Source organism: Sesamum indicum, linkage group LG9, assembly GCF_026168435.1.
Source record: "Sesamum indicum cultivar Baizhima isolate 11 linkage group LG9, ASM2616843v1, whole genome shotgun sequence".
In the NCBI taxonomy this organism is placed as follows: Eukaryota; Viridiplantae; Streptophyta; class Magnoliopsida; order Lamiales; family Pedaliaceae; genus Sesamum; species Sesamum indicum.
In genome coordinates this window covers 5,930,506-6,039,346 of record NC_142665.1, presented here as the reverse complement: position 1 = coordinate 6,039,346, position 108,841 = coordinate 5,930,506, and the positions used below count along the sequence as shown (strand labels likewise).

General features: G+C 33.5%; 13 protein-coding genes and 2 non-coding genes across 18 annotated transcripts; 6 read left to right on the top strand and 9 right to left on the bottom strand.

Annotated features, from left to right (window-relative positions):
- The first annotated feature begins 13,078 nt into the window (after positions 1–13,078).
- TRNAL-UAG (transfer RNA leucine (anticodon UAG)) lies at positions 13,079–13,158 on the top strand. Its single transcript has one exon. It is a non-coding gene; the product is annotated as a tRNA-Leu (tRNA).
- Positions 13,159–17,301: 4,143 nt separating this feature from the next.
- On the top strand, positions 17,302–19,239 carry LOC105170758 (aquaporin TIP1-1). The gene is made up of 2 exons (XM_011091663.3): positions 17,302–17,806; positions 18,732–19,239. Exons 1-2 carry the CDS (start codon positions 17,396–17,398, stop codon positions 19,098–19,100), a joined length of 780 nt encoding a protein of 259 aa, XP_011089965.1. The 5' UTR covers positions 17,302–17,395; the 3' UTR covers positions 19,101–19,239.
- A 269-nt stretch (positions 19,240–19,508) lies between these two features.
- Positions 19,509–19,588, top strand: TRNAL-UAG (transfer RNA leucine (anticodon UAG)). Its single transcript has one exon. It is a non-coding gene; the product is annotated as a tRNA-Leu (tRNA).
- A 5,061-nt stretch (positions 19,589–24,649) lies between these two features.
- LOC105170879 (transcription factor FER-LIKE IRON DEFICIENCY-INDUCED TRANSCRIPTION FACTOR) lies at positions 24,650–27,191 on the bottom strand. The gene is made up of 4 exons (XM_011091802.3): positions 26,503–27,191; positions 25,393–25,608; positions 25,135–25,311; positions 24,650–24,949 (listed from the first exon to the last, which is right to left on the bottom strand). Exons 1-4 carry the CDS (start codon positions 27,034–27,036, stop codon positions 24,845–24,847), a joined length of 1,032 nt encoding a protein of 343 aa, XP_011090104.1. The 5' UTR covers positions 27,037–27,191; the 3' UTR covers positions 24,650–24,844.
- Positions 27,192–28,875: 1,684 nt separating this feature from the next.
- On the bottom strand, positions 28,876–32,265 carry LOC105170757 (protein SOSEKI 3). Its single transcript, XM_088884369.1, has 6 exons — positions 31,577–32,265; positions 31,408–31,477; positions 31,188–31,303; positions 29,842–30,721; positions 29,336–29,604; positions 28,876–29,227 (listed from the first exon to the last, which is right to left on the bottom strand). The coding sequence occupies exons 1-6, from the start codon at positions 31,794–31,796 to the stop codon at positions 29,202–29,204; spliced, it is 1,581 nt and encodes a 526-aa protein (XP_088740495.1). The 5' UTR covers positions 31,797–32,265; the 3' UTR covers positions 28,876–29,201.
- Positions 32,266–37,133: 4,868 nt separating this feature from the next.
- Positions 37,134–47,694, top strand: LOC105170756 (DNA ligase 1). Of its 2 annotated transcripts, none has more exons than XM_011091660.3 (18): positions 37,134–38,186; positions 38,913–39,029; positions 39,123–39,224; positions 39,303–39,419; positions 41,219–41,449; positions 41,537–41,631; positions 42,431–42,518; positions 43,432–43,563; positions 44,133–44,245; positions 44,615–44,716; positions 44,803–44,864; positions 45,038–45,109; positions 45,268–45,341; positions 45,436–45,492; positions 46,020–46,097; positions 46,793–46,870; positions 46,979–47,126; positions 47,437–47,694. In XM_011091660.3, the coding sequence occupies exons 1-17, from the start codon at positions 37,248–37,250 to the stop codon at positions 47,045–47,047; spliced, it is 2,526 nt and encodes an 841-aa protein (XP_011089962.1). In that variant the 5' UTR covers positions 37,134–37,247; the 3' UTR covers positions 47,048–47,126; positions 47,437–47,694. The 2 variants fall into 2 exon arrangements, with proteins under 2 accessions (XP_011089962.1, XP_020552590.1); XM_020696931.2 differs by lacking the exon at positions 47,437–47,694 and adding an exon at positions 47,290–47,430.
- Positions 47,695–51,045: 3,351 nt separating this feature from the next.
- On the bottom strand, positions 51,046–52,080 carry LOC105170878 (uncharacterized). The gene is made up of 2 exons (XM_088885247.1): positions 51,934–52,080; positions 51,046–51,843 (listed from the first exon to the last, which is right to left on the bottom strand). Exons 1-2 carry the CDS (start codon positions 51,985–51,987, stop codon positions 51,214–51,216), a joined length of 684 nt encoding a protein of 227 aa, XP_088741373.1. The 5' UTR covers positions 51,988–52,080; the 3' UTR covers positions 51,046–51,213.
- A 7,668-nt stretch (positions 52,081–59,748) lies between these two features.
- On the bottom strand, positions 59,749–61,587 carry LOC105170877 (uncharacterized). Of its 2 annotated transcripts, XM_020696930.2 has the most exons (3): positions 60,868–61,584; positions 60,167–60,386; positions 59,749–60,061 (listed from the first exon to the last, which is right to left on the bottom strand). In XM_020696930.2, the coding sequence occupies exons 2-3, from the start codon at positions 60,356–60,358 to the stop codon at positions 59,987–59,989; spliced, it is 267 nt and encodes an 88-aa protein (XP_020552589.1). In that variant the 5' UTR covers positions 60,359–60,386; positions 60,868–61,584; the 3' UTR covers positions 59,749–59,986. The 2 variants fall into 2 exon arrangements, with proteins under 2 accessions (XP_020552589.1, XP_011090102.1); XM_011091800.3 differs by having other exon boundaries at positions 60,167–61,587.
- A 3,010-nt stretch (positions 61,588–64,597) lies between these two features.
- On the top strand, positions 64,598–66,731 carry LOC105170755 (protein NUCLEAR FUSION DEFECTIVE 4-like). Its single transcript, XM_011091659.3, has one exon. The coding sequence runs from the start codon at positions 64,783–64,785 to the stop codon at positions 66,502–66,504; it is 1,722 nt and encodes a 573-aa protein (XP_011089961.1). The 5' UTR covers positions 64,598–64,782; the 3' UTR covers positions 66,505–66,731.
- Positions 66,732–69,776: 3,045 nt separating this feature from the next.
- Positions 69,777–70,630, bottom strand: LOC105170876 (uncharacterized). The gene is made up of 2 exons (XM_011091799.2): positions 69,939–70,630; positions 69,777–69,854 (listed from the first exon to the last, which is right to left on the bottom strand). The coding sequence occupies exons 1-2, from the start codon at positions 70,554–70,556 to the stop codon at positions 69,777–69,779; spliced, it is 696 nt and encodes a 231-aa protein (XP_011090101.2). The 5' UTR covers positions 70,557–70,630.
- Positions 70,631–77,363: 6,733 nt separating this feature from the next.
- Positions 77,364–78,518, bottom strand: LOC105170754 (uncharacterized). The gene is made up of 2 exons (XM_011091658.3): positions 77,704–78,518; positions 77,364–77,619 (listed from the first exon to the last, which is right to left on the bottom strand). Exons 1-2 carry the CDS (start codon positions 78,298–78,300, stop codon positions 77,548–77,550), a joined length of 669 nt encoding a protein of 222 aa, XP_011089960.1. The 5' UTR covers positions 78,301–78,518; the 3' UTR covers positions 77,364–77,547.
- Positions 78,519–78,924: 406 nt separating this feature from the next.
- Positions 78,925–81,707, bottom strand: LOC105170753 (shugoshin-1). 2 transcript variants are annotated; one of them, XM_011091656.3, is made up of 9 exons: positions 81,069–81,707; positions 80,911–80,948; positions 80,701–80,827; positions 80,577–80,600; positions 80,398–80,466; positions 79,816–79,854; positions 79,623–79,716; positions 79,475–79,535; positions 78,925–79,324 (listed from the first exon to the last, which is right to left on the bottom strand). In XM_011091656.3, the coding sequence occupies exons 1-9, from the start codon at positions 81,240–81,242 to the stop codon at positions 79,063–79,065; spliced, it is 888 nt and encodes a 295-aa protein (XP_011089958.1). In that variant the 5' UTR covers positions 81,243–81,707; the 3' UTR covers positions 78,925–79,062. The 2 variants fall into 2 exon arrangements, with proteins under 2 accessions (XP_011089958.1, XP_011089959.1); XM_011091657.3 differs by having other exon boundaries at positions 80,701–80,809; positions 81,069–81,702.
- A 608-nt stretch (positions 81,708–82,315) lies between these two features.
- LOC105170752 (Major facilitator superfamily protein) lies at positions 82,316–84,687 on the bottom strand. The gene has a single exon (XM_011091655.3). The coding sequence runs from the start codon at positions 84,241–84,243 to the stop codon at positions 82,504–82,506; it is 1,740 nt and encodes a 579-aa protein (XP_011089957.1). The 5' UTR covers positions 84,244–84,687; the 3' UTR covers positions 82,316–82,503.
- Positions 84,688–93,274: 8,587 nt separating this feature from the next.
- Positions 93,275–95,854, top strand: LOC105170751 (putative glucuronoxylan glucuronosyltransferase IRX7). The gene is made up of 4 exons (XM_011091654.3): positions 93,275–93,985; positions 94,085–94,446; positions 94,532–94,782; positions 94,879–95,854. Exons 1-4 carry the CDS (start codon positions 93,688–93,690, stop codon positions 95,342–95,344), a joined length of 1,377 nt encoding a protein of 458 aa, XP_011089956.1. The 5' UTR covers positions 93,275–93,687; the 3' UTR covers positions 95,345–95,854.
- A 7,243-nt stretch (positions 95,855–103,097) lies between these two features.
- LOC105170750 (putative xyloglucan endotransglucosylase/hydrolase protein 32) lies at positions 103,098–106,038 on the bottom strand. Its single transcript, XM_011091652.3, has 4 exons — positions 105,782–106,038; positions 105,140–105,240; positions 104,828–105,045; positions 103,098–103,846 (listed from the first exon to the last, which is right to left on the bottom strand). Exons 1-4 carry the CDS (start codon positions 105,981–105,983, stop codon positions 103,486–103,488), a joined length of 882 nt encoding a protein of 293 aa, XP_011089954.1. The 5' UTR covers positions 105,984–106,038; the 3' UTR covers positions 103,098–103,485.
- Between the last annotated feature and the right edge of the window lie 2,803 nt (positions 106,039–108,841).

Genomic DNA, 108,841 nt, shown 5'->3' with positions numbered 1-108,841 from the left:
GTTGAACCCCTATTCGCTGAGAATAAAAGTAGAATTTCACAAATATTTTAACATTATCTACAAAAACAACGATTAATAACTATTGTGGGGCCATCATATGTATTATAATGTATGAAAGAGTGTGTGTGTGTGTTAGGGTGTAATTAAGATGAAGAAGTAAGGAGCTGGTTTGAAAGTGAGTATGAAGAGATATTGCCAGCGAATGTGAGGAATAAACAGAGGCATTAAAGGAAAGTGGGGGATTGCACGTTAAAAGGGCATGCTCCACCTCATTCACTCCATGTCTCTCCTTACAGGATAAATTTTTATTCGGATTAGGTTTGCACAAATCAAACAAATTATAGAGTAAGTGTATCACGCTTGTTATGTGATTGATCACTTTTTCTAAATTATACACCAATCACAGGACAAGTGTATTACACTTGCCACATAGTCGATTTAGACTCTATCGAATCCGATCCGAGTTAGAATATCCCTTCTTACACATATATAATAGAATATCCCTTCTTACACATATATAATAAACAAAACTATACTTATATATATATATATATATATATATATATATTCTATATTTTAACAAGGGAGATGAGATGAGTGTGAGAGCAAGTACGTAGCAAGTCTTGGTATGATGAGGAGGGAATAGTGATGAGATTCACCCAAACCAACACAAGGATTCGGTGCAAAGTGCAAACCCATCATCACCACATCACCTCTTTTCATCCACTTTTTATTCCTTTCAATCATATATTTGGCTCTCCACTATCTATCCACTCCATATATCCAAATTATACCATCAATTCTTGATTTCTTTTACCTCTTCAATCAACTAACACCTATTTCACTTTTAATAGAGTAATTAGAAAGATCAACTGGCATACATCATACTAAGACATAAATTAGGGCATCAAATATTGATAGTTTTTTAAGTTAGATTTAAATGCACAAATACTTTCTACCACTTGTAAAATTATAAATATTTCCTGAAGTTGTAGTTATAATTATAGTTACACTACCCTTATTTAATTTAGGGGTAAAATTTAATGAATACATCCCTTGAGGTAAATTACATTGACACCCCTTCAGAAGGTACACTTGTAATTTACAAAGGATAGAAAATGTTTATATAATTAGACATAATATAAGGAGTGTCAATGCAATTTAACTTATTTCCTAAGAAACTGTAATGCATAATATAATTATGAAAATATGATAGAGTGGAAGCAATGGAAATGAGAGAATAATTGAAGAACTTGTCTTCAATCTTCTCAGAACTCAAAAGAGGGGGGAAAAGGTGGTAGTTTATATATGAAAGTTTGCGAGTATCTAAAAGAAATAGTCATAACTTGAGTTAAATAGCCTGAAATGGATTAAATTTTGGACAATTTTATAAAATTATGAAATTCAACTAAATTAAATTAGAAAAAAATAATTATTGGCTATAATTTTAACAGTTATGAATTAAAAATTGTGGTAATTAATTTTTGTTGGCCAAAATTAAATGAAATCAAATATAGATTTTCAGCAAGAAAAAATTATTTATTACGGTTTAGAGCCATTGTAAAAATATTTGCCATGGCTTTTATCCATGTCAAATGTTTTAGCCACCATCATGGATACCACGGCCAACAACTGTTGCATGACCGTGGTCGATAACTATTTACTACGGCTATTTTATTTTTAACTATGACAATTAGTCATGGTTAGATGCTGAATTTTTCTATTGTGATATAACCTAGCAATGATCTAGTAAGATAAGAGGCCCAAACCAAATGATTGGAAAAATGAAAAAAACTAATGAAATGTCTGGAGAATGATCGAGAAGATGGAGTTCCACGAAGAGTGATGATCGCTCGTAATAAAAGTGATGAAGGGTCAGGCTTTCCTCAAAAAGACCATAAAAAATATGTAGATGATGCAGTAATTTCTCCCGAATCAAAAGATATAACCGTTTGAAATTCCACAATGAAGCTACATACTTAAAGTACTATTTTTTTCAACTCCAGTCAATCCAAACACTCCCAAAAGCGATCTACCTCTTTTCTACATAAAAATGACTACAGAATTCCATAGCCATGATATTAATATGGAATTTTGAAAATCCATAACCGAAATTAGCTAAAGAGGTATAGACTCTTACTTGAAATAGCTATATTTTATTTTTCTTTTTTACCACACTAAATAACCAAAGTCATTTTCATACAAAACTGGACTGTTGGTGATGCCCTGTTTTCTTGTAATAAGCTTACAAGAGAATTTTGAAAGTAGTTGTGATTGTACCAACCCTTTTTGTGTTATAAACTCACAACAACCTCAACTCTTCCCTCTGCATTCATAGACACAACCCCATTTAATTAAATTTTCAATACATCCCTATATTAATTTCTTACCACATCTTATAAATTACTACAAAAAAAGCTTTGATAAAATTTCTTTAGCCAAAGAAACTATGGGGGTCACTGAAAAGTAGATTTAGGTTGTCCCAAAGATACATCCAAGGGTTGGGGGAAAAGGACTTATGGTAGGGACAGTAATGGCCATGTTTCAAGTGGGCTTGGGTGCTGAGGAGTGTGTGTACGTTGTGCACCATAAGTGTAACTGTCGTTGGACACTTTTGCATCTGTTATCACGCTCCCTTAATCGTATCTTGCCCTTGCAATCTACGTTTCTTCTTCTACTACTACTTTAATTACTACTGTTACTTCCCTGCAATCACTTCTTTTTTGACTTCAATTTATTACAACCAACACTTGCAAGTGATCCCTTGCCCAAATCACCTACTTCTCTATGTTGCACAACTAGGATTTACAAGTAAAGAATATTCCTACGGATTCTCCGTAATGAAAAGACGCAACGACTTATTTTAAGTATTTATCAATTTCTTTTCGTATTTTTGAATCACCTAAACTAATAAGCAGTTAAAAATTATAAATTTATTTTCAGTAACTTCAGCAACTTACTGATAAAATTATTAATATTTTGAAATTTGTCTTCATGATCGGTTGTCGAAGCAGTCAAAATTAACTACTGATCATAAACTATAGCAGTAGTGGAACCAGGTCGAATCCCTAAGGAACTGCGAATTAATTTCTCAGTTACATTGCGGTAACCAAACGGGGGAGAGTTTGAATTAAAAATCACTACTGATTAATAGAAATAAAATAGAAAGCAGAGATAAATATGAGGAAGAAATCAGTAGAGAAGAAATCTGACTCAAAGGGATTGTATCATGCAAATGTTATGTTAATCATTGATCACACAAGATTAATTTCACAACCAAGCATTCAACTTTGAAATCTATTAGGATAACCATAATAAATTCTTGTTTTCTTATTGTAATTGACTTGATTTAAGCATCTAAAACAAAACTTATTATTTCATGACTGGGCACGATAGCGTCCCATTTCAATTCAACAATAGCATTTGCATCAGTAAAAACAGTTAAATCTAGATTAAATAATTGAGATAGATGCAATCATCTATCCTAATTTTCTTGTCCCTACAAATAAATCATGCAAAGCACACAATTAATTTGGCTTGCTACTTGTACCACTTATTCATGACAATTACATATCACTGAACTCATGGATAGCAGTAGAATAATTAGTATTGAATCGGATTGTCAGATCTATCGATAATAATCATTCTATAAGATGTAAATCAAAAGACAAGAAATACTTGACGAGATCAGATAAAAAATATGATCTCAAAATATAACAACTGGGTTTAACGTTTTTCTTGAATCAGAAAAGAGAATTAGCTACATAACATGTGTGTAGAAATTCTTCCTAAAAAAATATAAACTAAGAAGAAGAAAAGGGAAGAGATGACCTAAACTAAGAGAATGATAAAATATGAAATTGGATATTAGATTTTCAGCCTTCACACCCCTTTTATAACACAAAAATCATCCTCTCTCTTGCCTTCCAACTTACCGTCTACAAAAGGAAATAAATCGCGGTAAAAGCTCTTTCCAAATTGATCTCTCTCGCAGACAGCTTTGCCCATTGAATAGGGCGTGATCGAATGCTCAAGTCAATTTTCGTCTCATCTTTCCTTATTCACCTTTTGGCTTCATTTGGGCTTTTTGACTCTCTGTTCTTTAGATGGAGTTAATATCAATCATTTACCTAAAAAATGCATAATTCAATTATCAATAAATTAAATTCATTCTAAAATATTTGAATTAAGCATGCATTTAAATGATAAAACACATCCTATCACTTCACCATTTCATTTTCAAGCATTCCACTTTCACATGTTTTGTTACTAAACACTCCAACTTAGGGTTTGTTTTTTATTTAATGAACACAAATTTTATTTTATTTTCCCACTTTTTTACTTTTCTTTTTAAAGCTCCCAACTTACGTACACGGCCACTAAATTTACAATGTTATTTGTAATTCTTTTGGACCACAAAAGTATAAGTTTTACAAACACCCCTTTTAATCAACACATGATACATTACTACTGAATATTATTTTGTTTTTTTTTTAGGGGAAAACACTACTGAATATTAATTGATTTGCTAATTTTGTGTATTGCAAATAAAGTTTGAACTTTTAAACATATAAATATATATAATTAGATGATTTGAAAAAATAAAAAAATAAATAAATTTGGGACCGATGATGGAGTCCCAAATAGTCTGAGGGATAAAAACATTTTCCTAAAAGGGATCAGCCTACAAAGGAACAAACATAATAGGAATTGGAAAATATTCCGATAAATATAACTCTTTAATACTTAAATCGATTGCAAGGTCGATGAATTTCAAACACAAAAAAACTATTAGAATCAAAATAGCATACCTTTTTTCTTAACTATGGAACAACTATATATATATACGAACATTCATACATATATATTGAGTTCTCTGATTACGATAAAATAAAATAAAATAAAATTATCCTTGTAAACCAGCTACCAATTAATGTAGCATGTGGTTGTGGTTCATTGGTTGCAATGCATTCCGATTTTGGGTGGGTGTAATTTCTTATTTGTCCTCCACTAATCTTTTATTCCCCATTAGGGACAGATGGAGGATACGGTTTTCATGTGACTTAACTCATTAGGAAAGTTAGGCTTTGAATTTATCAGCCTTTTCAGAGTATTACTATAAATTTTGCTCAAACATACCAACTCCACAAGTGCGGAACCATACACTTACTTTCTAGAATCCATTTTATACGTAATTGAAAAATATGTGGAAAAAAATATTTTTATATTTATTTTAATTTATTTATTAACTTCCCGCCTACTCGTCTGACTTTCCACTGCTTCATTATCTTTCAATAGTTATTTTTTTTTTTTTTTAATTTTCATTCATTTTTTTCACTAGTTTTTTATAAATTTAATATAAACTTATTATTTTATATATATTTTATTTTAAATGATATTTATAGAAATTGCACACATATAAAGTGTGCCACAAATTATTAGTATATATATGTGTGTGTGTGTGATGTAGGCACACCTTCTACATAGATTGTAGACAAGAAGTTTGAGAGGCCTATGAGCAGCACGGCCTCCTCTCACTAGCGGACAACTTTTGAAATCTTAAAGTTTATATGAAATCAAAATAAATAATACATCACAAATAAAATATCGATCGAATCATAAATCACATCTATATCTTTATATAATGTATTTCATTAGGACAAAGAAAAATCTGAAATGGTTAAATTAGTACTTCCTCCATTGTCTAAACTATTTAAAATAGCAGGATTAAAAATATTAAATCAAGTGTGGAAGTGGAAGAGGGGAGACGATTCTTGGCGTGACGAATTCGAATGAAATTTGGTAATTGGTAGTGTAGAGCACGTAAGGTACTTAGGATAACAGAACTGATCCAGCGTTTTGATTTTTATTATTTTTTATTCTATTATATTTTGGATGCTTTCTTTCTCATTCTTGTCTGATCCATTTTGATTCTATGCACATACCTTCGAATCGTATCAAAAGGATATATTTGTGTATTTTAATTTATTTTTATTAGATGATCGTCGATTTAGTAGTTGTTTTTGCTTTTCTTTTTTTCTTTTTGGATGTAAAGATGTCATATATTACATATTTATATATATTAATAAATTAATTAGTGATCATATATAAACCATCAATTACTTCAACAATCAACAAAACACAGGAAGATATATGTATTTACGCAGTTTTATTTAGATCATTTTTTCTTTTAATAAAAGTGACAGATTACATATATGTTTTTCAATATATATATCAAAATTTTAAAATCTAATTAAGCACATTAATAAGTTTAAGATCATACAGTAAAAGATAACGAATAAATTTAGATAAATAACAAAAAGGATATAGTATAATGTTGTAATTGATATTTACCAAAATATCATATATCTGATCATTTTATTTATAATACATGTATTGTGTAAAGAAAGTATCAAGAAAAATGATAACCATATGTTGAATCTATTATTTCATTTTTTTTTCATGTGTCTCTTTTCGTTACCTACATCCAAGATCCAAACTTAAGTGTTGGTTTTGTGACGATCATTACTCGTGCTAAAATTATTGTGAAAATATGATGTTTGAATTGTTGTACGATCTAAAATTTTAAATTGCATTATTACTAATAATTAAAATTTTAGTGAAACAACAGAAACTATATCAAAAGTTTGATTTCAGAGTTAAAAGACACATGTTCAATTCCCATGAAAATTCGATTATCGAAAATGATATTATTAACCTATGTAGTAATAATAATTCTCGTGTCAAGATTACGGTTGAAATAACACTAACTTTAACTTAGCAATAGACACCACGCCAACCAACATATTTCAAATAAAATTTTATCAGACCGGTTAAAGTTAAGTACACAAGTTCCTATTAGAAAGAAGTTAATTGATGTTACTGCAACTTATTAATTCTTAAGTCTTACTCAAATTAATATTCATAAATGTTTAGTAATGAGGTGTTGTGCAAGTCACTCATGTGTGTACATTGTGAAATTCAACCTAATTAGCATAAGCATTGTGTTTTCGAAGGGTCACAGTCAAGTTACCCCTTTATTACAACCTTTGCTTTATGCTTGTAGTAACATGGTGCAAAAAAGTTGTATTATCATTGTACTTAATCAAGTGCTTTTAACCACTTCCCTTTGACTAAAATACAACATCCTATCTTTATGTTTGAAGCACTACAAATAAAGAGGTTTATTGGAACTCATGTTGGAACAGTTTGTCAAATTCGTCTCACAATTTAGGACGAAATTTGGGATTTTCTGTAAAAGCCGTCCAAAGTAGATCTAAAGGACGAATAATTAAAATATAAGTTTGGGATAGCCTTACGGACGATTTGAGACGGCGTTTGGACAGCTTTTGGGACGTGTTTTCTTTTTTTATTTGGGACGGAATGTCGTCCCAAATTCCATTTGAAACGAATAATTAAAATATAAGTTTGGGACAACCTTATGGACGGTTTCAGACGTTACTTTTAAATCGGATGTATTAACGATTTTTTGCACGGCGTTTGAGATAGCTTTTGGGACGTGTTTTCTTTTTTATTTGGGACGGAACGTCGTCCCAAATTCCGTTCCTATTTTTAGTTAATTTTTAAAAAAAATTAATTTCTTTTTTTTTTTTATATTTTTTGTTGGGCAAAATTTTACTATATTAAATTTATAATTGAAGAAAATACTTTTGTTGGTTCATCCTCTAAGGGTACGACACTGGTAACAGATGAACCACCCTCCTCCGGTGGCGTCGGCTGCGAGGCACGCTCCTCGAGCATCTTCTGATATGTCTCCTGAGAATAAGTAGATATTTCACGTTAATAAATAATTAAATTTTTTATTTTAAGAAAAAAAAGTGTAATTTATCACCACCTCTTCTACCCGCAAACGACTCCCATTGTTGTCGGTTTTCTTCTTGTAGCATGCAACAAATACCTCCCTTTGCAGAGGTGAGCGGCCAAGCTGAGTCTCCTACACAAATATTTAAAAATATAAAAAAATTATAAAAATTTATTATTGAAATAATTGAACTTGAAATTGACCAAATTTACTTACTAATTTTCTCTTGTGCTCGCACACTGAGGAGGACCCCCCCCATAGTATATAAGTGTTGGCGGCTGCAGGGTTGGTCTTGTATTGGGTTGACTTTTTTCTTTTTGGAATTCATATGTTGCCCAATACCCCAAAATACCAGCCCAAACATCGTCTACCATCCATTTGGGTTGCTTATTCGCTTTTTTGGCTTCATTGAATTTTTCTCTAAGACATTTGTTGGCGTATTGGTCGAAGAAGGGTCTCACCATTTCATTCGGGCAATCCCACCTGTATATGCACTGAAGACAGAAAGCAAATAAAATTATTAGTATGAGATGTATAAATAAAATATGAATTTTAGATTGAATTACTAAGAATGTTGAGCACTATACTTTAAGCCCGATCAAACCAAAAGTTCTTTTGGAAATCCGGGATGTCCTTGTAGAAGGACCATGCGTGCGTGTAGTGGCCCGAAACTACATTGCCAATGCAGGAGTGAAAGGCCCGATCGTGCTTGTCATTGTTTCTGAGATTTGAATTAATAATCTGCTCAAATCACCCCAATGCGTTGCCATGTTATGTGCAATAGGATTCTCCACAGAAACTGGTGCAGGCTAATCATCACAATACTTTATCACTTGAGCCGCGCCATGAGCAGTCTAATTGTAGTATCCCCCCCATAAACCCTTTCATATATATATCATACACAACCTCATTCGTTGTTTTGAAAATACAATTCATACATTTAACACAATCACCAAATCTTCTCGCTTTTCATATATGCTTGTTGATCCTTAGCCCAATTTACAAATTCTCGAACACCATCCTCAAACTCCTGCCAAACTGATAAATTTATCGGCAAGTACTTCTCATACATCTACCTCCTCGATTGTCTTAACATATTTACCTAATTAAAAAAAAATACAATATACATTAATTACAAACACCTAAAAAATTATATATATATATATAATTAACTTCAGTACGGATAATATATAATATATTAAAAACAAGATCATCACAATTTAAATAATTACATTATTTAATACTTGGATAATGGTGTACCTCCAACTCAATTTTTCAGAACAGAATGATTGATCAAAACCACTGGACCTTGCAAAATAGATATTTTTATATACCTAAATACATAAAAAATGAAGGTTGATATATATATATATATATATATATATTCAACTTTTAGAGCTCGACCATTGTAATAGTAGGAAGAATGTAATTGAGTGAAAACACAAATGAGATGCAGCACAAGAATTTATATACAATTTTGGGGCCACGTTGGGACGACTTTATGGACGGCATTTCGGACGCAAAAGATTCGGTATGATGTATATATATTTCTGTCGCGAAAACAAATTAAATAGAGAAGGAATTTCTCACGAAAAAAAAATAGATCATTTCTTTCATTTATAAATGATTGAGGACTATTTATCATAGTTTGACAAATTAATGTAAAAATTTAAATTTTTAGCACGATCAATTAATAGTAACGTTATTTTGGCTATGGCACAAATATTTGCTATATTTTTTAGCTATGAATAATATTTTGACCTCGTCTGCAAAATCAACAGGAGTCGTATAATCGTAGTTAATTTGTATCCGCTATAATTTTTTATTTTTAAAAAAAATATATATATTTCTTCTAACGTCTCGTCTATCAATTTGTTGGCTAAAAGTTACCAGTTCTAAAATTTTGGGACAAAATCTATATGAATAGAGTCTATACAAATATCCAAGAGTATTATACAAATACCTAACAGACTCATTAGTTCAAATAGTGACTAAAAGTACCGTAGTTGGTTCAACGAGTCCTGAGTCATCCTTATCACCGTCCTAATTAACAGGCACACAAATTATTTTGAATCGCCCTGTCCAGTACCACTCCTAACGAATCGGATGCCATTTAGGGAATTTCAACAATAAAAGTGTCATGAAGTGATTAGCACCTATTTTGCTTTCTTTCTCACACAAATGTCTTCATGCCCAAAATAGTAGTGATGTGTTACTGGTGTTAGTGATGTACATAGGAACAAACCACTTGTGGAGGTTGTAACTAATGCATACAAATAAAACCCAAACAAATATGCCTCTAAAGCTCCTACTTTTCCATTGACACTGACTTTATGCCCACTCTTACTACTTGCAAACCACAGTTGCCCCTCTTCTCACACTTGCATTTTCTGACTTTTATCACTTCTCAATTAAACGTTTTTAGCGTTCAAGGGTCTCTGTACTTAATTTATTGCCGCCACATATCAATGCATAATCACGTTAAAATCAACACAATAGTTAGAACAGACGTTTAATCCCACTAAAACGCCTTAACTACCCTAAAAACAATCGGCCATAACTATTGAGCCACGACGGTAGGTGGTTTTGGTGTTAAAGTATTGAAAACCAGTGAAACTAATTAAGCCATTATGAGGGATGGAATTAGTTGAAATTGAGGTCTTGAAAATGCAACTGATTGATAACCAAGATGAGAGTATTATGACAAAAACTTTAAAGCAAGTTGGTGGTAGGACAAAATTAAGGTTGCCACTCTCATAAGTAATCCTACCTAATACTCAAGATCATAAATTAAAGCGACTGTTGACTAAACACAGCATTGGTGAATATTAGGTGGAATATTTTCACTTACTTTTGTCAACATTCAACTAAAGCTACTTCCCTTTTTCACTTAACACTACTCCTCTTGTTGCTAAACCATTGATTTTGGTTTTAAGATGTGGCTTAGGTAGTACATATTAGTTATTCATAGGTGTATGATTTTCTTTTCCATAAATTATATCTTATACACAGACATCCTTTATTTTATATAAAATTACAGGTATACCCTCTGAGCAGTGTCAGAGTAATGTACCTCAAGGATTGTGTACATAAACTTTTGATACTGAATAAGGGTGTACTTGTAATTACAGTAACAATGTCAAGGAGTGTACTAGTAATTTTATAAAAGATATGAATGTTTGTATATTTAAATCTAACCTCATTGATTCGTAACAGGTATCATAATTAGCTAGTAATTTCCTCAAATTAGTTGAAAAATTGAAAATTCTTTTCTAAGTGAAAAATAGATTCGAAATTTGGGAACTATTTCTATTGAGAGATAACATTTGAAAATCGTAGCATTGTATCAATAAAGCTTAGGTTAGTAGCAAAACGGAAGCCTGTGGCTGTTAAATAATTTATTTATTTACTAATTGATAAATTATGACAAAGAAATGAAATAATAAACCCATGTATATAAATTACACAAAGTATAGAATTATAGAAACATCAATTTCAAGCATTATCCAGTTTAATTCAGATTCTTGAACCAATGTTTCCAGCCCAGTTAAAAGGGAATGGGCCGGCCAGCTTTCCAGGGCCCAAGATTTGTTTATTTTGGGCCCTTTTAAAAATGTATCCAAGTTGAATAATCTAACTCATCTTCTTTTATAAGATATATTTTCAACGATTTAATCTTAAAATTCAACAAATAAAAATACTCCCCTGATTTTGTTAATATCTTATATTTACTCTTCGTATAATTGGTATTTTTCTACCTAAATTAAAAAATATAATGTGATTTTAAATTTCATAATTTGATGACTTTTTCAATTATTACAATATGAAAAACTTCTTATATCAAACACTCTAATATTTTATTTATTCAAATACTTTAAAAATTGATATTTTTGAAATTAAATATTATAAAACACATAGTAGTTTGTACGATGTTTTAAATAAATTTTTTATAATTAACAAAAAAATTGGACAAAAAATTATATTTTCACCTGATTGATTTGTTACTGATTTATTGCAGGTCAAATAAATATTTTTATGACCAAATTATTCTTCTACATTTTCATGCGTTAATACATGTGAGAAGGTATATCTTCACCGTTATAGGAGGAGTTTAGTCCAAAAAAAATTATTTGACCCTGCAATAAGCCAATATAAGTTAATTGAGTGCAAATATCAATTTTCATTCAATTTTTTTTCCTTAATATCAGTAAATTCAGTGAATCTTGACTTACGGAGGAACTTAGTTGTTAGATGGAAGTAAATATCAAAAATGCTAGATGTAATTTTTTAAACTACAAAATATTTATGTATAATTACATCAAATTTCAAGAAGAAAGATTGTAATATCCCAAAATTTAGTAATCATTTCCTTTCCTGTCTATCCTCATTGAGGTTGGATGGTTTTCAGGCCCCTTACAATTTTTATGAGATTAAAAGAAGGATAGATTAATGGGACATGTTTACATCATGAAATGGGGTTAATGAATGATAGATATATATAATAAAATTTGGAATAGATGGGGGATATGATAAGATATATTTATTTTTCTAATTTAAAATGACAAAACTAATAGGGTAATTTAAATAGGACTTTCCTGACGTGTACCATAATCATAAATATTTTTTTAAAAGTAACGATCGTACGACAAATATCTTCTATAATAAACTATTAAAAATATGTATTTCCTTGACGTTCAACAATAGAGTGTATTTATAGTTTTTCAATTATAATTTACCTAAATAAATAAGACAAAATTGGATGCCGATCGAGGTCAACTTAATGTTTCAACTTTCCTTTGGCCTTAACTATTATAAATGAGGTTAATAAATAATTTGTCTGACTTACAATAAATTAGTAATACGTTAATCAGGATAGTGAAAATATGAATTTTAGCTCAATTATTTTTACTAATATAGTAAATTCAATTAATTTTGATTAATGAAAAGGTCTATTTATTTGACAAAAACAAACCTCATGGATACTAAACGTAATTTTTCAAATTAAATAAGATATACATGTAACCACACCAAAATTTAAGAGAATACAGTATAGTTATCCCTATTTTTAAATGTGAGTGAGGGTATTAACGTGGGTTAGTCATTGGATGAAACTAATTGAGCATTTAGGGACGATTTCATTAATTTCACCACACCCAATCTGACATCATCTTCAACACAAAAAGAATTCCAAGGTTGTGGATCGCCGATTTCCGCAAAATTTGATTTAAAGGAAAATAATATAATGATGTAACATCAGACAGTTTGGCCGAGTGGTCTAAGGCGCCAGATTTAGGCTCTGGTCCGAAAGGGCGTGGGTTCAAATCCCACAGCTGTCATTCATTTTGTTGCTGTTCACAAAACAAGTTCATAAATACAACATACCATTTATAAAAAAGAGTAATCTCAAGCCATATTCTACTAAACGTTTCTTTTTGAAGCTCTACAATCTTAATATACAATTAAACAAATATATTATTATAATTTTATTGGTAACTTATTATTACCTGTCATATAATTAAAGTTTTTTTTAGTTAAAGCAAATAATTTATCTATATGAATAATTTAATAATTCTTACATCTTATTTATTCAAATACTCTAAAACTTATTTTTAAAATAAAATTGAACATCATTTAAAATGTTTCCAATATACTTAGCCAAACACCCTCTAACTATGAAAAACTTTGTTAGTCCAATTCATATGTCTCCATTGGTGGAAAGATAATGATTATCTTATGGTTGAGGTTAGTAATATTAGTGGATGATTATGACATCATCTTTTGTAACATTTTCTTTTATATCATTTTTCTACTGCATTGTATTTATTTTATTTTTATACCCACAAACTAGCCATTAATTAATTATCCCTACTTTCTCATATCACTAGTTATTCACATTATTTGTTAACTAATTCATAGTGGGTGATCTCTACTATTAGAAAAAATATGACTTTTTTCCTCATACTTAATTCGTATGGTTAAAAAGGAAAAGACTATGACGAACACAAATTAATGATATTGTGCAACGGTCAATAATTGTTGTTTCTATAAATAATGTTGAAACATTGATCACAATTAAAAATCATGAGAAATATTTTCGTCATAGCTAAAATTATTACAAATGTTGATTAACTTTGCCAAAATATAAATTCTTGTATTTTTTTTATTGCGATAGATAATATTAATTTATTGTAGTTCTTAAGTCGTGGTCATTTATAATATACATAAAAAAAATATAGTACAATTTCAAAAAGGACATTATTCTTTTTGTTGAGATATATATATATATATATACACACACACAAGAATCGTACATGCTTTTACCCTAAATATTTTATAAGAGAGAGTTTCATTCACTGAAAAAATGTGTTCTTGTTGGAGTTTTGGATTCTAAAACTTGTCTAAACTATGTTAGAGTCACACGATATGTTGGACTGGTGTTTTTAGAAGGAACAAGTTAAAAGTGAGACTGTTGAACCAGTAAAATACTTTATTGGAAGAAGCAACATAACTGCACATCAACATCAAAATTACATTTGATTTTTTTGAACAGTAACTTATATTATTTTAAAACAATCTTTATACCATATTAACCACTCCTGGGAAATTGATACTCAAACTCCTAAAATGAAAAGAAAATAGAGGTAAAATCAAATGAAGACTTTGAGTTTGATTGATCACAATTCTGTTATAAGTGGAACCTCAAGATTCTCATTCAACAGTTCATTAAATAAATATATATATATATAAATTAATGCTGAACTTATTAACTTTTAAAAAAAAGCTCATTTTCCCAAACATTGGGGTTCATATTATCTTTTTTTTTCTAAAAATTTAAAAGATCACATTGCTATCTTATGGTTTTTTGTGTAGGGGTGAATAGCAATTTATCCTAATGTGATATTAGAAATGAGCAAATTACCCCTTTGTGAAAAATAAATAGCAAATTACCTCCATGTGTTTTAAAAAATGAATCAATTTACCTCCTTAGATAGGGAGGTAAATTGCTTCAATTTTTAAAACATAAGGGGAGTAAATTGCTATATTTTGAAAAACAAAAGAGGATAAATCGTTATTTTATTTTTCATAAAGAGGTTGATTGTCTATTTTTCATAACTAAGATAGGTAGGTTACAATTTACCCGACATTAATTTTTAACATTATATCCTACTGCATTTAAACAGCAAAACATTAATTGGAAGTGAAGGACGTGCAAATGCGTGCGGTAAATGAATGGATTCATGAAGTCAATAAAGAAGTGTGGATATATATAAATGGAAGAAGGGAAAACTAGCCAGGCTGGTCCTGACATGAAATTCCAGAGTACTGGAGAGACCTAACTTTCACATGTTAGTGTCTTTTAGTTTTTGGGGTAGATACACCTACTACTTACTATTCCATTTTTCATTAATAGTTAATTAGATGCACGCATCAACATATATATAAATGCTTGATTTACTGTAAAATTTCTGTTTGTACTAACATTGTAAGTACTTCACTATAATCTGAAAATTCATAAAAGCATTTAGTGTGGATTGCGATTTGATAGGGGCCTCGTTGTGTGGAATATTATTATTTTTTATTTTGTATGTGCACCACATCATTCAGCATTGTTTATGGAATAGGGACACAAGCCCGTCTCAAGCCCTTTATTGGTGGACTGATGATATAGACAAGTATCCACATCGATTGCATACAAAAAAATTGAGCAGTTTATAAGCTCCAAATTCTCAATCTTCAAAAATTATATGTGAGAATACTCATATAAATTAAAAATAATAATATCTCATGTAATATAATACTGATCGTTTAACACTAACTCATTGAAGTATTTGATTTCTTATTTTATTTTAGTATTGTAGTGATTATGTGGTTAAAATTGAAGCAACGTGAAAGTCGTGTTGCTGATAATAATGTAAAAGATCCCCCAAAAAAGAATAAAAATAAAAGAAGTGGAAGGGAAAGCTACGAATTATTCCTCTTCGCATTGATGGCTAATACGATAGCTTTGTTGATCTTGGACATTTGGATCTCGAGCTGTAAGCATTAAATGACGACTTGCGGACTACAACATCGACTTTCTACTTCACTTTTACTCCACATCATTTGCTTGTTAACTCTTTAATTATGAATTTTAAAAGAAAAATAGAATTTATCATTTTATATACAACGTTTGTTGGAAAAATTACGATGACAGATCCATAATAAAGATTGAATGGAAATGATGGTTTTATTATTTTAGAAAGTTTTATATTAGTATATATATTCTTCTGCACAAGAGTTTGAAATTAAAGATGGATATGCTTCAATCTTTTTAATTATTTTACATAAAGCAGTCTTATAATATCATCTGAATTACAAAATACTTTGAATTTTGAATCGAAATGATGGATTTATTGTTTAAAAAAAATATATTCTTGCTTTTAAAATTTAAGAGAATTGAAGGGCGGAAAAAACCACCTAATCAAGCCCAAATTGACCAATGTTCAAATATTGGTGGACCAATTTGCATTTTGTCCAAAAAAAGGTCCTGCAAATAAGGAAAAGTGAAAGTAGATGTATTTCGAATTTTGCATACACTGGCAAGGAGCACTCTCACTAACCACATTTTAAGTTTGGTGGTTGAAATTAAAGACTTACGTCTTGTTAATATGTTAGAGATCATGAATTTGAATTTCTTTAAATTTGAAAGTACTTATCTCACTTCATGTAAGTTATTATAATTTATTTATAGTAACATTAATGATTGAATCGAAAATTATTATACTTTATTACTCACTATTCTTAATATATTAATATAGTAGTTGAATCGATATAAAGTTAAGAAAAGGCTACAAGAGGGTTAGTCCAGCAATATTTGTTTCTTTGGGGACAAAACAGTATAACTTCAAAATACCAAGGCCACTAAGCAAAAAGTGTACCATACAGTATATTCCGATGCTTCGATCATCATGTTTGGATTTATTTTTATGATAAAATTTTTTGATTATATTTTGATATTAAATTAATATGAATTTATTATATATTATTTTTAAAAAAATAAAAAAGATATCGAATTATAATTTTAAAATAGGATCATATACCATATACAACGTAAGTTAAGATTTTTGGCCCGAGGACAATTTTAATTCTACATATCCATAATTTTTTTCTATAATTATTGTGAATAAATTCCCTCGAGGTCTAGAGAACTCCATGCATGATTGATTGCGTTTGCCGGCCGACCTAAAAAGGTCACCGCTCCATCCTGTCGTACTCACAGGCCAAGTGACGTGGCCGTATCCTAAACATACACTTTTCAGTACGTCAGTTGACTGATGAGCTGTAGGAATACTATTGCTGGCCCCTTCCACCGCATAATATACTCCCCTCACAATTTTCCTATGAACCTAACTGTTAATATCCCATCCCCACTGGCTACCGGCTTCACCAGTTCCCACATAACATGCACAAATTTCAAATATAAATACCACCCCATACACTCACTTTTCACACTTTCTAATTACACTCACCAGCCCTCAGAAAAGTTGGAATTGTCATTTAGGTCCCCACAGTGACGTTCTTGATTCTCCAACCATGCCGGGCCCCAACGAGTACTTCAACGTCCCCCTCCGCCGCGTCGCCATCGGCAACACCGAGGAGTTCCGGCAGCCCGGCGCCGTGAAGGCGGCGGTGGCTGAGTTTATCAGTACCCTGGTCTTCGTCTTCGCCGGGTCTGGTTCCGGCATGGCCTACAACAAGATTACAGGGAATGCTCCCAACTCACCGGAGGGCCTCATAGTGGCGGCGGTTGCCCATGCTTTCGGCCTGTTCGTGGCGGTTGCTATCGCTGCTAACATCTCCGGCGGCCACGTGAACCCGGCCGTCACATTTGGGTTGTTCGTTGGTGGAAACATCACTCTCTTCCGTGGTATTCTGTACATCATCGCTCAGCTGCTTGGCTCCGTCGTCGCTTGCCTTCTTCTCACTTTCACCACTGGAGGCCTGGTAAGTTTCCATAGCCAGAAACCTTCAATTTGCCTCTTCATGCACTTGTGCTTGATCCATCATGATTGTGTTGGAGTTCCAAGTTTTCTTAGAAAAAAGAAAAAAAAAAAAAAAACCCACATCCCCTCAAAAAACAAAAAGAAAAGAAAAAACCCAGAAAACAGCAGTTGGACATTGTTAAATATTTCAAATCGCACCTAACTATAATTTATTATCTATGTTAAATATTTATTTTCTTTTAATTATAATGCAAGTACTAAAGTATTAATTTACCTAAGAATATAAGACTTATTTTTTTATTAAAAAAGTCAAATGAAATATATCTTGTTTTATCTATAATCTAGGCTAATCTATTTAAGCTCTTCGTTTGTCATAATTATAATTATTTTGTGATTGTTAAAAACTTAGAAATACTCTCGTCAGATCAGTTATTCTACATTGTTAGGTTGTATTCCATAGATATCTATTAATTCTAAGAATATATATTTAAATAATAAATAAAATTTATAATTATATTAAATTTTATATATCCATCCAAAATTTATCTTATAATCTAGTGGGAAAGACCGAGATTATTAGGGTTTAGTAGTTGGGTCGGGTAAAGTGGGGCCTTGGCTCTTGGCCTCGAGGCTAGTTCGTAGCTAAGTAAATGGGTTGGGATATAGGGATGGTCTTAATTTTCTAGATACAGTTGGGTATGTGCGAGGTCTCGACTTTTCTCCTAATCCTACACTGGATAATGGGATATCTTTAAAACTTGTTTTCAATAATATTTATAATATATTTTATTTTTTATGCAATATATATTTGTAAAATAAATCATATTATAATTACAATAATAGTTAAATAGATATTTAAGAATAATTATGTTAATCAATACAATGCGTGTTGTGCAAAACATTAATTAAAGAGAATGATTACACAGGAAACACCAGCATTTTCCCTGTCGGGCGTATCAGTCTGGAGCGCCTTCGTGTTCGAGATCGTGATGACTTTCGGCCTCGTTTACACGGTCTACGCCACCGCCGTCGACCCGAAGAAGGGTGACCTGGGCACCATCGCACCCATTGCTATTGGTTTTATCGTCGGAGCCAACATTCTCGCCGGCGGCGCCTTCACCGGAGCTTCAATGAACCCGGCAGTGTCATTCGGCCCTGCTTTGGTGAGCTTCACCTGGACCCACCACTGGGTCTACTGGGCGGGGCCTCTTATCGGAGGTGCGCTCGCCGGCGTTGTCTATGAAGTGTTCTTCATCAGCCACTCCCACGAGGCACTGCCCGGAAGTGATTACTGATCAGAGAAATTGAAGTGAAGCTTCTATGGTTCTCTTTGCTTTTATGTATTTTGTATTATGCCTTTGTGCTTTTTGTTAATTACGATGTTCTGTACCTAAAAGATAATTGACGTTTAAGTGCACGGCCTTGTTCTATTTTTGTTGACAGAGTCGAAAATTATAAGATTAAATTTAAATTAATTATATAATAAGTATAATATATTTATTATATACTTAATATATAATTTCAAAATGTGATAATTATATAATAAATATATCATATTTATTATATAATTGATTTGGTTGTTTCCTAATTTGGATTAGAATTGTTTTTAAGAGAATTGAGGAGAGCCCTTGTATATTTTGGGTCAATTTGTCACTCCATTGTTTCTAGGTCATCATACTTTAAGAGAAAGCACATGTTCATCCGACAGTTTGGCCGAGTGGTCTAAGGCGCCAGATTTAGGCTCTGGTCCGAAAGGGCGTGGGTTCAAATCCCACAGCTGTCATTTCATTCTTTTTCACTGTTTTTAGACGGAATTTCATAGTTTAAATAAGTGTTCTGATTTTGGCTGAACCTCTCTTAGAATGCATTTAATTTTATGGATTTGAATTTGAGAAAAGCATATAGAAAAAAAAAAATCAAATGACTCAATTTTAAAAAAATTTAAAACTTATCAATATTCTATAAACTACAATTCAAAAATTTGAAGGAACAAATTTTAAAAAAATTTAATTTTGAATTACCCAAACATATTCAAAAAATTTAAAATTTGCAATTTAAAATCTTTCATACAAATGCAATGTTAAGATTTCAAATTTTAATACTTACGGTTGTTGAGAAATTATGGCCCATGATCAAAATTGGTAGGTTCAAGCCCATAGCACCTAAGCGCACACCTTGGGTGCTTGCCCAATTTCTTGATGCCTTGGCCCATTCTTATTGGCTCAGCCCACTCTCAACTACTCGGTTCATTACCTGACCTGATTTTCTCTTGATATTTCTCTCTCTCACCCTCTGCAAAATAAAAGAAACATAACCCTAATTGTTGACTCTCATCTCCTCGACTCCCACACCTCTCTTGAGCAAACCAGCGCCACCCTCCTCTCTTCTCCCAAATCGTCGTTTCTCCTCTGTCGATTCTTCCTCTCTCTCTCTCTCTCTCTCTCTCTCCAAAAATTGAGAAACTTATTCTTCCCACTTCTTTTGCTCTTATTAAAAAGTTTACAAAACTTTTTCATAAGTGAAAAATCTGTGTGATTTTTTTTTTCCAGTGATTTTTGTGAGTGGTCCTTTGTGAATCGTTTAAGGTGGTTTTGATTTTGGATCTACAAGGGCCTTGGTGGTTATTTGAATAGTTGAAGTCTTGGTGGTTGTTTTGAATTTAGCAACCGGTGTGTGATTGTAGGCTATTCCTACCAAATCTGGCTCCCTGAGCCATTATCTTCTATTCTTGATTATTCCCTAACATTATTCTATCAAAACATTTGCTATTATTTCTATTATTATAAGATCCGTAGTATTGGTTAATATTCTTGTAATATTTACTTTGTAATTTTGGCCTGTTTTAAAGATTTTTTGCTACCCATTATTCTGTAATAATTTATTAGATTATTTTTTAGGCTCATCATAATGAATAAATTTCCAATAATGACCTTCTAAAAAGATGAAATCGTTTTATATATAACTAACGTAGTAGTCGTGCTGTACAAATTATATATATAAGATAATATAGAAAATACAAACATGAGATAAATGATTGATTATAAGGGAAAGTAGACAAATCTGTCACTTGTCCTCCAGATTACGTGGAGACTGTGCATTTGGCATTTGTTTGGAGAATGATGATGATGTCAGGATAAACATATTCTTCCAACTTTTTTTTTTATTACATATCAGTACAGGTGGAGTGGATATATTTATATATACGTATATATAATTTCTAGAATAATGTAATTAATTACTATAGTCAAATTTGAATCATAGTGGGTGGATATGGATGTGGATCTGCCTCAAATTTAACCATCACAGCCACATGTGAAAAAGACTTGTGATTTCCCCCCCTCTCTCTCTCTCTCTCTCACAGTGATTATCAATTATTCTGCACCTATACTATCCACTTGTCGACTAAATATGTCCTACATATGCTTTCTTCTTTTGATAATTTTGTTGTTTCAAGAGTTGGATAAATCCAAATGTCACATAATAACAGTGGAATTTTCAGGATTCTTTGCCAAGTCTTAAATTTTTATTTGTTCAAGTTTTATTCAAATTATTTCAAGGTTGGAATTTTGAATTACATCCGAACCTAGCAACTTTGAATCAAACTATATAATAGAAATCAATTATGGATTAAATTGTAATTTCAGAATGTTCCACTAGAGTCTTGCTGTAAGTACGTAGTATGCACGACGTTTTTATAACTTGCACGAAACTATTTCAGCATAAAATAATTTTGAGTAATCGTGGACCTAGGAGAATTTTTCAGAGTCATGTGAATTTTTTTGGGACAAAATCCTTTTTTATCCTATTAAAAAATGTTATTTTTATTTTTGGTACCACAATCATTGTGAGTATCGCTTTTAGTATTATAAAATATAAAAATACGTTTTTTGGTCTCATGTTAACGGCAGAGGTCATGTGTCTCGCAAGTGGTTGTTAACTCCTATTAGCTCATGTAACTTTGACTGATTCTGACTTTAAAGATCTTGTTTAATGATATCAAAAAAATAAAAAAAAAAGACATATTTTTTAGTACCATTAAAAATAAATTATTTTGACTAATTTTGGCCACAAATTATAAGATTTTTTTTTATTTTTTATAAAATTTTAGAAAAAAATTATTTTAATATATATAATTAAATTGTTATAAATTTATAATTATTTTATTTCTATAATTTATCTTGAATGTAAATAATTATAATTTAAAAATTAATTTATTATTTAATAAAAAAATAATCTAATACTTTTATTCAAAAAATAAATTTTACTTTTCATAGTTTGTGCTCAAATACTAATATATTTTTAGACCAAATAATAATTTAATTTCAAAAATAGTAAAAATAGTTCCTAGAAATTATCTGAAATATTATATATATTAAAATAAAATTTTCCTAACATTTTCATTTTGTTAAAAAATAAAAAAAATCTTATAGTTTGTGGCCAAAGTTGGTCAAAATATTTTTTTCTTTTAATGGTACCAAAAAAACACGTTTTTTAAATTTTTTTGGTACCATTACAAAGGGCTTTTAAAGTCAAAATCAGTCAAAGTCACGTGAGCCAATAAGAGTTAACATTGTTAATGGCCACATGTGAGGCACATGGCTTCTGCCGTTAACTTGGAATCAGAAGATGTTTTTGTGTTTTATGGTACCAAAAGCGACATCCACACTAATGATACCAAAAACGAAAAATAGCCTTTTTAACGGGACTCAAAAACGATTTTCCTTGAATTTTGTATTATTTAATTACAGTAAATGTTGTATTATGTAATTACATTCTTCTGTGTGTACTGTGTCCACAATATGACTGAAATCATTTTTTGATAAAAAATTACCTATTTTTTATGGATCAAATATTATAAGATGGTCATCTCCAATTAATGTAAGTTCACGTAAAATGACAAATTATGTGGTTTTTAGACATTCAAACTCATAATAATATTTAAAAAAAAATAGTTTGTCTTTAGTTACACCATATAAATATATACATATATATACACATACATTTATGGATAAGACGTATTGAATGTGTTTTTGCTAATGATGTTGGCATTTGGAAGTAATTATTTGCTGCTTTGGGACCTACAATTGATAAAGGAATTAATATTTCTTTATTATAAGTTGGTGATTACAATAAGATATATATCATCTACAAGGATAATGTTTCTTTTGGCCCACTAGGGTAATGCGTCGGGACTTGTATTTTTACTTATTTTAAAATAAATATCATCAAATTAATAAATCGTTATACAATATAAGATAATGAAATAATAATGTAAAGTTCAAAATAAATCTTGAGAAATCAAAATAATGCATCGATGGAAAGTCACTAATTATTTCTATACATACATGTCTTGACGGTTGATTATAATTTCATGATAAAATTCGACTAACAACTTCAAAATTGATACATCTCATATAAAATACATTCCCATAACTCATACAAAATAAAATCTTTGGAACGTGAATTCTCTATATGTCAAGCAAAGAAAGACGATCGGACTTTAAATAGTTGTAAAGAATTTCATCGTTATAAAAAATTTCATTAACTTAATAAAACCGGTGATTAGCATAATAAAATCAGCTATATATATATAGGCTACATAAATATATAAAATGTATCAACCAAATACTTATAAAATTTTATAAAATGAAAAGTTAAATCATTATAATAATGAGGCCTAACTCAATTAAATATTAAATTAAATAGACATATTGAATAATGTGTTGGAAATACTTTAACAATTAAGAAAATATTAAACTTTATTTTCTAGTTGATCTAAGACTTTCTAATTCTTAGAACTAATTAATTAAATTTCATATAATTTTTTTTTCTAAATTAGCTCAAATAAACTCTTTCAAAATAATTCCCAAGAAACATATGAAAAAAATAGACGATATAGATTATAATAAATTAGTTTATTAAAAATAATACATAACATTTAACATAATAAATATAAGGTGTCACAGAATTACTACAAAAGAAATGATTATCTCAACACATAATAATATCATTGTAAATATCACCAAATTATCTCGAAAATCATGATTATCTTACAAGTCATTTTCTTTCCATTTCCTATACATATATATGCATATATCCTAACTTATCTGCAAGAACTTTTGTCCAGATTTTGTTTATTGAAATTTAAGTTCAGAATTTTTTAGCTCTTTCAATTTTCATCAGTGGTTTTATGGATTATTTATTTATTTTGATTTTGATTTTGGTGCAATCAATAATTAAATATATATATATAGTTCGTAAAATGCTGAAAGTTATGATTGCTTCTGCTGCTACATCTTGGATCCACTTATATTGAGTTCTGGACAGCAATAGTTCTGGCGGGTTGGCCCGGGTAGCTTATTAGGGCCCGAGATGGACTGCACTACTTGTCTTATACATTATTAATTATTGAATGAAGCTCAATTTGAACTGTACATACTCTCTGCAACTTACAACCAAAAGTTAATTAAGTGATGAGATCAGTTAAATAAAGATAAGATCGATGAATTCCTGTTTCGAAATTTATTGTATTTTTTGTTTTATTTAATATTTATACGTTATATATGTATGTAAAGATTATTTATTTTTTATTTAATTTTATATAAATGGGTGAATAGCAATTTATCCCCCTGTAATGTTGGAAATGAGCACATTACTCCCTTAAAAGAAAATATAGCAATTTACCCCCCTTTACTTTATAAAATGAAGCATTTACCTCCTTATACAGAAAGGTAAATTGCTTCATTTTAAAAATCATAGAGGGATAAATTGTTGTATTTTAAAAAATACAAGAAGGTAAATTGCTATTTATTTTTTCATAAGGTGGTAATTTGCTCATTTGCAATATCATAATAGAGTTGCTTGCATTTTTCCCTATATTAAAGGGAATAAATAGATACAATATAATTTGAAAGAAAAAAAACAAATAAAATCTAAATTGCGAGAAACACATAAAACTCCCAACTCTTGGATCAAGAGTCAGGTAATTCGACTCCATGTCCTCGTATTTGCGGATCTAAACCCTAACAAGGACCTAAAGTTAAGTAGATGGCGACGTATCAAAATCAAACCCTTGATTACGAAAAACGCTTGCAACCCACATCTTCAGACTCTGCAAGTTCACATCCACTTCAACTTCTGTAATCTGTCAACATGCAGAAGTACTTTTCCCTTAGTAACTCAGCTTCAAAAGAGCTAGTACAAAAAGTTGGACGGAATTGCAAAAGGTGAAGGACCAGTTTACAACTTTTAGCTAGTTACAGGATTAAAATGCCAAAAGCATATAATTACAGGACTGAAAATGTAATTAAACCAAGAATGAAAGGTTACCTGCATGAGATTGAAGGTGAACACATAATTTTCAGCACAAGTAGCCAAATTAGAGTTTTGAACTCTAAAGCTTTTAAGGGACTGAAGCGCCTTGTAAAGAGCCACAGCAACACCTTTCCCTTTGTCACACACAACTCGCACGTAGAACCCTCCTTCCTCTACTTGAAATACATCCATCTGCACTAATCATTATTACGAAAAATTTAGATTCCATTTATTGTAATTATAGGTAATCGCGACTAAAACTTAAGTTTTTACCTTGGAAATCTTCTTGAGTAGTACTGTACTGGGATAGAAGCTTGTGGGCTTCAATTTCTTGGAATTGTGAGTGGTTCTATCTTGATACTTGGTGATATTTCCTCTTGTCAATATTGATGACTCAAGGCCTGCAATCTCAGATTTCAGCTTCTTGGCCTGCATTTGCAAGTCTTGCACATACAACACCGCGTCCCCGACAATGGAAGCTTTGTCCATCTGCATCCCCCCAATAATTGAAGATCATAGTAATACAACATGTACCTAAGATTAGAAGCTCTACTCTGATATATAACCCTATATATTTAACTTGAGGGAAATTGCAATTTTCGTCTTGTAATTTAGGGATTCGAACTTTGATCATGTATGAATTGATTTTCATAATTTGGTTTTGTAATATTGAAATATTGACAGCTCTAGTCTTTTTTGTCTAGTAAAAGACACGTGTCGGACACATGACTTGTAAAATTGAGACCTTCTAGTTAGATGAGACTGAAATTTCAAACTTAAAAGTCACACAGTTAATTATAATAATCAATTCGTTTAAAATCAAAATTATCACCCAAAATTACTAGAGGAAAATGGCAATTTCCCCCTAACTTGGTCATGTATGTCTAGGTCAACCAATCCATTGAGCAACCACTAGTTGACACTAAGTGGTGTGGATATGGGATACCATCATGTTCAGACTACATACTACTAATCAAGCTTAAGACTAGCTCATATGGCAATTGACAATTGTGTTAGTGTCGGAGTATAACTCAATCCTACACTTTCGAGAAATGGGTGTACTTTTTTAGCATCAGGGACCTTTTAAATTTTACAATATTTTATAGAAGTGTTCGTTAATACATAGTTGATGGATGATAGCTAGTATAATAAGAGATTCGATGGATAGTAAACACATAGGTCACGAAAAATTTTAGAACAGACTATATCTAATCAGAATTAAAACATTTTCTTTCTCTTTCACATATTAATTTCATGTATTTCTATATATCTTGCAATTAATCCTAAGAAATTGATTCACGGGTGCACAATTCAAGACTTGTTTCCTCTTCATTTGCTTACTAGGAAAACGCGCACGAGCACACACACATATAAAACAGATACCTTGGTGATATTAGGCACCAAAGAGCGCAAAGCATAGAGCTTTTCCTTCATTCTTCCCCTCCTCCTCCGCTCCGAAATTAACGTTCTTGATCGATCAGTCTTACTACTCTTCCTCTGCTTCTCCACCGACGTGTTAGCAGTCGTTGCAGAGGATTCCTCCTCCTCATCAACAACATCATGATCCTCATCATCGTCCCTTTTCTCCACCTGATCCAACGCACTGCAATCAGGAGGAGTACTAATGTTCACAACATGGTTTATTGCAACATCAAGATCATCAAACAACTGATCATGTGCTGGCGGGAAAAGCTGGTCGACATTAGCCAAACAGCTGAACTGATCACGATCCAAGGGCTGAGAGGTGAAGTTGGCAATAGGGTCATCAGCTGCATTATCTCCCCGGATGAGATCAATGAACTGATCCAAATTGGTTTCACTATCCATGAAATCTATTAACCCGAAATCAGCAGTAGTGGTAATTGCATATTCTTGGAATGGGTTTATTCCTGTTTCTTCTCCTGTCAGCCTCTCCATTTTGTCTGTGTATGGCAACAATTTGTTGGGCACAGGTGGATTATATAAAGATGTTTGGTTGTTAGTGTATTTATTTCTTTAGAATTTCTGGTTTTAGGAGGTATTTATATATACAAGGCTGGTGTGGACGGAATCCAATCTAAGGTTATGCTATTCTGGGATTGATTAAGTATTTAATTTAATCCATAAGGGAGTTGACAAATTGTTGTGATTTAAATTTGGTGATTATATATATGAGGACGTGAATGAACTAAACAAGAAAATATTTGCTTATTCCTAGAAAAATAGCATTAATTTGTTTAATATTAACTTCTTGATTTTTCAATTTTAAGTTGATTTATGTAATAAATTATATATAATTACTCCGAATAAAGATGTATTTGTACTTTTCATGCATCAGAAACGTATTAATGATCATGCTTAATTCATCGATAAATGTTGAATCATATTCTTTTATAATGCATAGACTTTTCAAAATATTAATTTAATTTTTTTCCTTTGTTACACAAACAACAGTATTTATTCTTTTTTGATAATTACAGAAGCAGTAGAGTAGATTAAGATTCATGTGCGCTGTCTCAAGTGGTTGACTTTCGTAGCAGGCCACAAAGTCAAAACTCCAGATGTTGATTTGTAATAACTTAAACTGATACTTCGACGGCAATTACTTAATTAGTACATACTTGGGCTAACTAGTGACACAAAATTCTAATTCAAATTTAAATTGGTCTGACGAAAACCAATTATATTATAAATGTAAATAGTTGTTGAATGATTAGTATACAATTCAAACAAAATGATTAATTACATAACAAATCTATTATACTTGTTTAATAATTAATTTAGTTTGTCCAAACCTGATTTAAATAAAAAAATTTCAATCAGTGATAAAATAATTTCATTGCGGGTCGATGCATACCCACAAGGTCGTTGATACGGATACTTACGTTACAGATTATGTACCAACTCAACCTTCTTATAGAAAATCGGACTCACAATTATTTGATTAGAAGTACTCCGTCTTTGTCTCAAATTTGATATAACTTTCTTACCCCCAAGAATGACAGGTAAACAGGTTGAAAATTTCTGCATCTGCTCTAATGTAAGTGGTAAGAAAACAAAGTGCTTCTGAACTGGACCAACAGAACTACCTTCAGAACATTGATCCATCCACTGCTGGATTCAGAAAATCTGAATTTAAATTTTAAGGGTTGCAATATGAGTTCCAACCCGTTTCTAGATTTGGGTTGGGTTGGATTTTAGAATTTTTATTTGGATAGAATGTGGATTGAATTGAAGCAATTGCTATGGGTTCCATGTGGATCCTAAATGGGTTCGAAACGGATCTTGTTATGTTTAAACTTTTATTAGTCAATCAAATGTTATTTTTAATAGCATCAAGCAGTTGATGAAAATATTAGTATAATCAATGTGAGTTGTATGTTTAATTAAGTCCAACTAAATCATATATCCACTATGATTTCTAATGGGTCATCAACCGCGCGGTTTCATAATGTTTAATTTTTTTATTGGTCAGTTAAATGTTATTTTTAATAATATCATGTAATTTTAAAAAAAATGATTAAAAATATTAGGTTTTTAATAATTCTATACAATTTGAAGAAAAATACTACTAAATTCATGATTATAAAGTATTTTTTTAATTTTTTTTAAATTATATAAACATAATTTTTAGATAAATATTATTTATTTGGCTTAAAATATAGAAGCATAATAGTCTATAAATCTCGTAATTAGTAATTTATTGCTTTTTAGGGGTGTTCATTAACTAAAATCAAATCGAAAGGAATTGAACTGAAATTTTAATAAATAAAAAAATTTGGCAGTAATAACAATTCAAAATTTTATTAAAAAAAATCTAATTGTAATGTACCCAACAAAACTCAAACCAACCCGTTTTCAATCCGACCCATATCTAACTCATAAATTTAGATCCATTTTGAACCCAACCCATTATCAACCCGATCCATCTCAACCCAAACCAACCAACCCATTTGCCACCTCTATCTGAATTTGAGAGCATAGTTACCGTATAAAAACATCTTTGTCCATCGATTCTGTACAAATTTCCATCTCTCTAACTCGAAGGCTGTCCTTTATATATGATCAGTTGTCCTCTCCTCCGTAAGCTGCTTCGGATTGTATTATAACCCGAGCTCCTGAAGCAAGCCTGTTGAGGAAAATGAAAAGAAAATTTCAATCTACATGCATATGAAAAGGGTTGTAAACTAGTTAGTTGATAAACTGCTGAGAGATTGACAAGTGTCCGGTATTTAACTTTCTTCAATTGTGATCACGTTTTCCTTTTCGTTTCTGCAAGAATCTGGTTTACTCATCGCGGGAGGCTCAATCGTTTGGCCGGATGTAGTTGTTCGTGAACACTCCACTCTATCAGATGAAATTCTAGGTCCGTCGGAAATGGGGGATCTCATTGATTCACATCTTGGCTGTTTGCTAAGAGTAGCCTTAATTGATATAGGGATGCACTTTGAACGCGTAGAGTGTCCTTCTTCCTTTTCTTCTATAGAATCAAATTGCTCTATACTTCTGCAGGGAAAAATGATATTCTTTTTCTCAATACAAAGAAAACAAAAGAAATATCCTCAAGTTGGAGGTGTTATTTTCTTTGTACTATTCCAATCTCCGTCCTAAATTTAACCACCCTCACTAGCTAGGATTTCTTTTTCTTTGATGTAAGTAAAGGAAAATATCGACTAGTTCAAGATCACAGTAGTTATATGGATAGGAATTGAACGTCAAATGAGGTTAAGAGACGAGACTGACCGATCAGCATTGAACGAAGAAGAACGTTTTAGATTGGGCACTCCTTCCTTGAGCTTACTCGTTTCAACCAAGCTCCCACTGAAGTATCCTTTGTCCTCCAAGGTCAGACTCATAAGACGAGGATTCTCTCTCTGGCAATCAAGCTCTCCCAGCATTGATGATGTGGAGAACAATGGGGACGAAAATTTGGAATTTGAAAAGCTTGGCTTGTAGGTTGGTATCAGGCCAAAGCTCTGATCTTTCACAGATATTGAACCGCACGAAATCAGCTGCATTATCATATTTGAAGCTTTGAGTTTTGAATTGGATGGGATTCGAAATTCCTCCTCTTGAACTATCCTCAAGCTGTTGAGCTTCCTAGCATCAGCTCTAATCAGCGATTCCAAGGTATCGGTCCTACCACTCGATGAAGAAGCACTGGATGTTGAGGGAGGTGTTGAAAAAAAGTCTCGGCTAATCTCTGGACTGTCCTTTACCCGAGGAACTTGGTTCGAACGACTGCCACTAGTCTCGTTCTCCAATAAACCATCATCAGTAGGACGACTTCGGGTACAAGCATCTCGAGCTCCAACAGCACTGCTTACATTTTCCTCGGTCTGAGTGGAAGCATCAGCAAGACCATCACTTTTGTAGACTTTATACTCTGTCAGGCTCAAAGAACCATTCCAAGAGGAATTTTTACCAACACTGAGCTCTGGTGACACGGCTGATGAGCAAGGACGCTGATCCGGAGGAGACAGTTCATCGTCCTGAGAAGTCTTTGTAGTTATTCCGTTCAAGCTAGATGAAGACGAAGATTCTTCTTGGCTTCTGGAAGATGGTGGTTCAGGGAGTGCTTTCTGATTCCGTAATATGTCGGTCTCAGCAGGACTAAATCGACCTAGAAACCAAGAGGTATCAATTTTCAGGAATTCAAATTGGTTTTGATATGAATGCATCTGCTTCAATCCCCGTCTTTGCAGGTTTGAGGAACATAACTTGAATTTTATCTATCAATTTCCTATCTAGTTCTTGCCCATGATTGAATGGGCACCATCTGCTCTTTCATTCATCCGGAATGAGTGACAAAGCTTGGAAAAAGACAATTCATTGAAGGAAATTATTTCCAACAATGAGAGGAATACAATAACACAAAATATAAAGAACATTTTCCACTAAATCACCAACAGTATACTAAGTTTCTCAATTCCATTGCTTAGTCGGCTAGACAGCCTACTTAAGCATACTCCAACTTGAGTGCCAAGTTTAACTTCAACAATTCCATTGAATTCGAAAAAGAACAGTCTTTCTCACACAAGTCGCAGAATCTGGTAAAAGACTCAAGAAACATAGACAAATTAACTTACCAGAATCAGATTCTTGAAAGAGCTCTGAACCCTTTAGAACATACTCATTCCGATGAGCCGGAAGGATTAAATCATCGTAGCAAAGATCATGCCATACATAACCATTCTTGTAACTCCTGCATCCACAAATTACAGTGAAGAATTATGACTTGCATTTACCATGGAAAAGAAGGCAAAACCAAACTGCAAGAAGGAAACAGAAAGGAATGAACCATTTCACCTCTTACAAGACCAAGAGTACATCGAAGCCATTCCTCTGCCTCTCAAAACATTAAGCCTTTCAATCACATCTTCGAAACAGACAGAATTTTCAAAATTCAAGAAGATAAAACATACCGAACAGCAGATATTTAAACTTAGATTCGTGTAAATGAACTGAATTTGGCTACCTCTCAAGTAAAGGCCATCAGGGGAAGAAATAGGGACTTCGATGAAATGGGGGTGCTCAAGTTGTCGATTCCTACAAAGATAGTAAACTACGGGAACTTTACAACTTTGCTGCTGCTGCTGGTTATAGTGATGATTGTAGTGATATCTGGGCGATTTCTCTGTCCATACTTTAGCTCGTTCGGGGCTCAATTGCCTATATGTTTTCATTCTTCCCTCCATTTTTGGCACCTTCAACAAATCCAGCTGAAACTGAATTTCCTCAACTATCAAAAAGTTTCTGAAGAACCCAAAAGTTACTTCATGAATTTCCTCAAAACAAATTCGGTTCTCGAGCTCAAAGACCCACAAGAAGTTAAAACAGACATCTCGTTCTGACGATATCGCCAAAATACTTGAGGTTGCAAAAATGTGCAGGAAAATAGGATATCAGCTAAAAGAGCTTCAAACTATTGAAAACCAGCGAAGAAGAAAACAGAACCCCCTGTATAAACACGTCATCCTATGCAAGGAAACAAACAAGATCCTCTAACAAAAATTTCCGAGACAACGCTAAGAAAAAAGGATTAAATGCTAGCAAACCCATTTGCAGATTGGACGTCCAAAAAATCAGGTAAAAAAGAAAAACTTCGGGAGTATTTTTAAATGCAACTGAGGGGGGGGGGGGGGGGCCAAGAAAAAGCCACCACGTAAGAAAGGGAAGCAAAAGCTAAAATCAGGACGCCCGCATTTAATGCAGCAGCACCCGCCCACCCTACCCACTGCGTGTTAAAGACAGAGCTTTCGAGAGAGCGAGAAGACTAATCAGAGAGTGGATGAAGAAAGGGACTGCAGATGGATGAAGACGTAGTTTTGGCCTTTTTGCCTGCTATTCAGAGTGAAGTGTAGACCCATGCCCCGTTTCAATTTTCCTGCTGATTTGGTTTTGGCTGCTTATGCCTTCTAACTTTCAAGTGTTTGTTACCGGGCAGCTCCCACCTATCTATACTGATTGGTCGCAGATACAATCATTAACCGATATCATACCGTCCTGAGGTGCCATCGTTATTTCATTAGGTAAGATATTATTATTTTATCATTAAAAAAATACTTATTATAAAAAGAAAAAAAAATGCACATTATTAGAACCCTTTAGACGAAACGCTCGGAACGAGCGTATGATCTCATTGTCGTAGACGGAATCAAATTATGTTGCGTGTGATAAAATAAGATTTTCTTATACAAAATATTGTCTGCTTGAACTTATTTTTATGATATGCAGATGATATGAAATATTTCAAAAAATTAACACACTTCAAATTCTTAAATTATTTTACTAACATGCGGCTAAAATTGATTTCAGTTTTAATCATGAGATACAAAACATCAAATAGTCATCAATCATCATGGTCGCGATTGAATGGCTTCAAATGGTCCAGCAATGATAGTACTCATTACAAGATCCATAAAGTGCGGAAATTAATTGCACATATTATATTTTTTGAAAAATACATTAAAGTCACTCAAAAATAAGTGAACAATAAAATGTCCTATAATTAAGTTGAGAATTAATAAAAAAGTTTTAGTAGCATAATAATTGATATTGAGACACATTGCACTTGTCTCGACATGTCTTGCTTTTGTCTTCGTCCCTAGCAGCCTACATTGGATTTGGATTATTTTGGTCTAATCTATAATTTTTATGTGGGAACATTGATTGAAAAAAATAAAATGGTTTTTTATTTAATGAATATAGTTCTTCTTGACAAACAAATTTGAAGGTAATTATGTTTGATATTATTATTATTCAATTTTCTTTCTTATCTATCTTACATCCATTCATTTGCGTTAGTTCGATTTTATAAATATTGAATTTTTTTTTGTCCCCGATGCATTTGTTATGAGTCTTATTTTTGTTGTTGTAGTTCTCGATTCTTTTGATCATTAATCATTTCTCAAAAATTCTTCACAATTGGAATAATTAGTCATTCTATTTATCCAAAACGGTCCAATATATATTTATTATTTGGAACATTAGAAGTCGATCAAAAAATAGCATTGTTTTCGAAGCATGATTGCCACTGTTAAAATTGTGGGAGACATTATTGCAGTAAAATAAAAATTATTGAAACTTAATATATAACATTATTAAAAACTTTAACATCATTCTTTATTTAATACAAAGTCATTATTATTATTTTCTCAGGGATTGAAGGGTCAGAACCAGATGGTGAATTGTGAATAAATAAATGCACTCTACCTAAAAGAAAAAGAAAAAGACGACCTCTACTTATTGCAGCACAAATAGACAACTGTGGATCTGAGAATTTAGGGAAGACAGCTTCATAGTACATGAAATGTTGGGAGATAGGTCAGTGGAATTAAACACAAATCCTTAATTTCACCTGGAAGTGTCCATTATTGTTTTTTGATATCCATATTATGCTTATGTTGCATCTGATTTTAAATTATTGACTTGCCAATTTTATATATTTCTTGCTATCACATGTGAAGGACTTTTCAGCATAGATCTTTACTAGTGAGAAAAATAAATGAGGAAAATATTTTTTTAATCTTTATTATATGATATAATTTATTGTTTTATTTTTAGCATACTTTATTTTTTCTATTTTTATTTTTTTAAAATTAGAATTTCAATATCCAAACAACATAAAAAGAACAATTTATGGAATTTCTACCAACCATTATGGAAGTTCTGGGATACTCATTTAGTAAAATTTACAAATCTCAAATATTTTGTCAACTATTAAAATAATATATGTTATTTAAACTCATGATTGTTTTCAGTTATAGTTAACTTCTATAATTATATATATTTTATGAGGGTTTGAAAAAAAATATTTGTTCAGATATATATTACTCAAGATAATATATTTTTTTGTAAGCGATTATTTATCTAAAATACTTATGCAGATGAACTGGTAAGCAGTCTATAATCCTTAGTTAAATAAATTTATGAATTTTGTAAATGATCTCATCTTAGGAAGAACTTTTGTTTGTGCGATATAAAAAATATGACCTTACCGAATATTTTGGTATGGGAGAAAAGAAAATTAATAATTGGTGATATATTTGGTAATTGATGGCCCATGTACTTAAATAATTTATATAGAAGTCGGACCATTTATTTGATGTTATCCAACATTTGAATTTGAAAAAATGTAGTTTTTTATTTGTCACCAAACATACCAAACTCCCACATATATACCATCCCAATCAAGAACTATACTTACCATACATGTCCTGCTGGTAGCAGACATACAAGATAACTGCATATTGCTTGGTCTGTTATACGCTGCTGTATTTAGATGGATACTTACAAGTAAAATTTCTAATTTTTAATAACAAATTATTTTCACGAATTCAGGCAATACTTCGGATCGATGGATTGAAATCAAAGCATGAGTAATGAATTATTTGAATTTGTTAGGATAATTTTAAATTCTTCAACTCTAAATTTGAATGATATTTTATTGAATATTGATGGATTTCAAATTCTTTTAAATTGCATTTGGATTGAAGGATTTGAAATTATGGATTTCAAATCTTTCGTAACAAATCCTTTGAGTTTGTTTGGATAATTCTTGTCAAGATTGTTGGAGCCAAGGACGCTGGTGCAATCACCAAATAGAGCAAGAATCAGAGTTTGTAGCAACAGAGCTTGTAATTCACGTGAAATAAGACGTCTCATTAAAATACGACTTTATTAGTAGCTTAACACTTTATTTGTTTGTTAGTTAAACTATTGTTGAGTAAGTTTTCATCCCAGTAACCATTAGTTAGTTGATAGGTTGGTTATTTAAGTACTGGTAGTGTAATTTTTTTAAAAAATATTGTTTACCCTATTGAATGGTACGCAATACAAAAGTTTTTGCAATGTTATTCTCTTATACTTGGTAGATTTTGAGTATGGTACCAAAACCACCAGAATAATGGTGTTCTTTTTTATACTACAATCTTCCTGATTTAGAAATATTTCTTTCTTTCTCCTTTTTATGGTTTCTACATTAATACCCAAACCAATATGACAGGAAAAAGTAATGAAAGTGGAGAGGCTTCAACCGGAGAACTGAAAACTTTAGTCTTACTTGAGAGACTAAAACTTTATGGCGGTAATCATTATGAAATGAACCTAGTTTTAGCCATTCTAGATTGAAAGAATTACCTTTTTTGTAGCCGGTATGTTAGAATGGCTCTAGGAGCCAAGCAAAAACTTGGTTTCATTGATGACGCTTGTGGAAAACCTTTAGGAAGTAAAGATGAAATAGAGCACTGGGAAAAAGTCGATTGTATGGTTGTCTCCTGGTTACTTAATTCCATATCCAAAGACATCGCTGAAGCCTTTTTGTATGCTACTTCAGCACAAAATCTGTGGCAAGAATTAGAAGCAAGATTTGGAGAGGGCAAGAACCCTATGTTATATGAAATTCAAAGGGAAATTACATCTCTTACTCAAGATAAATGACAATATCTGGTTACTGTACGAAACTCAAGAAGTTGTGGGATGAATTGGCTCATTTCACAACTTTGCCACAATGTTCTTGTGGAGCTAGTAAAGCGTTAACTATCTCAATGCATCTAATCAATTGAGTTTGATGGGGTTGGGGGATGCTTGTGATCAGGTGAGAAGCCAAGTGTTTCTAATTGGTCATTTACAATCCATTGGGAAAGCTCACTCAATGTTCTTGAGGCTTGGAAAGAGGGAAGTTAAAGCAATTCTACTACATGATGGAGCAATGTATGCAAACTTTAATGTCAAAAAGACAAGGTTCAGTGGATAAACGGTTACAATATTGAGATTATTGCAAATGAATTGGACACATTAGAGAATTGTGCTTCAAGTTGACAGGGTATCCAAAGTGGTATGAGATACTCATAGAGCGTTAATATAAAATACATTTTAAAGATTCACGTGAATTTATTCGAATCGTATCATTTTAGTTCCAATTCGATTTAAATTCAAGTATATATCAACTCACAATAATCGTACAGTAATTTCTATAACAATAATTCATGTACAATCGTACAATTCGAGGACTTTTATAAATTCTCTCTTGCATGCTCATATACTAAATTTTGGTATCCTAACTATTTTTGCAATCTCACTACCTTAAATAAAAAGGTTATAATCAAAATATTTTTTGTTACAAGTATGTTACGGGATTCAAATGCTTTACCTAAACATTTTGAAGTTTTTCTAAAATAAAATTTGACACTTAAATATTTTATAAATTTAGACACAAAATATATTTATTACAATCACAATATAAATGCTAACGAGGCCTAACTCAACTGCATAAGATCATGGGTCTGAACTCTACTGATGCATGAAATGTTGTTTTATTGTGTAAATAATTAAATATCGATATTTGATATGAATAATCGTAATCAATTTACTTCAAATAATAATAATTCATCTCTAAAAAAGATAATCAGAATAGAAGCGGACCTCATCAATTTAGTAAGTTAAACCAATTGATTTTGTAAAGTTAGAGGAATTAAATTTCAAGAAATTTGCATTGATCCAATAAAACGGAGTCCAAAGTTCGAAACCCGACCCAATCTACTGCGTTGAATCCATGGCCTCCAAGGCAAGGCTATTACAGCATTTCAGCTCCAGGAAAAGAAACCCACAACATTTTTCGCGCCATTTCTGTTTCCTCCGTGCGGTTGATGTTTTCACTCCGGTCATGCAGCCACCGCTCGGTCCTCGTCTCGCTCTCTCTTAATCTCGCCGGAAAACTCCCCTTTTCTCCCTCTGTTTCATTCTCTTTAAAACCCTCGTTTCTTTTCGTAAGCTCAATCCCTAGCCTGAGAACAATGTCCACCTCTCGGCCCTCGGCCTTTGATATTCTCATGTCCAATGCGTCCAAGAAAAAGAAAAACGCGTCTCAGTCCCAACCGCCAAAGTCACAGGACTCCTCACCCAGGAAACGCAAATCCCCTGTTGAAATTTCCCAAACCCCTAATTTAAACCCTACAGATAATTCCCAAAATAAAGTTTCCAACCCAATTGAGAATGCCGCAGGAGAAGATCAAGAAAGCGCCAAAAACTCGACTTTAGACCAAATTGGTGATGCCCATGTGGATAGTTCATTGAAAAATAGTAGTGATGGCACCCGTAGTACCATCCCTGCTGAAGAAGCCCGTCTGCCAGGAGGCACAAAAAAACTGAAAGATTCGATTTCAAAACAAACTGGGTCTAAACGTGCTGATCCGAATAATGGCCCGGTGGTGGCTAAGAAGCCCAGGCTGTCAATCACTCCGGAGGAGAGTCTAGCGGAGTTGAAGAAAAAGGCTGCAAATTTCAATGTGAAGAAGGCAGCTTATTGGGGAGAGGGAGAGAGGGTGCCTTTCATATTTGTGGTGAAGGCACTTGATGCTATATCAAAGGAGTCAGGTAGGATTGCCATCACGGAGATTGTGTGTAATATGCTGAGGACAGTGATCGAGACGACACCAGATGATTTATTGGCTGTTGTGTACCTTTTGGCAAATAGGATTGCATCAGCTCATGATGGTTTGGAGCTTGGTATCGGGGATGCTTCGATCATCAAAGCTCTTGCAGAGGCTTGTGGTACTAAAGAAGCACATGTTAAGAAGCAATACAAGGTGAATAATTGAATAAATTTTGTGCTGACTGAAGTTTGAAGTAATTTCAGGTTTTGAGATAATGAATTTTTCCACTTGTTTTAATTTCTTCAGCTCTGTTATCAGCTGGAATAAATTAGGGATGACTAGGATGTGATCATTGGCAAAGTTAAATGTAATGAACTGAGTACTGACAAGGGATGTTCATGGCTGGTGCACAGATCCTAATATTTTATTTGGATGAAACAGTTAGGTAATAAGTACTAAACAGCAAGTCTAATTTTTGGTCGGATAACATAAGATAGACAGGAAAGGAGCTGTGGTAATAGCACGAGCAATGGAACTGTTACATTGATGTGTTTTGAATCTACGCGTGCTTCTACCCTTGTAGCGCAACATTAGATCCTTTTATCTCTGCAACATGCTTTTGAAATAAACAGTCTGTTGCTATATTACAGTGATGGTCATTTTTGTATTAGAACAATCATAAGATATATGATAGATTTACAGTAGTAGCATCCTTTTGGCTGATGTTTTTATAAGTTGAACATCTTTTATTTTGTGTGTACTTCTGGAAGACGGATTTTTTGTGATCACTTGTGCTTCCTGTTATCTGTTTCATTCATACAATTTCTGTATGCTTAGACATCATTAACTATGATGGACCTTCTCGTATCTTTCTGAGCTGCAACATTGGTCCTACAGAACTTGTGCTGAAGTTCATCATTTGATGTTTCCTAATTATAGGAGCTTGGAGATTTAGGCCTTGTAGCAAAAGCCAGTCGTTCATCACAGCCTTTGATGCGTAAACCGGAAGCATTAACTGTTGCCAAAGTTTTTGATACATTTCGTCTTATTGCTAAGGTACTCATTTGTGAAATCTTAGTGCAGCAATTGGATTTCCTCTTTGGAATTATGACATTTAGTTTGTCATGGGTAATGTGTGAATTTCCACAGGAATCTGGCAAAGATAGTCAAGAGAAAAAGAAGAATCACATAAAGGCACTATTAGTTGCAGCTAGTGATTGTGAACCTCAATATTTGATTCGTTTGCTCCAGGTCAACAGAATTTATTTATTTGATGTTCCATTTGGTTCATGCCACACATCATAAACTTGGTTTGAGCAATATATGCAGACAAAGCTGCGTATTGGTTTGGCAGAACAAACCCTCTTGGCAGCACTGGGGCATGCTGCTGTATACTCGGAGAAGCATTCATCCCCTCCTGCAAAGGTTGATAATCCTCTAGAAGAAGTAAGTTGCTATGTTCTAGATCTGAGCACCTCCTTGTAGGCTTTAGCCACCTTCTTGGATTCTTTTCTTAAGATTTTGTTTCAACAATTCAAAATTTATAGCTTTTTGTAAAAATTTCTTTTTTTTTTCAATGTATCCATTTATCAACATAAAAAAGATGTGGAAGAGGAAAGAAATATAATGGAGCATGTGCCTGTGTATAACTTATTGGTGTAGTAGAAGAAAATAGACATTATCTTAATACCATCTTTCTGGATGAGTTAGTGCTTCCTATTTCACTCTTTTTACCAATGTGGATGAAGAAACACAATTTCTGATTGCAACCTTTTGCTGTCAAATATTTATCCTTCTAAGTACTTTATTTCAGTTCATTACAGTGTTCATATGATGACTTATATTCCTCATGCCAAATAGCACATACTTTAACAAGTTTATGCTTAGTTGATTGTATTAAACCTCGTATATGAGTGGTTAGAGAAGTTCTGGTAAAGAAATTATTTGAAAAATAAAATAGAAAAATGCACCATTGGGTGGGAAGACAATTGCCTTTCCTACCCTCTGCTCGTCTGTGTTTGAATCGTCTTTTGCTCTTTTGATGTGGACCTGCCATATGTGTTTACCGTGGCCAACCAGACTTTGCTTCATCAGGAGAGTAGATTAATTGTCTGAGATTGGCATGTGAAGTGAATTCTTGGACATACAACTTTGGTTATGTTTACAATTTAAAAGTTGCTGACAGATCTTGGCAAATAACTTGTAAATTAGTAAAACATCATAGTTTGATACAGCTACGTTAAATGGATTTTCAAATAGTAGTTACAAACTTTTTACCATTGGTTGTTGGAAAATGGTGGGATTGGATCCTTCGTACTTAGAAAAATGGGATTAAGCATTTTCTGCTGGTTGTAGTGACCAAAAAGAAATAGCTCAGACCTGGTTAGTAGACTTGGACCAATCCATCGTATCATCCGCTTGATTGACTCTGAACTTAATATGGATGTCTTGTGGCTGCAAGCAGAGAATGGTGTGGTTGGCTTATTTTGGTTAGCCTCCACCTGGCAACTTTGGCTTAATCATTTTGGGCTGATGTCCACTATCAAAAATTTCAGTAGTTGATAGAGCTAGAAATTTGTAATCTTCAATACAATGTATGCTGATTTTCAATGTGATCATAAAGTACTGAGCTAAAAGCTTTTAAGAGTTTGATATAGTCATCGCTAATTGAGAATTTAATGAGGAAATTGGAAGATTTATAATTGAAAACTTCCGTATTTGCAAGATTTATTAGGTCGCAACCATTGCGAATCTGGGATTTTTTAACATGGTTAGCGGCTGAGTAGATGTTTCAGTTTGGATATCTGCTTTGTGCTTCCTATCCCAACTAAAGAATGTAAACGTTATGTACTTGCTACAATTGTGTTCAAGATAGAAAAGATATGCTTCAAGAGCCACCAAGAGACTGAGCAAGCCACTCTTAGCTTGCCTTTTCTCCAATTTAGTGCATTTGAACGAGTGCTTGAACAAAGTTTCATATGTTGCATGACTTGACTGGATATCTTGTCCGAGCTTCTTTTGTCTTTTCTTGTCGCGTGGTTATGTTAAAGTGGCGAAACACTCTGTAAACTAGAATAGTCTATTGGATTTTGATATTTGAGGCCTTCAGACTCGTGTTTATCTTTTCCCTGTTAATTACTGTCATTTGTATCTAACACATTATGTATGCTTATACCATGCCATTATTAGAATAGTTATATTATTGCATTTATTCTTCTCCTTTAACATTCGTTTTTGTCTGTTAGGCTGCAAAAATTGTCAAACAAGTCTATTCTGTAATTCCAGTCTATGATAAAATAGTTCCTGCTCTTCTTTCTGGCGGTGTGTGGAATCTCCCAAAGACATGTAGCTTTTCACCTGGGATTCCTGTTGGTCCCATGTTAGCTAAACCAACCAAAGGGGTGTCTGAAATTGTGGAGAAGTTTCAAGATATGGAGTTCACCTGTGAATACAAGTATGATGGAGAACGTGCTCAGGTGAGAATACCTAAAAAGAAATATGCTGAATCCTTGAGGCATGGAATAAAGGGCATTTATGCTATAACTATCAAACTTTCCATGTAGATACATTTTATGGAGAATGGCTCAGTGGAGATATACAGTAGAAATGCAGAGAGGAATACTGGAAAGTTTCCAGATGTTGTTGTTGCTGTCACAAGGTAGTCTTTATTTAAGGGAATGGCTAATGGACAATTCATCTTTTTGGGATCAAAATATGATGTCCAATATCCACTTGTGTTATAGACATACTTTCTGGCAGCATCAAATCCAGAAAGCTTGTGGAAATACCTTTTATGATTCCATGAACTTTTCAGCAGACAAATATATTCGAAGTTCCAACAACTTAAATAGTCCTTGAGTGAGATATCTAGCATCTGATATCTGTAAAGTATAACAATGCTTATGTCATAAAGAAATGATCTCCCGGAATGTTTCTACTAATTAAGGACTTGATTCTGATGAGATGAAATCTTTAGATGGTTTCCTTTCTTTGTTTCAAAGTGAACATTAATGGTGTTGTCCTTGTGCTGTACTTTTACTTCTAACTAATTGGTTGGATATGAAAGGACACAAACTTTAAACCAGAATCGTCAAAGAATAAGTTGATTCACTAAAATTATTGTTCATATTCTCCTCCATCAATTTCCTCTGCTCTCTTTCTACTCTAGTGACATTGGATATATGTTAACTTTTATGCCTATGGAGTTGGTAACTTTTATCCTGTTTGTGTGGAGCTCTATGCCTAAATACTGATGCAATATTCTCTCTTCCTAGACATTATGTAGAAGCTACTTTAGGAGTAAAGGGGTCTCCTATGTGAGAATTTTTTCCCATGTTACATAGTCTATTTTCCTGAGAAATTTCTCCTCTTCGTTGACATTTTCCTTTTAATGTTTTTAGGTGTTTATACTGAGATTATTTTGTGAGTAGTTACTAACTTTGACCATCGTAGTGCAGATTAAAAAAGCCTTCTGTCACATCATTTGTTCTTGACTGTGAACTTGTTGCATATGACCGTGAGAAACAGAAAATCCAACCTTTCCAGGTGAAAAATCTTATGATAGTTTGTTTTCTATTTAGAATTATCTTTTGACAACAAATTCTTTACTTAAAATATGGTTTCTTGATCGCTCTTTTCATGACAACAAAAGAATTCTGGAGCCGTGTCACAGATTTATTGACTGCATAACAGGGATTGTAATTGCTGTATCTAAATGCGTTGCTTATCTAGATTTGACTAGCAATTTTGGGCCTTCTTTTTCAGCTAGCAGATTTTAAATGTGTGTAGGAAATATTGATAGAAGGTTCAAAACATGATTGTTGCTGCATAATGCTGGCAGCTGTCCAGAATTTTTTGGTCCCTTCTAGACTATTTCACCCATAATATTACTGTCTTAGTTCTGTTTTCATTCTATAACCCTTTCAACTTACATACAGTTCATTCCCTTTCTATGATAACTCCAAGCTATGCTCTGATTCTTCTCTAAAACTGGGACAGCATCATAGGTTATCATTTTAGATTGGAGCATAGTTTCAATGTGTTAAGGTCTACAATGGATGATACTTTTTTGCAAAAACGGGCATAATTGTGAAGGTCAACAGGTATTTGGCAATGAATGTTTTGCAAATACGTATTCATAGAGTTAGAACTTGGAAGAGTGCGTAAAACTAAGCTCAGTAAACTATTTGGCGATTTTTACCGTCATTTGTTTTTACTTATTAGCATCATTGTTTCTATCTTTCTCCTTTGGCATTTCCAAGGCCCCTCCTATTTTTGCACTTCTCATGTTTGTGTGTCACTTTTGCTTTTCTTTATGCACCAGATTAATGTCTTTCTTTCTCTTTTTTCAAATTGATGTGCATATTTTGTTGCTAATAGAACATATTCAGTTGACAATTTTGATATAGCTAATTCATACTATTGTAGTCAAGTTAAGTACCGAAGTTGTCTTGCTCAGGTTCTTAGCACACGCGCTCGAAAAAATGTTCTGATGAATGAAATCAAAGTCAACGTTTGCATTTATGCTTTTGACATCCTCTATCTTAATGGCCAAGAACTCCTCCAGGAGCAACTCAATGTTCGTAGAGAGGTATTATGTCTTTTGTGCCTTAATTATGTTAGACTTCATATATACTTTTCCTTGTATTTATTTACCTAATGTTTCTATGCATTTCTAAACAACTATCTTCAAGGGATATATTTGGTATACTGTTGGTTATGTTTGCTGAGAAGAAGCTAAATTTTATGGTATTTGATGTTTCCATGTGGCTGATAAAGCTTCTTTATAATATTGCTCAAATAAAGCCTTAAGTAACAACTTGGGTTTTTGCTGAAGCTCACAATTTCTTTCTTATGCTGCTTTTGTTGCATCAAGTATTGAACTTTATAAGTGGGTGGTTACGAATCAATCATTTCCTGCACTCTGCTCAGATATCCTCCCATTCTTATCTAGCTTCCATCCATTAACTAATATCCAAAATCAAAACAGCAACCTTTTCTTACATTCAGTTGTTGTCTTTCATGAACTAGATGATAAGTTCAGTGCGAGCAACATAAGTTTGTTTTTACTTTCTGTCAGTTGCAAGTTTGGTCTATCATTAAGTGGGTCTATTAGGACATATAATAATATTTACTTACCCCTTCCTCCTATTTGTGCAGCATCTTTACAACTCATTTCAAGAAGAGCATGGTTTTCTCCAGTTTGCCACTGCTATCACATCAAATGATCTGGAGGAAATACAAAAGTTTCTTGATGATGCTGTTAATTCTAGGTAATTCTAATTTATACAGCTTTCTGGTTACTGTATTTTAAGGCATTAGCTTATCTGGTCATGTTCTAGAAAGTAAAATGGACATTTGTACTTATAGCCAATGTGGATTAGCATCTAACTAAACATAGAGGGTTATGGAAGTTTAGTATATCAATTGTCGGATATTGTTGTATTTTGTTTTTCCACTATTCTCAGGAGAAATATATGCAGTAAGCTAGACTTAATCATGTATCAGTTTTTCTGATTTGGCGTTGCTTTTTAACTACAAGCTGCACCATTAGAGGACTTAGTAGCATTTGTTTTTCTTTCCCCAAAGCTGTCAAGTAACCATAAAGACGTCCCTCTTCTTTTATGTTTGCATTCTTCCAGCTGTGAGGGGTTGATCATCAAAACGTTGAAGAAAGATGCTACTTATGAGCCTTCGAAGCGGTCTAACAACTGGCTTAAATTGAAAAAGGATTACATGGATAGGTAAGCCCTTAAGCTCATAACTGCTTTGAACTAATAAATACTAAGCTCATCTCGAAGTGCTGCTAATATTTTTTTATGTTCTGCAGTATTGGTGATTCATTAGATTTAGTCCCCATTGCTGCATTCCATGGCAGGGGGAAACGCACTGGTACGTTAATGTATAGCTTTTTTCTGATAGGAGTCGGGCATCAACTATCTATTAGATGGTTTATATGACACAGAATGGTGTCATCTCTTGCCTTTAACAACTGAAATCTGTTGAAGGTGGAAACTTTCTCTTCAGTGAAATTCTCAAATTTCATAGTGTTATTTTGTTTCTAGGTGTCTATGGTGCCTTTCTCCTTGCTTGTTATGATAGTGACAAAGAGGAATTCCAAAGCATATGTAAAATTGGTAAAGTTCTACTTCTTGGTCTAAGTTGTGATGCCATTACATGGATCTTCTACCTGCCTAACAGAAATCATATCAATGCTGCTTGATGGTTTTTAAAACTCATCTATCTAGTTGTTTTTGAATTTTTAAGTAATTCCACAATTTGTGGTTCTCATCAGGAACTGGCTTTTCTGAAGCAATGCTTGAAGAACGTTCTGCCAGTCTTCGGTCAAAAGTTATTCCCAAACCAAAGGTTGGATTGAATTAACTTGTATTCACTTGGCATATGTGAGCTTTCTCATGGGACGATCAGTAACATATTTCCCTGACATATGTGCAATGCTCAGTCATATTACAGATATTCGGATACAATCAGTCCAGATGTATGGTTTGAACCAACTGAGGTAGCAACCGGTTATCTTTTATTTATTTGGTTGTGCTATTGTTTATGTTTTTCTCTCTGGTAAGCACCATTTGTCCCATTTTATTACTTGCTGTATCACAATACTTTACCATCAATGGTTTTACCACTCTAATACCTATTTAACGCACCCAAAACTGGTGAGCCTGAGATAGAACTAACTTTCCTCAATTGGGTTCCCTCTTGGGGTCCTAGTCTACCATCTAATTTTGCCCAATTTCCAAATTTATCTTGGTGGTAACGTGATACAGTCTTTCTGTTTGGGGGGAAAGCAAAAAATTATTTTTTTGCAGAACAGGAAAAAGAGCAGAAAAAAAGGACTCCGTCTCGGATGAAAGACGACATTTAGTAGCCTAGAAAAGTATTACTCCTCAAAGAGACGAGGAAAGGAGATGGAAAACTGTTGGTGTTAGCTGTTATTTTTTCTTTGACTTCTAAGAATGATGTGCTTAACCCTACCGCACAGAAATCTGGATAAAGATAACTCACATCAGTCATATTGTCTTTTAGGTTTGGGAGGTCAAAGCTGCTGATCTCACTATCAGCCCTGTTCACCGTGCCGCCGTTGGTATTGTGGATCCCGATAAGGTACCATTTAATTCTTCCAGAAGAAAATGATTATTTATGTCTGGCGTGTGTCCAGTTATGTGTGTGTGCCTGAACTCTAAGCTCGAGTTAATTTGGGCTGGGGCCGTGAGGCCTTTGATACTAAATACACCTGCCCTCTATTTTGTATTTCCATGAGTTAATAATTTTTAACAATTTGTTGAATTATATCAATTTAACTTCATTCCACATATCTCCCACGATCCCAAAGAAAATTGTGTAATCAATTAATGTACGTCTGATAAAATTATAGTTCTTTGTAAAATCTATAAGAAGCAAGAGAACAATCAGATTAAAATGTTTTTAGTGCGTTGATTTTTTATATTGTTCTGCGGATGTATATGTTCTTTCATACTGAACAATGATAATGATTGTTATTAGGTTAAGTATTTATTACTCTAGTAACTGATAATTGGATTCTCCAAGGCAATTATTGGAGGTTTAAATATCTTATTTGGGTTCTAGTTAATAAAGTCATCCCATTATGTTTTGTTTTTCTTTTCTTCTTTTGCCCTTGTTATTTTTGCTATTTTACTGCTTTTGCATGTTCGTGTATCCCTGTGAAAACTCCAAGTCTTGGGGGAGCTTTATTGATGGGAGGTGAAAGCTGGATTTGTTAGTCTGTACTTTGATTGACTGGCTAATACTCTTCATCTTGTTTATGCTATCTTCACCAGGGAATTTCTTTGCGATTTCCACGATTACTTCGTGTCCGAGAAGATAAGAATCCAGAGGAAGCCTCCTCATCTGATATGGTAACTAATCCCTGTCATATTTTTCTTCTATCCAATCAGCCTGCCTTGTTTATTTTTCTCGGCATGTTTCCATGACATTTGATGAAGCAATGTCTTTGCTAAATTCAGGTAGCGGATATGTATAATGCGCAGAAGCACAATAATAAGGACACCAAAGATGAAAATGAGGAAGATTGACATCAAGAAAAGAATGCCTGTTTCATTAAAATATCGAAGTAGTGTCCTTTGTACATACCCGACTGGGCTGTTTACACAAGTAAGTTGGTCTCTCTTTGCCTTAATTTTTTCATAGACCTTTCTTTGCATGATAAGTTTTAGGAATTCTGATTTTCTTGGTGTTTTTGTTGTAAGAATACATGTCATTGACATTAAAAAGAATTAACAAAAACAGAAATCAATTATAACAAAAAATTTTACAGAATGTGCAAAATTTATGGAGCCAGTGGGAGTTTGTATGCAATTTTTTACATCAAGGCCACAGTTTGCACGCTTCTGAAGTTCAAACATCCTTTACGGTAGCTCCTTTTCCCTGACTTTGGTTTATCATCATTTGTTTGATCTGGCAGGATAGACCCAAGTACCGTGGAAGGAGTGGCAAACAACTGCCAAACATGCTACAGATTCAGGTGTCAGGCAGTAGAGCGTTAAGACTGTGTTGATGTTCAGAGATGTATGCACTACGTTTCATGTGAATTGTCGTAGAATTAATGCTGGCAGCATTATTCTATTTCATCTGCCAATTGTATTCCAGAACCAAACAAAAACTATAGTAATACTCTATTCCTCGCCACCAGTTTCATTCCTTGGGTGGCCAATTTTCCTCATTCCATGCTGTTTATTGTACGTGTGAAAGAAGAGCAGTTTTACTATTGAAAACTAGCGAATCCAGGGCTTCACAAGGGAAATATTACGCCATTCAGAACAAACTTTGCATGTCTGTACCCACGAGCACATAGTGAACAGTTTTCCAATGGAAAACGACGAAACATAGGAAGAAATCCTGTATTAGAAAAACGGAGTTGCGAAGAGTGTATGGGTTGGCAAGTTTAGACATTTGGGCAAAAGTAGCATGTGGGTGAGAAAATGGGTTGTAGAGATTTGTTGAAAGGGATAGACAGAAAACTGGAGAAACGTAGGGGAGAACGTGATTCGGGCTTTGAATTTCAAAACATGTATGTCTGTCTGTGTTTCTGTTGATATTGCCGTGTGGACCTATCTTGACTCTTGAATAAGATGTTTCTTGACTTTGGTCCCCCGATTTCTAACCACCGTCTCTCACGCCTATAACTCACCAACCCTTTGCCCGGCAACCAACTATTTCGTTTGCGCGTCTGCGTGGGTTTTGTGTCGAGGGTTTAGGAGTCGAGAATTTTACTTCGAATTTAATTTGGTTTGATGGAATTTGATTAATTTATAATTATCAATAACACAATCATCACCCGTATTTCTAACACATTTTACTATTTTGAAAAATATATACGTGTGTACATATACATCAACCTCTCGTAAATATATTTATTTTTTACCCAACACATTTTATACCTTATATTAACTATCATTATTCTATTCTTACTCGCACCTTCATAAATATTCAAAAAGTCACTTTCATTTCATTCAAATTCATCTTATTCCATTGGGATAATTTATATTTACACGTCTTGCTTATGATTTGTTTACATGAATTATTCTTAAATCATCTTTTTCTTTTTGCGCAAAATTAAGCATACATTTCTAAAAAATGTCAATATATGATATAAATTGTCTCTATTTTTTTACTGACAGCCATGGTTTCTATAGGTATGCAAAAGATAAATGTAATTTTCTATAAATAAATTATAGATTAAGAGGTGCAAATTTAATTATTCATATATCACAAATTATTTATATAATTATACAAAAGATAAATATGATTGATGTAAACAGATTATAAATTAAAAGGTGTAAATGTAATTTACCATATCTTAATTATTGAGATGAGATGAGATGTATTAGTGAAAAAAAGGGGTAGGGGTGGGGGGTGTTGGTGTTAAAGAAAAAGGGGGAGTGAAGTGGTGATTGAAATGGGAGTAATGAAGTGGTAAGTGAGGTGAAGGGTATGATGGCACAATTGGGGCAGAAATGATTAATAACAGCAATTAATAGCGGAATATTTAATGATGGGGGAAATATTATAATTATTACAGAACCATAGTATGATTTAGATCCTTGGCTTTTATTGCACTTAGGGTCCTGTGCTTTTCTCTATTTCTATTTGTCTTTCCAAGTAGATCATTTATTTGATTTGTGTATATTTTTATACATTAATTGATTAATTATATAATTCGTTATGTTAAGATATCAAATATTACTTAAGTACCTCAATAATTCTTAAATAGAGTATATATTTAATAATAACAGGTGATAAGTAAAAAATATTAATTTACAGATATTAATAAATAAATAAATAACATTTTATATTTAGTCTTAATTAATTTATTACTAACTTATTGCAAGTCAAATAAATTTTTTTTTGTAGTATAATGGTGATCGAGAATATATTGATTGATTTTTTTAAAAATAATAATGTAATGATGTAATTGTTATTTCGATAGATTTTTGTGTTTTTACTGTGTACAAATAATTAGTCATAATTACGTTGATTATTGCACACCACGAAAAGAAAAGAACAAGTTGGGTGTTTGGGTCTTATTCAATCGAGTGCATAATTAACTTTTTCTTTTTACTTAGCTTTTCCTTTGTAGTAATAATAATAATAGCTAGCAATAAGGGCATATGTGGTGTTTGTGCAAAAAATAAATATTTCAATAAATATTATTTTTACAAATTAAAATAAATATTATCTTAAAAGAAGTAACTCAAATACATGTTGAAGCTATGCTTAGCAAAAATTGTACTTTGTGGAGGTTTTTAGGAACATTTTATTTCTTTTCTCTAAAGCATTTTGAACTTTAAATAAATGAAAAAATGAAACTATTATTATTATTATTGAAGTGAACATGATAAACTATTATTTTTTTGAATAAATTGATCACAATCAATCGATATTAAATATTTATATATAATAACAACCAATAACTGTAACAATTATATACCAATCACCAATATCAGATAATTATATTTAGTTACCAGTTACTATTAAAATAAAACGACACTTATTATTAAAGTAAAATAATATCACATATGTTGGTAGAATTCGAATTCATGCCTTAAAGTTAGGAAACCTCACCTTTATTGAGTTAAGCCTTATTGATATATATATATATATATAAAGATTATTTTTAAGAGGCATGATTTCAATTAGTAGATCCCAATTTTGATTTGTGGGAACCCACTAAACCCGGCCTTTTCACACCCTCTGGTTGTTGCCCCCACAACCACAAGCTCCTCCACGCCCAAATTTTAGACGATCCTTTAAAGGATCTTTTGTTAGACAATGTGTCATATAATACTGTCATATTGGTGCACATGTGTTTTCATTTTTGAAACAAATGCATGTCAAATTTATATGGATATGATATCAAAATGTAATAGAAGATCTCGTTAAAATTGATTGTACATGTGTGTATATGATATATTCTGACTAAATCATATTAGAAAAGAAACAATAGAATTAATGTACAGTTTATAGCGTAATTGTTAAATAATAATTATATTGGATTGGTTTGACAAATTTGTTTGGAATTGAAATTATATTTGTAATTATATAATTGATTATAGTATAAGTTTATGTTCACTTTATGTGATATGTCTGGATGACCTATTTTATTTAGGTTGATAAAATGGTCCAATAAAGGTCCATGATGTGGAAATGATTTAATATAAAAATTTGCAGAAATTCTGAATAAAGAATGTAATAAATATTATGGTATAATAATTACTTATATTAAACACAACATACATAATCTAGCACGAATGTACATGTCAAATCATCTTATCATATGTAACTATACAATCAATGCAATTATTTTTATTCTTTCAAATAATCGTTGCGAATGTTCAATTCTATCAAACAAATCAACACAATCTCTAATACAATAAACGTATTCTGCAAGCATTTATTGTATAATTAATTAAATATAATTAATGTTAATATACTTATTGTGTGATTGATGAATTGGGTGTTAAAATTGTGGTATTATGGTAAAGATTTCAATTGAATTTTGATGGACCCTAAGTGAAAAGAAAGAAGTGGAATTATGTGACGAAAGAGACTGTCCAACAAAATGCAGGCCAACAAAGCAAGAACAAAAGCCTCAAATAGTCAACCTTGGATCTTCACTTCCCAAACCAACCCCCCAACTGTACAAATCCTAAATCAGTAATCATCGGCAGCGTACTAGATTTCATTGCAGAACCACTCTTTGGTACTTCAATTCAGTGGGGGACTCCGACCCCTCACACAGACCTCTCTTCCGATTCAGATTCCTACCACAGATGTTGCTGTGGAATGACACTGGTGGTGGGACCGCAACCGGCGGCGGAGGAATCTGGTAGCTGTCGAGCGGTGGTGGAGGGTGGCGCCACTGTGGCAGGGGCCCGGCCAGGAGGAGGGTCTGCAGCAGTGGTCCCGCTTTCATCACTGCTTGCAGAAGCTTACCCTTTTCCGGCAGCGGCCTGTCCAGAACTATAGGCAACTCGGGTTCAGACTCTGCCGGCGGCGGCGGCAGGTGGTGTGGTGATGAAACGATGCTTTCATCACAATCTGAGGAGGAAAAGCCGTCCATTCCCCGTTTGTGATCATCTTCAACGCTTGAACCCCCGGAATACTGCAGCTGCTGCTGCAGCAACAGCTTCTCGAACAGAACTTTCTGACAGTGTTCTTGGGCTTCGTCCCTCTCTTTGATGGCTCTGTTGAGAAGCTCTTTGAGTTGGGAGATCTGTTCGTCTCTCATTTTAAGCTCCTCTTGAGCTTTCATTCGTGTATCTTCGAGCTCCATTGTCAGCAGAAGCGTTTGCCTCAGCTCATCCATGCTCTGTTTGAACATTAATTAAATACACAAGATTTAGCACTTTTTACATAGCAAGAAATGGAAGACTGCTAGAGTAATTAGAGGGTTTCTCACCTTTTCTTGGTGGAAGTAAGTCCAGTTGAGCAGAAGGTTTCTCTGAATATCCATGGCTGCTTTACCTGATAGGAGAGTGAGGAGTTAGAGAGAGTGGGAGAGGGAGGGAATGACTGATCACTGGTTTCTACTCTTCTTTATAAGACCAACTTCTGGCTCTTTTTATTAAGTCATAATTGCACATACGTCCTCAAGGTTTCGATAATTATGGAAGGATCCCTCACTTTTAAATTTTAGGAATAATTACACTGCATTCTCTGAATTTTGATATAATTATACTTAAATCCCCGTAGTTTGTAAAATTATATCCAACATCCGTTATGTTTGTTTTCATCTAACAAATAAATCAATCTATTAATCAAAATTTACTGATAAATTTACCCCTGACTGATTTAGTACTTATTTATTGCAAGTCAAATAATTTTTTAATGATTAAACTACCTTTTGTAAAGGTGAATCATCACATGCATTAACGTATGAAGATGTATAAGGTAGCTTCGTATTGATCCGTAATAAGTCAATAATAAATCAATCAGAGGTAAATATGCATTTTCATTCAATTTTTTGCATATGGTTGGAAAATATTTAATATGTATAAAAAAAATTGTTTGTTATAATTCTTGGAGGAGACAACAATCATGATAAAAATGCAAGCAACTCCTGTGATATTGCAAATGAGCAATTACTCTCTATGAAAAAAAAAAAAAGTAATTTACCTCTCTATATTTTTTCAAATGAAGCAATTTATCTTCTTAGACAGGGAGGTAAATTGCCTCAGTTTCTAAAAAAAAAAAATAGAGGGAATGAATTTTATTTTTTGTTTTCATAGAGAGTAATTTGTCATTTTATCACAGAGGGTAAATTGCTATTCACCAAAAAATGGAGATGTTTGTCATTTGAAAAATATTGAAACTGAACAAAAGTATGTAAAAATATTATTTTTTGTTGGAACGAATCTTATCGTAAATGTTATATATCATGACATCGAGGGTCCTAATTTATATATATATATATATATATATATGTGGATGTAGATACATTGTCTTATATTGATTGCAAATGAAGAATTTTAGAAACTTATAATCCTTGGGACCTTCTCTCCCTAATGATGTGTATAAAGTGGTATTACGGAGAGGAAAGAGGACACAATCTGCAATCTAAGAGAGAAATGTGTAGCTTTTTTAATACGCCCAAGAGCAATATGCTACCACCTGGGGGAAAAAATACGAATCCTACGGGTCTCGTATGATAATAGAGAAGTAAGAGTAGTTTGCTTATATAAAATCATGAAGGAAGGTCTATCATAATACAAATCCAATCCTAAGGCGTAGAACGTGTACGAGCTATGCCCCTAAGCACAAAGATATACGAGGCTCTTCCCCCCACCCCCCCAAAAAAAAAGATGGAGGAAGGCCTACGGACCAATCTACCAGAGATCCGAAAAAAGCCAATAAAATCTCAAATGTGAGAATAAAAAAATATAAAAATATTTTAAGATTTTGTATGAAGAACCTCGAGAATGATCCTTTTTGTATACTCATTGGGAGTCATAAATGAAGGCATGATGAAGAAGAAAGGATAAAAAAGTATTCGGTTTGAGTTACTCAATTTCCATCACATAACTTAATGAAGTGCTTTTTCAAAATAAAATTGTCTCATATAAACTCGAAGCAAATAATAACTTGCGTAACGCGAGACTGATTGAATTACAAATCACAGTATATAATGACATAGTAAACAAGATAAGTTTTGTTTGATTTTAGGTATTTTTGATAGCTAGAAAATTCTAGAACCGACCAAAACTCCTACTATATTATGTTCGAAGTAATTTATAATTCATTATTTAAAAAAAAAAAAACAAGCAAAGCTCTTTACTATGACAAGACAGTGTCCTGTTTTAATTTCTTTCTATTTCTTATTTTATTTATTTATTTATTCTATTATTCATGGGGGGGTTGGACTAAAGCAGAAAAAGCCAAGAGCATCACTGCCAAACCATCTGACTCGAGAATGAAATGTGTAACAGAGCACAAAAGTATACTATATCTCTACTCTGATCTGACTCTGCAAGTATGAGAAGAAAGAGCGTTGAGTGTTGTTAATAGGGAGTGGGGCTGTAGGCATCACATGTCCGCATGCAGAATTTTACATATCAGCGACAAATGCGGGAGTAGAGAGAGACAGCTGCGCTGCTGCTCATCCATTCCCTCATGTGATTTGCACTTCCATCCAACTAATTACCACAATTACATTTTCTTCTACGCTATTATGTGTTAACCATATTGTTGATTATGGGTTGATTGTGTTTCAATGCTTTAGTCATTAAGACTAACTGTTGTTTTCTTTTCTTTTCCGCCCATCGAGTTTTAAAAAAATCACGGGATGACTAGTATGCAGCGCTCGTACGTGTTCAAATTAGGAAAGTCCGCTCATCATCTAAATCGAATTCCAAATATATTTAAGTGGGCTGAAAATTATGTAACTTATCATGATCAAAACAGGTTGAGAACAACACTAAAAAAATCCTAATTATAATTATTCAATATTTAAACTAGTAAGATCGTAGGAGAGAAAAACTTAAGGTCATAAAAATACGTAGAGGATCAATATTTTTCCACTTGAAACCTGGAGGGCTAATGATCCAGCTAGAGGTCCTCTACGATCTAGAGCTGATTTGGATGACAATCTAACAATGATCTGGAACCACTATAAGAAAAAAGCCCAATAACTACGAAAAATTTGATGTTAAAATTAGCATCGAACTATTTAGCAAATAAAAATTTTCATTGCTAATTTATACTATTTAATATACATTAATTCATTGCAAAATTAGCCCACTAGTATTTTCTCTTATGTTAATGTTAATTCCAAGCATTCGTCATTATGCAGTTAACAGTTTTTAATCCTCGTCAGTATATTTGATGTAAGTATCTGAAATATTGCTAATTGTTCATTTGGCACAAGAAAACGAAGAGCGATCCTACAGATTATTGGAGTGTTTGTCAATACTAAAATACAGTATTTTTGCACTTTACGAGCTATTTTCAATTGTTAATTTGTCAATCGGTAAATGTAAAAAATGTTTACTTAAGTGTGTGTATAAAATTACTTTAGTTTCTTATCTTCATTTTTTGATCTTATTATTCCTAAAGTTTACATTTCGTGTCATTCCAATCCATCACTCAACTTCATGGCCAGATAATCTTGGGATCCAGTCATACGATGCGCGCATACTGAGTTTTCAGGGATTATGTGTCATTCTACATCTATTAATACAGAAAAGATAATGATTTTTCAGTTAAAAAATGGATAATTACACCATCATCTCTTGAGGTTTGGTATAATTACATATGAACTTCTTGTAGTTTTAAAAAATTATACCTAGTATCTTCATATCTGTTTTCGTGCAACAAATAGATCAACCGTTAGTCCAAATTTACGAAATTTGTCGATATCAATAAAAGATTGAATGAAAATTCATATTATCCCAAATCAACTTATTCCTGATTTATTACGAGTTAATCAATTTTTTTTTAGACCAAAATACTAAATTACTATTCTTCTCTTATTTTCTTCTTTAAAATATTTTTTACTGCCAAAACTAGCTACTTAGCTTTATAACCATTGAATCTTTTATTTTTTTGAAATCTTCTTCCCTCATTGTCCTTTTTACTAAATCCACAATAGACTCTTTCTGACTATTTACAAAAAAGTAAAAAGGAAAAATTATAAAAAAAAAAAAAGACTTAATTTGACCCTTTAAACGTTGAGATACAATAGATCACTTTACAAACCCTAGTATATTAGTGCTTAATCATGAGACTAATTATCCCTAAACAGAAGAATGTCTCAAACGACTACATGGTTATGCATAAACAAAACTCCTAAAGTCGCACTTTTAAATTAAGCTATAGATAATGGGGAATTCGGTAGCATTCTTTATACTTTTTTTTCTAGAAATTCGAGTAAATTGATTATTAAATCAATATAATTATTTTGTGCAGACGCGTTGTGCTTAGAATTTTCTGTACGCAGAATTTTTCATTATCCCTTATTATATATAATAACTTTAATATATAGTTGTAGGAAGTTGCAGTTGAGGTAATAAATAATTGTGTGGAGTATTTGTCTCGAGAATATTTGTACGTATTTGATTTTTTTTTAAAGACAAACGCGGCTTTGCGGCTGCTCATTTAATTACCAAAGTGACCAAATTTAAATAATGAGAAGTGGGCTCGAGAAATTCCTCTACATTCTTTATTATTATTATTATTTTAAATAAGAAACATATATTATAGATTAGATATGGGTAAGAATTTTTGGTAGGAAGGTGTTTAGCAATGTAGCTGATACATGAGAATTATCATCATAGCGCTGATTAGCTACAAAAGTCGGAATAACATCAAATAAAATAAGCATCTAAAACATTAGTTGCTCCTGTCAATTCAATTCGCTTTCAATTATAATTTTATTTTAAATTTTAATTATTAATAATTACAATCCTAAATATGTTAAGAGCATGTAACTAATTAACAAGTGTGTACTGGGAAAGTATATTGACAAGTATTTCATTAGGGTTCGTTTGGTACAAGTGAGAGAAAATGAAGTGGAAGGGAGAGAAACAGTGAAAGGGGAGAAAAATAATAATAGTTATCCTTCAATTTGTTTGGTATGATTGAAAAAGGGAGTAAATTTTAAATAATTTCCCTTATTTGGTATGAGGACAACATATTGAAAAGAAAAAAACTAATTTTTATGATTTTACTGAATAACCCTTCTCTTTATTTTGTATTAAAAAATAAATGAATTAATATTATGCTAATATAATTTTAGTATATAAAAAAATTGAGAATCTTATTAGTAAAAATATTTATCAAATAAGAACAAAAGTATTTTTTATTAGTAAAAATATTTATCAAAATGAATATTATTATTTATTTTAAACTATTTAGTTTAAATAAAATAAAAATTTCTAACAATATTTCAACTAATAATTCAAGTCCAGACATCAGTGTTTTTGTTGATAACAAAAACAACTTTGGAGAAAAATTATATATATAGATATACATGGGTAATAGAGTAAATAAAAACTGTACTTTTTTGTCTTTTTAACTTTATACTTTCACTTTTCCATCCAATTTTGGATGGAAACAAAATTGAATTTTAGAGGAATTTCATATGCATCGAGTTTTACTTCACTGCTATTTTTTTTCCCTTACCAAACACATTTTTAAGTAAAACAATACCAACAAATTGATGTGATTTGAATTCGTTATCTCATAATTATGGGGTCTCAATTTCAACAATTAATTTATATCGTATTGGCCTTAATTCAATCACACTGAAAAAATAGAATTCGCTAATTTATGTGTATCATAAACTGATAGTGATTGCCTTATGATACTTTGACCAATAGAAACCAGAATTAGTGGGACTGCACTGATCAAACTGGGTATGCATAAATGAGGCTTTATGAACTGAAATATTATGTGTTGATAGACTTTTAATTGGGATACCCACAAAGGATTCAAATTCCATCTACTTGCCTAAACATGATTTATTTATATGGAAAAATGTAAAGGTACTTGAATTTATCTCGTTTCATATTCAAATCAATGTAAAATTTATATTAAATTTGATAAATAGAACTCAAAGCAGCTTCAATAACATGCTTGTTGACTCGGTCAAATCCATTTAATTATATTATCAAAGCCATGCATGATTTGTTTAAAAAAAATATGGAATCGGTGGTTATATAATTATATTAATATTTATGACGATATATCGATCAATCAATAAATTCATATTACAATAAATTAAGACTGTGATAAATTTAAATTAAATGGGATAAAATACCCATTACAAATAAATTCACATTAAGTGAGATAAATACTCATACGTCTAGTGGGACTCGAATTTCATGATTTTGAACTTATTCATGTGATCTCAACTTTAACCACTAGGCTAAATATTTTCAAAATAAAACGATTCATGATTAGCATAAGTATAAATGCCAAATTTGACTGGGAAAATATTCCATACCATGTGAAGTTGGCAATCAGCATATACATAAATTGGCAGTATATATGAAATGTTAAAATTCTTCAAGAATTTAGACCCTTCATTATTTTATTTTCTTTCTATTTTGGACATATGTCTTTTAGTTTCTAGGAATCAAAATGGTCATAGAAAGGAGGCGATCGATATTGAAATGGACTCACATAAGTCACGTTTGGCATGAAAAGTTGAAGAAAGCCGTGGTGTTTAATATTTCCTTTTCCTCCAAATTTTTGGCCAATTTAATTCTATTTATTAGGGTACAATGGAATGGAGTTTTGGTAAAAAAAAAAAAAATGGTCCTAGTTATGGTAAATTGAACATTACTGGTACAATTAATGTTAGTAGAAAACGAGTTAGAACTAAAATAAGGTTTCGATTTTAGAAATACTTTTAGAGTTGAAAATGATTCAAGTTATGTTTCCTTAAAAAGTTCGTAAAAAATAGATCAATGTGTTATTTTATTTATTTTAGACTAATGTCTAATCAAATTATTAATATATATATGTATATTCAGAAAATAAGTTCTTAATACTGAAAATAAGATATATTAGTATATCAAAAGGAAGTACAATCTACTCTTTAGACCAGCCAATTTTCAATTTATCCAAACAAATTAATAACTATGATTTATATAGGAGCTTGTGAATATTTCCGTCTACGAAGTTCAAAAGTTGTGATCACATGAAAGACATAATATAGTCAAACGCGGTTTCTACTTTATGTCCTGTACGGTTACCACTTTCCTTCTCCTCTTTATTTAAAAGAAAAAAGTGATTGTATATGTGTGTGTGATAATCATAATTATTTACATTGAAATGGGAATGGGAATCCCAAGTAGCCGTTCACAGCATAAAAAGCTGCTACCAAATCGGCTTCTTGAAACCATGCACTTCATCCATATGGCATCCCAATTCCTATTTTTATTCATGTGTGCGTGTAATTTTTTTCTTTCTTTTTGGTGTTATGTGTGTGTATACATATATTTACACACAATGATGATACATTGAGAGCCCCATCTCGTGCAACCCTCTCCACATTGTATTTTTTATTTCAAATTTTATTGTATTTTTTTTATTTTAAGTAATATAAACACATCACATATATAAAACTTATGTAGTTATTTAAGTTTATTCATACATTGGTTAATATTAAATGAAATGTACAAAATTTTGATTTGCAAGTTAACAAAAGAATTTTTTATGCTTTAATGTTTTGTAAATATTATAGTCCTTATTGGACGAGATTATGGTTGATAATTAGTTAAAGAAAGTATTATTAGTAATAGTAAAAATTGAGACAAAATAAAGAGTGATCACGGGACGTTGACCGGGCTGCAAATAACGAAATTTGAGACGCTTCGAGCATAACAATCGAATATCATATCCACCATTCTCGTTCAGTTAGTTCATGTGCATTAAATAAATTATAGCGTATACTTTGGCCTGTCGAGGAAGACTGTACGATCTTGTTTTATTAATGAAACTTACATTTACAAAAAAAAAAAAAAAAATAGTAAAAATTGAGAATTGACATTATTTTAGTTATTATTTTAGTTAAGAGGGGTGTTCCTGAAAAGACTAATGATAGGAGTGTAATTGATGTTATGGACATCCAATCAATTAAATTAAATCCCATCGAGGCTTGATTATAGAAAAGTTAAGTTGACGAGGTTACAAGTAAAAAGTATGTAGATCAAGCCCAATTTCGACGGCAAGCAGGCAGGCCAACCTTGCTGATGATTGGGCTGGAAGGTCGTTCTGTTGTTCCTTGTAACAATTTTTCATTAAAAATTCAAATAAAATGAGCACTGCAACAAATCTTCCGACGACAAAACGTACTGCTATAACACATTAGACATCCAATTCGGACGATGGTGGACTACTTTCTTAATCATTTAATCTGAATTAATATGCATATTGATAGATAGGAGATGAAGTGTATGCAAGAGTACACACAAAGCAAAGCATAGACAAAGCCGATTCCGTCCCTGCACTCAGTTAACACCCTTGAAGAAGAGATCAGTGAGAACGCTCTTTGACTGCAAAGCACAACTCAACAGCTTCACAGCCTGCTTATGCCAAGAAACAACATTGATAACTAACTTATTATTACTAGTACAACAAGAATCCTTTGAAAGAAAAACAGAAGCAGGGAACTAATGATCGATGCTTACCTCATCATTGCCCACACTCACCACTTTTTCCTCCACATCCCTAACATTGAACTTTTGGAGCAAACTAATAGTGGACTTGGTGGACAATGGCTTCACACTCAAATCATCCATCACCATGTAAGTCACCGCCCCCTTCACAAATCCATCACTACTTATTGGAGGTGAAGAAACATTTGTCGCAAGCTGTGTCATTGTGCCTAATTTGCAATTTGGACAAGCTCTGCTTGAACACACAGAAACATAGAAAGGACATGAACCGTCTAATTTATTGCACCTATAAAATACCGTTCGAGTCTGCGTATAATAGAGGGCCAGCAGAGCAACATCAAAACCAGGCCTATGGACAGCTGGTTTCAAAACGGTGTCCTTGATGTGTTTTTGTACAAAATAGGACTCATTCAGGCCATTTATGCTTTCATACAGGCTTGCTAATGAGCCTGCTGTTTCTGGATTTCGGGACCGGCCAATGAGAGTACCGACCGACTGACCCAGAATGCTAACGAGGAAATCGATGAAATCGTTGCCGGCCTCGGCATACAACACTCTTTTGCTTTGGGGGTCAATGAAGATGTTCAAGCTTATTGTGGATTTTGCCATATGTAGCTTGATGATGAATTACTTGAAAACAACTGTTGTTTGCACACACACACACACACACACACACACACACACATATATAGGTATGATATAGAGGGGCTGACCTTTGATTTCCAATGACTCAAATGCATTCAGTAATAACTCCGAATTATGGGAAACACGATGTTTGGTGTAATGGGGATTGAACCTGTATCAAACTCGAGTCTCTTCGGAAATCACAGACAACATTGGCAAATACGTTGGATACTGTCTACTTTGGTAACTATTAATATGATATGATGGTGAAATAAAGGTGATATTATAGTACCATTATGACAAACACAGCGTAGAGTGCAGAAAATGAGAAAATTCAAAGGACTAATGTTTTAATGGAGGATTGATTCTTCAACAGCCTAACATGATCATTCAATGCCTTTAAAGTCGTCATTGGAACTCAAAACTCCGCCCCTATATATATAAACACATATGCTCAAGGCAAATTCAGTTACGCAATCACTAAACTACGAACCTGATGGCTGCTATCGTCAGCCTGCCGAGAATAACTGGAATGGTTGTGTCACTAACAAACCTGTGAAAGAGGAAGTCCGTACAATCTTTGCCCAGCCAACAGGACCTACATACAACCGATCCAGAGCAAGGACACTATATGAACATATAGTCTAAATCCACAAATATTCAGTTCATCAATGTAGTAAAATAGAATATTAAAAATTGCCAGTGAGAATGAATTCAAAGTAATGCAATATCAAGAAAAAATGTGTTTGTTTAAATTTTAATAAAAACATGAAAACAACCAATAAATCCAAATTGTAAAACCTTTCTTCTAAAGAAGAGAGAAAGCCTGCTATCAGGATAAACAATATAAAAAGTAGAAGCAAGCGACAGTTGGCCATGATAATGGTTAAATGAACTTATGAAGATCTAATGTCGTGGGGTTTTAATTTATATATATATATATATATATATAAAATAGCATCGCGATTCCGCTGAAAAAAAATTTAAATAAAAAATGACAGCAAAAATTCGAAACACCTCTATTTCTATAAAAAAAAAAATTAATATTATTAAAATAATTTCTCCCAAAAGTTCACGTTTGAAATCTTTTCATTCTTATTTTACAAAAGCACTTTTCATTCTTATTTTACAAAAGCACGGGGATGTTTAATTATCTGAGATAGAAAATTTATTATTTTCTCATTATTTTTCAAAATCTTTAGTTTATTTTTCTCAAAATTGTATTGAATCTTATCCATTAAAATAGTACAATAAAAACAAAAATGGCTCATCTCCAATTAAATATGATAATCTCATAACTTATGTATTCCATAAGTAATAGAAAAAAGTAAAGGGAAAAAATAATGCAGTAAATATGTTAATGAGAAATTCATTATTTTGTACTAATGATATTTTAGCCTAGTGTTGAATGCTTCTTTGCAGTCTGAAAATGGTTCCTACTTATGTCTTCCTCTAGGGTATAAAGTCAGTGGATGGAATTGGCTTATAAACAAAATAAATACTTTTCTTATCAAATCATTTTTATAAAGATAAAGAAGTACCTCCTCATATGTTTTAACAAGACGTATAAAGATAGTTTAATCATAAAATATTTATTTGACATGCAATAAATCAATAATAAATTTATTGTAGGTAAGTATAAATTTTTATTTTATAGTAAATATTGACTATTAGATGAACCTATTTTTTAGAAGAAAATAAACAAGGTATCAAATATAATTTTTTCAAGCCACAAGTATTCTATATGCAGTTACATCAAATTTCAAGAGAGTGTGCAATAAAAGTATCCCCATTTAAAATAATAGTAAAGAATGATTTTTTTTATTTTATTTTAGTAATATATGATTCAGAGTCAATGTACAAATCGATGGTGTAAAGGCCAAATTTCATTTTTAGTCCTGTAACTATAGGATTCTTGCATTTTTCATCCTTTATCTTTTTAATAAGCATGTTACTCATGTAAGTTTGGTATTTTTGATACACTTAGTCCTGTAACGACTAGATGGAACTCATTTAGTCTTTTCTGATTAAAAGATGAGACATTTTTAGTCCTTTTGTGTCGACGAGTGAGATATATTACAGAGAAAAATTCACGTGTTTATTACTAAACACAACCAGACAATTTCATTCGTCACCCTTGCCTTAATTCCTCATTTTCGCCCTAATTTCCACTACAAAAAGACAATGTTATAGCAACAAAAATTTTCGTGGCAAACTTGCTACAACTTTGCAACGAAAATTCAACAATTGAGTTTTTCGTGCCAAATTCCGTGGCAAAACAACAATGAAATGTTACAGTGGAAATTCCGCTGCAAAAATCCGTTGCAAAAATCGGTCAAACTTTTGTTGCAAGTCATTACAAAAGTCGCGGCAAGTGTTGCCACGGAACATATCCATTACTAGTTTGCGACAGTTTGTGCAACAGATATTATCCTTAGCTAATTTTGCAATGGATTTTTAAATTATGTCCATTGCTAATAATTTGCAACAAATATTGCACCAGAAAGAAGCCATTGCAACAATTATTTTTGCCATGAGGTTTTGCAATGAGGTTTGCCATGGACTTTGCAACGGAAATGAAGGTCATGGCAAAACTCGTGGCTTTTTCCATTACAAAATGACTAAAAAAAATACTTACACTCTTATTCATTCTTATTTTATTTTTCATTTTTTTCCCTATTCTTACTTCTTATATATTTTACTATACGGTAAGTTTGATTTTCTATGTGAGATTTAAGTGTTTGTGATCAAGCCGGTGCAACAAGTCATGCGTTTAGAGGTTTAGTTAGCTTACATTAAGATATGTACAAAAAATTTTACTACTGTATCTATATATAAAGGCATTTAATTTTTAAATTTATAACTTAATTATCTATTATATATATGTTATCAAATGTATATATATTTGTTGGTTTTAGAGTAAAACTATTGAAAGAGTTGAGAAAGTGGATATATGAAAAAAATGTACGTCATAATATTGGTGTTAGAAAAGAATTTCCCAAACTTCCAAATGATCACCGTTTAAAAACACATAAAATTTCCATAATCTCTTCGAATGTGGGCAAATCTCATGAAACAACACAAATAAATTAATTTGATTGCAGTTTGGAGCACACAATTGAAGACAAAAGAAAAAAGGAAAAAAAAAAAAAAGGAAGCTTGGTTTTCGAAGAAATGTTGTGTATAGAGCCCAAAACTCATATAATAAAGACCTGAACCGAACATGTCCGCCGCAATTGCAATTGAAGAATTCTTGGATATTTTCTAAAGTTTACTGATTATCAAACAAAAAGCTCAAAAAAAAAAAAAAATCACGTCATTCCCATCATCCTAGCATACTTTGCGCGTTTCGAACACAGAACTGGAGGGGATTTTGGAAGAGAACTGAGGGAAAGGATTTGGGGGAAAAGTTAGGCCTGTGAGTGAAAATCAAAATTTAGGAGAAAATTAGGATTTTGAATGTTGAGGAAGTGTATATTTTTCTTGTGAGCAATAACCCTAACATTGTTGTCAAAAAAATTAAAACATAAAGTCAATATTCTCAAAAGTCCAAGTATCGTGAGTTCATTTCACTTAATTTTTTTTGGCCTTTGTTTTTTTTTTTTCCTAACAACCAAAATAATCGAAAGTATCACACCTATCAAACATAAAGGACTAAATATGCTTTCATGAGATACATCAAAAATTAAATTTGTTCAGTTAATAATTATAAGACTAAATGTATTAAAAGTACCAAAGTTATAAGAGTAAATGTATTTAGTAAAAAGATAAATAACGGTAGAAAGTGAAATTCTGCCACTTCTTTTGTTAAATGGACGCTCCTAGTTTGACAATAAGTAACCGTTGGTATTCTTGTCTAGAAGAACTTCTACGTGCATCCCTCCACACCCCCCAATTAGGCCTATTCTAACGATACAGCACACACAAAAAGAGAGAAAATTCTACCAAATACAACTTTTCTCTGCTTTCATTCCTCAGCAACTTCCACAACCAAAACAAGAAACATGGGCGAGGCACCATCAGTCGGCAGGCGCAGCCAGCTGATGAGCTTCGCGGTACACGTAATTCGCGGCCGATGGTTCTCCCTCTTCGCCTCTTTCCTTATCATGGCTGGGGCTGGAGCAACTTACCTATTCGGAGTCTACTCCAACGAGATCAAGGCCACTCTCGGATACGATCAAACAACGCTAAATCTCCTAGGCTCCTTCAAGGATCTTGGCGCAAATGTCGGTGTCCTGTCAGGCCTGATCGCTGAGGTAACTCCAACTTGGTTCCTGCTGCTGATTGGCGCAGCCATGAACTTTGCAGGCTATTTCATGATATGGTTAGCTGTCACGGGCAAGATTTCCAGGCCGGCAGTCTGGCAGATGTGCATCTACATATGCATTGGTGCGAATTCTCAGAACTTTGCGAACACTGGCGCTCTTGTTACTTCTGTCAAGAACTTCCCTGTAAGCCGAGGGATCATGTTAGGCCTGTTGAAAGGGTTCACGGGGCTGAGTGGTGCAATCCTGACACAAATCTACTTGGCTGTATATGGGAATGATTCCAAGGCTCTTATTCTCCTGATTGCCTGGCTCCCAGCTGCTTTGTCTGTGGTGTTTGTTTATACAATTCGTGAAATGAAGGTCGTTCGGCAGACGAATGAGCTCAAGATATTTTACCAGTTCCTCTACGTTTCAATCGTGCTAGCGCTTTTTATCATGGTCATGACTGTAGTTCAGAAACTGGTGGCTTTCTCACAGGCAGCTTATGCAGGGAGTGCTACTGTAGTCTGTGCTTTGCTCTTCCTCCCTCTGTTTATAGCCATTAGAGAGGAGTTTACACTTTGGAGTCAAAACAAACAGCCCCTTTTAAATCCAGCTCGAATAACCATTGATAAACCGACAGGACTTTTGCCTGGGGACTCGAAACCTGAACGCGAAAAGCCGGTGGGGGGATCGAAAATGAAGTCATGTTTCGCAAACATTTTCAAGAAACCAGAAAGGGGAGAGGACTACACTATTTTGCAAGCACTCTTGAGCACAGACATGCTGATTCTATTTCTTGCTACGTTCTGCGGTCTGGGCTCAAGCTTAACCGCCGTGGACAACCTGGGACAGATCGGAGAGTCACTAGGATACCCCACAAAGACTATAAAGTCATTTGTTTCACTTCTCAGCATATGGAACTACTTTGGTAGGGTTTTCTCAGGATTTGTGTCTGAAACTCTTCTGGCAAAGTACAAATTCCCGAGGCCACTCATGATGACAATAGTCCTCCTCCTCTCCTGCATTGGTCTTATCCTCATTGCATTCCCATTTCAGGGCTCAGTCTATGTTGCATCAGTGATCATTGGGTTCTCATTCGGAGCTCAGCTGCCTTTACTTTTCGCGATCATTTCTGAGCTTTTTGGGCTCAAATACTACTCCACATTGTTCAACTGTGGGCAGCTGGCTAGCCCACTTGGTTCTTACATACTGAATGTTAAGGTAACGGGACCGCTTTACGATAGAGAGGCGTTGAGGGAACTAGCCAAGAAGGGAATGACAAGGTCGTCGGTGAAGCAACTGACTTGCATCGGTGCACGATGTTATCGACTGGCCTTTCTAATTTTGGCTTCGATAACATTCTTTGGAGCAATTAGTTCTCTGATTTTAGTCGTGAGGACGCAAGAATTCTATAGAGGGGATATCTATAAGAAGTTCGGGGATGAAGCCGAGGAGAGTGAGACAAAGAACAGTTAGTTGTCTGATTCTAGTGCCGAGGACGCGAGAATTCTATAAAGTGGATATCCACAAGTTCAGGGATAAAGCTTAGGAGAGTTAGACAAAAATGGCTTGCCAATCGGTAAAGAATAGTGCATTCTCGAGAGGTGTTAGTTAAAAATGTACAGAGTAGAGAAATTCAATGATGATTTAGTTACTTTTGCATTTGGGAGGTATTCTTCAACTATTGGAGGTTTGATCTTTCTCATGTGAAGGTCAACATCCACATTGGAAGTTTGCAAGGCATTTTCTTTTTCCGCCCCCGAAATCATTAACTCATATAACGACGACTCAACGAATCCAATTTCGTAGGACAGAAAAATTTGTGGATTAGTTCTTATGATACAAGGATATGGATATGGCAACACGGTTATGATATGATATGGATATAATAATATGAAAAATATAAAAAACATAGAACACGATACAACTATATAATATATAATATATTCTTAAATTTTTTATAAACTTAAAATATATAATGTGAAAAATATTAAGATAAATTATACAATAAGTACACCGTGCATCTGTATTTTTAATCGAATGTGGCTTCAAATATATATATAATCAATTTATTTTAAAAAGAATACAATGAGAAAAATTTCTAGTAGTTTAAATTAGTTAAGTTATCATTAACATCTCTCAAATTTTTAGTAATTTCATCATAATATTTTTAGTTTAAGATAATTGAATTTTTTTTTTTTATCAAGCCTAAAATTCATTTTTTCTTAAAGACAACCTAGAATCTTTAGAAATTATAAAAATAATAATTCAAATATGCATATTTATTCTTTAAATCGTGTGAAAATTGTCAAAAAGTGGGAAACTTTGGTCCTCGCAATCAAATGACCCTTACCCCAATACTTGTGCTTGAGGTATTTTGACGTATAGGGAATTGACTTTATGGGCCTATTTCCCCCTTCTTTTCGCAAATTTTACATTACTTTAAGTGTAAATTATGTGTCTAATGGGTGGAGCCAAAAGCTACTCGAACTGAAGATGCTAAAACTATTATGGAATTTGTCAAGACTAATATTTTCTCTAAATTTGGTATGCCAAGAGTAATTGATGAGTGTCGAAGTCACCAAAAATAATTCCTACTACACTTGTGAAAGTGGGAGTAGGGTCGATCCACAGAGATTGACTTTAAGTTGATTTCTTTTGGAAAAATAGAAAATAATGGGGGGAAGATTGTGATAAATAGAAGTGATAAAAAAACTAAATAATTAAAAATACCTGATAGAGATATGAGAGAGAGATTTCCCGGTTAAGGCTAGAATTATGCTTGATTCCCGTGAGTTGATCATTGATGCAAGAATAACACATGTATGGACAAATAAACCAGTTATGGTCGTTGGTACGACCTAACAACCTCACCTTTCCTTACCTTTTCGTTAGCCAAGATACGACCGTTGGCTAGATCTCTAATTAACAGACAACCTTGGGAACGTCCACAAGATTTAATCTATTAACAGCATTAAGAATTAGAAAGGCCTGATTCTAATCAACAAACTCCTACGAGGACAATTCGTTTAAACTAGATCATGCATTCCCCATAACATAATTAAATACTGTGACATAACTAATCATGCTACGTTGCCACTAAGTATTGAACTAAATAAACAATTACACGGATTTATAAAGTTCAAGTAGCTAAGCAAACCTTCTTGATAATGAACAACCGGCCGAATCATTCATAAATCAGATGTTTGTAATTAAAGCACAGAGAATAACATGAATATTTGTTTGACAAGTGTAGAACACAGATTAGATCTCACAACATAACGGGAATCAAGCAATCACCATACCTTAACCAGAAAATAGGGAATTTAGCCGGACATATTAATGGAAGAACACACTAGAAAGTGGAATTCCATTAATTCCGGTAGTAAAATAAAATAAAAGAGAAGAGATGCACAGAGAATTCTATAGAGTTCTAACATAAAAACTGAATGTCTTCTAATGAAGAGATCCCCCCTATTTATAACAAAAGTCCCCTACGAATCTAAACGTAGTGGGGGGATAGATACGTGATAAACTCTAAAAAGGTAAATAGATTACAAAAGATAAGCTCAAAAGAATCCTTTCTAAATCTAAACACTTGATTCCTTTATCTCTTGGGGAAATCGTTCGTGCTTATCCTTATCCCGAGTTGACTACTCCATTAAGCGTGGGCGCACTTTGTCAATTTGGCAGAAACGTCCTTGTAATCTTTCTTTTTGCTGAATATGCAATAAAATCACACAAGTAGGAATATTTTGGCTTAAAAAGGAAGATTAAATTGCTATAAAATCATTATAATTGCAGAGTTATCAGTAATAATAAACGAAAGGAGAACCCATTTTGGCAACAAGGAGGTCGATGCACTGTTCAAGAAGTACAATATCACTCCTCGGATTTCGACCACCTACCATCCTCAAACGAATGGTGAAGCAAAAATTTGCAATCGAGAGATCAAATCATTACTTGAAAAAATGGTGAACCCCAACTATAAAGATTAGAGCACACGCTTAGATGATACACTTTGGGTGTACCGATAAAACTAAATTATTCGTGCCAATAATCGTCCCTAACCAATCCAATCCCAAAAAAACAAAAACATTGGACAAATTCGACAATAGGAACAATTAACAATGACAGATACTGTCCCAAGTTGGAACATTTTTTTCAAAATTGTTCCTAAAGTTTTACAACGCTGCTGACTGTAAGGATGGATTTTTATCCATTTCAAATTCTACTACAAATAAGTTTTGTATTCTGAAAAATCATTCCAAAATAAAAAAAAAATCATTCTAAATACCACACCAAATTCCACATTTTTTTTTTGTAGTATTTAATATATATAATCCAATGTGGATTGCTATGATCTTCAAGATTGACAGTCAATACTTCTCAAGTTTCCACGCTAGAAAGTACAAAATACTTGCATAATTCATTATTTCTTGGGATTCATTTCCACAGAATACACAGGGATGCTGGAATCGAAATGATATAATTGCAGAATTTCGTATGAGTTCGAAATAGGAAATTTGAAATGCTTGCCTTAACATCATTTAAAGCAGCGGTTTTGGCGATAATATATCAATAGGTGTTGCTTCATCTAGATGCATCGTAGTGAGATATTTTCATGCGATAACAAAGAAACACAATATAATATACTAAAACGATTCGTTGCAAAGCATAAACCCTGACGGATACAAAGCTGCAAGTTCTTGATGGATAAAGAAAGAAAATCATAGAACATAATATCACTAAATCCAAGTGCTCTTGAGGAAGACTTCAGTCAGAACATTCTCAGACTGCAGAGAAGCCTTCAGCAGTATCACAGCCTAAGCCAGAAAAGCATTAGCAACACTTGTGTTAGTAACTAATTAAAGCAGCCTAAACAGCTGAAAGTACTTGATAATACATACCTCATACATGCCCAAATTCACCACTTTTTCCTGCACTAATCCCACTTCCTTAACATTAAATTTGTTGAGCAAAGTAATGCTTGAGATAGTGGACATGGGCTTCACCTCCAAATTATCCATAACCATATAAGTCACCACCCCCTTCACAAATCCACCTTCATCATCCGTTTCTTGCACCCGAGGATTAGCCACATATGCCACAACTATGGTCATTGCACGGCCGCAATTTGAACAAATTGCCCGCGGGTTATCGGTGATGTTATTGTTGCAGCTACACCTATAGAACTTCTTTTCAATTGGCTTATCACCAAGCAGTAGCACAGGAACAGACGAATCAGGCGCTGGAACAAATGGTTTCAAGAGGGTATCCTTGCTCTTGTTCGGTTGTATATAGGAAGCATCCAGATTTTCTATGCTTCCATACAGGTTTGTTAGTGAGCCCTCCATTCCTTGGTATTTCAGCAGACTGATGATGGTGGCCACCGGCAACGACATCATGTGAAAGAGGAAGTCCACACAATCTTTGCCCACCTCGGCAAATAGAACCCTTTTGGTTTGTGTATCAACCAAGAGCTTCAGCCTAACTGACGATTTTGCCATATTGAGGTCGGTTTTCATGTTGAATTTGTAGTTTTGCGTAACTGGATTCTGTAGAAAAAATGTTTGAAACTGAAGAACGAAAGATACATTTTCACGAGAGAAATGAGAGCAGCTAAGATTTCTTCCATATCCCTGAAAAGATTGTTACAGAGCACTATATACAGGGGAAGAGGAATCTGATTAAATAACTAATCCGCCAAAACTACAACTAATCTGCAACTGCTCCATCAAGTGACGTGGACCAATCAGACGTCGAATAAATGACTAAGAGGCTGACTGTATAATAACTAAGAAAACAAGAAGAAAACGTAAAATGGAAGAACGCTTCTTCAAGGCAACTATCCTTGATCTAAGAGATCAGAAGCAACCCCAGCACCTTCTAGCTTTTGAGTGTGATCAACCATGTCTGTAGCAGAGTCTATAGCAGCAACAGCAGCAGTGGAATGAGAAATTCCAACAGCCCCCCCACAAGTGGGACTAGGGGCAAAGGAGACGAGTCCCAACTTGGACAAAATCGAGCTGAAAATCTTCAAAGGAAGTGCTTTAGTGAAAGTGTCTGCAAGTTGGGTGAAACTACGAACAAGAACAGGGGCAATGAATCCATCTTTGTAAGCATCACGTACGAGATGGCAATCTATCTCGATGTGCTTAGTACGTTCGTGAAAGACCGGATTTGCAAGGATGTGAAGAGCGGCCTTGTTGTCACAGAAGAGTGAAACAGGCAAAACCAGAGGAACTCCAAAATCAGCCAACAGAAACGAAAGCCAACGAAGCTCACAAACAGTAGCAGCTAAGCTGCGATATTCAGCTTCCGCGCTCGAACGAGAAACAGTGGACTGTTTCTTAGTTTTCCACGAAACAAGAGCCGGCCCAAGGAAGATACAAAATCCCGTCAAAGAACGTCTAGAATCTGAGCAAGATGCCCAATCGGCATCACAATATCCCTGAAGCTCCAATGAATTAACAGCAGGTAAAAAAAGACCAAGGGAAGGACATCCCTTGAGGTATCTTACCACATGGAGAGCTGCATTCCAATGAACGTCACATGGATGATTCAAGAATTGACTTAACTGCTGCACGGAGTGTGATATATCAGGTCTGGTAAAACTAAGGTAGAGCAATCTTCCCACAAGTCGCCTATATGAATCAGGAGCCTGAAGAAGTGCACCTGCATCTGAGCACAACTTGAGTCCTGTGGGAAACGGAGTAGATACAGCTTTAGCTTGCTGCAAACCAGTGTCTGCGATGATGTCTTGAATGTATTTCGTTTGGGCCAAATAGATACCATCTGAGTTTCTTGCGATCTCCAAGCCTAAAAAATAACGTGCATCTCCTATGTCTTTAATAGTGAAGAGATCATGGAGATAAGACTTCACTCGCTGCAGCTCATCAATGCAATCCCCAGCAAGAAGAATATCGTCTACGTATACCAAAAGGGAGATTAAACCGCGACCAGTGTGAAGAATGAACAAGCAATGATCGTGTGCACATTGAACGAACCCAAATTCTTGTAAACGCATAGTTAGTTCCACATTCCACTGTCGGGACGCCTGTTTCAATCCATATAAAGAGCGCTCCAACTTGCAAACGAGCCCTGGACCAACTTTACAACCAGCAGGGGGAAACATATATATATCTTCATCCAAATGTCCATGAAGAAACGCGTTATTTACATCTAACTGCTGTAAAGCCCAACCTTTCGCAGCCGCAAGAGTAAGAAAGAGACGCACAGTAACTGCCTTCGCCACTGGAGAAAAAGACTCAATGTAATCGACGCCTTCAACTTGATTATATCCTTTGGCGACGAGACGAGCCTTGTACCGTTCTATGCTTCCATCAGCTCGTAATTTCACTTTGTATACCCACTTGTTCCCAATGGCTCGCTTCCCCGGTGGAAGGGGTGTCAACTTCCATGTCTGATTTTTCTCCAGAGCCTGTATTTCTTCATTCATCGCTGCTCTCCACTCCGGATACTGAGATGCCTCCTCATATGAACGGGGCTCCTGCAAAGCTGACAGAGAAGCTACAAAGGATGTGTATGCAACAGATTTAGAATGCAGGACAGCAGAGTTAGTTTGACACACAAAATCATTTAACCAAGGAGGTTTTTGACTCACTCTAGCAGACCTACGAGGAGGGATGACAGGAGTAGAAATGGTATCACTTGATGGATTGGTAGGAACATTTTCAGCAATTGTAGGAAGTGGTGAGGTAGCAGTATTTGGTGAGTGATGAGATAGATCAATAGGAATACTACCAGCAGTAACCGTGGGCAAAGGGCAGCTAGAAGTCTCCTCAACTTTATTTTGTGCATAAGGAAACAAGTGTTCTTGGAAGATCACATCCCTGGAAGTGAAGAGAGTGTGGTCTTCCAAGTCAAAGACCTTATATCCTTTCTGTGACATTGAATATCCAAGAAATACACATTTGTGAGCACGTTTGTCGAACTTTGTTTTATGAGGACTCAAATTTGTAGCAAAACAAAGACAACCAAAAATTTTGATGTGGGAATAGTTAGGAGCATATCCAAATAGCATTTGAAATGGGGTGTTCCAATGCAGGAGTTTTGTAGGTGTTCTGTTGATAATATAAGTGGCAGCCAATATGCAATCCCCCCAAAATTTTAATGGAAGAGACGCCTGAAACAAGAGTGCACGGGCAACATTAAGGAGGTGCCTATGCTTCCTTTCTACCCTCCCGTTTTGTTGAGGAGTGTATACACACGATGTTTGATGGATAATCCCAAGTTTGTGACATAGAGTTTGACAATTAGCATTGATAAATTCAGACCCATTGTCTGTACGCAACACTTTAATCTTAGCCTCAAATTGAGTCTTAACCATGGCTGAAAATTGAAGTAAAGTGGAAGTCACTTGATCTTTGTGCTTAATGAGGTAGGTCCATAAGCACCTGCTGTAATCATCTAGAATTGTAAGAACATAATTACACCCTGATAGACTAGGTGTTTTGTACGGCCCCCAAACATCCAAATGAATCAAAGCAAAGGGTGTAATTGACTGCGAATCACTTGGTTTAAACATGATTCTAGATTGCTTGGCTTTTGGGCATATGTCACATTTCATTTCCAATGAGTCATCTGAAATGTTACATTCTGGTATATGCTTAATAGCAGTCATGGGAGCATGCCCTAACCTCTTGTGCCACAAGGAATCATTACACTCGACAACGCTAGAACAGGAATTTGAACCAGATACACTAGAATTAAACGAAGGTTTAAAATTAGAGGATCTCAGAATGTAAAGCTTTCTGTTCAAAGTTCCCTTTGCCACCACCTCTTTACTCACCTGGTCCTGCAAGATGCAGGTGAATTGATTGAAGAGGAAAGAGTAAGCATTGCTATTACAAAGTTGACTAACGGAAAGGAGATTGACGGAAAAGTCAGGGATGAAAAACACTGAAGTAAGGATCAATTTTTCTGAGATTCTCACAGTTCCAACATGAGTCACTGTTTTCAGATGCGTATGAGAAGGAATAGTGTAAGTATCAAAACAAGATAAATGTGCACATACATGATTTGTAGCTCCAGTGTCAATAATCCATTCATTCAAACTTGGTGTAGGAGGTACAAGAACATTACCTGCGAATTGCTCATCATAGTGCACATAATTCGCATAGTTGGATATAGGATCTGAGGGCACCTCCTTCTGCTTCATCATTTTTAACAATTCTTCCATTAAATCCACCACTTCAGATCGCGCCTCAGTGCTAGCTCCTGAACCATCCACTTTGCTGACTGTTTGCCCTCCCACATTTCCAGAAAAATTGTGGCTCACAACAGTCTGTCTCTTCTTATCATTCAGCGCTTTAAACCAATCTGGTGTCCCATGCAATTGGAAGCAAGTATTCCTCAGATGTCCTATCTTGTTGCAGTGTGTGCACACCATAGTACGCTTGTCCACAAATGATTTCCGTTTCTGCAATTGGTTCTGTGTCCCTTCCTTTTTATGTTCCTTCAAGTTCACTTGATAAGCAGTGTTATCTGCAAGTTGAACTTGCACATTCCTCTGTTGTTCCACGGCAAAAACCATCGAGAATGCCTTCTCAAGATCCGGCAACGGATCCATCATTAGCAGCTGGCTTTTCTCTTTCTCGAAGCTCTCATGGAGCCCCATGAGAAACTGCATAAGCTGCATTCTAGAATACATCGTCCCAATAGCAGTATTGATTCCGCAAGTGCAACCTCCACACGTGCACTTAGGTGAAGGTGCCAAACAAAATAACTCGTTCCACAGCTTCTTCATCTTCGTCAAGTAAGTAGTCAAGGTCATATCCCCTTGTGAGATTGAAGAAATCTCACGTTGTAACTGGTAGATCAGCGGAGCACTGCTGCGTCCGTATCTAGCTTGTAATTCCAACCATAGCTCTCGCGAAGAACTTACGTACATGAAGGCCTCTACGATTTCTTTTGATATCGAATTCCACAGCCACGAGGTCACCATAAGATCTGCTCTTCTCCACTGCTCAAACTGAACAGATCCCGCTGGTGGCCGTGGAAATGTTCCGTCAATGAAGGCTAGCTTCATTTTGCAACCCAGAGCGACGTACACCGCTCTGCTCCACGTCAAATAATTTGATCCAGTCAATGGTGTAGATGCCAGCACAAAGCTGGAACTGTCAGAAGGATGTAGATAAAGTACATCTTTCTCATATTGTTCCCCCGCCATTGTTGGCGCGTTCGTCATAAGCCTCGCCTGTTACTGCGGCTTATTTTAAAACTGTATATGCTAAGTATCAAGAGACCTTCAAGAAGAAGGCTCTGATACCATGTAGAAAAAATGTTTGAAACTGAAGAACGAAAGATACATTTTCACGAGAGAAATGAGAGCAGCTAAGATTTCTTCCATATCCCTGAAAAGATTGTTACAGAGCACTATATACAGGGGAAGAGGAATCTGATTAAATAACTAATCCGCCAAAACTACAACTAATCTGCAACTGCTCCATCAAGTGACGTGGACCAATCAGACGTCGAATAAATGACTAAGAGGCTGACTGTATAATAACTAAGAAAACAAGAAGAAAACGTAAAATGGAAGAACGCTTCTTCAAGGCAACTATCCTTGATCTAAGAGATCAGAAGCAACCCCAGCACCTTCTAGCTTTTGAGTGTGATCAACCATGTCTGTAGCAGAGTCTATAGCAGCAACAGCAGCAGTGGAATGAGAAATTCCAACAGATTCTACAGAGCAACTATTTATATGGGGCCGCTGAGTTTATGATTTCAACGAGCTGTTCAATGGCATTAAATCATCTTTGGCTGTTGAAGTATTCTAGATTAAACACATCAACTACTGCAGCAGCTTTTGCTTGTAACGAGAAAAAGAGAGAGTTAATCCAAATTGTGACAGAATATTTGGGATAATGCGATTTCAGTTTCTAACAAACTCGTCCTTTAGAAATTACAGATATATTTCACTATGTAAAGAGATTGATTCTTTGTCTCGAGTTGATAAATAGAGATATGAGATACCATCAATAATGGTTATGAACAACTGGTTATAATTAATAATGATAATATTACTCTTCATGGTATTATTGTGTATATGAGTGGATAATACGGTGGCTGTGTTCATAAGAGTCACAGTCACAGCCCATAAAGTGAAACACACTTGATCTTAAACAATACCATTTCCTAAGACAACGTACGCTAAATTTTAGTTTATCTCAAGTTTGAAAAACATTTGGATGAGTTCAATTGATTGTTTCAGTGGAGCTGCTGCACCATATTGATCAAGAATAGAGATTCTCACCATTTGCGACCCCATCAACACAATCAAGCTTGCCAAAAGCAACTGACTAAAACAAAAATGCTTCCACGATCGAGAACCAAATTAGTAACTAGTGCACATAAAACACTTTCAAATGGTGGTTTAGATGACATTATACATAACATTTTTTGGACTAAGGTGCAAGAATACACAGGGATAATACAATTCTTGATTGCATTTCTTCCTTACAAGTCATTCTGATCTCCTCATTTTAACATTGACAGGCCTTTCCTTGTAAGATTGAACCTTTTCAACTAGTTTGCGTGACGGCCTGGAAATAGATGTTTGCCGTGCTTGGGCTTCCAATACAGAGACACAACTTCAGTCGGCTAGTAATCCTTCAGCAGATTTCAATCGCCTACCATTCCCAAACGAATGGTAAAGCAGAAATTTGCAATCAAGAGATCAAATCCATACTTGAAGAAATGGTGAACACCAACTATAAAGATTGGAGTACACACTTGGATGATATAGCTTGGGTTCACCGATAAAACTAAATTATCCGCGCCAATAATCGTCCCTAACCATTCCAATTCTAAAAAAAAAAATTGGACATTAGGAACAATTAACAATGACAGTTACCGTCCCAAGTTGGAATGTTCTTTTCAAAATTGTTCCTAAATTTTTGTGTAACACAAAATTTTGATCCATTTTAAATTACACTCCAAATAAGTTGTGTTATGAAAACTTTTCCAAAGTCAAAAAAATCATTCTAAATTCACCTTTTTTTTGGTAGTATTTAATATATATAATACAATATGGATTGCTATGATCTTCAAAATTGAGAGTCAAAACTTCTCAAGTTTCCATGCTAGAAAGTACGAAATACTTGCATAATTTATTATTTCTTTGGATTCATTTCCGTGCAATAAACAGGGATGCTGGTATCGTGGTGATATAATTACAGAAGTTCGTATGAGTTCGAAATAGGAAATTCGAAATGCTTGCCTTGACATCATTTAAAGCAGCAGTTTTGGCGATAATATATCAATAGGTGTTGCTTCATTCTAGATGCATCACACTGAGACATTTTCATGCGATAAAAAAGACACATTATAAAATACTAAAACGTTTCGTTGCAAAGCATAAACCCTGACGGATACAAAGCTGCAAGTTCGTGATGGATCAAGAAAGAAAATCATAGAACATAATATCACTAATTCCAACAGAAACATAAATGAAAAACTTATCACATGATTAACCATAAACCCTTCACCAGCTCAAGTTCTCTTGAGGAAGACTTCAGTCAGAACATTCTCAGACTGCAGAGAAGCCTTCAGCAGTATCACAGCCTAAGCCATAAAAGCATTATTAACACTTGTGTTAGTAATTAATTAAAGCAGCCTAAACAACTGAAAGTACTTGATAATACAAACCTCATCCATGCCCAAATTCACCACTTTTTCCTGCAATAACCCCACTTCCTTAACATTAAATTTGTTGAGCAAAGTAATGCTTGAGATAGTGGACATGGGCTTCACCTCCAAATTATCCATAACCATGTAAGTCACCAACCCCTTCACAAATCCACCTTCATTCGTTTCTTGCACCAAAGGAGGAGCCACATATGCCACAGCTATGGTCATTGCACGGCGGCAATTAGGACAAACTGCCCGCGGATTATCGGAGATGTTAGAGTTGCAGTTACACCTATAGAACTTCTGGTCAGTTGGCTTATCACCAAGCAGTAGCACAGGAACAGACAAATCAGGCGCTGGAACTAATGGTTTCAAGAGGGTATCCTTGCTCTTGTTCGGTTGTATATAGGAAGCATCCAGATTTGCTATGCTTCCATACAGGTTTGTTAGTGAGCCCACCATTCCTTGTTTTTTTAGCAGACTGATCATGGTGGCCACCGGCAACGACATTATGTGAAAGAGGAAGTCAACACAATCTTTGCCCACCTCGGCAAATAAAACTCTTTTGGTTTGTGTATCAACCAAGAGCTTCAGCCTAACTGATGATTTTGCCATATTGAGTTGGTTTTCGTTTTGAATTTGTAGATTTGCATAACTGGATTCTACAGAGCAACTATTTATATGGGGGGGTTGAGTTTATGATTTCCAACGAGGAGTTCAATGGCATTAAATCATCTTTGGCTGTTGAAGTATCCTAAGTGACAGAATATTTGAGAAGATAATGCTGTTTGAGTTTCTAGTAAACTCGTCCTTTAGAAATTACAGATATATCTCACTATGGAAAGAGATCGATTCGTTGTCTCAAGTTGATAAATAGAGACACGAGATACCATCAATTATGATTATGAACAACTGGTTATAATTAATAATGATAATATTACTCTTCATGATATTATTGTATATATGAGTGGAGAATACGGTGGCTGTGTTCATAAGAGTCACAGTCACAGCCCATAAAGTGAAACACACTTGATCTTAAACAATACCCTTTCCTAAGACAACGTACGCTAAATTTTAGTTTATATTAAGTTTGAAACATTTGGACGAGTTCAATTGATTGTTTTAGTGGAGCTGCTGCACCATATTGATCAAGAATAGAGATTCTCACCAGTTGCGACCCCATCAACACAATCAAGCTTGCCAAAAGCAACTGACTACAACAAAAATGCTTCCACGATAGAGAACAAAATTAGTAACTAGTGCACATAAAACACTTTTGAATGGTGGTTTAGATGACATTATACATAACATTTTTGGACTAAGGTGCAAGAATGCACAGGGAAAATACAATTCTTGATTGCATTTCTTCCTTACAAGTCACTCTGATCTCCTCATTTTAACATTGATAGGCCTTTCCTTGTAAGATTGAACCTTTTCAACTGCTTTGCGTGACGGCCTGGAAATAGATGTTCGCCGTGCTTGGGCTTCCAATTCAGAGACACAACTACAGTCGGCTAGTAATCCTTCAGCAGATGGAGACACAACAGGAAACTTGGCATCGTCGATCTCAAACAAATTGTCTGCTGGTTCCTCAGGTTGTCTAATTCTCGAACTTGCAGATTGCCTTCTCAGACAACGCCTAAGGAAATAACCGTTACATGTTAGCAAAAATTTGGTAATCCAACACATATAAGAGTTAAGTTATTTATATTACTAAGTCAATACTAGATACAATATGCATGCAAGGTAATTTACAAATAAAGTTGAATTGCATTGGTATAATACAAACCTTTTGTTTACTATAGCCTCCTTTTCAGCATGCTGGGGAGGTATCACTGAACTGCCCAAAGCTGCATATTGTACAAAGTAAGATGTGTTACCTGCTATTAATACTGGGTTCACAAAATTTGAAAAGTGGAAGCTTATCAAATATTTACATCGACTTCTAGAGAGACGGCGCCTCCTGCCGTCATTGCAAGATCTAGTACTTTTATCCTCATTCAGTGCAGATTCTTTAGTCACCACTGCTTCCTTCATATCAAGACAAAACAAGAAAGTTAGCAGCAAGCTTAAAGGAATAGTGTTTTTACTCTTTTTCTTTTCCATTTATGATTGGATTCTTAGCCACACCTGAAGTTCTGTTTTCTGAAGATTCACTTCCCCCTGCCCCTGAAGAAGTTAGTAGGGATATTAGTAAACAGGATAAACATAAGAATGGACCAGAAACCGTGCAGCATTAGATTATCCAAGACCTATTGTGTCGTGTATATTGTTGGATGTTCTTGTGCTATCTGGACATCACTACTCATGTACCAGGACCTGAGAACCTAAACTTACTAGTTGTATCATGCTAAATAGGCTGTCTAGTATCTGTTGAATTTTTCCTAAGTTGTATTTGGATAGAAGAGTTTGGAGTTTAAAGATTTCAAATCCACGATCACAAATTCATTGTACTTGTTTGGATGACTTAAAGTTTCAACAATTTCAAGTTGCAGGATGATGTTGGTATGATAACAAATGGACCAAGATGCAAACTTCTAGCAAACATGTAAGAGCCACCAACGTTGATAGTACATTAATAATACCACACAAGCCAGAAACTTCTCCACAAACACAAAATCACAAAAAGAATGCCTGAGCTTAATTCAAAACAATTCGACTAAATTCACAATCATAAAAGAACTTTGGAATAACATTAATGAATGAGCTTACCTTCAGTTGCAAGTTCTTTGTCTTAAGAAGTGCTTCTTTACACATAACCTCATGCTGTAATCCTTTTAACTGTAAAGAGAAAGATGCATTTGATGTAACAGATGGATGTTAAAAGCCGTGACTCCTCATAATAAATTATCAAACTTCTTATGTCAATTAACCATTCCAATAAAGCTTACCCTTTCTTTGCCCAAATTAAGTTCCTGCACAGATAACATAAAACTTAAAGACTTAGGAAAAATGCTAAATTATCCTTAACCATAAGCAAACTGTGAGAATTCAAGGGTGTAAAAAGAAACTCACTGCTAACATATGAGTGTTTGCTTGAGCAAGGTTCCAATTTTGCAGCTGCATCTTCTGAAGACAGGTTCTCAAGTTCTGAATCTCAATTCCAGTCAGTTCTATAATTTTACTGTTAACAAAATTCAGACTTCATTTTAGAAAAGAAATCAGACTGTGTTCATTGGTGCAAGCAAGCACACACAGAATCACAAAATAACTAAACAATCTTACTTTTTGTCTTGAATAAGCTTCACCAAGGCCATGTTTTCCTGTACCAGAATCAACAAAATTCACGACAATTCATCAGGAACAAACTCCATAAACCGGTAGACGTAAAATTACAAAAACTGAACTCAAAAGGAAAAGAGAAGAGAGATCAAAACTTCTACCTTGGCAAGATGGTCAATGTATTCTTTAGCAGAAGCAGCATCAGGCGGCAATTTTTCAGGACATGAAGGAGATTTAGGCTGTGGCTGAGAATTAGTAATGTCTGAGAGCCTCCTCCTCACCATGCTTCCAAAGGAGGATCTCTTTGCCATTTTATCCCCTTTCATTGTATACATACAACGGTATAACCTCCAAGAATGCTCAGAAATATGTACTCAAATTTCAAGAAACCAAAAGGGTTTTCAAGAAAAGACTCAGAATTGAGAGCAACAAATTTATTTCAAAAGATCAAACAGGTTTGTGCAATGGATTTTGATTCTTGAAACTGGGCTCATATCAGTTTTCTCAAATTCACCCGAAACAAGAGAATGAAAACGAAGAAGATGAAAACTTGCCGTGTAAAAGGAATCTAATCAAGTGCTGAAGTAAAATAGTGAAGTTGCACAGGGACAAAGGTCGGGAGGGAATCTGTGAGTAGCGAAAAAGATGGAAAAATTAGACAAAGCAAAAGGGAAGAAAAGAAACCAAAGAAGGTTTCCAAATCAAATTTCAGGATCCAACGGCTTTCCAAACCCAGAGCGTTTGAAGGGTTGAATTTATCCGAGCCTAAAATATTTCAAAGGTTCAGCACCGAACCTGATTTTTGAATAGGCTCGGAGGGATGTTGCATCTTTTAATCATATCCCAATCCGATTCGTGGGCCTATTCATAATTTTTAACTGGAAATATGATAAAGAAATAATGGTGCCCAGACAATCGTTGGTGAATTAATATTGTTTCTACTGAGGAAAAAAAAAGAAAAAATATATACATTTACAGTACTGTTTACTTCATTTTCTTGAAAATATATCTAACTAAAATCAATTTTCATCAAAATGTAATAAGTTTTATTTAAGTAATAACGTGAGGCAACCAACTCTAATATATTTCGACACAAATTTACAAAAATATTCCATCTTTTTAATGGTCTTGACTAGAGCTGATAATATTAAACTTGTCTATTTTATTATTCGAAAGTTGATGTCGTGAAAGATTTTTGTCGAGATAGAAAAATAACAATATATCTAAATATTTTTTAGGTTAATTGATGGTCATATATCTACATCTTAAAAATTAATGTTATATTTGAATCTTGAAAAGAAAAGGTTTTAAACAAATAAAGATAATTTTCCAAATCTTCCTTAATATTGTTCCCACTGAAATCCAAAGACCAACAGCCAAGAAGAGAAGAAAATGCCAAATTCTGATGTGTTGTAAAAGAAGAGATATATATTCATAGGATGGAAAAAACATGCAAGCTTCCAATGTGAATGACCTTCATATAAGACGGGACAAGCCTCCATTAATTCAAGAATACTTCCCCAATGCAAAAGCTACCGAAACATCATTGAATTTTCCCTACCCTATACAGTTTCTACTAACACCTCTCAAAATGCACTATTCTTTACTGATTGGCAAAGCCATTTCTGCTTCAGTCTCCTCAGCTTCATCCCTGAACTTCTTGTAGATATCCCCTTTATAGAATTCTCGCGTCCTCGCCACTAAAATCATAGAACTAACTGCTCCAAAGAACGTTATCGATGCCAAAATTACAAAAGCCAGTCGATAGCATCGTGTACCGATGCAAGTAAGTTCCTTCACCGATGACCTTGTCATTCCTTTCTTGGCTAGTTCCCTCAATGCCTCTCTATCGTAAAGAGGTCCCGTTACCTTAACGTTCAGAATGTAAGAGCCAAGTGGGCTAGCCAGCTGCCCACAGTTGAACAATGTGGAGTAGTATTTGAGTCCAAAAAGCTCGGAAATGATTGCAAAAATTAAAGGCAGCTGAGCTCCGAATGAGAACCCAATGATCACTGATGCAACATAGACTGAGCCCTGAAATGGGAATGCAATGAGGAGAAGACCAATGCAGGAGAGGAGGAGGACTATTGTCATCATGAGTGGTCTTGGGAATTTGTACTTTGCAAGAAGTGTTTCAGACACAAATCCTGAGAAAATCCTACCGAAGTAGTTCCATATGCTAAGAAGTGAAACAAATGACTTTATAGTCTTTGTGGGGTATCCTAGAGACTCTCCGATCTGTCCCAGGTTGTCCACGGCGGTTAAGCTTGAGCCCAGACCGCAGAACGTAGCAAGAAATAGAATCAGCATGTCTGTGCTCAAGAGTGCTTGCAAAATAGTGTAGTCCTCTCCCCTTTCTGGTTTCTTGAATATGTTGGCCAAACAGGATTTCGTTTTCGACCCCTCCTCTGGCTTCTCGGGTTCAGGTTTCAAGTCCTCAGGCTCAATTTCTGCCGGCTTGTCTATGGTTATTTGAGATGGATTTATAACGGGATGTTTGTTTTGACCCCAAAGTGTAAAGTCCTCTCTAATGGCAATAAACAAAGGGACAAAGAGCAAAGCACAGACTACAGTAGCACTCCCTGCATAAGCTGCCTGTGAGAAAGCCACGATTTTCTGAACTATAGTCATGACCATGATAAAAAGCGCTAGCACGATCGAAACGTAGAGGAACTCGTAAAAAATCTTGAGTTCATTCGACTGCCGAACGACCTTCATTTCACGAATAGTATAAACAAACACCACAGACAAAGCAGCTGGGAGCCAGGCAATGAGAAGAATAAGAGCCTTGGAATCATTGCCATATACAGCCAAGTAGATTTGAGTCAGGATTGCACCACTCAGTCCCGTGAACCCTTTCAACAGGCCTAACATGATCCCTCGGCTTTCAGGGAAGTTCTTGACAGAAGTAACAAGAGCCCCAGTGTTTGCAAAGTTCTGAGAATTCGCACCAATGCATATGTAGATGCACATCTGCCACACTGCCGGCCTGGAAATCTGGCCCGTGACGGCTAACCATATCATGAAATAGCCTGTGAAGTTCATGGCCGAGCCAATCAGCAGCACGAACCACGTTGGAGTTACCTCGGCAATAAGGCCTGACAGGACACCGACGTTTGCGCCAAGATCCTTGAAGAAGCCCAGGAGATTTAGCGTTGTTTGATCGTATCCGAGAGTGGCCTTGATCTCCTTGGAGTAGATCCCGAATAGGTAAGTTGCTCCAGCCCCAGCCATGATCAGGAAAGAGGAGAAGAGGGAGAACCATCGGCCGCGAATTACGTGTACCGTGAAGTTCAGCAGCTCGGCGCGCCTGCCGGCTGATGGTGCCTCGCCCATGTGTTCTTGTTTATGTTGTGGAAGTTGCTTAGGAATGGGTGGTTGGGTGGGTGTGGAGGGATGCACGTCCAAGTCCTTTTAGATAAGCAAAAAAATGAAGACTGGATGGGGTTGAGCTGAGCAAAATTCCTGATTCCTTTCTGGGAGGGAGAAAGAAGTTGATTTCACCTCTTTTTTATGGTTGGAGAAAGATGGAGATAGTGTAGTAACTCTCTTTCGACTAATTATACATATCTCCCACCTTTGTGAAATATTTAATTTAAATTATAACTACTATTTTGAAAATGAATCGTTCACCACAATCCACAAAATGCAAAAAATAACAAAATTGTTCATAATCAAATCATGAGTCTACTGTCGTAAGTGTATTTGTGGTTGAGTCGACCTCACGAAGCTACAGTATATCTAATACTCTACAACAAAAACTTCAAGATTTGGTTGGGTTGAGTAAGACATCAAGGTATTCTTGAAGCTGTTCTTGTGAACTCCCCAATAGTAGTCTGTCTGTGGGGTTGCTCACATGTGGTACATGTTGCTGTTTGCAAATTTGGCTCTTAGCATCAGAGGGGGAAAAAGGAAATGCAAATGGGTCTGGTTTATTTTTTAGCTGCACATGCTACAACCTAATTTAAGGAAAAGATGGTTTTTCAAAAGCAATAATTGTCTAAATATGATGACCAATTGACTTTTTCTACAGAAGAGAGAAGAGAGAGAGAGAGAGTGGATATGGTTCACGGTCTGAATCCTCACTCCCCACTTGCTCCACTCATGTCATGTAGTCACCAAATTGAAAAACAACTTCACTTTTAATAATTATTCTTTGTTGTGTTAGAAGTATTTAGTAATACCAAGTGACTATGATTTGGACTATCAAGAGTCCATTTCTCGTGTTGCTAAACCTTCACAGCATAAGTTAATAATTTCAATGTGTATAGTTTACGCGTATTTTCTCTAATATAAGTTTGCTTTGGAATGAGTCGAGGGGGTTACAAGTCCAACTGATAATTAAAGAGTAATGTTGAAAATAATGATAAACAAGAAATATGGTAGAAATAGATTTGAGATATGTTTTACATTTGTCGGTCTCAAATGTGAAGGCCCTCAATTTTTGGACCCCTTTTGATTCTGATGTACAAAAACGTTTGTGTGAAATGCTTGTAGAGGGACAGCATATTAAGCGTGTGTGTGTATATATATAACATAATGTTGTTGTTTTGGTGTTAAGTGTGTGTTTGATTTAGGAGTAGTTAGATGGGCTTAATCCATGTAGAAGAGCTTCAAAATACTTGGTGATCCTTGGGGTATCAATTTTTTAAGGTTCAATAAAATTGTCTATCCTTATTGACTCAAGAATTCGAGTCCAGTTAGATTAATAGCAACAAGACACAAAATATTGAGTTCAATCAGTTTAGGACCACTTATTATTGGCAAAATTGAATTTAGTCAAGACCTAATTTCAATCACCTTGCAGCTCAGCCAACTCAACTGACACATCAGTAACATTCTACACCTCATATAATATGCCACCATAAAGGCACGTTAGCAAAGACACGCTTGTTAGTTAGAGCTTGCTGGATAAAGCCTATAACTCCTCCCTATATAGATTGTTTTCCTACCAACGTGGCAAATTATATTTTTGGACGAATGGGATATGAATGAAGCGGTGTAGAAACCGACTAATCATATCTTGTAAAAATAGATATCCCAAGAAATCATGAAATATCCAACAGGGGGTTTAAATAAGTCAAGGGGGGCCTCATTTCGCAACTTCACTTTAACTTTCTCATATGAATTTAGCTCACCAACACTCCTTTTCTCTCAACATACTATACATATATTTTTTATATGTACAAATATATTTTTTATACGAAAAACAATGAATCCAATGTGAACAAAAAGTTGGAATAAGCAATACAGCGACTCCCTGACATCGCCCACTTGGCCAAAAATACCCGTGATATCATTGTGCCCTATCCCACCCAAACATTGGTAAATCAAACAAGAATTTCAGTCCACCCCCACCCCCACCACTTGCTTCATTCTCTGTTCCCAATGTTTCTGATTTCTATTCTAATCAACAAAGTTCTAAATGTTAATCATTTATAAGAAAGACGTTCATTACTTCTTGTTTAACAAATATGATTAGGAGGAGATGTGCTTCTTCAAATTGAAAAAGGGGTTCAATACAATCTCATATTATAAATAAATAAATTATTTTTTTGTGAAAAATAAATAGTAATTTATGTTTCTATCTAAGGAGATAAATTACTCTATTTTAAAAAATATAAATGGATAAATTACTTTTTATTTTTTTTATAGGAATATAGATTATGTCATTTAATATGGTTGTATGAACTTTATAACATAATGAGACTATTAAAACACCACAAGAATGATATGGTCTTTGTTAATTTGCGAAAAAAGTGAAAAAAGGTATGTGGCATTTAATTTTATTAGAGAAATAAAGTAATTTACATTGCTAATATTATTAAATGGTTGGGGCTAATAATGCTTGACCAGCCCTCCACCATCATTAAACTCAACATACTTTTGGATCCAGGTTAGGAGGAGTATTGCAGGGCCTAACTTCAATAATTACCAAAATGTTTCATACCTTTTTTAACTATAAAAGTGGAAAAAATAATTTATTAATTACCTTACAATAGATATCTTAGTAAATACAAATAAAAATAATAATATAATAGTACATGGTTGTCTAGAGCAGAAATAAATATATTCAATGTGTTTAATTAATATTTAATAACTCTACTTTATGTTAGAAATAAAGACATAGATACTTATATATAAAGTCGATTTAAAATTTTTAAAGTAAATAAAAACCCTTTTAGTTATATACAAAAAACCAAGAAATAAAGAACAATAATTTTTTCTTATAGACTAAAAAATTAATAGAAAATTAATACTAATAACTCACGTTACAAAAATATTAACTTCTTTAATTTTGTTTTCCATTGAGGACAATCCTTCCTGTATCTCCTTGTCCTCTGCTTGAGGAATTTGGGCCGTGAAAGCCCAACTATTTTATTAATTGTAGCAGAAACGAAAGCCCAAATCAGAGTCCAGACTAGCCCAAATTCTCCAATTCACAATATTTTTCGAGCACCACCAGGCCCAAATTAAGATAAAAAGATTTTTTTTTCTTTTTCTTTTTCTTTTTCTTTTTGGTAAATTAATTATAACAATCAATACACTAACTATCAATACCGAATATCATCAACTAATCAAGAACAAATCGAAACTATCATTAAAGTAGAATAACAGTGACGTATCGATAGAATTTGAACTCGTGATCTAACAACTACGAGACCTAAACTTCGCCCCATAAAAAAGAAAATTAATGTGACAATCTTATAGAAATTTTTTTAATTTGAGGTAACTTGTGAGTAATGTAACTGAATTATCTATTTTATGGTTCATCGTTATTCTAAGTTTAAATAATTAATTTGAAATAGTGAGTTCTGAATTTAATGATAGTTTTAAGTTTCTAAATTTAATAAAAGTGATGGTGAAGAAGAGGAAAATAAGCGAAACTCAAGCGTCGGTCCATTTATTAATGAAACTCCTTTTTTTTTAAATTTATTTTCACTACAAAAATGTAAAAATTAGGATCACGTTCCATATACCCATCAAGATAATTGTGTCTGTTTTATATGTGTCGATTATAATTTATATAATTAATTTTTTGTCCTGAAAAATCAATAGTTATCTAATTTAAAAAAAAAACATATTTAAAAATAACATATAAATTAAAACATACATTTAACCTTCGTCAAATATCTAGAGAAGAACTCGAATCCATACAACAGTAGCAAATTTAGATATAAGGGATAATGGCATTTTCATCCTTTAAAATTTGATATAATTACATTTAGATCCTCTATATATAATTTGGAAAATTACATCTAATACTCTTGAGGTTTGCTTATGTCTAACAAATAAGTCTCTCAATTAGTTAAAATTCACCAAATTTGCAGATATTGACAAAAGAATTGAAAAAAAAATCTATATGTATCCCTAATTGATTTAATACTGATTATTGTAGGTTATATAAGTCTTTTTATAACCAAATTGCCCTCATACGTTTTCACGCATTAATTCATGTGAGGAGGTATATTTTCACTGTTCTAAGAGTAGTTTAGACGAAAAAAAATTATTCGTCTATAATAAATTAGTAATAAATCAATCGAGAAAATATAATTTTTATTTAATTTTTTGGTTAATATTAAAAAAATTAAATAAATTTTGATCAACAAATAAATTAATTTATTAAAAAGAAACAAATCTCATATGTGTTATTTATAATTTTTTAAATCACAAAAAATATAATTATAATTACACTAAATATGCGCATTGCTCCACTGGTACAGCTCTCCACGTTAGGTGTCAAAAGGTGCAATTATTGTAAAGTCCAATACTTTTATTTTTGAAAAAGGTGCAATCATAATGGTCTCTATGTTCTCCCAATTATTACAGGTAGTACTTGTTCCTATCATCTGTTTCTTTTTTCCTAATATAAAAAAATATTTAAATTTTAAATATTAAAAATTAATTAAATATATTCATAATATTGTATGCAATTATACATAGGATACAAAATTATTTCAAAACATGATTAATTACTCTTTTTAAAGTGCTGTACGTAGCAAAATTAAAACAAATAAATTATTATAATTAATTTAAATTTAATTTTGACATCAGAATTAGTATAGCATTGGATAAGGACGATTTGAAAATCTAAAAAAGAAGTGGGGGGGAGAGAATAGAGCATGTCAGCAAAGTAGGAATTGGCCATACATGTACACTGGCGGTGGGCCGGTGGCGGTGCAGCTGCGGCCGCCCCTTTGCACAAAGTACAATTATCTTTTTGGCAGTGGACAATTATTTATTTATTTTTTTCTGCGCAAGCATATTCGTTAATTTTTATAACAATAATGAATTAATTTCATAATTTTAATTTTTTTAAAGATTGTTATTAATAAGACTTAGTGATAAAAAAATATGCACAAAGTTGTTACTAAATACAATTAATGACTCAAATAATGATTACATAATTACAACAAATAATAGTTGTCACTATATTGTCTTATCATAATAGATGCGTCACTAATTGTATTTAGTGACAGCTTACACGAAATTTTTATGTACTGACAAGATAAAAATTATATTAATATAATATATATTTTTAATAATAATTTCAAAATTATCACTTAATATATATATATATATATAAGATTTAAAAATAAGATGTTATGAATCTTAGCTCCTTTAAAAGAAATAAAGAGACGTTCTTGATTTATTTTAAAAACTTTAATAATTTTTTTTCAATTTTGATAACATTAATTATAAGATTGTCATTACTGACATCTTGTAAGTTCTATAAATTTTATTTTATTCGAATCTTAAGACTTTTATTTGTATAATAAAATATAATAATTTTTGAAACCTCAAAATATTTTACAAATATATATGAGTTTATAAGAAGTTTTAAATAAATTTAAACAAACCCCATGAGAAAAAAATCAAGCTCGGGTGAATTTGATTCTTTGGCTTAAAAACTTGTCATACCTCAACTAATGATTCAAAATAAAATATTGTATGGGAGAAGCAAATGTGTTGGTTACATCTGAACTCATTTTTTGAAATTATTTTCTTATTTTTAATTTGAAATCATTTCAAAGAAAAGCCCTTTGAAGGATAGAATCTGCCACCTAAAACTGTGAAAATTACCAAACAAGACAAGAGTTCATTTTTTTTTCCCCTTGTTTGGAATGGAATCGACCTTACCTATCTAACCCAAAAAATCAATTATTGGTATTCATTCAATCTAGTGGTTAGTTGCTTAGCACATGGCCCCGCTCGTATGGATTTTGACACACGAACTCCTATGATACTTGATAGCAAAGATTAAATAGGTATACCTTATTGACTGTGAAACCTAATTTTTGAATCTCAAATACATTTTTTACAAACTGATTTCACTATAGAAGAATTTTAGTTAAAAATTACTTATGAAAGCCTAACGAAATGTATCACAAATTAGCTCATATTCCAAATTAAGGGTCGCCACTCGAGAAAAACTCAAGAGCTAGCTTTACGTGGATCAAGACATCACTTGTTCAAGGTCATCGCCTATCGCACAACCTCAATTTGAATAAAATATATACTTTAATAAATCTAAAAAAAAACTAAAATATAAAATAAAAGGTATTTACTTAATCAGCCCAAATTCACAATTCACTAATCCAAATTATTTGAGTACACGATCACATTAATAATTAAGAAGCCATTGAAAAGCATTGGCGTTTACATTGAAAAAATAAAAATTAGAATAAGATAAAACGTAGGTGTCGCGTAAACTCAACTGGAAAAGGACTGCCACTAAGATCCTAAAAGCGCTAATCCTAAGTAAACCACAATTTTTCTTAGTGGGCCCTCAGTTTTTTCTTTTTCTTTTTTTTTTTTGACAGTTAATTCCGGTACTTATCTACTTGTCATGACTCCTCACCTTTATTTTATTATTATTGTTATCTACAACTACAACTAGCCACGTACACATAACTTTATATTTCTCTTTATTTCTATTAATTTATTTATTCTTTTGAGTTTTGTCTCAGTCTCATGAATTGCTATCTATTTTCATTTTTTTTAGACGCGTATTATACATTTTTAAAATTAGTGAAAATAATGACAGAATACATTGATCGATATTTATGTATATTTTTATTTTAACTACAGGGTTTTTTTAGAAATTTCACCTTCTACCACTCAGTTCATTCTTCTTAGCAAAGCTTGTACAATTTTTATCAATTTGACAATCAAAACAAGTAAACATGAAATAAGTAATTCTTATCTAATCATATCTCAAATACAATTTTGTTTTTATAATAAAAAACAAGTAAACATGATATCTAGTCTTGATTAATTTATTACTGATTTATTGCGAGTCAAATAAATTTTTTCGAACTAAACTACCCTTATAACGGTGAAGATATATCTCATCGCATACATTAATGGGCAAAGACTAATGAGGGAATTTGGTTATAAAAAAATTTATTTAATCTGCTATAAGTCAGTAACAAGTCAACTAGTGTTGAATATAATTTTTTTTTCAATTTTTTTTGTTAATATCAACAAATTCGGTGAATTTTGACTAATAAATGGACTTATTTGTTAGACGTAAACAAATCTCAGGAGTATTAGTGTAATTTTTCAAAACACAGGAGGTTTACGTGTAACTACACCAAATCTCATCGTATATTAAATTAGCACATACTGAATTGCTAACATCATATAAACTTTATGACATTTTTTTTTATTAAAGCTCTATCGTATTTCCTATTTCACTTAATATATCTAAAACCACATAATTTATTTTAAGAATAGTGTCATTTACATTTCTTGACTATGATCTATTTACACAAACCGTACTCATCTTTTGTGTTATTACAAAACCATCCACGACAACAAAAAAATAGGGTAGTTTGTTTCATGTTTATTTGTATGATAATTTATATAAATAGATCATATATTAATAAAAAAGAATTATCCCTTTATTTGATTTAAAAAATTATACTCTGATATGTATATAAAATGAAATAAAAAATTGAATCCCATAAAAATAGTGGTGGTGCTTGTGCAGAGATGAGTAAGTGGTCATTTAAGGAGGGTGTGCAGGTTTGTACGTACATATTATCCCCAATTTGTCAAACTTCTCTTATCCCAACTTTGCCCTTTTCCCATTCAACGTCCTTTCATTTATGATATGTCTCCGTACTTGTAGATCCTGCCGCATTTACTTCTACATTTAATGACATCAACGGCTACTTTTCCATAAACTACAGATTATTATGAGATCACACCCTGCTTTTCCAACTCCACTTTTCTATTTTAATTCACAAAAATCATGTTTGTATGACGGAATAATTTTTTAAAAAATTATTTTCAATTTATTTATTTTTAATTATCTTAAGTTTTAAATAAAGATAATTTCTCCCACTTACTTATTTTTCTTTTATTATTTTGTTATTTGAAAATGGCATAAGTCGAGAACAAGAAAATGTAGTATTTCAGAAATATTGATGTTATTATATATATATCTACGATAATATATATTTAATGGGATTTTGAAGAAAGATTTTACTTTAAAGTTAGTCAAAACTTTTCAATTATGTACGTGATCAAAACAGTATATATTACCTGCATTGTGAATGAAGTAAAACTCTCAGAATTGTGGCTATATTCATTGATCTATAACCATATGGTTCAAGCTATGTGTTTAATTAAGATAGGGAAGTAGTTGCCAAAATTAAATAACGATTTAAAGTCAACTGATCCCACTAATCACAAAGAAGAAAAAAGGATTTGATCCCACAATTATAAAATGGATTTTCTATTACAATTTTTATTATACTTTTTATTTCATTTAATGTATCCATACCAAAAGCATATTCTGTTAAAAATATAAAGGGATAGTTACAACTGTCTTTTTTTTTAAAAAAAAAAAATTTGACATAGTTACACACAAATTTTATAAAGTTTAGAAAATTATATACAGTACTCATGACATTTGTTCTTATATAATAAATAATTTCTTTCGATAGTCAAAATTTATAAATTGTTAATATTAGCAAAAAAATTTGAATGAAAATTTGTATTTGACCTCCAACTGACTTATTGTAAATTAAAAATAATTTTTTCTAAATAAAATACCTTAGTAACGTAAAGATATACCTTCTCAAGTCTACTGTTAGATGAAAATAAATATTATGAGTATTAGATATAATTTTTCACACAAGAAATAATTTACGTATAATTACACTAAATTTTAGAAAAGGATAGGGTAACTATCCATAATAATTTTCTGTACTTGAGATGTATTTATTAACACCTAATCTACCCCTAGTTAGCAATTTGCATTTATATACATATCTTAATAATAAACAATAGTATGGATATTTTCGTCCTTTGATAAGTTGGGAAACCGAAGAAGTCTAATATTAGCTGAAAAGGCCGAGACAAACGCCGGTCTGTATTCTGGCGTTCATCAAGAATGTGACCTTCAGCAACCCCTCTTTTCCTCTGTCTCAACAATTGCATGACTTCCCTTCACGATTTTAGCATTTTCTTTTTCTCGAAAACAGCAAAACAACTGTGTGTGTGTGTGTGTATGGAGTGCAGAAGTGGTATATACGAGCAGAAAGTAGATGAGGGTTTTGATAAGTTTTCGTAATTCTTTTTTAATTCTTCATTGTTGTTGAAGCGACAACGAACTCCCAGCAAATCCAGTCGTCATCCATTTCCATCCGTCTCTTGATCTCCACTTCAGAGGAAAACCAAACACAGAAAGCTCCATTTCAACCAACTCATCTCTCTCTCTCTCTCTCTTGAGAGTGGTTTAAGAGAGAGAGAGAGAGGGCAGTGAAGATGCTTGAAACCAAGAGAGTAGTGCAGCTTAGGAGCAGAGGGTTCTATGTGAGGATGAGATTGTTGCATGGAACAAGAAGCAGCAGAAATCCAGAGAAAGGGTTCTGCTACAGATACTTCAAATGGATTCTTTGGTTGTCTATTTCCTTTTATTTCTTCTCCTCCTTTCTCATTACTCGCAGTAAGCCCAGTTCATCTATTTCAAGAACCACAGTTTCCCGTTCCAAACCGTCTCGAGCTCTCATTGAAGAATCACTCCTTAACTCCTCCTCCCTTCAACACCTGCAAATACCGGATGGTAATGGGAGACATTCGCACCTTTCTATAAGTATGGGCTTTACGAAAAGTTTGCCCTTTTTGTTGTAATGTTAAGAGTTTCTTGCTTTTATCCTCTCAGGATTGTTCAAGGGAATGAAGGTGTATGTTTACGAATTGCCATCAAAATACAACAGCGATTGGCTGTCGAACGAGCGATGCAGCAGCCATTTGTTTGCGTCGGAGGTGGCTATTCATAGGGGTTTGATGAGGAGCGACGTGAGGACACTGGACCCATGGGAGGCTGACTTCTTCTTCGTCCCTGTTTACGTGTCTTGCAATTTCAGCACTGTTAATGGGTTCCCCGCCATCGGCCACGCTCGGTCGCTCATCGCCTCCGCCATTGAGCATGTTTCAGCTCAACTTCCGTTCTGGAACCGCAGCCTCGGCGCTGATCATGTTTTCGTCGCCTCCCATGACTTCGGTTCATGCTTTCACACATTGGTATCTGATTTTTCGCTTTCTTGTTGGGTTTTTGTTTTGTTCGAAACAACGGGTTTGTTTGAATGGTTAATATTGTGGGTTGTAGGAGGATGTGGCGATTGCAGATGGAGTGCCTGAAGTCTTGAGGAATTCGATAATTTTGCAAACTTTTGGAGTTAAACACAAGCACCCATGTCAGGACGTGGAGCATGTGGTGATTCCACCTTATATCCCCCCAGAAACTGTACGGGCTACCCTGAAAAAGTCTCCGGCGACTGGCCCCCGTGACATTTTTGCGTTTTTCAGGGGTAAAATGGAAGTCCACCCCAAGAATGTCAGCGGTCGTTTTTACAGCAAGTAGGATTTTGTTCAATAATGTTCCTTCTAATCTCTATAGCTGCTTTTTTCTTGTGTAATGACACAAATAGCCCTGATTTCATCCTCCTACTGCAGGAAGGTGCGGACTGAGATATGGCGGAAGTACGGCGGCGACCGGAGGTTCTACTTGCGGAGGCACAGGTTCGTCGGTTACCAGTCGGAGATAGTGCGGTCAACCTTTTGTTTGTGCCCACTGGGGTGGGCCCCGTGGAGTCCGAGACTGGTAGAATCCGTGGCCTTGGGGTGTGTCCCGGTCATCATAGCAGACGGCATCCAACTGCCCTTCCCCTCCGCCGTGCCCTGGGCGGAGATATCCTTAACTCTGGCGGAGAACGACGTGGACAACCTCGGTAAAATCCTCGAACACGTGGCGGCCACGAACCTCACATCAATACAACGAAACTTGTGGGACCCATTAGTCAGAGAAGCCCTACTGTTCAATGTCCCAATTTTGGAAGGCGACGCGACGTGGCAGGTGCTGGATGCCCTTTCCAAGAAGCTCGACAGGTCCCACAGGAAGACACTTCTTCGTGGCCAATAACATACACCCACGTGGCGTGTAGTAGCCGGAGGACTTGCCAGCTAGATCGTGGCGCTTTTGTCGTAGGTAGTGGGAGACAGCTGGGATTTTTTGGACTGCTAACAGAAAGTATTTTGTGAAGTGTTAATGGATGCATTATGCGTATGGGGGGTTGGGGTTGGGGTCGGGTGGAGTGGGGTCGGGTGGAGTGCTCGTATGGATGACGTGGCAACGAGTGATTGGATGCTTTTGCGGTTGGTTGGGACAAATCTGTACATGTGATGGAGGAATAAATACTGTTGGCAAAATATGGGAGGAGAAGATAGGGATGGAATTGCATGTGGGAGGTCCACATGGTCATTTGTTGGTGTACAAAATACTGAAGAACAATATTGCATAGGATAAAGGGTCTTTTATACATCAAAATCACAAAAGCAAAAAGGGTTTTATTAATTACATTAAATGAGCCTAAAAATGTTAAATTGTATGGATTATGTCGTCTTTTTAATTGGATTTATATTTTTTAACAAAGACAGGTCATACTATTCATATTTTTTTTTATTTGTTTATCTAAGATTTCAATTATTTGGTGCTTTAGACATTTTTATGTGAAATTAATATCCAAAATTCAAGAGGAAGATGTTTTTACTATTCTAATGCTTAGAGATGGCAATAAAACGAGTTTGATTAAATTTGCATTTATAAGCTACTCGACTATTGAAATATTTGGATAAAATAAAATAATTGAGTTATATGTTGTGAATGTTAATTTTTAATTAATTGGAAGAAGAATTAAACTAACTTGTTAATATTTAAAAAATAAGTTGAGAATTTCTTATTTTTGTATATAAAAAATAAGCTTTTAATAAGCTAAAGCCTTTTAACATCTTATTTTTGTATTTAATAAGCTCTTTTTTTGTATATAAAAAATTTACCAAACGCTTGTGTAAAAAACTTATAAGCTCATACAAACACTCACCCTTGCTTATTTTTGCCAAATTCGAAACCTGTTCAATTCTGCTCCACACCGCACCCGTCTCATATTATGATCAATACTTCTTGATTCTAATAAAAATGGAATAGTTGTAAATGAATATTTTTCAAAGAAGGTGCAAATATAATTTCAAAAGTTTGTTGAGGGAAAGTGTGATTTGTGCATTTTTAAAAGGGATTTCAATGTAATTAATGCTTTATTAATTCATATTTTATCAATCAGATTATTATTCTAAATCCTTGGTCAATAATATAGATGATAAGGTTCAAATTTGGGTGGAATTTGAAACATGTAGTTGTTCATAAATACGGTGCATGACTACATGTGATGGAGATGGAATTTCTGGAATTGAATGGATAGATACAGTTCTATAGAAATTATATTTATTATTATTATTATTATTATTATTATAAAATCTATATTTACTCTCTATTAACCTATTATTAATTTATTCCAAGTCAGATAAATCTTTTTACGATCAAATTACCTTTATAAGTTTTCACTCTTTTGTGACTGTGAGTAGGTAAATTTTTACCGTTATAGAGGTAGTTTAGTTGGAAAAAAATTGTTTAATCTGCAATAAATTATTATTAAGTCAATCGATGGTAAATATTAATTTTTATTTAATTTTTTTATATATAATATAATCAAATTCAGTGAATTCTTACAAATTAAGAGACTTATTTGTTAAACGCAATCAAATTTTAAAAGTACGTAAATGTACGTTTTTTAAATTATAACAAATTTAAATGTCATTATATTAAATATTATAAAAGAAAAATATAATTATACTTTATTATTATTGTTACTTAAGAATTTTAGGCAAGGAGTGGGATGACCGTTGAAGTGGATGGGGGGACAAGATGCAGAGGAACACAGTGGCATCTGACACTGTCAGACTTTAATTTTTGGGGTGGAGAAGCACAGGGACAGTGAATGCCCTATGTTTGCTCTCTTTTCAAGATGGTTTTCATGCCCTTCAAAATTCTTACCAAATTATATTTCTTCACATCAAATAATTAACACCCCACATTTTTAAAATATATCTGCTATTTTTGGATTTGTGTAGGTGTAATTCTAGTGGAATTGGGTTTAATCAGCAGTGATATTGATAAATAATTTGAAGTGTATAAAAATAAATTGGCTCAAAAAAATCTAAATAATTCAAAAAATGAGAAAGAAATAAAAAGTCCGTGACATATTAGGAGGCTCAAGTCATGAGAGGCCCCAAAAACAATCGATAAGGAACCTTGGCAGGTGCCCCCTCTAAAATTGACAGGCGGGAGGTCTTGGCAGGTGCCCCTTAAAAACTAAATAGGCGGACGGCCTTGGCGAGTGCCCACAAAATTAGATAGACAGGCGACCTTGATGGGAGAAAATAGATTGGCAAACCAAGGAAGCTTGTTTCCTCAAAGATCGGTCCAAGAGGGAGGTTCACTGAGCTCGGCCCAAGGAGGAGCCCCCCACTCCAAAATCCGTCCAAGGATGAAACCTGCAAGCTTGAACCAAGAAGGAACCCAGTACGAAGGCCTGCTGCATTTTTCCAAAGCTAGCCCGAATAGAGGAAGGTGCCCTCAAGGGTTGGACTCTTCAGCCTAAGAGAACTCCTCACCAAGTAGGAATCTGCACGAAGAAGGAGGCCCCCTTCATCTGAAGACTTGCTGCTTAAGGAACGGATAAGGTGCAACCGTATCCCTCTTGAATCATACCTTCTTCGTTGGGCATGCGAATCCCCCTCACTAAAATTCTTGTTATAGAGGGATTCCTCCTCTAAGACGCGAGATCAATAGGAGGAGTCCACACCTCCTTGGACGACTCCCTTGAAAAGACGGTCCCTCACGCTAGAAAACCTCCTACGACTGATTACTATATTTGTTCAAAATTTGACTTCAGTGGCATCATCACCATTGTCATTTAGTTTTAATGTTCCATTAATTTACTTTTTAATGTGCAGGACACCCCTAGAAGAGCAAGCAGGCATCCTTCTAAAAATAAGCTCTGCTCTGTGGCAGACATCCCCCTAAAAAAAATCCTACACCAAGGGGCATCATTCTCAGCAAATAAATCTTCACATACATGTTTCCCTCAAGGAATAATTTTCATTTTAATAATTTTAGAGATTTATTTTACCCGTTTCAATATGTTGATATATGTTTGCTTGTAGGAATTTCACGAAAAAGACATCCCTATTCTAAAAAGCCCTGTTTTCCACACAGACACAAACGCCTTCCTTCTTGGAGGCTCCCGAGGCCTCTTTCGGGCATGCACTTAGATCCTTTTTTGGGGGACTTGTAAGCTCTATGTCGTGCAGGCACCTAAGCCTTCCTTTGCGGGGACATCTAAGCCATGCTTCCAGCGAACTCCTTATTCTTCTTCTGATAAGGTTCCTAAGTCTTTATTAAAAAGGGGCCCCCTCTCAAATATGTCCTCCTCCGAGGAGGTACAATAATTTCGCTCCAAGCAAGATCTATTTGTAATATATATACATGTATTTTTTATTTAACATTCTGCTGCAGAAAAATAAAGCCCTACATTGAAGTAGCACAAAGGTACCCGTTAAGCCCTCCTCCATGGAGGCACCCTCCTTATAAGTCCTGCTCCATATATAAGGACTCCTCCTCTATAAATAGGGGAGGTGCCCTCAACAAACAGTCCTCTTCCACATCGAGAATCTCTATTGCTGCTACTCTACTGCTCTAATTCATGCTCTTACATACAAAATTATCACTTTTATTATAATTTCTTGTCATAATTTATTTTTATATAAATCTGTTCTTAATCCGGAACTAACTTAAGCATCGGAGTGCTAATATTTTGTTTTGCAGGTCCTCTTTCTCAAGAATTTTCACTCAATTAGCCCAAATCCAACATCAAAATCCAAGATCTTTATCGGTGCTAAAATCGCACGCATCACAATTCAAAGAAAATAATTAATTATATGATAAATAAAATGCATTTATTGTGTTATTAATTTAATTAAATTTTATATGATCAATAATTTTTCTCTGTATTTTACACAATTTTGATCAATTGGGATTAATTTTCTTTAGAAGTATACTAGATAAATGTAAAAATTAGTTGGTATTATATATATATATATTATATTTTTTGAAAATAGAGAAGCAAGTATTTGTTATTGTATTTGAGTAGGTTAAGATTTACTATAAATATTAAGTTATAGGGATATTTTTTATTTACATGTCTATCAGCTTAAATGCTATACTAAGTAAATGATAATGTTTCTTATTTTAAAAACACTGAGTTAATGATAATGTTGATATAAGATTTGGGCAAAGTTTCGAGGGTCTCTTTATTACCGATGTTAGGACAAAATTTGAGGTGTTGGAAATTTAAGGAAAGAATTTTTTTTTTTTTAAATTAAATTTAGACAAATCAAATGATATCATAAGTATAATACGAATGAAAATTTCCCCTCGTGGGCACTGAATGACCAAAGAAATAGGGTTTAATTATTTTATCTTTGTTTGCGAGAAAGGAAAATAGTCAAGATTATTAATATTTCTTCCGACCACTAATATTATAAATCATATATTCATTAATTTTTTTTTTAAAAAAGTACGAGAACATGTTATTGATCCTTAACTATAGTACATATAAAGTCATGAATTATATGCTATTCATTTGGCTTATTAAGGAATCAATTATAAATTGAGTTTCATCAGTTGATTTATAACATTCTTATAAAATATAATTTTGAAGCTTTTAATAAGATAGAAATTATGATTATTTAGGTTCAATCAAATTTAATGATTCTGTCCTCTATATCGTATGATGATGAGATCTTTTTCAGATAGCTCATAAAAACTTGTCTTTGTGTATTAATATCTTGTTTTATTATTTTTCAGTATTCTGCTTCCTGAGCCATTATCAATTACGACGCGCAAATTCTTCCCATAACCCATTTAATCTTTATTTTTTATATATAAATACAACTTATCACATTATTTATTTCATTAAAGCATTAAAATTAATATTTTTATGCTCTATCATATTATTCTGACAAATATTCCATATTAATTTGCAGCTAATAAGTTTGGACGACTTATAAACTTTAAGAATTTCCCCTCCCCATTCACGGGCATCAGCCATGTTGCACGTGGTGTCATATATTGTTTATATAAAATCAATTATGTGTCTATTTTAAACTTCTTGTATGACAAGTATATTTGAGTAAGCTTTTTGTAATAATTGATGTATGACACGTATTAGCATCAATAGAAAGTATGCTTTTTAACTATTCATATAAATTTTGCAACTGCAGAAAATTATAAGATAATAAAATTATGAATAATTTGTATTGATAAATTTAAACAAAAAGGGTCAGAATGTTTTGAAAACTAAATATGAGAATCAATTTCCGGACTCTTCTCTCTAAACTATTGTGGAAGGACAGAAAGTGAAAACCCGTTTTAGAACCTAATTAACCGTAGAATTGTAGAAGAAATTCGTGAACCGCCTTAAAATAAAAATATTTGTTTCAAATTCAAGATCAAGAGAATTTAACACCTTAAGGAAGACAGAATTTTGCAGTTTTAGCACTTCATCGTGATATAGAATTTGATGGTGGAATTTATATTTGCTAGTGGTTGTGGTACGTCGCTTCTGCGTGTATATAATAATTATACTTTAAAATATATTATAAATAAGAGCAAAATATACAAATCAATACATTACATTAAAAAAATAAAAAAAAGAAAAATTAATTAATTAATTAATGTATAATTGAATAAATAATTTATTTTATTAGTTGAAAGGCGTTTTTGACTTCACAAAAAATTGATGCAACGACGTCATTAATTATTATTTGTAAGTATGAAACCGCTTTCTTTTTTATATTAGTACAAATGTGTATGTCATTTGGGTGTTCGTCTTGGCAAATGGGGCCGATAAGACAGAGTCCCGCCCATGGATGGCAGGTCTGGTTTATTAGATTCAGAGAGCAGTTTCAGTCTAATCTAATGGACTCAACCAAGTCGGGATTGGGTCTTAGATCTTGTACAAAACCCAACCCTCACTCCCACCCACAAATCCACCACCAAATAATATTATATTTGTAAATCGATTTTTAAATGTTAGACCCGTCCAATTCTGGCAGGCTTTCGGAGTTTATGCCTATAGTCTCGTGATATGTATGTACTAAGGGAAAATTTTAGTTTGGATTGGTTCTGGTGAATCAGAATAAATCATATGGTAAGTACAATATATTTGTCATATGATTTATTATAGTTTAAGTATGTGACCAATCATATAGTAAGTATGATACTTTATTCTGTGATTGATTTGATTCGACTAAATTTGATTCAAATAAGAATTTTTCATGTACTAAGTAGTCAAATGAGCCGCATTCCGTGGGTTAACTGACGTGGCCTGCTTCCCTTTTCTTATATACATTCATGAAAAAAAGACAACAGAGGGTCGGTCCATCACAAGACATATCAACAAATTATTTATGAATCGAACCCTTTGTTTTTTATATTTGTGTAAGGCATCTGTGATATCTAACTTCATATCCATTATTCTGCATGTGGATTTCGGATCTATTTGTCTTCGTTCAGTCACGATTGTTTGTGCTTTCATTTTCAGTTTTTGATTTTTGGTGGAAAATTAACTGTTATTAATTTTGTATAGATTTTCATGTGAAATGGGAATAAATTTGGATCAGTTAATAAAGTTGTATTTTATATTAAATTATGGTTTCAAATTAATATATTTTCAATAAAAATACGTCTAAACGGACATAATTATACTTTAGTTATCGTTTAAAAAATTACGTATTATCACAGACAAACAAGATTACCTCGGAATCTAACCTATTTATGAGTCTTAGCCCAATGACTGACTTTAATGGGCTGGACTGATAGTTGGGCTTTGACAAGAAGAAAAGAGAGTTGTAGCCCAGACCCAAAGATATAATCTATACTGGGCCACGACGGGACGCCCATGTCTCGATGCATAAGACCATAGTGTACCAAATCCTAATCCGAAGGATTATCCTCGATCACTCATCCCATGTCTCAAGAAAAAAAAAAAAGGAAAGTTTTACTTCATTTGATTTCAATTTTACGATAAAGAAAAATCAAGTACTTCTTTTGTGTGATAGAAATAATTATAAATGTTAAATTTTCATTATGTCCTTAGCCAATTTGATAGGGGTAATAAAATAAATAACCTCAAAGGATATTTTTGTCATTCAGAAATACGATAGGCCCAAAATCTTCGAGGATTCGCATCTTTTTTAGCAGCCCGACTACCTGACTCAATGACCCCGAATGTCAACCATTAATGTCTATCCCATCTGACGGCTAGTCAGACGAGACGTGGCTCCATACAATTTAATATAATTGACCCTCTATAAATACTAGTTGATACATTTTACAAGGTATGCCATTTATTACTATCAGCTCGCATTCTATGACCCTTATAATCTCGACTTCAATACTAATTTAAGCTTCAAAGGGTCACAGTTGGGAGCCATCTTAACAAGTCTAACGTTTTATTTGCAGACTAACTATTACTAGTCCAGCTCAAGATACTCATCCAAACCCATATTTCAGACAAGCTATTGCCATATCAATTCTAGATCACAGTGGACCTCGACTCAAATCACAATTCAAAAATAAAAGAATTTGGTTTATTAAGTTGTCCCACTTGACAAGACTTTGTGGCCTATTGACAAGACTTACAACAAAGATGGTGGGTTTCTTTGTAATTTGCCAATCAAATATTTGGACAAGAAGGTAATTAGACCTATTGTCCTACTTATAAACAAAGTATACTTCACATTTATATATTGTATAATAAAATGTAAAATTGCATGAACAAAAGATATACATTTAAAGGGCAATTTCCTTCCCCCTCATCTCACTCTTAAATCACACTCACTCACTTGACAAACTTATTCAAACACACACACAAGATTCAACTCACATATCTTTGAAGGCTTGGATGCTTTGCCATCACATTCTCTTTTATATCTGTTCTTGGCAACTGGGTTCCATCTCAAAACACTCCAGACAAATCGTATAACAATAGTAGTGTTTCATGTATAAGTTTAATAATTTATAAACTTCTTGATCCAATATGATTGATGTTGTTTAGTTATACTTGATTTGAATAAGAATTTTTACTTAATCAAATCCCCCAAATCCTAGCACTCGGGCGTGAGTCTATGATCTCTCTGTGGGTCCCGACAATAATCGTAAATCTTGTAATTTCTTTGAACCCACTCCATGGCCACATACTGCTGGCGGCTTAGCCCCCCGGAGGGGGACGGAGATCCAGAAGCAGGGCGGCACGAGGCGGAGCTGTAGGCGTTGCAGCCACTTAGTTTAAAATTAGTGTACTTGCCAACAAAGGGTTGGTAATTGTAATCAGCCTTGTATCTGCCGTTCTCGGTTGCCCAGGAGGAGGCGTCCCATATTGATCCATACACCCACATGGGCCTCAATGGAAACGTTGCATCACTTTTTCTTGGGTACCGTCTGATCGGCACATCATCCACAAAAAATCTGCACATGAAAGATGATCAAGTACTATAAAATTCTCTACTGTGGTAGGTGTAAATTCTGCACGTAATTTTTTTTATATAATTTTATAAATTGATGGTCATGAAATTCAAATTGAGAACATTTTGGCTGGCGTGACGTTAATATTATGTTAAAAGATTATTTTTAAATTATTAAGAAAAAATTATTTAATATTAATTTATAACAACAATTGATAATTCTTTATAATTTAATTATATCTCTTTAAGTTAAAATATTTTGGAAAAAAACTTGAAAATGGATTAAGTAATATAAGCACCGTAAATAAAAAAATGAAGAAGAACAAACATGTAGTTGAGAGAGGACAAAAGAATTCATCTGAGTCAATATGAATTGGAGTGAGAAAAAAAGTTAAAAAAGTGAACTATTTAAATCTAGTTTTCTAGGATCAAAGACATAATATTTGGTCTTTTTTGTTTTTAATTATGTCATGTTTATAGATATAACAATAATTATTTTTTTGTATGTTAAGTTTCTTTTAATAAATGGCCCTTTCACCACTTTCTATCCCATCTCCGTAATTCATAAATACATATATTAATCTATCTTTCCGACAGCTTTAAAGATCTTCCAACCCGTCATTAACTAATTAATCAAGCTCAAAATTCTTCAATAAATTCTACTAAAAAATCAAAATCATCTTGACGTTGAAATACATTTAATAAATACATATTTACCACCGGAAAAATAAAAAGAAGAATACAATTCCGATTTTTAATTAGTTATAGTAATATCAAGGCGGTGATTGCAATAATTTAATATTTATAATTTTATCAATAATTGCAAATGGAGTTGTTTATAATTTTTTATTTAAAATTAATTTAATTTAAATTATTTCAGAATAGAAGTTATAAATATTTTCAATTTACTTTCTATTATAATAAATTAATAAACAGTACTTATTTATAAGTAGTTGTAAAACACGGTTTAAATAATTAAACTTACATGATCTCACTAGGATTCCAAAGGATTGCATAATTGTGAAAATCTGTGGTAGGGTCGAACCAAAGGTGAAATTTCATTTCTCTCCCTATGATATTTCCATCTCCACTCCCTCTGATGTAGACATTTGTTTGCAGGACATAAGGCTTGTCCTGCGTCGTCCCCAGAAACTCTATGTCAATCTCATCATGGTTCCCTGGATGCTCTTCATTGTTCGAAAGCTGCCGATTTCAACAAAAATTACATACGCCGACAACTGAAAAATATTATTAATTAACTAGTACTATGTATATTTTATATGGTTGAAATTCTTACGTAGAAAGATGTAATAACTCCAGCAGTATAGCCAGTTTGGAGCTTGATAGCCGCCCCAAAATACCCAGATGAATAAGGATTAACTGACTTGAATCCGCTTCCTAGATAACCAGAAAGAATTAAGATCAAAGAATCGAATAACGACACAGAATCTACGTGGTTCGTCTAGTAACACCAATTAATACAATGGAGCCCAACAAAAATGAAGAAATGGAACACATAGAAATTTACAATACTTCAGTCAATAAACATTTAGTACTCAAGGGTTGTTTACAAAAAATTCTACTTTTATGGTCGAAAAAGAAGTCGTAGAGAAAGTTGTAATTTTAATTATAGTAAAATGGTTTGGAGTATTTGGAAAAAAACTAAATTCTTACAAGAAACTTATAACGAATTTAGTTTAAATAGTTAAAAAGGATAAGCTGTAAATAGAAAACAATATTTTAACTTATTTCCAACAAAAATCCGAAATAACTTCTTAACTTTAGCCATTGCAAACTCCCGTTTACTATCTCTGATGTTTGTTGTCAGCGAGCGACTGTACCAATAGTTGTCGTTGAAAAAAAAAAATAGCGCCAAGTGCAAAAAAAGATACTTACATTGCATGAGCTAAGTGTGGGTAGTGGTAGTAGTAGTTAGTACCTGAGGATCTGTCAAGCCAAATAGTGAGTGCACCCTGGTCCAGCCTTTGGTGCTGAGGACCCCAAAGATTCCTGAACCCCTGGTTGAACCCTATGGAGCCAATTCTTGAACTGGGGTAGTAGCCAGGAGAAGGTGGTGGACCCTGCCCATTATTTCCCAAAGGGAACATGAAAAGCAAGAGTAGAGAAAGGAAGAGAGCCATAGGGTACCTAACTGTGTAGCTGAGTTGTTTGTTCTTTCTTATATGATTATGTGTATGGAAATCAATGCACGTTGGTATAAATAAGAAGATTGTGAGGGGGTGGGTCCCACCTGTGAAAATGGGGGTGGTGATAAGGCCATGCACTTTAAGACAAAAAACCCCAAGGACAAATTCTTGGTTAATATATACTATGTTGGGACCATATCCCTCGGCGGTTTTCCTTGTTAATTACTACTGTTGGTTAGGTTTGCTCGTTTTGGAAAGTGGTGAAAGGGAACGGTGGAAGTTGAGACTATAATTCAATTTCACGTTTTCATATATATATATATATATGTTTCTTTTCAGTTGAAGTCGTTCTTTTTCTGAAATTGTGATGATGCTTTTGGCGACAACTTAGTAAGATGCAAATTCGCCTGTAAGAAGAGATGGAGGAGTTGGAGGTAAAAACTCCAGTTTGGGAGATTACAGGACTTTTGGGACAAGCGATCGACAAATGGCCTCTATTTTTACTCCAGGTTGTAATGGGACAAGGTTTGTTTGAGTTTAGGTCTTGATATGCATTTGTTCATTTAAAAAATGATTGTATGTTCTAATTTGATTCTTACGAGTTTATTAGGAAAGGCATCTGCTAGTGATAAGGGAGCTATTCTCTATTTCCATTTGACGTGAGATGATAGTATACAGTTACCCTTATACGCCCATTAAATGATGGACTTCATCAATAAAGAGAATTGACCCTCCCATGTGTGGATCCTATTAAAATGAAGTAACCTAATTTTTCAATCCTAAACCGAGGTTTCAAAACTTTACAGTAAATAAAAATTTGGGGTTTGAGTATCATACCTATATCATATATTTTATACTATAAATGATCGTTTCTAGTTTTTAATAAAAGAAAAACCCAAAGAAAATAAGAATATATAACCCCACTTGTATGTAGTTGTTGGTTGAAAATTAATGCGCATGAACAAAAGGGCTACTAGGTATATGATGCCGTGTATATATATGCTAAAAATATTGTAATTTATTAATCCGGGTACAAAAACAGTAGTTGCTACTATTCATTAATCATATCCCTTCATCCTCTCAAAGAAGAAAAATATTTTGATTAGTTGAAATCTTTAAAAAAATCTTCAGTTTACATTAATAAACCCTAATTCGGATTTATGCAACGTAAGGCTCATGTCGTTTGGAGGCTTCCACCTGATTGATGATCACCAGTATACAGTAATTGCTCCGAATTTAATGTCAACTCAGACAAATATCAAATGATTTGATATTTCAGAGGTTCATTAGTCCTAATCTGCACATGTCATGAACCAATTAATTCCGTACCTTTTGTTCTATTATTTTTTGGTTTTTCTCTGTAAATAAAAAGTAAGAGAAGGGTGATCATAAGCACTTTACGACCCATTGAACTATGAGTTTTTTATATATAAAATAATTGGTAAAATATTTTTTTAGTTCCATAAAATAATTGTATATTTTTTTGGTACCATAATTATGGTAAGTCATACTTGTAGCCCCATAAAGCTTAAAATCACGTTTTTTAATTTAGTCCCAAAAACGTGATATCAAAACGTTTTTTTAGTTTCAAACAATGCCTTTTTAGTCCAAAAATCACAATGCACATGATTTTTTTGGGACTAAAAACACGCAATTATGAATTTTATAAAACTAAAAGCGACACCTGCCATAATTGTGGCACCAAAACAAATTATGTCTTTATTTTATGGGATTAAAAAAATATTTTTCTCAAAAAATAATTGAACTGAACAACATATGATGTGGGTTATTGAATAATTAGGTCATTTTTATGTGAATTTTTGAATTTATTATAATTTAATTCATTATTCTTATAAGTTATTGAATCAATATATTCATTTTCTTCTTAAAATATTGATGTGATCATGTAATCCAAAGGAAAAAACCAGAAAGACGAGTTATTTCCTAAAAGGTTAGTAAGATTGGAATTTCGCCACCAGAATAATAATTGATATCACAGAGCATTCTTTGATGTCAGGTAAACTGAAATTTCTCTACCAGAATGATGATCGGTTTACATCGATCACTCCGAAATGGACCATTTTTTCGTAGAAAATAATAAATGGATCAACAAGTAGACTTATAGATGTTGAAATTGAAGAGGATACGGACCACTGTGGATCGAGTTGCATGTTTTTCATTCACTTTTATGAGGACAAGTCGAACAAATGTTTGTCCGAAATATGTGAAGTACATAACATCAGAGGTCGTGAAAAAATCTTGAAAGCATGGGGTACATGTTAGTGTTGTGGGTTTTCTGACAGGCACATATCCTCCTTCCACACCAAGAAAATCAGTTATCCATACCATTCATCTCTTCCATTTTCCTTGTGTTGGATTTATCAGCTAAAAGTTGCAATAAATGTAACTGAAGGATATGTTATGAGGTTGTCAGTTGTGGTTATATATATATATATATATATATATATGGTTCATGAATATATACTAATTCCAATAGAAAAACATACGTACATTGCCCCTCATAACTAAAAACAATATTTGAATATACCGAATTATTCTATCCTTAATTATGTCCTAAATTCAACGTATATGATAATAGTAAAAATAAAAATTAATTATGAAGCACAAAAATATAGCATAAGTTTGATTATGTGCGCTTCATGAATTGATCGTTCATATATCAACAAATTATTAACTTTCTTTTCGCAATAATATTATTTTTTTACACAAATTACTAATTATTACATTCTCTTAATCTTTATGAAATCATATATTTGTAACTAATTAATATATTGACAAAGTATTTTACTCCATACTTTTATTTATCGTATTATCGTGTTCGTATTATATTA

Excerpts from the sequence above, each read along its gene's own strand:
- LOC105170758 (XM_011091663.3), top strand. The coding sequence starts at position 17,396 with ATGCCGGGCCCCAACGAGTACTTCAACGTCCCCCTCCGCCGCGTCGCC. Across the intron at positions 17,807-18,731 it reads CTTTCACCACTGGAGGCCTG|GAAACACCAGCATTTTCCCT; the intron begins GTAAGTTTCCAT and ends ATGATTACACAG.
- LOC105170879 (XM_011091802.3), bottom strand. The coding sequence starts at position 27,036 with ATGGAGAGGCTGACAGGAGAAGAAACAGGAATAAACCCATTCCAAGAA. Across the intron at positions 25,312-25,392 it reads TACTCAAGAAGATTTCCAAG|ATGGATGTATTTCAAGTAGA; the intron begins GTAAAAACTTAA and ends TGATTAGTGCAG. Across the intron at positions 24,950-25,134 it reads TCACCTTCAATCTCATGCAG|ATTACAGAAGTTGAAGTGGA; the intron begins GTAACCTTTCAT and ends GCATGTTGACAG.
- LOC105170757 (XM_088884369.1), bottom strand. The coding sequence starts at position 31,796 with ATGGAGGGAAGAATGAAAACATATAGGCAATTGAGCCCCGAACGAGCT. Across the intron at positions 31,304-31,407 it reads TACTCTTGGTCTTGTAAGAG|GAGTTACAAGAATGGTTATG; the intron begins GTGAAATGGTTC and ends TTGTGGATGCAG. Across the intron at positions 29,605-29,841 it reads TCTTCGTTCAATGCTGATCG|AAGTATAGAGCAATTTGATT; the intron begins GTCAGTCTCGTC and ends TTTTCCCTGCAG.
- LOC105170756 (XM_011091660.3), top strand. The coding sequence starts at position 37,248 with ATGTTTTCACTCCGGTCATGCAGCCACCGCTCGGTCCTCGTCTCGCTC. Across the intron at positions 43,564-44,132 it reads AACTCAATGTTCGTAGAGAG|CATCTTTACAACTCATTTCA; the intron begins GTATTATGTCTT and ends CTATTTGTGCAG. Across the intron at positions 46,098-46,792 it reads GTATTGTGGATCCCGATAAG|GGAATTTCTTTGCGATTTCC; the intron begins GTACCATTTAAT and ends TATCTTCACCAG.
- LOC105170878 (XM_088885247.1), bottom strand. The coding sequence starts at position 51,987 with ATGGATATTCAGAGAAACCTTCTGCTCAACTGGACTTACTTCCACCAA. Across the intron at positions 51,844-51,933 it reads CTTACTTCCACCAAGAAAAG|AGCATGGATGAGCTGAGGCA; the intron begins GTGAGAAACCCT and ends ATGTTCAAACAG.
- LOC105170877 (XM_011091800.3), bottom strand. The coding sequence starts at position 60,763 with ATGGCAAAATCCACAATAAGCTTGAACATCTTCATTGACCCCCAAAGC. Across the intron at positions 60,062-60,166 it reads TGAGTGTGGGCAATGATGAG|GCTGTGAAGCTGTTGAGTTG; the intron begins GTAAGCATCGAT and ends TGGCATAAGCAG.
- LOC105170755 (XM_011091659.3), top strand. The coding sequence starts at position 64,783 with ATGGGCGAGGCACCATCAGTCGGCAGGCGCAGCCAGCTGATGAGCTTC.
- LOC105170876 (XM_011091799.2), bottom strand. The coding sequence starts at position 70,556 with ATGAAAACCGACCTCAATATGGCAAAATCGTCAGTTAGGCTGAAGCTC. Across the intron at positions 69,855-69,938 it reads TGAATTTGGGCATGTATGAG|GCTGTGATACTGCTGAAGGC; the intron begins GTATGTATTATC and ends TTTCTGGCTTAG.
- LOC105170754 (XM_011091658.3), bottom strand. The coding sequence starts at position 78,300 with ATGGCAAAATCATCAGTTAGGCTGAAGCTCTTGGTTGATACACAAACC. Across the intron at positions 77,620-77,703 it reads TGAATTTGGGCATGGATGAG|GCTGTGATACTGCTGAAGGC; the intron begins GTTTGTATTATC and ends TTTATGGCTTAG.
- LOC105170753 (XM_011091656.3), bottom strand. The coding sequence starts at position 81,242 with ATGTATACAATGAAAGGGGATAAAATGGCAAAGAGATCCTCCTTTGGA. Across the intron at positions 80,601-80,700 it reads CAAACACTCATATGTTAGCA|GAACTTAATTTGGGCAAAGA; the intron begins GTGAGTTTCTTT and ends TTATCTGTGCAG. Across the intron at positions 79,325-79,474 it reads GAGGCTATAGTAAACAAAAG|GCGTTGTCTGAGAAGGCAAT; the intron begins GTTTGTATTATA and ends TTATTTCCTTAG.
- LOC105170752 (XM_011091655.3), bottom strand. The coding sequence starts at position 84,243 with ATGGGCGAGGCACCATCAGCCGGCAGGCGCGCCGAGCTGCTGAACTTC.
- LOC105170751 (XM_011091654.3), top strand. The coding sequence starts at position 93,688 with ATGCTTGAAACCAAGAGAGTAGTGCAGCTTAGGAGCAGAGGGTTCTAT. Across the intron at positions 93,986-94,084 it reads ACACCTGCAAATACCGGATG|GATTGTTCAAGGGAATGAAG; the intron begins GTAATGGGAGAC and ends TTATCCTCTCAG. Across the intron at positions 94,447-94,531 it reads GTTCATGCTTTCACACATTG|GAGGATGTGGCGATTGCAGA; the intron begins GTATCTGATTTT and ends TGTGGGTTGTAG.
- LOC105170750 (XM_011091652.3), bottom strand. The coding sequence starts at position 105,983 with ATGGCTCTCTTCCTTTCTCTACTCTTGCTTTTCATGTTCCCTTTGGGA. Across the intron at positions 105,241-105,781 it reads TTGGCTTGACAGATCCTCAG|GAAGCGGATTCAAGTCAGTT; the intron begins GTACTAACTACT and ends CTGGTTATCTAG. Across the intron at positions 105,046-105,139 it reads GAGTTATTACATCTTTCTAC|CTTTCGAACAATGAAGAGCA; the intron begins GTAAGAATTTCA and ends TGAAATCGGCAG.